The sequence below is a fragment of the Gymnodraco acuticeps genome, unplaced genomic scaffold (assembly GCF_902827175.1).
Source record: "Gymnodraco acuticeps unplaced genomic scaffold, fGymAcu1.1, whole genome shotgun sequence".
Taxonomy (NCBI): Eukaryota; Metazoa; Chordata; class Actinopteri; order Perciformes; family Bathydraconidae; genus Gymnodraco; species Gymnodraco acuticeps.
In genome coordinates, this window is record NW_022990425.1 from 52,559 (window position 1) to 166,897 (window position 114,339).

The 114,339-nt window shown below is 42.1% G+C and overlaps 3 protein-coding genes and 1 pseudogene across 5 annotated transcripts; 3 read left to right on the forward strand and 1 right to left on the reverse strand.

Moving 5' to 3' along the window:
- Nucleotides 1–26,323: 26,323 nt before the first annotated feature.
- LOC117551929 lies at nt 26,324–28,038 on the reverse strand (annotated as a pseudogene).
- Nucleotides 28,039–41,487: 13,449 nt separating this feature from the next.
- Nucleotides 41,488–87,047, forward strand: LOC117551927 (zinc finger protein 658B-like). The gene is made up of 4 exons (XM_034225007.1): nt 41,488–42,423; nt 50,955–52,301; nt 86,565–86,721; nt 86,838–87,047. The coding sequence occupies exons 1-4, from the start codon at nt 42,382–42,384 to the stop codon at nt 86,966–86,968; spliced, it is 1,677 nt and encodes a 558-aa protein (XP_034080898.1). The 5' UTR covers nt 41,488–42,381; the 3' UTR covers nt 86,969–87,047.
- LOC117551926 lies at nt 60,135–63,018 on the forward strand. Its single transcript, XM_034225006.1, has 2 exons — nt 60,135–62,120; nt 62,219–63,018. Exons 1-2 carry the CDS (start codon nt 60,672–60,674, stop codon nt 62,411–62,413), a joined length of 1,644 nt encoding a protein of 547 aa, XP_034080897.1. The 5' UTR covers nt 60,135–60,671; the 3' UTR covers nt 62,414–63,018.
- A 1,009-nt stretch (nt 87,048–88,056) lies between the features above and the next one.
- On the forward strand, nt 88,057–97,876 carry LOC117551923 (proline-, glutamic acid- and leucine-rich protein 1-like). 3 transcript variants are annotated; one of them, XM_034225004.1, is made up of 3 exons: nt 88,057–89,045; nt 89,476–89,575; nt 97,668–97,876. In XM_034225004.1, the coding sequence occupies exons 1-3, from the start codon at nt 88,691–88,693 to the stop codon at nt 97,753–97,755; spliced, it is 543 nt and encodes a 180-aa protein (XP_034080895.1). In that variant the 5' UTR covers nt 88,057–88,690; the 3' UTR covers nt 97,756–97,876. The 3 variants fall into 3 exon arrangements, 2 of the variants coding, with proteins under 2 accessions (XP_034080895.1, XP_034080894.1); XR_004569874.1 differs by lacking the exon at nt 97,668–97,876 and having other exon boundaries at nt 88,057–88,568; nt 89,476–90,151; XM_034225003.1 differs by lacking the exon at nt 97,668–97,876 and having other exon boundaries at nt 89,476–90,151.
- The last annotated feature ends 16,463 nt before the right edge of the window (nt 97,877–114,339 follow it).

A 114,339-nucleotide genomic window follows, 5' to 3' on the forward strand; every position in this document is an offset into this window, starting at 1 on the left:
GGCAATAATGTATTTGATTCAAACCTATACTTGCTGCTTTAACATCAGCAATCCATCCAACACTTGTTAAATGTGACTCATTGTGCTCCCAGCAGTCTTTCAAAATACTTTTCGCAGGATGACTATCACTGTGCCCCTGAAGGTTTACCCAGAATGCCAACATTAACTTAACTCTTCTTATCCTTAAAGGCATTTCTCCATTTATTTTTTTCATAACCCAATGATATGCTTTACCACCAATTCCCAATGATTTGAACTTGATTAGTAGTCCTTCCTTCCAGAGCATGTCATAAGCCTTTTCAATATCAAAGAAGACTGCAATCACTACTTCCTTGTTGGTCTGTGCTTTCCTGATGTCTGATTCTAAGCAAAATATAGAATCCATTGTATTCCGACCCCTCTGGAACCCACTTTGATATGGGGACAACAGAGCTTTACTTTCTAAGATATATGTTAACCTTTCTGTAACCATTCTCTCCATGATTTTGCATAAATGAGATGTCAGGGCAATAGGCCTGTAGCTAGATGGATCTGAAGGGTCTTTCCCTGGCTTCAGGATGGGCACTATTATCGCTTGTTTCCACTCTGAAGGAAGTTGGCCAGAATCCCACACCCTATTAAACAACCTTAACACAATGACTAGAGAGTTATCTGTCATGTGTTCCAGCATTTTGTAACAAACACCATCTTTCCCAGGAGTGGTTTGGTGAGCACTAATAATTGCTCTTCTCAACTCAAACATACTAAAATGCAGGTCCAACTGATCTCCTAACGCTTCTACTCTATCCAATATTCTCGTGTTTTCCATTTGTGTATTATTTCTGCACTGCCTGGCTTCCTCTGTAAGGTTATCTGAACTATGAACTTTCCTAAATGTTTGAGCTAGAAGTTCCGCCTTTCCTACGTTTGTGACAGCCATTTTGTCCCCTCTGCTCAAAACTGGCAACTCATAATTCCTTCGACTTCCCCCCATTCTCCTAATCATGCCCCAAACACCTGCAAGCTGTACTTCTCTTCCAATACTATTGCAATATTGCCTCCAAAAAGTGCGTTTTTGCGTTCTTATTGTTCTCCTCACTATAGCCTGGGCCCTTTTATCCTGATTCAAAGCTTCCTGAGAATGGAGTTGTTTGAGTTGCCTGAATGCTTTATTCCTGTCTTTAATGGATTTACTACATTCACCATTCCACCAGGGTACACTCTTGGTGTGCCTAACTCCTGCACTTTCAGGAACTGTTTCTTTAGCTGAATGAATGATAACCTTAACCAGCTCATCATTTCATTTATTTATATCATCATCATTTTCCTCTTGAAGTGTTTTACATCTATTCGTACTTACAACTTGGAAGGCATCCCAATGAGCCTTTCCCGATTTCCATCTAGGAATTTTCTTTTCCTTTTCAAACCTGATGTTGGTCCCAACTTTAGTCATCACCGGATAATGATCGCTGCCCACTGTAGTATGCTTTACCACATTCCATGTACTTATACCTGCTAAAGCATTAGATACAAATGTCAGATCGAGTACTGTTTCTATATTCTTCGTGCAATTATATCGTGTTCCTTCTCCAGTGTTAATGCACACTAGCCCGAGGTCATCTATATATTCCTCATCTATAATTGACTATATCTATAGGTCCTCTATCATTCCATACCCTTATAACTATTGCTTCATGATCTGTACTTACATGCATAACTTTGTAACTTATCCCACTCTGTATGAATGTTGCAACTCCTCCCCCTCTGCCAGAGTCCCTATCTCGTCTAACTGCAGTATATCCCTTCACAATAAAATCCAGTTGTGCTTTCAGCCATGTTTCCTGAATACAAAGAACATTAGGTTTCTCTCCCAGGTTGTCAATATATTTTTTGAACTCTTGTCCATTTGCAATTAAACTTCTAGCATTCCACTGCAGTACAATTACCACCATCAGGATGATCCAGTCCATGTCTGAGGTTGTTGGACGTCATCATTTAGGATATCTTTCACGTGTCCCCAGTGCATCCCTTTCACATCAAGGTACTTTTCAGCTGATTTGACAATTATTTATATTCTTTCATTCCGGCTTGTAGTCTGCGCTGAACAGTTGAGCATCTCTGCCATAAACAGTACAAACTCTCTTTTACTCACTATCAGAGTGTCCTCCTTCAACTTAACTTCCTGCCTCGTCACTTCCCTCTGCCATCTCTCGTCCAGTCACAGTCCAGTGTTGCCACCACCCCCTCTACCGCTCTACCGTAGACCGGAAGAGCACGCTCAATGAACCGGAAATGGAAATACGTCATCCCGTGCAACTAGCCTATTGTAGTGGATTACATATTAACACATGTGAGTGTGAAGGTCCAGAGTCTGAGACCCGCCCCCTGCTTCCTGTCTGTTGCTCAGCAACATGGAAATGTTCCACTCTGACACAACGTCTGTTTCCTTCTCATCATTACTCTTCTTTCCTGAGAAGTGATCAACGTTTCTGGGAGTGGACAGACTTTGTCACTAAGATGGAGTTGGAGAGATATAAAACTTGAATTGTGTGAATTTAAAGATTAAGTTCCTGTTTTAAGGTCCAAGCGGGGGGCGTCTTTGTTTGTGTCACCAAAATCTACTTTCAGTCTTTTTGCATATTTGTAAACACTTTTTCTGTATTTATGTGATCGTTCTAAGTCTGTTTTGATCCCCTTTAAGTCCTTTTGCTTTCTAAGTGGTTGCTTTGTGGATGTTTTAGTACTTCCTCCTCTCCTTGCAGTAATTCAGCTTCTCTCTGATGTTTCTTTAGTCATTTGATCATGGACGTGGGAAGGGGGGGTGCTGAGGGGGCTGCAGCACCCCCACCTGTTGGCGGAGAGTTGTAACTGCAACGCCAAAAAGTTCACTAATCAAATCAATACAAAAGTTTTATTTTGAGTATGTTTGAGTTAGCATTTTAGTGTAAGCAGTCTCTAAAAAGCTTCACTATAAGAGAAAGTGATAATGCAGTGTGCTTCTTCTGTTGCTCTGCTATAGAAAATAAGCTCGTCAGCGCAAGATCAGGGATGGGAGTTTTGTGAAAGCACGGTTTAAGAACTGGCGAAAGGCAGAGGAAACATTTAGGGAGCATGAGAAGTCCCATCAACACACAGGCCGTCAACAAACTGGCAGCATGACAACGAACACCGATGAATGCGCTGCTCTCACAAGCTGTTGCTAAAGACCAAATGACTGCATTTAGTGTGACGTTATTATACCGGACCCTCCCTCCACGCAGGTCACGCAGACTGCGTTATTCTTTCAGGACATTTTTATTTCAGATACTTATAGTTACACTTGTTACGCTCTAATGGGTCCGACTAGAAAGATTGTTTTTGCTTCATTCCTTGTTTTTCTATCAAGCCACTAGACGCCTTAAACAGACACTTCCAACTCGTTTTCTTTCCTTTATATTACTTACAGTTGAAGAGTTACTCGGCCTCCGATGGTTTGGATGAAGTTGCGATGTGTTTGAACAAAATAAAATTACAGACTTTTACACAAGCAACAAAGAAAAGAGGCCTTTACAATATTCAAAACAAAGAGGCAAAACTCAAATCAAATAACAAACAACGGTATTCTTTCTTCTTGATAAGGCTTCTATAACTTCATAACTTAAGGCAAGGCAAGTTTATTTATATAGCACCTTTCAACACAAGGCAATTCAAACTGCTTTACAAAAAATGAAAGACATTCAGAAAATGGCATTTAAAATCAGTCATTAAAAAGAAAAGCTAATAAAATAAACATTAAAAGAAAAAGTACATGGATAAAAGTTACAGTGCAGTCTAAGATAAGAATAGTTCAATTAAAAGCAGCGACAAAAAGAAAAGTCTTCTTGCTGGATTTGAAAGTAGTCAGAGTTGTAGCGGACCTGCAGGTTTCTGGGAGTTTGTTCCAGATATTTGGAGCATAATAACTGAACGCTGCTTCTCCATGTTTAGTTCTGACTCTGGGGACAGAAAGCTGACCAGTCCCTGAAGACCTGAGAGATCTGGATGGTTCATCATTTAGCAGGAGGTCAGAAATGTATTTTGGGCCTAAACCATTCAGTGCTTTATAAACCAGCAGCAGTATTTAGAAATCTATTCTTTGACACACAGGAAGCCAGTGTAAAGACTTCAGAACAGGAGTGATCCACTTTCTTCGTGTTAGTGAGGACTCGAGCAGCGGCGTTCTGAATCAGCTGCAGCTTCCTAATAGATTTTTTAGTGAGACCTGTGAAGACACCATTGCAGTAGTCCAGTCTACTGAAGATGAAAGCATGGACACGTTTCTCCAGATCCTGCTGTGACATTAGTCTTTTAATCCTAAGCCGCTTTCACACCGCAGGACTTGCCGTACTTTAGTGCCGGCACTAAAGTACCATGGCACTGAATCCGCCAGGGGGCTAGTGCCAATCGCATTCACACCGCAGTACTTTCCCTGAGGCAAGATTACGCTGACGTCACTTCGTCTTCTTCTTCTCTGGGTTTACTGGCAGGCCGCAAAACCACTTCACGGCAGGTAAAAAAAAAACGAGAGAAGAAGAACTACACGGGGGAGGGGGTATAAAGCCCACCCGCTGTATGAGGCGTTTGTTTACTTTCCGACCTCAGACATGATGGAGTTCATAAGGGTAATTTATAAATAAAATACCCCATTATAACAATGGACTTTATCTTTATGTATTTATTATATATTACCCCCTCAGGCTGATTCTGGAAAAGGACATTAACCCTTGTTTGGTGTTTTTCCATTATTTATCTAAAACAAATGACATGATAAATGACTTGTGTTTATGTGTGTAAGACTTGTGTTTCTGCCATTGCTGCACAAGGTTGCAACATTGTAGATAAATTCAACCACCGACACCTGTCTGCTCTCACATTCTTCTATTCTGCACATTTGGGGTGGGACACAATAAATAAAGCTTCGCCAGTTTGTTTGTTTTATTGCACAGTCAAGACATAACAATAAGGCATCACGCCGTTCCAGGTGTGTCGTATGCATGTACATTGAAGTTAGATAAAAGTGTGAAATGTAAAATAAAGTGTAAGTAGTTTCAAAACAATGTAACAGTGGCAATATATATAGCAGCAGACACACCTTAGTGCAAGTTAGGTGTCAGTATTAAAAAACAGTGGCAATATATATATATATATAATAACAAGGCAAGGCAAGGCAAGGCAAGTTTATTTATATAGCACTTTCCAACACAAGGCAATTCAAAGTGCTTTACAAAAAATGAAAGAGATTAAGAAAATGGCATTTAAAATCAGTCATTAAAAAACAATAGAAAATCGTTACCGAGGCGTGGTTTGCAATTCGCCCAGCCAATAGAAATAGAATAGAAATTGGCACTCTTTTATCACCAGGTTCGTACCACCTCTCTAGCAGGGACTGAAAATGGCCAAAAGAGTTAACGGCACTGAGTAGTCCCGGCGGTGTGAACGCAACACTAGATATGTTCTTTAGGTGATAGTAGGCTGATTTAGTAACAGTTTTAATGTGACTGTTGAAACTCAGGTCAGAGTCCATGACTACACCTAGATTTCTGGCTCCATCTGTTGTTTTGAACATTGCAGACTGAAGCTCAGCGCTAACTTTTATACGTTCTGCCTTGGCTCCAAAAACCATTACCTCAGTTTTATCTTTGTTTAATTGGAGAAAGTTCTGACACATCCAGTCATTGATTTGTTCAATGCACTTACTCAGTGTTTGAATTGGAGCATAGTCTCCTGGTGAAATTGTTATGTAAATATCTGTGTCATCTGCATAGCTATGGTAACTTATTTTGTTGTTCTTCATTATCTGAGCCAGTGGTAGCATGTAGATGTTAAAGAGAAGAGGCCCCAAGATGGAGCCTTGAGGAACCCCACATGTCATATTTGTCAACTCAGATGTGTATTTACCTATAGAAACAAAGTTGTTTCTGTCCTTTAAGTAGGATTCAAACCAATTTAGAACTGTTTCCGAAAGTCCCACCCAGTTTTCCAGTCGGTCTAGTAATATGTTGTGGTCAACAGTGTCAAACGCAGCACTGAGATCTAATAATACTAACACTGAAGTTCTGTCACTGTCTGTGTTTAAGTGGATGTCATTGAAGACCAGTGGATGTCATTGAAGACCTTAAACTTAAAGGGTACTTGTACGATTTGTGTACGTGTATGGTTAAAACTGTTCCTCGATGGCGTCTCTCCAACAAGTGCAGGAGAGCAGGAAGTCTGACCCGAGGGGAGCCGTGATCGGGCACGGGGGTTTCATGGTGATACCTGTTAGTTCAATATTCAACCCTCTCCACCTGCAGTGTGTATTCTCACCTTCAGTGACGACCACCCTCACTGACGTCATGATGTCAGCATTGTTGTGGAAATAATTATCATAAGACGCCAATTAGTAACATACAGGACAAACCTCGATGTCTGTTTACCTTCTTTAAGGACACAGGCGGCTTAGCCAATAATGTTATTGTTCCCATTCTGTGACCGGTCAATACTGGGATACAGATGGTCTGTGTTGTGGGTACACTGGGACACTTCCTTCTCTGTATTTGTGGACTCCAAGGTAAAATCTTCGAGGTCATAAGTGTCCGAGGCAAGTAGCTCTGTGTTCCCACACTGTTTAGGCTATCTCCTCAAATATGTTGTTTACTCTCTGCGAAACCAGTTAGATGGGCTGGCAAGAGAGAGGCTCTCCAGAATTGACGTGGCAACTCTACCGTGAAGTCAGAACCTCTGACTCTTGGACTTGTGATGTGAATCCTCCGGCCGTTAACTCCAAATAAACCATCATGTGTTTGACATCAAAGCTACTGCTCTTCCCGTGTCTCCTTCCTGAGTCGGTGACTCCCACTGCATAGCTACACAGAAGTTTCCTCTACAAATTGGCGTTGTCGGCAGGATGCCAACAGATCTTCAGATTGTGGTAAGTGTGATTTTCAAATCTACTTTGGACATTGCCTTATCAGAATCTGTGATTGACGGTATCCTAAAATTACCTGTGAAACTGATCGGCTGCGTTTCCTTTTGGTTAATGAACATTTGGGGATGATAAACCCAGGAGATCAGTGTCTGGGGACTCAGTCCTGGCTTATTTCCTCTGTGTGTGCTGCTCGGGACGGAAGTGCCATACAGGCATACACAGCTCATGTTTAGAGATACCTTAAAGAAAGGGCATCAGTGAAGTGGAGCTTCTGTGTGAATTGAAAGCAATGCAAAAGATTTGTACTGGACAAATCGCCGGATTTTGGGGGTCTTAGTGGCTAAGCACAGCAGTTGAAAATAAGCAGCCAAAGATATTTGCTGCTATCACCTCTCTGTAAAAACACGGCTCCAGCTGCAGCCTTGCGTGTGTGTGTAAAACCTCCCCGTGTGTGTGGGGCTGGAGCAGTGCAGGCTGAGAGGGAGAAAATCACAGTTTTTTGTCTAGGTTTTAACTCACGGCACCGCCGTCCTTCAAACGGGACGGTCTAAAAGCACTCGTTGTTTAGGACCGCTTTTCTCATGGTTAGACGGGCCAGCGCGAGGTGCGTGCATCACCCGATGCGCTACGGCTCTCTGGAGCAGGTGGCGGTCAGGAGTGCATACATACAATTATAGGCTAATTGATCAGAGGTGTGTAGTGGCAAGCAAGCATAGGCAAACTGTGTTTCACCTTGAGGTGAACTCGATGGCGAGTAGATATAGGCTGGTCGTACGGACTACAGTCAACTGAGCTGTTGTTTGGAGAGAAAGGGAAAAGTCTGTGGGCTCCGATCGGGGGGGCACAGCGCCACTAGAAACAAATAGCCTAGTGGTTGTCGCAAGAGGATAAGCTAGTTATCGTTCTTGGACGGCTTTCAGGCACCGATAAATCACTTGTATGCAAGGGTGAGGCGTGAGAAGACGCCGCACTGGAGAGAATTCCCCCCCCCTCTAAGATCTCTAAAATCCGGACTAAATTGAGCTGAAGAGCTTTGCTGTCGCGCTGGTGTTTATTAAGAGTTCATGTTTTGTTTGTCTGATTGTTTGTATGGGGGGTCTATATTGGTTTGTCCCGCCGTCTTGTGTATGTTTTGTAACAATAATGAATCAGTCCATAGACAGGGTAAAATGAACTAAACTTTAATTATCTCACCAAAAGTAAATGACCTGAGAAAAATAAAAAGTGTTTTTATGTCCTGCCTCTGAGTGCAGGGGAACATGTAAACAAGAAGCACACTGTTCAGGGTGAGCGCTAGGTGTAAGAAGAAAAGAAGATTATATTGCTTTAAGAATCCATTCTTAGATGGTATTGCTGGTATGTTAAGATATCTTTGTGACCTTGTATAAACCCTATACCCCGTCCTGCGCCCCGAGACCCTCAGAGACTTGCCTGAGGAGATCAGGGTTGCAAAATCTGGTTTTAGGTCAATGTTGTATTATTTGTTTCATTTATTCTTAATCTATGTATTGTATAGTAATAATGAATAAAAACGTAATGTATTGAACACATTCCGAAACAAAGCAGATAAGACAGAACTAGACTCAGACATAATACTAATTGTTGTTGAAAACTTTTGCGCTGTTGCAGCAAAATGGAAACTGTGTTAATTATTCTGTTCCAACTGGCCACTGGAATCAGGTAATTAATATAAGTTGAAGTTCAATTACAGTTTTAAAAATTGTTTAACACTCTTTATTAAACTGCTTTAAATTATTTCTAGTATCAACCAATTGGTCTCCATAGAGGATGCTAAAATTAAAATAGTTGTTAAACTACTGACAAGTTTTCTGAAACCGAGCTTATGAACAACAGAGTAAAGGTCGCTGGTTAAGCCAGGATCAATATATTTGTTGAAGTTTTTATTGTGTGCATAATAAATGTGTTAAATTAATTGAGCAATTCTTTAAAAGTATAATGTTGCAATTTCTTTAAAATAAGTAATTACAGTTACAAAATAGGTGTTGTTTTCCAAGGGCCTCTCTTTCACAGGCACTTTGAATCATAACACTTCCAAGTCCTACAGAGATCAGTATCACTTTGTGTTGCAAGCCAAATCCAGGGGTTCTACTTGAGTCCAATTTTAAATACCATAAAGAAAAGTATTGAACCCAGCTCGAGCTAAATGTCAAATGTATTTAATTAATGTGCAAGTGTTTTGATTTATTTAAAATGTTCCAGTCTAGCTTCCTTCGAGTTTAGTATAAACAACAGATTGGTTCTCATAACATTCTCACTGCTGTGCTGTCCCAAATGTTTGAAACCTTGGGCAGACAAGCACACACACACACACACTTTGGATGAGTAATCACTTCATCCAAATTGTAAATTGTTGCCTTCTTTAAAGTTATTAGTAATTCAAGATTAATTATTAAATTAAATTAGGTACATAACAATAAACAAAATAACTTTGACTTGATCATTTTGTTCACAACATTAGACCTTGTCCTCTAATCTCTACTAGAATAAGATAAGTGTGCATGTTTGGGTGTGGAACACTCCTGTAATGTACCTAATCTTCTTATCATTTTCATTACAGAGCTGGGGAAATGGTGTATTGCTTAGATTCTGATCCGTGCAAAGTCCAATTTTGACTGACTTTAGTTCTAATGTTAATTTGATTTCAACCCATAAGGAATTATTTAGATGAACTCAACATTTCACATGATGATGGATTAGTGCTCCACATTTATCCCACTAATTTGTTGTGCAATTAGGCCAATGGTAAAGAGAGACATTGATGACCTTGTGTCCCTTTTGTTGGTACGTGGTTCCATTCTGTCTATGGCCTTGGACGGCTTCACTAAGAGTCACCCAGTTCTGACACAGTTCTGAGTGCAGTCACAGAGATGCTATGGCTGCTCTACATGAAATGACATTAATGGTCTGGTCTGAGAATGGACACCATTACCTGCTTCCAGAGACAATGCCGCTCCTCAAACTGAACAATACTGTCTCACGTGGGCCACTCCCCCCACCAAGCCATGAACTGAAAGAACACCTGGAAGCCTCCCGGTCACACCAGCACCAACCCTTGGGTCAGTCAGATGGGACTAACGGCTTAACTTAGGGCATTTGGTTCAGAAATATGACTCTCGTTACCGCAGAGTGGGTTGTTTTTTTAAGGCTATTCATACTGCTATGCAGAGGATGCCTGTAGGTTGGCAAGCTGTTAAAAGCCCCTACTATTTTTAAAAGGAGCCTCTTAATGTCTAGTTCTACATGTATTCCCATTATATGGACAATGTTTCCACCTGGTGAAACTGAAGGCTGCACGGTACTCAGGCTACAATACGACCATTCTGTTCTGCTCTAACGATTCAATTGATAGATTCTACATCAAAACAATTAGCTTTTATTGTTTCCAATGATAACGTCATTTTAAGAGAAGGAATGCAAACCTGTTTTCAAATGTAAGGTTTTGAATGTGTTTGACATTTCTCAGTAAAAACACCCTCAGACACCCACTATCATTTATGCTATGCCATCAGTAGTGACTCAGATGTTAAGGGGAAGAAGCTTTTCCTCCCAAATCAGATATGCTTTGTTTTTTTAACAAAGGTATGCATTTCCTGCATAATATATGTTTTTCACAATTGTTTGTTTTTTTGTAAGCTGCACACAGGTGATACTGAGTCTTCTCGAGTAATAGATTACACCATGCTTAAATAGACTCCTAAGTTATTATTTCATATGTGACATATGTAAGAAAAGGGAGGGAAGAGTCAATTATATTGAGTAATTGATTTTATATTGGAACATTTATTTCTCAAACCTGTTTTATGGAAGAGGAAAATATTTCTGATAAACTAATATGTTATCAAACGGTAAATGGTGAATTAATATAACATTTAGAATCATTGAGAAGGGGTGATATCCGCAGGGACTAGCTCACCTTTAAATTACAATAACATTTCTCTACTTTGGACTGATGAGTATATGATTCTTGCATGTTAAATGACTAACACAAACCTTACATTTATGCATGTGCATGTCTCAGGAAGGCTCCCAAATAATTCTGAGGGGCCGATCCTATTTTTGTATTTAAATGATAATGTGCTAATCCATTACCTTGAGTTGTCTGCACTCAGGAAAACATCCCTATCAAGTGTTAACCCAATAACTACAGTAGGACAGCTCTGAAGGCCAAGGGTCAGAGAGAGAGCTACGTGGGTCCACGCCAGCCACTGCAAGGTCCTAGTCACCAACAAAAGTAGAGGACAACAAGTGATGTGTCCTAGTCACCAACAGAAGCAGAAGACAACAAGTGACGTGTCCTAGTCACCAACAGAAGTAGATGACAACAAGTGATGTGTCCTAGTCACCAACAGAAGTAGATGACAACAAGTGATGTGTCCTAGTCACCAACAAAAGTAGATGACAACAAGTGATGTGTCCTAGTCACCAACAGAAGTAGATGACAACAAGTGATGTGTCCTAATCACCAACAGAAGTAGATGACAACAAGTGATGTGTCCTAATCACCAACAGAAGTAGATGACAACAAGTGATGTGTCCTAATCACCAACTTGCACCACACTTGCACTACATACACCAAAACACACTACACACAAGGTATCACGAGTGAGTGCCAGCTGAGCGGTTCCATATGCTCTCTGGTTCCTCGTTTGTGTTACCGGTGTGCGGAGTCTGACTGTCCGTGTCACAAAATCGACCGAAGGAATACACACACACACCCCATGGAGCATTCCCACCTCGTGATGACGGCTCGCCTGGGAAAACGACAACGCAACCGTGAGCAATACAACTGGCCTGGCCCAGTGATGTGGGGTTTAGCTCGCCACAAGATTACGTTTGGTTGTGCGGCGACAAGCTCTATCAAGTTCTGGCTCCCCTCTGGATAGGTACATGCACTCTAGTGGATTTGAATCCAGCAATCAGGCTTAACAACACTACTCTTTAATGTATTATCCATGCATAGAAAGACCTACAATGATGTTTCAAGTACTGGATTAATTTCAGTTTTGGCCCAAAACAAATATTTATAATATTTCATATAACAATTATGTAGCATATTTGATCCTCAAATTAGAGAAGTATAATTTAAAGAAATTGATATTCTCAACATTAGATAAACACAGAAGAATCCTTTCCAAGTACCATAAGTAGCTCAGGTAAGTATGGCTAATAGGAATACTTGATAGACTTAATTTGGTACAGATCAGTGGTAGCATTTACAAATGTAATAATTCAAGGTTTAAAAATGTTTAATCCTTCCTTTCCAGGTTTTTACAAAAGTCTTTGAATATTTGCCTAACTTTTCCTTTTCAGATTTTGAACAATGTACTTGACTAAAATGAATGTATTGATTTCACTAAGTGCCTTACTCTTGACTAAAGCGTATTTAAGTAAACGTAAAAGTAATCCTAAAATTGAGGACACTGCACTTTTGCAGATTACAGATTGATCAAATCACCAGTGTGAATTCTATACTCTAACTGCGAATGTTTAGCTGGATCTCTTACGATCCTGAGTTTTAACATGCTTTTGACTAGTGATTGCCTTGAAGTAAATCTTTAAAGCGGCAAGCTGGTTTTGATTTTATAGTTTGATGAATGAAATTAACTAATGGTAAATGATCAAATATATTAGTTTAAAAACAAATATTTAGCCATTGTGCACCTGTGTTTTATGTGTGTTCATTATTATGCTTTTGACAAAAGATGATCAAACACTGATGAGAGATGATTTTTCCTATTATGATTGGCTGTATCAATCATTGTGATTGAATGTTTCAATCTTATTCCACTTTGTGATATAATTGATGTAAGGTGAGACCACACTCGAACCTGGAGACGCCTATTGAGTTAATTATTGACCAAATTATTATTAGACTAATGTTTTTAGGTTATCATAAATGATAAAAAGAGAGGACTGTTGTGGAAATAATTATCATAAGACGCCAATTAGTAACATACAGGACAAACCTCGATGTCTGTTTACCTTCTTTAAGGACACAGGCGGCTTAGCCAATAATGTTATTGTTCCCATTCTGTGACCGGTCAATACTGGGTCACAGATGGTCTGTGTTGTGGGTACACTGGGACACTTCCTTCTCTGTATTTGTGGACTCCAAGGTAAAATCTTCGAGGTCATAAGTGTCCGAGGCGAGTAGCTCTGTGTTCCCACACTGTTTAGGCTATCTCCTCAAATATGTTGTTTACTCTCTGCGAAACCAGTTAGATGGGCTGGCAAGAGAGAGGCTCTCCAGAATTGACGTGGCAACTCTACCGTGAAGTCAGAACCTCTGACTCTTGGACTTGTGATGTGAATCCTCCGGCCGTTAACTCCAAATAAACCATCATGTGTTTGACATCAAAGCTACTGCTCTTCCCGTGTCTCCTTCCTGAGTCGGTGACTCCCACTGCATAGCTACACAGAAGTTTCCTCTACAAGCATAAGGCCCGTCGATCCCGACCCAGTAGACCCCGCTGTCCCCCTTCTGCAGATCTAAGACCCTCACAAACGGTCCTCTCCTCCGAGCATCCACGATGTGAACCCGGGTGGTTCTGGTCTTCCCCTCCGAGTCCACCAGCACCTCGCAGGTCCTCCTGGACTCTCCTCGGCACCAGTACTTGTTGCTGAGCAGCTGGTTCTCATAGCTGCAGGAGAGCAGGAAGTCTGACCCGAGGGGAGCCGTGATCTGCTTCTTATCACACTGCAGCTGCAGACTCGCTGAAACAGAAAGGAAAAGGGAGTCTGAGAAGAAGCTCTTTCATGTCATACCAACAGTGGGTCTGCTAATGCACATTCAGAGTGCATGGGAGTTGGTTGCTTGTGAATATCCCCGTGAGAAATAACATTTGTACCTGGAAATACTTTCCACACACCTGAACACACAGAATATCACGTTAGCTAGGAATACACATCTGTACGCAGGTATTTATATTGTGTGTGTGTGTGTGTATTGAAGTGTGTGTGGTTAAAACACATCAGCTGCCTCCTGGTGCTGCAGAGATTTCATGAAGTGAAGGAGGTGTTCCTTCCATAAAGCAGCTGTGGGCAGCAGATACTGTGAGAGTCACAGACATGAATACATAGATCAAGGCAGACTGGTGCACACACTCTCCTGTTTTGCCAATCCGGTGGTTAAACAAATATAGCTCTACATCCCTGGCCGACATGTCCTTAAAATGAAGTCAGAGTTCGACATTTTAATTCATTCATTACCTTTCCAACTCCTCATGCAGTTGACTGTTACAGGTCTGTCCAGGTTCATGGTACAATGCATAAGCTTCACATCGAGAGACTGAAACTGTGTTTTCCTTTACCGTTCTGTTTTCATTTCACAATAAAGTTAATAGTCACATTATGTTTGATATTATTATGTTTTATTAACTACACCACTGGTTTTTTAACCCGCGCCGCCTAGTGGTTAAAGCACGTTATTGAATGTTGTTGTTGAAGAAGTTTTATTTGATGAAAACTAGGGCCGGGACTCGATTAAAAAAATTAATCTAATTAATTAGAGGCTTTGTAATTAATTAATCGAAATTAATCGCATTTTTAATCACATATAAATATTTGACCTGAGAACAGTGAGAAGCAATTTTTTTCACATGGATTTTAGTATACCATTAGGCGCATTCACACCGCAGTACTTTTCCCACAAAGGTTCATGAGAACTTAGTTCATGAGAACTCTTTGAACCTGGGGGTGGATTAGGCAAATGAAGCCGCTGACGTCACTTCTTCTTCTTCTGCTTTGGGTTTACTGGCAGGCCGCAAACCACTTCACGGCGTATACTGCCGCCCAAAGTCCCCGGCCGGAAGTCCCCGGAGTTGGGGACTGGCTTCAGTCGAAGCTGCTGGGAGTCCCAGCAGCTTCTACTGAAGCCTTCCGAGTAAATCGCCAGAACGCCGACACCTCCTCATCTCCACCGCTCCCATGTTTATTTTGTGTTGCCATAAGTTAGTCTCTCTGCGTTTCTGCGCTGGGCTAATGCTAATGCTAATAATGCTAATGCGAGGATAATAAAATGGCGGCTTCGCAAAACTTTTTGGGAGTTTTACGGGGCGTGGTTTGCAATCCGCCCAGCCAATCAGACATATAGCTCTTTTCTCACAAGAGAGCCGTACGAAAGTCCCTGCTCTCTAGCAGCTCTCTGCTCTCTAGCAGGGACTTTCGTGGGGGTAAAAAGGTTCTCATGAACTAATTTTAGTACCGGCTCTTTTTGGTGTGAACGCGATAAAAGAGGCTAACGTCCACGCTAGCTGCTATATGTTTTGCATTGAGGTGATACTTGAGGCTTGATGTGCTGCGGTGATATGCGAATTCCTTTTTGCATAATTTGCACACAACCGTGCTCTTATCGACGCTTCCATCCGTCCGTTTTTTAAAACAACATTTCCCACTGTTGTTCACTGTGGTTTGTTGTTGTCCGAAGTCATGAACGTTAGTTGGTGCTCCAGTATAATCGGTACGCCTGAAACTCATCCAGTGAGAAACGTTCCGCGGTGCAAAAATAAGTGCGATTAAAATGCGTTAATTTTTTTAACGCATTAATTTTTGTGTAATTAATTAATCTTAATTAACGCGTTAATAAAAACATTTAAATATTAAGAGTAGCCTACATACACAATATAAAATATGAAGAAGACACTGTAGTGATCTCTAAAACAGTTGAGTGCAGGACGTCCAAAGATATTAACAGGAGGATGCAAAACAGACCAACTAGGCTTTATTTAAACATTAAACATTACTTTAAGTTAAGGTCTTCTTGAATAAGACAAAAACGTTGGGGTTATCCACAGATAAATATGAAGTCTGACAAAGTACTTAACGTCCAATATATTGCATAGTTTATTTTGGCACTTGTCAATCACCTTCCCTGAATTTGAGTCAGGTGTAACTAAAGTCTGATTTAAGGGTTGTTTATATTTCACATCATTAATCACAATCTGCAAAGGAACTAAAATAAATGTAGTGCAGTAAAAATACCAGGTTAACCTCTGAATTGTAGTGGAGTAGAACAAAGTAGTATGCTGCTGTAACAAAAACATTTCCCAACTTGGGATCAATAAAGTATATCTTATCTTAAGATGATCGATGGATGCTGCCATATTTGCTAAATGTGCTGTCCAATTCCAGTTTTGGAAAGTCTGCCGTGGCTCCATTCCATTTCAAAGAGCTGTGACGCTCAGCGTAACCTTGCCGCACTGCCACTCCAACATCCAATCACAGGGCTTGATGACTAATCACGGGGTTTGTAAAGCAAGGCGGATGTTGTAGTCCCAAACGATAGCTGGGGATTCTGGGTAGTGTAGTGTCTTCAGAAACTGTAGTGTCTAAACTCCTATTTGTTTCTCTGAATCGAAGGTTAAAAACACAAAAGCATTGTACACCATTTAAACCAATCAATATTGTGTAATTAACAAGGATAAACTGATGTGTTTTAGTGGATGAGTAATGCAGATATCACTGTGTAATCATTTGACAGTGAGGGAATATATCCGGTTTAATTGTGAAAACTTCGAGACCGGAAAAACAGTTTTCACCCACGCTAACTTTACATGGAAGCTGCATACGTTATCCTGATGAGGCCTGCGGAAGTTTATGAAGAGAATTATGCAGAAGATGTGATGCAGCATATTTTTGGTATATTCATTTTAATCTCACCAATATATAAGAGGTGTATTGCATCATGTTATCCCTAAATATATGTGTGGGTATATACATTCCTGTGTATTAATAGTTGAAGGAACAAAATACATTTTTCCTCTTAAATATAGAGAGGTTTTTTATAGATTCCTGAAACAATGTTCCCTTTTTCTTTAAAGTAGATTAGCGCAATAGTCTTTTTCTTTCACTTTTACCCTTTTCATCAAAAGGGTGCTTTAGGCTATTTTTGAGGGGTAAAATGCAGAATTACTTGTGAGTTCTGCTTTGAGTGAAAAGATTACCCTTTTGAGTGTTTTTCTTGGTTAACCATTAGATATAGTGGCTAAATTCGTTCTAGGTTAATTATGCGCATCCTGCAGGCCTTGAGAATTTAGTCACACAGTTAAGAGAGACAATGGTCCTTTTAGACTAAGGGTGAGCTTACTTCGGGTGAATAAAAGTTCAGAGATGATTGGGGGGGTATGAAGACAGTTAGGCGTTGTTGGTGAGCTAGTTCTGAGGATGTCATGGGATAATGACTGTTATATTCCCAACAAGTATGGCTTTCATAAAGAAACACATGACTTGGGTGATAAGAAGTGTTTTGTTGTAAAATGGGCCTGTTTGGTTTTCTGCTGGCCAGCGCTGGGTCACTGTGACAAAGCATATTTTGCGTCTGCCAATGAGGGGACCTGAAAAGATGACCAGCTGACCTCACCCCTTCCTTCTGTCTTCTGGTATATGTTCTGTCGATTCCTGAGTTCAGCCTCTCTTCACATGCTGTCAGGACCGGAAGGATCTCCGCAGCACGCGAACCAGGGCAGAAGTGGGCCGGCTACTTCTTAAAACATTACAATATGATTTTAGTATATTGTATTATATGGTATTGTAATGTATTATAGTGCATTGCATTATTACCTTTGATAATTAAAACAGATTGTTTAAACTGGTATCTGGGTGTTCTCTGTCTGATTTCCTTCCTGTTATGATTTTAAGCAGGACTCGTCAAAACGACACGCGGAGCCGAGTGGGGTTGTAAAAACCTCAAAACTCCAACAAAGTGGTGACCCAGACGTTTACGAGTGGGCGTTCAGCTGGAGTCACATCAGCAGCCAGCGGACGAAGCTGTCCAGGGGTGACACCTCGAAATACTTTCTGACAACTAAAAACAGAGCTCTATACAAAATATCAGGTAAGCACGGATACCCGTTACACTCAAAATCTGTGATTTGGCTATATTCAAATTTTTTAGAGTTGTCAGGAATATTTATCAGTGTCTAGTCTTCACGCTAAAGATAATGCAATGCATATTTTAGCATAGGTAGGTAACTAACTAAGAATAATAAGATTAATAAAGCAACGGTTAGGAACCTCGTGGATTTTTCAGAATCGCACGACTAACTCGTTAGCTCCACGTGAAGCGATGAGGAGTGTAAGAAGAAGGTGAAAGGCCCCGTGCGTTTTTTTCAGAAATCGATACGGCTAACTCATCGGGGGAGTTCAGTGGTTTCTAATGATTCCATCCAGAACTAAATTGAATAATGTTTTCCAGTCTCATAGGAGCTGCAGTTGCATTATAAGTGAATCCAAGAGTAGATACGCAAATTTCAAATAACCATTTTGAAAGGACCGGAATCTCGTTCTCTTGTTCTGTGGGGTTAATCTATCTGGCCAAACGTGACGATAAAGAGATTATGTTATCTGTTGAAATAAACATCGCACCATAAAGCTGGATAGACTGTACGGGGAATAATTTTCTGTGAATAATTACTAATAGATAAGGGAGAAAAGTCAGATAAAGAAATGCGTGGTCACCAGGGGTTAAAGAAAGCCCCCCTTTTTCTTCACAGCTTTCCTCTAATTGCTGAAGCAGCAGCCCGAAGTGTGACTGCTTGTGCTTCTTCTCAAAATGCCTCAAAAATGGCTGCTGAGCGTTGAATTTAAAACAAGGAGTGAATAATCAACGACTGGTCTGAAGTTGGAGTGAATAACATTGAAAATTAATAGATCAATGTGTCGTAGATATTTAAATAAATAAGAAACTATAATTTGTCGTTTTTAGCATAGTTTTTGTGGGATGCAGTTACGTCACATTGTGGTTTTCATGAGAAGTTTTGAGAACTGATTGTTACTATTGCATTGCATTGTGAATTGTGTGGTATTTGTCATTAGGGAGTTTTTGTAATATCATTAGTAGACATTAATTGTGTTTATGAAGAAAGAGTAGAAAGTAAACAGGAGGGATCTGTTCATGTTTAAACATGACAGAGGTGCTGCACGAGGCTAAAAGCCATCTCACACTGTTGGCTAAACACAGAGAGGTGATTGATGAGAGAAGCTTGTGCAGGAGCAGCTGCAGGGCACAGAGAGAGAGAGAGACAGGAGAAGTAGATGTTTTGGAATAGTTCAGAGAGAGTACAACTTATATAAAGTTGACTACTAGTCTGAAGAATGTCATATTGTTTTGTGAGTGAACAGGAAGTAAGAATATATTTACTAGATAGAAGAACAACATGCTTATCTAGGTTGACAGAAAGCTGCTATTAACCAGTTTCAGCAGCTACTGTCCTATCTGTGTTCCAAAGAGAACATACGTTGCATTTACAATTCATATTAGGAAAGTTCACAATTGATACCATTAAAGACCGTTTTGGATTAATAGGGCGTGTCTGTCATAAACATTCGTGCTCAGATGGAATAAAGTGTTGAGATGTTCTCAAGAGTGGGAGTTTTCACAACGCTTTTTAGTTTGTATTGAAACAATTAAGTGGTAAGGACAGAAAACTGTTCCGTGATGATTTCTTTAGGTTTTAGCTTTAGTAATGGAGATGACATTTTGTGAGGAAACTTTTCCACCAATAATAAGTGTTCAAAAATATATATTCATTAACTGTGATCAGATTACTTGTTTTTCAGATATAGCGCTAAATACAGTTAGTTTTGTGTTCTGTTACAAACCTAACCTGCTTGTAACACAAGTTAGATAAACAATTAGAAACATAACAGAATAAGCAAGTGGTTAAGGAGGGTTTCCTGTTTGGCTAATTTGATTTGGAACTGAAGTAAGGAAGAATAGTGTTTTATGAGAACTGTCATTCCTCATGGTTTTAAAGATAAATCATCAGTTTGTTTGGACTTTGATGTAGAAATAGGATCGGGGTGGAGAAGGAAGACCTTTTTTGGTTTCAAATTAAAGAAGATTTTAAAGATGAAGTTTTTTTTTTTTTTTTTCTGACTAGAATTTTAGAAGCAGGACTTCAACTAGACAAGATATTTTACAATGTGGTTTTACTACTTTTAATGGAGTAAAGAATCTGGGTAGACTACTGCCATTGGTTTGTTTTAACATTCACATGTTTCAGCATTCCTGACCATATGGACACTCAGCCGTTTTATTTTGTAACCCTTTGGGGGAGAGATTTAAATTGAGTTTTTCTCCAGTTGCTGATTTGCTGTGATTATAGCAGCACTGGATAGATGTGCGCCACCTTTGGGTTGTACTCTGAATCAGTGTGTTGGTGAAGAGTTGCTCACTACAGAAACAGAAGAACTGTGCAAAGAACGCATCTCTGAGGAGGGTTTGACATTTTGCTTGGGCCTTGTTGCCGAGGCAACAGTGGTGTGAAGAGGAACTGCAGTTTTTGGGGATTCCTGCTGTGCAGAGGACAACGTGTGTCTGCTGATTGTACCACATTGATCCAGAGGTTCCTTCCCCCTCAGGACATCCCAGTGCAAAACAAGAGTTTCATTGATCCAATTCACTACAGCTGCAGAAGACAACGCATCACTGACTGTTCACATTATGACAAGTTCTGAGACAGGCTTGTCTCAGATTGTTCAGACTCTGAAGAAATTATGTGATGATTTTACAGCATAACTGTGCAAGAGTTTTCCAGAGGGTGGTGTACAACAATAGGTTTAGTGTTTGAGAAGGGAGGCTGATTGTTTAAACGATGGTCTGGAATGCTGAAAAGATTAAAGTTTAATATCCTTGTTTAGCAAACAACACATCTGATTATTAGGTCACACCTAATAATCTTGACATATAAACTAACTATGAGTAAAAAGATGAATGGATTTGATATCCGAGAGAGGGTTAGTTATGTTGCGAATACTTCACAAGGTATTTGCTAATGTATTTTGAAGAACAAATAGCAAGGACACAAGTCCAATTTTGTTTTGTTTTTAGATTAAATTGTCCATTACCAAAACTGTTCACCTTATGTCTAGATTTGGACTTTGATGGTAAGGGAGTATTTAGGCTTATTTTTATACATCTGACATTTTCAAATATGTTGGCTATTCACTAGATAGACATTGGTTAAGAACTTTTCTGAAGATTGAATATTTGTTCCATTTCTAAATATTCCTATTTAAAAAGTAATTTTAGAGTAAAGAAGACTGATGCTGTAATTGGACATAATGTGAGGCCTTCAATCACCCATTGTAATGGTGCATATTATTGACGACCAATAGGGAGGAGGGGTCACTCGACCCACCCTGCAGTGGTTTTTAAAATCTTATGCAGCTTCACAGGAAGCGCACGGCACCAGATTATGAGTTTGGAAGACTAGCGTCACCACCTCCTAATGGACATTAATTCAGTTAGTAATTAACTGACATTTAGAGATGTTAAAAAGTAAAAACATACCTACCATGAGTGATAATTCCTAAATTTAGCTACAAACCATTGATGAAATGACTTCTGTTTTTAGAATCCTTGATAAAGGAAGGAGTGATTGTTACATATTCGGACACCCAAGGTTCCACGCACTGTTAAAGAGGTTAACATTGTTCTTTAAGTGCACCAGATTTGAAGATAAATGAATATGAGTTATGAAATACATAGCAGAGCTTTACAGATCCTAGTAATGGTTTGACTCAAGATGATAATTATGTGCACAAGTTTCTGAAATAGATCTATTAGACATTTTAATATGGATTAGGTGTTGATAAACTGCAGTAGTAGTACAATAAGGAAGTGACATGTGGGAAGCAGCTGTCTCAATGAAAAGTTAGAGATATCTTGAACATTATAGTTGTAATTGTGAATTAATAAATGATGGCGCTCCATATATACATATTTGTGTAGACAAAGGATACTGGCCTATGCTGAAATGTCAAAGTCTCTGCAGAGCACGACACATGGCCAAAAAAGACTGAGACCAACTGACCTTTGACCCTGACCGACAGTGTAACTTGACAAGGCACTGTGATTGACTGACTCTGGGGTGGACCTGACCAAACTTGACTTTACAACCTGACGGTGTGAGTGTGAATGTGAGTGTATGTCTGCATGTGATCAGTGCAACTGCATGATTTAAAACAATGACTAATCAAGCATGTTTTTGGACTAACACATTTTTCTGGGCCTCAATAACATTCCACAGAATTGGAAAACCGCACTTGTGCACTCCCACAGGAGGTGGCAGTTTGCAGAATGTGGAACTCAAACTAAAACATGAAGATTCTGTTTCTTTTAGGACTGAAGGATGGAGAGAAACACTTCATTTCACTGGAGTGTTTACTGTGGAAATGATGGATGTACATTTGGGAAAAAATGTTTGACATTTTCTTAGAATCCATTATTACCTGAAGGTTTTCTTCCCATACAGGATTTTGGTTACACATGAGTCATGTGTAAAAAGGGGGAGTGTACGGCTGCCCCAACTCGATTGTTCAATCTGACCATTGATTGACGGTTTTAGAATTGACCTGCTCCATATCTGGGGATAAGATACTGTTTGGTGAATGTTGACATGTCTCTAATATTGATTGAGTTATAACAGGTAACACAGATGCAGAATCAGTGGCCAAGGGGCTACTGTGAGAGATGTAACTCCAGAATGGAATACTGAAGAAGTTGACCTGTGAGTAATGTTTCAACAGGTATAAAAGTAACTGAGGTTTGAAATGTAGAAAGAACATATTACAGTTAAAACTAAAACATAGTAATGTAATGAGACATAATTTAATTTAGACAACATCATGTAACTAGCCTGGTAAAGAAGTAAAAGCCATAGACTTTATTGTTTAGGTCATTATGAGGATATACATTTCATCTAAATTTATAATAGAAAGACATTTGATGACAGTTTGTTGGAATTCTGTATTCATTTTTTCAGCGTGATAATATCTAAGCACTGACAGGTAAGAACAGAATCACCAGGAAATCATTCACTTTGTTAGCATCGTGATTTTGGTTGTTTTTGAATCCATAACATTAGTGTGTTTCTTTACCAGAAACATTAGCAGTTCATATTATATTTGGATTTTAAATAGGATTTCATTTAAAAATAAACACAGATGCTTGTCAGAAATTCAGAGCTATTGAAATATGTTATTTAGTTTACCTAAAGATGTTGGGGTTCTTATTTAGTTGGCACAATCCAAGTACTAAGATTCTGAAGCTGTACTGGCAGATAGGAGGTCTACAATTAATTTAGAAAACCGGTTCACAGACGGCTGTTGTTTCAAGACACCCCACCAACAGGCTCCAAGTGGGTCAAAACAGCTGAGCGTAGGCTTGAGGGAGTTGTATCAGATTTCTCCACACAGGTTGCTGGCGCCAAAAGGGGGACCCGAGAAGCACGAGGCCGACACAGCGGTGTTCGTCTGGCTGAAAGTCATCAGGACAAAGTGGCTCAACCCCAGGCTCTCCGGCCCCGACCGAGTGACCCAGAGGACATACCATGCCGTCCGCCTAGAAGGAAAGGGGGACAACTGGTACCACGGGAGCCAGTGTGCGGCGGGGAAACACCTGCGAGGACCCTAGACGACATCAGGACAGACCTGGCCCTCGTCAAGGCAGTCGACCCGGGAGGCATCATCAGCGGGCCGGAGAAGGAGAATCGGGAAGACATCTCTCCAGCATCGACCCGGAAGCCGCCATCAGCGGGCCGGAGGAGGAGGAGGAGGAAGACATCTCTCTAGCAGGCAGCCCAGAAGCTGCTGTCAGCGGATCAGGGGGACAAAGACACGGCAAGCCAGGACGGCACAGGGGACTTGTCGAGGCAGCAGAGGAGTCTACTTCTCTGATCAGTTCCACCCGTGAAGGGCTAGCCGCATCTCCCCCTCCCTATCAGCTGCCCCTTGTTGGCGTATTCCTCTGAGGGGGGGGGGGGCTGATGATTCACCACACAAGGAGACTGCACTAGCACCCAGCTGCCCCCTCATGGTTCCTTCACTGCCATGGAAAGTGGTGTTCTGTCTCCATGAAGGTTTCAAGTACTCTAAATACCAGCTTCGGATGGATTTATACAATGTTTGGGGGACGGACACAGTAGAAAAGAATGACAGTGGGTATATGTTTCAAAATGCCTTGTTTAAAGTTTATCTCTGGAGAAAGAGATAAAAAGGGGGAATTGCGGAAGTTTATGAAGAGAATTATGCAGAAGATGTGATGCAGCATATTTTTGGTATATTCATTTTAATCTCACCAATATATAAGAGGTGTATTGCATCATGTTATCCCTAAATATATGTGTGGGTATATACATTCCTGTGTATTAATAGTTGAAGGAACAAAATACATTTTTCCTCTTAAATATAGAGAGGTTTTTTATAGATTCCTGAAACAATGTTCCCTTTTTCTTTAAAGTAGATTAGCGCAATAGTCTTTTTCTTTCACTTCTACCCTTTTCATCAAAAGGGTGCTTTAGGCTATTTTTGAGGGGTAAAATGCAGAATTACTTGTGAGTTCTGTTTTGAGTGAAAAGATTACCCTTTTGAGTGTTTTTCTTGGTTAACCATTAGATATAGTGGCTAAATTCGTTCTAAGTTAATTATGCGCATCCTGCAGGCCTTGAGAATTTAGTCACACAGTTAAGAGAGACAATGGTCCTTTTAGACTAAGGGTGAGCTTACTTCGGGTGAATAAAAGTTCAGAGATGATTGGGGGGGTATGAAGACAGTTAGGCGTTGTTGGTGAGCTAGTTCTGAGGATGTCATGGGATAATGACTGTTATATTCCCAACAAGTATGGCTTTCATAAAGAAACACATGACTTGGGTGATAAGAAGTGTTTTGTTGTAAAATGGGCCTGTTTGGTTTTCTGCTGGCCAGCTCTGGGTCACTGTGAGAAAGCATATTTTGCGTCTGCCAATGAGGGGACCTGAAAAGATGACCAGCTGACCTCACCCCTTCCTTCTGTCTTCTGGTATATGTTCTGTCGATTCCTGAGTTCGGCCTCTTTTCTCTGGCTGTCAAGACGGAAGGATCTCCGCAGCAAATGAACAGGGCAGAAGTGGGCCGGCTACTTCTTAAAACATTACAATATGATTTTAGTATATTGTATTATATGGTATTGTAATGTATTATAGTGCATTGCATTATTACCTTTGATAATTAAAACAGATTGTTTAAACTGGTATCTGGGTGTTCTCTGTCTGATTTCCTTCCTGTTATGATTTTAAGCAGGACTCGTCAAAACGACACGCGGAGCCGAGTGGGGTTGTAAAAACCTCAAAACTCCAACAGGCCTCAGATCATCTTCGTAATATCTATCAAACTATAGATCCTACACATCCACTGGACGTGGATTCTAAGAGTACAATATACACTTCTCGCTAGAAATCTAATCAAAAAGCATACATAACATAACATGCTTCTGTGCTCTGTGCTCTTTCATTCACCTTGAGGATTAAAATAGCAGATCTCTGTGACTGGATATAGTTTGGCTTAGACCCCGGCCCCACGAAGACGCATACAGTAAAACACATATGCAAACGCAAAAAAGTCTTCCGTTCACACGCATTCGATTCATTAACGCGTCCGTTCACACTAGACCGCTGGAAATGCTGGAAACGCTGGAAACGCTGTAGTACATATGCCAGGCCTGTAAGTGGCGCTGCTGCCGCCACAAAATACACCAAAGGCAGCGAAGAAGACCCCGGAGCATGGTTGCCCTTCTGTTTATTCTCCGCGGTGGACGGCGTGTTCTCCTGCTGTATATCTCTCAGGTATACCCCCCCCCACCGAGCGGAGCAAGGCAACGAAACTTAAAATAAGAAGCAGCATTTTCTGGCACGCTATGCATGGGGCCACCTTGAGGGGGACATGTTGTTTCAGTAAATTAAAGGGTGTTTCTTGTTGTCGTTGCTGTGGACCTTCTTAATACCTTGGAAAATGCCGTCTAATACTTTAAAATAGCCTTAATTTTCGCTAAATTGATTTATCAACTTTTAATACTTTTTAAGACCCCGTGGACACCCTGAATGTTATTTTGAACACTTGGTGGTGGGGTGTATAAAAGGGGTCATAGGTGACAGGAGAGGAAGTGGACACAGGAGGAAGAGCATACCGATTCTACCAGACGGCCAGCCCAGACGATGCTCATACTACAACTATTGACACAGTGTACTTAAACCTTGGTATGTAAAGCAATGAAACAGCGCGCTGTCGGCAGACGGACAGAAAACGAAACTTAAAGGAACAGTAAACATTATGCCTGTCAATTCTGACGTTACGTCAACAGATGGCGCTGTTCTCACAGAATCAGCCCATGCAAAGACAGTGTTAAATTGAGCGAAATGAGGAATGGCTAAAATGCATGATCTGTTTGGTATTTTGAAAAATAAAAAGTATAAATATGCCTTATATAGGTATGGTCCTACACTATATTATTCAAATATAGCATGATAGGTCCACTTTAAAAGGAACAGTGAACATTATGCCTGTCAATTCTGACGTTACGTCAACAGATGGCGCTGTTGGGATGGGATGTGTAATGGAAAAAAGGATTACCCAACACAAGGCCAATAGATGGGAATTGTTTATTGTAAACTGTGAAAAAAACAATATATGCTTAAATGCGGCTCCTACACTCTTAAACCCACTATGGTTTTTCTCCTGAGTGAACACGAAGATGTGATTTGAGACCACCTGATTGAGTGAAAGTTTTCCCACACTCTTCACACCAGTAAGGTTTTTCTCCCGTGTGAATACGTTGATGTCTTTTGAGAGCACTTTATGTAATGAAAGTTTTCCCACACTCTTCACACCAGTAAGGTTTTTCTCCAGTGTGAATACGGTGATGTGATTCTAGAGCACCTGATGTAGTTAAAGTTTTCCCACACTCTTCACAGCTGTAAGGTTTTTCTCCAGAATGAATACGTTGATGTCTTTTGAGATGACCTGATTGAGTGAAAGTTGTCCCACACTCTTCACAGCTGTAAGGTTTTTCTCCAGTATGAATATGTTGATGTATTTTGAGAGCACCTGATCTAGTGAAAGTTGTCCCACACTCTCCACAGCTGTACGGTTTTTCTCCTGTGTGAATACGCAGGTGGCGCTTTAAAGTTCCAGATGCTGTAAAGGATTTGTCACATTGCTGACAGCTGTGACGTCTCTCTCTTCCTTTCGGTTTCTAGAACAGACGGACAGAGAAAGAGAGAAAGTCAATCTAAAAAGCATAAATACACAAGTTAACACAATAAAAACTCACTTAATATAAACCTTGAGTTAACAAAATACTACTTATCAACTGTTTGTCTTTATTATATTTGATACAGTAATACAGCAATATTCTAACCAAAGTATATACCAGAGGTGGGGGACTCAAGTCACATGACTTGACTCGAGTCACATGACTTGACTTGCCTATTTTTTGACTTGAGACTTGCTTGACTAACATTGATAAAATAATTGACTTTGACTTGGTATTCATGACTTGAGACTTAGGCTTGAGACAGATGACTTGAAAGGACTTTACTTTTTAAAATAGAATATTTGCATTTGTTTTTGTACGAAGCACCTAGAGGGCAATGAAAGAAAGGAAAGAGAGAGAAAGTCTCTCGTTCGCAGGAGAAAGTAGGAAGTGGAGCGCACAGGAGACAGCCGTTTCATTGCAGACTGTTATGTTTATGTGGGGAAATACATACATTATTTGAGATAGATTTCAAACTCGGACTTCATTTTAGGGACATTTCGGCCAGGGGTGTAGAGTTATTTGTTCAAGCAAATCGGCAAAACAGGAGAGTCTGTGAACCAGTCTGCCTTGACCTATGTATTCATGTCTGTGACTCTCACAGTATCTGCTACCCACAGCTGCTTTATAGAAGAAAACCTCCTTCACTTCATGAAATCTCTGCAGCACCAGGAGGCAGTAACGTGTAACTCAGCAGAATCTGAGAAGAGCAGCAGCAGCTGCAAAGAGCTGTGCCTTCACTGTGTTTACCTTCATTAGAACAGCTAACGAGCGACCGCAGGCTGCTACGTTTTAACCCCCCCACACACACACAATTATTCCCCCTATTACCTGTTTTATGATTTCAGAGCCCCACCCTCCATTGTTGTTAATGTTGAAAATAAAACTCTAGTTTCGTAACCACTGTCTTTTAACTGATTTAAACTGGGGTTATTCATCAGGATTTCGTAGGACTTGACTTGCTTGACTCTCACCCCAGTAACTTGAGACTTGCACATGTATGACTTACTCCCACCTCTGGTATACAGGAGACAGAGGGAGACGGCATCCTGTCACTGCGAGTCTCAGTATGCTCCGTTCCTCTTGTGTTTTGTTTTTTTGTCTAAACTTTGTTGTGTCTGTATGAAACGTCATTTTGAGAGACCATGCTTTTGATCCTGTGGATTACGTTTGCCTTCTGCAGACCATGTCTGACCATTCAACTTTCCAAGACCCACCTGAGTGACAGCACGAACAGGTATGGTGAGGAGCCCCGGCCTCTACGCTGCTACAGACGCGAGGCAATGCTAGAGCTACAATGCTATCGGCCTCCTACGAATACACCAAGCCATCTGTGCTCTTCGTTATTGGATGAAATCCCTCGGGAGCCGCTTAGAAACACCAGGAAAAAGACACGAGGAAGGAGGGGAGGCGTTCAGAATACGGCGGAGATTCAGCCGGCCACCACTTCCATCCATTATTCTCACAAACCTGCGCTCATTGAGCAACAACGTGGACACACTAAGGACATACACACAGTGGCGTTTTCTCCCGGAGGCCAAGGGAAGCCAGGCTTCCCCTGTTTTTTCGGATTGTAGTTATAATTTAAATAAATAAATACAAACACTTTGTTTTGTTTCGATAATTCTCCTTTGCTGTGTGTTGCTGCCGGCCCGGCTCTCCCCCATTCTCATTGAGTGTTTTACAAAGAGTGAAACAAACAGCGCCCCTCTAGATGTTATGGTGAAACAGTAGATTGCACTCCCTGTTGCGAGAGGAGGCCAGCCGAATCTAGCTTCCCTTGGTGAAAAAAAATGGAGGGATTGACCAATCAGATGAGGCCCACGTGATGCCCCTGCCAACCTGTGATTGGTCAGGGCCATGCCAAGGGAAGCTAGCCGCCTCTTGCTTCCCTTCAGAGGCGGCTGGCGGCTGGCGATTTGATTGGACACTGCCATCCAATCAAATCACATCAACATCAGTTTTAATACTGTAACTGTCATCACCGCCGTTAGAAATTATCAAGCAAATGAAGCATTATGGAGGGTGGAGATTTGGCATACTTAATCAAACATAACTTTACTAAACTTCCGCTACAGCAGCAACTAAAAATTAAATCAGATGACAGGCCAATGCCCGCACTCGAGCTGTGTGTACACAGAGGGAAAGGGAGAGAATCGGACGTTCAATGAGGACAATTATGTCCGCACGGAGTGGCTAACTGGAAGCGCTAAACTTCAGCGTCTAATTTGCTGGCCATGTCTTCTTTTTGACAAGGATTCGTGCTCCCTGAACAATCCTTGGGCAACTTCAGGATTCATCGACCTTGCCAACCTGTCACGGGCAATTGAGAGGCACGGTAAATCCAAAAATCACATAGATTGTGTGATTGTCTGCATACATTAATAAGTAAAATGCTTAAATTAATAAGGAGAGAGTTTCAGCTGGAGAGTGCGTGCGGACCTGTCGGTTAGATAACAGGCGTGTGCAAGTCCTGCATCTGTGTGATACAAATGTGTGTCAAATGATACCGGGCGCTGTAATCACTCATCTGGTTACGTTATTGACCACCCCCCGACCCAAAAAATGGGCTTCCCCTACATTTTTCCCCACGCCACGCTACTGCATACACAAGGTACTCTCATGAATTTCTCGAGGCCTCTTTATTATGTTTCACGGAAAGTTGGCTCCAATCTACGATGCCTGAATCTCTCTTTGAAGTACCCGGACTCACCCTTGTTCGAGCAGACAGGGATGCGAACTCGGGGAAAACCAGAGGAGGCGGTATTTGTGTGTATATTAATGATCTGTGGTGCCGATCATACTCAGTAAAATGTAAAACCTGCAATCCCAACGTATAAATTCTCGGCATGACGTTAAGACCCTTTTATCTGCCTAGAGAATTCGGGTGTATTTTACTGTTTGTTGTTTACGTGCCTCCCAGCGGCCGAGGACACTGTGTTCACGAGCTGCAACTCAGCCACCCCGATGCACCGGCAATAGTGCTCGGGGACATGAAGCAATGTCGCCTGGAGACTGTGTTACCTGGGTTCCAGCAGTATGTTAGGGATCACAGCAGGAAAGACAATATCCTGGACAAATGCTTTGTTAATGATAAAGGAGCCTATGTGTCTAAATACAGACCACCAATACTGAACTCTGATCATAGTGCTGTGAATATGATACCAGTGTATAAGACCAAACTCAAGGGAACCAGAAAAGAAAGTAATAAATCATATGTGACTAAGGACATAAAACAAAGACTATGGAGCACTTGAACAGACAGAGAAAGAACTGAAAGTCAAATTGAGGGAATCAAAACACACAGAGAGCTTTTGGGAAATGCTTTTAAAGCCAAAGACCCCAAAAAAGTGTGGGACACCATGAGAACCGTGACAGGAATGACCTCTTCAGCTAAACCTATTGTGATGGACAAGACATACTTGATCCATACCAATTTGCCTATAAGCAAGGGGGTGGTACTGCTGCTGCTCTGGTTCACATCATCACTAAACATTTAGATAAACGTCACACCTATGCAAGAGCCCTCTTCCTAGACTTCTCAGCAGCAACACAATACAAGCAGACATCTTGGTGTCAAAAATGGAAGTAAATCCATACCTGATTTAGTGGTATGCCGCTTTCCTCACCAGTAGAGAGCAACTTGACCAAACCCTGTCATCTGCCATCACAACCAATGTAGGGGCCCCCCAGGGCTGCGGGAGTTCAGCTGTGCTCTTAGCTTCTTTTAGCTTCTTTTGATGACTTTACTGAACTGCTGTCTATAGTGTGTTTTGACTTTGACCGTCTAGTCATTGTTGGTGATTTTAACATCCATGTTGACAACCCCCAGGACAGAGGGGCTAAAGAACTGTTTTGTGTTCTTGATAACTATGGTGGGGACCCTCTCATGACATCCAACTATAGGCCCATCAGTATCTTACCCATAGTAGCCAAGGTATTTGAGAAATTGATTTTAATTCAAAAATAACTAAGTTAAAGGAAGTGACTGGGAAGAAAAGATCTCCATGGAGAAAGGCCATGACCGTGAGAACAGCAAAAAGAGAGTGTCGAAAAGCTGAACGCAGGTGGAGAAAAATAAATCTCCAGGTTCACTTTGAAATCTATAAAGAGAGACTTGGCTTTTATCATTTGGAATTGTAAATTGCATGACAGTCTTTCTTCTCTGACATCATTACCAAAAACAAAAACAATCCACGTGCCTTATTTGCTACCGTGGACAGACTAACTAACCCCCCAGTGTCAGTATCCCCCCCCCCATTCAGAAAATCAGACCAGCAGTCAGTGCCTCTGCATCAGGTACAGCAGATGTGTTGTCTCTGTGTCCACCTAAAATCAATACAAACACCATGACACAGTTCCATCAGATTAATGATAAAAACCTAGAGGACATTATTCAACTTCTGAAATCCTCCTCCTGCTGCCTTGATATTATTCCAACAGGGTTTTTCCAAGATGTTTTTCCTTGCATGGCCTCAGATCTACTTCACACCTCATTCACACCAACGGTGTTTCAGGGCCGGTTCGGAGCTGGAGCTTGAAAAGCACCGGGTTTTCCTGTTCACACTTGCGGCTTTCCCACCAGCGCTTTTCCCTTTCTAGCTCCGAGCTAGAGCTTTTCTGGTTCAGCTCCGGTTTCCCTTTTCTGCCCCCGCTCTGTTCACACCGCCCAGCACCCGACTGGTGCTGCCGCGTCATGACGTCACCATTTACATCGCTGATTTGCTCCCCAACGGCATTACGGCGCTCACAACAACGGGGAACTGCGTCGGGTCGATGATCGTGTTGCTTTTAATCACACGAAGCCAGAATAAATTAATAACGACTTCTCCAACCTTATACTTTGCTCCAGAGTGCCGTGGTTCATTGTTTATTAATGTGTTTCTGCAGCATTTACCGACCGCTGCAGTGTTGGCTGCTCTTCCACGGGAGTTTATTCTCCTCCGTTAGCTCCCGGTTAGCTCACACTGCAGCGGCCGCTCTAAAGTATTCACTGTCCGACTCACACAAGCAGCTGATACATATCCCCAGTTCCCCTTAGCCTAAGTGAATGTGTGTCAGTCTGAATTGACGCTGTTTGGTATCACAACGCTGTTATGAAAGTTTCTCTGGTATAAAATGGGTGATGTTAGCATAGCAACCGAAGCTAAACTGACTACTTGCTATTGCTATCCTATTGTGGCATAAATCGTTTTCTACAGGCACATTTTACCGGCGCATTTTTATTATGATTCTACTTGTGATAGTCGGACACGACAACCTGTGCAGCCCATGTATTGATTCCATCCGATAGCTGCTATAATACAAAACAACACGTCTGCCTCTCTCCACAATGATCAATAACAGTGAACGGATGGTCAAAGTAAGGTACAAATAAACAGAATCACACGAAGCCTGGTTAGTGTGGCCTGACTTATAAAGTGATGTTTATAAGCAGGGGTGCACATCACTTTTTGCCCTGGTTCTCAAAGGAGGCACCTGGAGATGGTTGCTCATTACCTTAAAAGATGAAATAAAGGGAACTTTGTTAGGGGTCTTGACTTTATTTGCCAGAGCACACGGCACTGAACACACATGCAGAGGTGAACACAGCAACACACTGCAGATGTGACACAGAACACACCAGAATGCACGAGGTGAACACTGAACACACATGCCGATAGGTGAACACATAAAAAAAACACAACATGCAGAGGTGAAACACTGAACACACATTAGAGGTGAACACTGGAACACACATGCAGAGCGTGAACACAGAACACACACGCAGAGTGTGAAACACCTGAACACACACACAGAGGTGAACACAGAACACACATGCAGATGGTGAACACTGAAACAAAACACACAGATGGTGAACACAGACACACATGTAGAGGTGAACACAGAACACAACATGGCAGAGGTGAACCACAGAACACACATGCAAGGTGAACACAGAACCACACATGCAGAGGTGAACACTGAACACACATGCAGAGGTGAACACTGAACACACACGCAGAGGTGAACACAGAACACACATGCAGAGGTGAACACAGAACACACACACAGAGGTGAACACTGAACACACATGCAGAGGTGAACACAGAACACACATGCAGAGGTGAACACTGAACACACATGCAGAGGTGAACACAGAACACACATGCAGAGGTGAACACTGAACACACATGCAGAGGTGAACACTGAACACACATGCAGAGGTGAACACAGAACACACACGCAGAGGTGAACAAAGAACACACATGCAGAGGTGAACAAAGAACACACATGCAGAGGTGAACACAGAACACACATGCAGAGGTGAACACAGAACACACATGCAGAGGTGAACACAGAACACACACACAGAGGTGAACACAGAACACACATGTAGAGGTGAACACAGAACACACATGCAGAGGTGAACACAGAACACACGTGCAGAGGTGCACACAGAACACACATGCAGAGGTGAACACAAGACAACATTAGCACGACCAGTAATCCTACAAGCTGTCATCACTACCCTCCTGACTGTTCTCCTCACTGTCTTCCTCTCTGTCAGACATGGTAGCTAATGATGTAGGCCTACTTCTTCCTCTCTGGTTGAGTCTGCGATTAGCTGCTTGCATCCACAAGTCAACAGCTGGGTTTGGGTCGAAAGTCTCTGTTGTCATCTTAGACAAGTGGATGTAATCAAATAAGTATGTGAACATAACCAATAACAAATTAATTTAACTTATTTTATTTTTGTTGTTCATATTTTATTTTACCTTAACATTTATTTATGCACTTTTTTTTATCTCTCCAGTTTTAAAGGATATTTTTGGTTACTGTCCTATAGTATACATTGGAATGATTTTAAACCTGTTTATCCCAATAATTATAAAGGAGTGCCTTGGAAATATGTGTTTACATAAATTGTGACCAAACCGTTTGAACTTAGACTAATTTAGTAGATATACAATCAAAGAGTCGATCTTTTTTTTAACCATTTAGTGCTTCACATAATAAAATACACAACATCTGTAGCCTGATATGCTTTAGGAGCTGTGTGTGTGTGTGTGTGTGTGTGTGTGTGTGTGTGTGTGTGTGTGTGTGTGTGTGTGTGTGTGTGTGTGTGTGTGTGTGTGTCCTCATCTGTAGCCTGTTATTGTCTCATTACACCGCACTGTGAATGAATCAAAGTAAATATAGAAGTGGTCATGAACACATCTGTGCCTCCTGTCATCATTAATGGACGTCTCTTTAAAATGACCGCTCAGAGGAGAGGAGTTCTCATTTCTCTAACCGCCTGCTGCTTCCCCTCCTCTCTCCTCGGTTCCCCTCCTTGACTCCTCCGCTCGCATCTCCTGTGGGCGGGACTAAGTCTCGAGGATAGGAGGAGAGGAGTTAGAGAAATGAGAAAGGGCCCATGTCTTCCGGTTGTTGCCTGTTTTGAATGACAAATACACACTACCGCCGCCTGCTGGTAAGGAGAGTTATTGCCACTCACGCATACGCAGTTCGTACGTGCTCGGCGAGTAAAGTAACGAGTTACTTTACTTAGAGAGTAACGAAGTAGTGTAATATATAACTTTTTTTTAGAGTAATATGTAATATATTATTAAAACAATTAGTAACGACCCCATCTCTGGGCATGACAGGGGGGGGAGACCAGGAGGAAAAATGTTTGATTCGAAAATAATATGATACAGTACTTATTAGTACAGTATCATATACATATACATATACAGTTTTATTACGTCTTGGTCTCTGTGTTTCATTAAAGCTCGCTCTGTGGAGAGAGAGAGAGAAGAGAGAGAGAGAGAGAGAGAGAGATGAGAGAGAGAGAGAGAGAGAGAGATAGAGAGAGAGAGAGAAGGAGAGAGAGAGAGAGAGAGAGAGAGAGAGAGAGAGAGAGAGAGAGAGAGAGAGAGAGAGAGAGAGAGAGAGAGAGGGGTGCGCCTAACGGATATAAAGAGTTTTTTCAACAACAAAGTGGAGGAGAGTCTTCTCCTATAAAAATAGCACTTTACCCCTGCTTACACCTACTGTCAGGCCCGGTTCTACGGGGGTGCATAAGGTTGCATTGCACCCTCAGTTGAGTCGTTATGCACCCTCATTTGAAAAGTGAAATAAAAAATTACATATATAATAATAATAGTAGAAATAATAAAAAAGAATATAGTTGAAATATATTGTAATTGTGGTTAAATAACATTGTCTGCTGCATTTATTTGGTCAATTTAAATGGTAAGTAACGTTATTATGTCAGGTGGGCGTGACCTGTGCCGCTGTGCGTTCATCTTCTGCAAGGTGCTTACACAGCAGAAAATGGTTAAAACAACCAGCCCTTATCGCCAGCAGTAACACTGCATCTACTGCAGGTAATAACAGTTCAGATCATGGGGACCCGTTACGTTACGTTACCCGCAGTTCTCCCGCCCGACTCACCGGCTTTGCCCGCCTCGCCCACGGAGGCGGAGCAGCCGTCTTCGTTGCCCCAAACACCGCCACCCCTCAGCGGCCCGCATGTGCCAGAGGACCTCGCAAAACAGAGCCTGTCCAGGTATATTAAAAAAAGTACCCAACTCGCCTGTACAGTGGGGTAAGGCGCTCATTTTGCAGCTCATGGTTTCAAAACAGAGATAGGCTGGAATATTCCTGTAAAAAGATGCCATCTTCTGCATGTAGACATTTCGGTCTTGAAAGGGGAGTGATTTGTAAAATATCCATAGAGAAAAACTAAATCTGTTTACAGTTCTGTTTCATATGGGCGCTGAGAGATGTATCCATAGATCTCTTCACTTTGCTCTCAAAGTGCACCAGATTGATGCTTTTAACTTCATGAGGGATGAGGACCCCCCTAGAGGAGGTGAGGACCCCCCTAGAGGAGGTGAGGACCCCCCTAGAGGAGGTGAGGACCCCCCTAGAGGGTGTTCGGTCCACTCACCACTTATAAAAATAGCACTTTACCACTGCACCCTCTCTAATCTCAGATGAGCAGGGGCGGATCTACGGGGGAGCAAGGGGGCAGCTGCCCCCCCACTGTGGAGCCTTGCCCCCCCAGCTGCCCCCCTAACTTTTGTTTCCCTAAAACTGTACTAAAACAAACCTACACTATTTCCACAAGCTTCTCAAGCAACAAAACAAGCATTACATTAGTTAAAAGTGAATCATTTTAAAATATAATTTTAGGCCCGTTAAAAACGCAGCTACGGCCCTGCATTAAACTGCGGAGCGGCATTCACACAGACCGCGGCTCACACCGCTGCAGAGAGGGAGCGAGCTGTCCCAGCACCTATGGATCAGCTTCCCCTGGGAGCATTTCCCTTTCCACTAGTTTTGTTTTTACTAAGGACGATAGCTTGAAACTAAATATTAATAAAACGCTGCCGTTTGAATCGATAGCGTTTAACAGACGGGCGCTGTTTGGGACGTTACAAAATACTACGCAGACAGCGTTAGCTGGGAGATCGATCACTTTGCTAAACTACGTGGTAGCCTACTATTACATCCACGTAAACTACACATCACAGCCATGAGGCCAGATCAATGAAACCAGGATACATCCTTTACTGTAAAAACTGGATCCAAACACAGCTGCCTGTGTGCGCTTGATCAATACTTTCTGATGTTATATGATATGCTACATATTAGCTAGGCTACATGGCCCTAACGTGTAAAGTTATACAAGCATTTGTACCAGTGCTTTTCACAAGTAGACTCTTGCAGGCCAGAGTATAGGAGTGATTCAACAACAACACAAAGACATATGAGAAGTGATCAGGACGAACAGAAAGAGGAAAAGGAAAAGAGAGTTCACTGAATAAAAAAATTAATTAAATATATATTTATTTGGCAGGGACAGTGCACATTGATTGACATTTCTGTAAATGCGCCAGAGTTAGCCAACAGGCTATTTTTCGTCTGTAGTCCCTGGACAGATGTTAAAAGTCATCCTAAAAACCAAAATTAATTTCATATAACAGATAAAAACAATCAGTAAAACAACATTCAACAGAGATACTTATATAAAAGCATATATAAAAACATAAAAACTAAACTAAAATACATATTCACAAAGCAGACAGATACAGTTCAAGGCATATGTACAAACAGAGCGTTGTAATGTACAGATTGTGTCAGTGTTGACAGAGCTGACTTTCCACTAACGAGACCAGGAGGGTCAGAGCAGGAGGAAGAGGAGGAGATGAAGAGACCAGGAGGGTCAGAGCAGGAGGAAGAGGAGGAGATGAAGAGACCAGGAGGGTCAGAGCAGGAGGAGGAGATGAAGACATTAGTGAAGAAGAAGAAATGTATGTGAGGAATAAAGATGAAGTGTCAGAAAGAGGGACAGAGGCAGGGATCAGGAGGCAGATGAAACTCCAGCTGGACCACATGGTATGTTCTTATTCTCCTTACATATTCCATCACAGCAGCACAATCTAGCAGCTCTTAGTATTGACAAATATTGATTGAAATGTGTTGCTGCACAGGTCACCTGTAGCTCTCTGAAGAGATGGGTGATGTCATTTGTGTACTTAATTATAAGTTGAAATGTTGAGCTTGTCAATCTTAATCTGAAAATACAAAAACTGAAATATAGGTAAGAGAAGAAACTGACACTTCTGTGATGTAATTCCCTCAATGCAGATCACAGATGGACTGATCCACACATGGACTGATCCATTATTTTAATAGGAGGGTAAATGGTATGGCGTGACGGGATTGAAACAAACTGAGGGACAATATTGCAATTTCATAGATAATTCAAGTATTTGTTCAGAATTTATTTTTGATCAGTTAAAGTTGACAAGCATGTGATTATATTAGCAGCAACATTTTGGGATAATTGGCCATTTTGATTTGTTTGATATTAAATTAATATGTAATAATGCTTAGTGAGGACATGCAAATATGTCTATCTAATACTAAGAAAACCCATTTTTTAAAAACAAAATATATATTTAGTTTGACATTGTAATGCAAAACAACCTGTTCCACTAATTAATTGCTTTAAAATACATGTTGTAGTTTCCTTTCATTTAAAATGGTTGAGGTAAGCTTGGGGGACTCAAAGGGCACCCGATTGTTTGTCTGAACACCTTGTTTCTCTTGTGCATTAAGAACACTTGTGTTAGGGCATGAATTAACAATACATAGGTTATATACAGTATAACATACCACGTACTGTCCGCCCTCCCATGCCACCCTGGCATGACCTCTTGCCCCCCCTTTGCCCCCCCATGTAAACAATTATAGAACCGCCACTGCAGATGAGTCATTTTGTTCTGGGACCGGGCCTGCCTACTGTATATGCGGCGAGCCTTCATTGTAACTGTCACACTGTGTATTTGCGTGGGGAGTGTTGCAGTAGAACATTCCTCTGTAGCGCCCGGTGCATTAATGGGAAACCCTAAATGTTTGAGCACCCTCTATGAAACGTCAGCTACCCCACAGCACCCCCAAAAGAAATATCTGGCGCCGCCACTGAGCCTGACTATTTGTGTTGGGGGGGCCCGACTTGTTTTTTTCTCCAAAGGGGGGGCCTGACAGAAACAGTTTGAGAACCACTGGGTTAATCCAATGTGTCACTTTGAAATTATTTCTGATAATCCATCAGCAATAAAACTAGTTCTAAGTTTTCAGAGCGGAAGGTAGGTTTGGGCAAACTGCGTGCACATAGCTCTCATTTCTCAATGGTAACGTGTATGTGGAAATTCCCCTTCGATTCTATTGGCTCTAACGGTTAAAAAGAGATGTCAATCATCAAAATCGACCAATGAGTTCCAGAGAAACGGCAAATACGCCCATTTCCACCCAAATGACCCCATTTGCTAAACCTCTCTAAAAAGGTCAAAGGTCACTTGTTTTGCATCAATCTTGATACAGGGTACTTATTATATGTTGTACTTTGGATTCCTAAAGCTTTTGGTTTACCTTCCCATCATCCAAGGTTAGTTTTAGAAATTCCCCTTCTCATGGACGCCCTGAATCCACCAAACAAGAGTCAACAGAAAAACAGCTGTTGATTGGCAGAGGAGATTTGTCACATTTGTCATGGGCGCACCCCACACACTCAGCTCTGCTGCTCATCCCACAAATGCATGTTCCTCACAAATGTGGTTCCATTGGAAGATAAGAAAACAGGCTTTCCAACGGGATGAGATGTATTGCCAAAAGGCATTGTTACAACACAGAAATCATCTACCACGATTCTTCTCTGACATCATTACCAAACACAAATTGCCTTACGTTTTTTTTAAAACTATTTTACAACAATGATACTGTACATACAAATACTTAGACAACGTATACATATACCAAATAAGTACAATAAAACATAACAAAATACTGATAATATTCGTTTTTAAAAGCAATAAAAACTGAAATATGTTCTTTAATGGGATGTAAAGTGGAGATCTGTGCAGAGTTCTTAAAGACGAAGCGTAGAACTGAATGTGCATGAATGGGTTTCTAAAGAATGCACTGATGAGGCTGTAATGCTGTTGTGAAACCCTCTTGCACAAGTTCCTGAAAGAAAGCCATTGTTTAATTGTTTAATCACCAGGCCAACCTGTTTATGCCTGTGCTGTGAGCACCACGGCCCAAACCACCCCCCGACCTCCTGTCACACCACCGGGGAAATCCAACCTGACTCCACAAACCAGCTGATCAACGCCACCGAGACACACCTGCTTCTCAGGTCAGAAATCTAAAACACGGTGATTTATTACAAACCCATCAGGAAATGTCTCTCATCCAGTCTTTGTTTTTGCAGAGTGCTCACAGGAGTGCCGCTCTGGTACACGATGCTGCGATGGGGTTCCTTTGCATCCTTGGTGATGTTTATCTGCGTATTTATGACGTGTGCTGAGGAGGAGGAGCAGGAGGAGGAGGAGGAGGAGGAGGAGGAGGAGGAGGAGGAGGAGGAGGAGGAGGAGGAGCCCCATTTATTTTCCTCACAGACGGCAACAAAAGTCCGAAATTATACGATTTAAAATAAAAGCAATAATTGTGGCTTGATATTGAGTAAGAACATGTTTTTATGAACCACACAGCTTCCGGTCTCCCACGACCCGACCGGAGAAAAATACGTGCTGCAGGCAGTAGAAATACGTTGCTTTTAAAATCGTGCTGTGCAACACGAAAAAAAGGGGCAAATCGTGTTGGTGAACACGAATCAATAGATTAAAAATCGTGTTGGTGAACACGAAATGCCGTGAGACTGGGTTGAGATATCACTCAGACTCAACAATCATATTTACAGATGGCTCCAAAGATCCAGAGACAGGGCGTGCAGGGGCAGCAGTGTATATCCCAGTGAGTAATACACATAGAAAGAAAAGGGTAACAGACCATGTGTCAGTATACACCACAGAGTTGTTGGCATTGGTACTGTCATTGAAATGGATAGAGGAGAAAGAAATACATAACAGTGTAATTGCATCTGACAGCTTTTCAGCATTATCAAGTATACGATCAGGGAGATCTTCATCTAGAATGGACATCATAAATGAAATATTTCTAATTTTACATCAAATGCAAATCAAAGGCATAGCAACTCGTTTCATCTGGGTTCCTGCTCATGTTGGTGTGGAGGGAAATGAACAGGTGGATATTCTGGCCAAACAAACACTCAGAAGTATGAACATAGACATAGAAGTTCCACTCAGCAAAGCGGAGGTTCAAACATTCATTCAGAAATATGCAACATGGCAAGATCATTGGGACCTTAGTGATACAGGAAGACATCTTTATAACATTCAAAGGTATGTGGGGGATGGAAGGAAGGTGGGGTTTAAAAGAAGGGAGGAAAATGTCATTTCTCGGATGAGAATAGGTCATACAGGTCTCAATCATACATTAAGTATAATACAGGTCTCAATCATACTTTAAGTATAATACAGGTCTCAATCATACTTTAAGTATAATACAGGTCTCAATCATACTTTAAGTATAATACAGGTCTCAATCATACATTAAGTATAATACAGGTCTCAATCATACTTTAAGTATAATACAGGTCTCAATCATACTTTAAGTATAATACAGGTCTCAATCATACATTAAGTATAATACAGGTCTCAATCATACTTTAAGTATAATACAGGTCTCAATCATACTTGAAGTATAATACAGGTCTCAATCATACTTTAAGTATAATACAGGTCTCAATCATACATTAAGTATAATACAGGTCTCAATCATACTTTAAGTATAATACAGGTCTCAATCATACTTTAAGTATCATACAGGTCTCAATCATACTTTAAGTATAATACAGGTCTCAATCATACTTTAGGTATAATACAGGTCTCAATAACACTTTAAGTATAATACAGGTCTCAATCATACTTTAAGTATAATACAGGTCTCAATCATACTTTAAGTATAATACAGGTCTCAATCATACTTTAAGTATAATACAGGTCTCAATCATACATTAAGTATAATACAGGTCTCAATCATACATTAAGTATAATACAGGTCTCAATCATACATTAAGTATAATACAGGTCTAGCTTATTAGCATCGCCATTCACGTGACGTAGCATTTTTCCCATTGAAATGAATGGGGTTCTTCAGTTAGCAGCTAACGCTAAGCTAAGCGACGGTTTAGCTCATTAGATAAATAGATATACTTTATTTAAATAATGATTTATCTTAAAGTGGGAAATGAATGTGTCACAGCAGAAGTGTTTTCAGGCATTACACGAGTTAAACATATTTAAAAGACGCAATAAGATATAATAAAAATGAAGCATTAGCAGCAAGTATACACACAGGACACATATCACTAGAGTATCTAAAGAATACACAATATACAGAAAATACTGTATACATGGAGTACATTAAACAGTCTCACTAGCTAATGTTTGCTTTCTGTGTTAACTTAGTGATAGTTACACACGGATAGCGCTATAACAGTGGTTCAAACAACCATTAATGTCACTTTCTATGTGAATAAAGTCATTTTAATGAAATAAAAGTGAACAAACTGTGAGCTGTAAGTTAGAATGTAAGTTGCTACACAGATTATGATGAATTATATCTAAATATTTGTATTATATTAATAATAATTTACACAGAAAACCAACTTGTTATCGTAATGGTTAAAGTAATGTGCATGTAACGTTAATAACTATCTGACCTTTCTATCATGTTCTCCTCTGCTTAGCATCACATTGACTAAATGGATCAATTTGGACCATGTTTACGTCACAGCAGCATAGATAAGACAAGGCACTGCACATGGTGTGATAAAACACTACATATAAGCATCTAGAAATAGAACATATCATTGAATAAACTCTTTGAATTCCTCCTCTTCACTGCTGACAGTTTATGATGAATTATATCTAAATACTTGTATTATATTAATAATGAAGCAGCTCTGTGGTCTTCATCAGGACAGCTGATGAGCAGCATGGAGGAGAAGAAAGAGACCCCTGGAGCTCAGGTCAGTGTGCACTTCATCACAATATATTCCTAATTCCAGCGTTTCCGCCAGGCGGGCGTCTTGCCTTCATGTGACGCCCTTATTCAGCTGGGAACGCCCTATACAGACATAAATACACCAGCGACTGTATTCACCATGACACAGACAGTCTGTGGTTTGTACTTGTTTAACTTCTGTCTAGTTTCTAAACAGATATGAGGAGCTGTGAGCTCACAACTGTATCATCAGCATACATCACATTCTCCACACACAGAAGGCGGATCATTTACGTCATGATGACGTCACGGCTCCGCCTACACTGCGTTACTATAGTTACTGCTAGGGTGGTAAGTGTCCGGAACGTTTCCTCTGGCCGAGGAGGCTTGAAACGAACCGAATTCCGGAGCTAAGAGGCTGCTCCGCTTCAGTGTGAACAGGAAAACCCGGTGCTTTTCAAGCTCCAGCTCCGAACCGGCCCTGAAACACCGTTGGTGTGAATGAGGTGTGAAGTAGATCTGAGGCCATGCAAGGAAAACCATCTTGGAAAAACCCTGTTGGAATAATATCAAGGCAGCAGGAAGAGGATTTCAGAAGTTGAATAATGTCCTCTAGGTTTTTATCATTAATCTGATGGAACTGTGTCATGGTGTTTGTATTGATTTTAGGTGGACACAGGGACAACACATCTGCTGTACCTGATGCAGAGGCTCTGACTGCTGGTCTGATTTTCTGAAAGGGGGGGATACTGACGCTGGGGGGTTAGTTAGTCTGTCCACGGTAGCATTGTTTTTGTTTTTAGCAATGATGTCAGAGAAGAAAGACTGTCGTGCAATTTACAATTCCAAATGATAAAAGCCAAGTCTTTCTTTATAGATTTCAAAGTGAACCTGGAGATTTGTTTTTCTCCAGTGTACATTAATCAACATATTAAAAACATGTAAAAGTACTCAAATTAGCCAAAAGGCTAGTTTTCACCGATAGTCCCTTTGCCAGATGCTGATAGACATCCTAAAAGCAATAATAAAAATACCACAACATTGTTATACCATTGTACATATTTACAATAGATGACATCACTGAATACAGATAAGAGCAAGTCATGATAATAAATACAAAATGTACAATACGCACTCATACACACACCTACACCCACACATCAGTGCTGACACTGTTGATTATTAATGAGCCACTTTTTAACACTGTGCTTGAATGTGTAGTAGGATGAGGACTCTCTTATTGGTTGTGGTATTGAATTCCATTGATGGGATGCGTGGAATGAAAGACAGCCTGGCTGAATGCGCTCTTCTTAAATGGGATGGTGCAGTCTCCCCTAGCCGCACCTCTAGTAGCCCTGGTTGAGGTGGACTTTAGGCTGATGCAGCCAGCCAGAGGAGGAGGAGCCAACCTACGAGTGATCTTATAAACTAAGCAGATGTTTTTGTAAACTATGAGATTTTCCCAGCTGAACAGATTATACTTTTTAACAATGTGACAGTGATGATACCGGAATGGCTTTTTGTCTCGTGTTCTGAGTGCTTGTTTATACAGTGATTCCAGTGGCCTTAGAGCTGTAGAGTGAGCATTAGACCAGCTGATCAGACAGTAGTAGATGTGGGAGAGGACCATGGAGTTAGTTCAGTGGCCTTAGAGCTGTAGAGTGAGCATTAGACCAGCTGATCAGACAGTAGTAGATGTGGGAGAGGACCATGGAGTTAGTTCAGTGGCCTTAGAGCTGTAGAGTGAGCATTAGACCAGCTGATCAGACAGTAGTTGATGTGGGAGAGGACCATGGAGTTAGTTCAGTGGCCTTAGAGCTGTAGAGTGAGCATTAGACCATCTGATCAGACAGTAGTAGATGTGGGAGAGGACCATGGAGTTAGTTCAGTGGCCTTAGAGCTGTAGAGTGAGCATTAGACCAGCTGATCAGACAGTAGTAGATGTGGGAGAGGAACATGGAGTTAGTTCAGTGGCCTTAGAGCTGTAGAGTGAGCATTAGACCAGCTGATCAGACAGTAGTAAATGTGGGAGAGGACCATGGAGTTAGTTCAGTGGCCTTAGAGCTGTAGAGTGAGCATTAGACCAGCTGATCAGACAGTAGTAGATGTGGGAGAGGAACATGGAGTTAGTTCAGTGGCCTTAGAGCTGTAGAGTGTGCATTAGACCAGCTGATCAGACAGTAGTTGATGTGGGAGAGGAACATGGAGTTAGTTCAGTGGCCTTAGAGCTGTAGAGTGAGCAGTAGACCAGCTGATCAGACAGTAGTAGATGTGGGAGAGGACCATGGAGTTAGTTCAGTGGCCTTAGAGCTGTAGAGTGAGCATTAGACCATCTGATCAGACAGTAGTAGATGTGGGAGAGGACCATGGAGTTAGTTCAGTGGCCTTAGAGCTGTAGAGTGAGCATTAGACCAGCTGATCAGACAGTAGTAGATGTGGGAGAGGAACATGGAGTTAGTTCAGTGGCCTTAGAGCTGTAGAGTGAGCATTAGACCAGCTGATCAGACAGTAGTAGATGTGGGAGAGGACCATGGAGTTAGTTCAGTGGCCTTAGAGCTGTAGAGTGAGCATTAGACCAGCTGATCAGACAGTAGTAGATGTGGGAGAGGACCATGGAGTTAGTTCAGTGGCCTTAGAGCTGTAGAGTGAGCATTAGACCAGCTGATCAGACAGTAGTAGATGTGGGAGAGGACCATGGAGTTAGTTCAGTGGCCTTAGAGCTGTAGAGTGAGCATTAGACCAGCTGATCAGACAGTAGTAGATGTGGGAGAGGACCATGGAGTTAGTTCAGTGGCCTTAGAGCTGTAGAGTGAGCAGTAGCCCAGCTGATCAGACAGTAGTAGATGTGGGAGAGGACCATTGAGTGAAGGTATAGCTTAGCTGCTGCAGATGATAGGAAGTTTCTAATGTATATGTAATTTGACAGATTGCACTTTACTTTATTGCAGACCTTTTTGATATGGGTTTTGAAATTGAGGTTTGTGTCAATATGTACTCCTAAGTACTTGTACTCCGAGACAACCTGAAGTCTCCTTCCAGAAAAGAAAACATCTTGCTCTGTTATAATGCTGTGGCCCTTGGAGAAGAACATACACACTGTCTTTGAGACATTTGGTTGCAAACAATTATTGTTAAGCCAGGATGTAATATTCTCCAACACATCAGTGACCTTGGTAGCAGCCTCTTCTGCGGTTTTGCCATGAGTAAAAACAACTGTATCATCAGCATACATTAATACATCACATTCTCCACACACAGAAGGCAGATCATATATGTACATACTAAACAGGATTGGGCCCAATACAGAGCCCTGCGGTACTCCAGTTGACAAACACTAGACTTATGGTTCTCAATTTGAACACATTGGGAGCGGGATGAAAGATACGAATGAAAGAGGTTGGTGAATTCTATAGAAACATTTAAGTTGAGTATTTTTTGCAATAAGATGTTGTGATTAACAGTGTCAAAAGCTTTCCGTAAGTCAAGGAACAGGGCCCCCACAACCCCACCCCTGTCCATTGATGCCTTAACTTTCTCCACGAAGAAGCATGTCACTGTTTCTGTTGAGCGATTAGCCCTGAATCCAAATTGCATTGGATGCAGTGGAAAGGAGCTGTTGTTGAGATGATTGATTTGTTTGGCAATCAATTTCTCAAATACCTTGGATACTATGGGTAAGATACTGATGGGCCTATAGTTGGATGTCATGAGAGGGTCCCTCCCCACCAGTCGGGTGCTGGGCGGTGTGAACAGAGCGGGAGCAGAAAAGGGAAACCGGAGCTGAACCAGAAAAGCTCTAGCTCGGAGCTAGAAAGGGAAAAGTGCTGGTGTGAAAGCCGCAAGTGTGAACAGGAAAACCCGGTGCTTTTCAAGCTCCAGCTCCGAACCGGCCCTGAAACACCGTTGGTGTGAATGAGGTGTGAAGTAGATCTGAGGCCATGCAAGGAAAAACATCTTTGAAAAACCCTGTTGGAATAATATCAAGGCAGCAGGAGGAGGATTTCAGAAGTTGAATAATGTCCTCTAGGTTTTTATCATTAATCTGATGGAACTGTGTCATGGTGTTTGTATTGATTTTAGGTGGACACAGAGACTGTGTGTCTCTGCACAGATCTGCTGTACCTGATGCAGAGGCTCTGACTGCTGGTCTGATTTTCTGAATGGGGGGGGTACTGACACTGGGGGGTTAGTTAGTCTGTCCACGGTAGCATTGTTTTTGTTTTTAGCAATGATGTCAGAGAAGAAAGACTGTCGTGCAATTTACAATTCCAAATGATAAAAGCCAAGTCTCTCTTTATAGATTTCAAAGTGAACCTGGAGATTTGTTTTTCTCCACCTACGTTCAGCTTTTCGACACTCTCTTTTTGCTGTTCTCACGGTCATGGCCTTTCTCCATGGAGATCTTTTCTTCCCAGTCACTTCCTTCACCTAAGTTATTTTTGAATTTAAATAATCTACTAGCTCATTTACTGAGATGTTAGCAGGGGCAAGTGTGGAAGAAACATCCTGAGTAAACATTTCCCTAGTGTTTTCAGTTAAATATCGCTTTGTGGTTACCTCTTTTTGAACATTTGTGTGGACAGAAATAGAGCTCTCAAAGGAATGATCAGAGAGCGCAACATCAGTCACCACAACCTCAGAGATATTCAGACCCTTTGAGATCATTAAGTCCAGAGTGTGCCCCTTATTGTGCGTGGGCTCCGTCACATGCTGAGTCAGTCCATAGTTATCAAGAACACAAAACAGTTCTTTAGCCCCTCTGTCCTGGGGGTTGTCAACATGGATGTTAAAATCACCAACAATGACTAGACGGTCAAAGTCAAAACACACTATAGACAGCAGTTCAGTAAAGTCATCAAAAGAAGCTAAAAGAAGCTAAGAGCACAGCTGAACTCCTGCAGCCCTGGGGGGCCCCTACATTGGTTGTGATGGCAGATGACAGGGTTTGGTCAAGTTGCTCTCTACTGGTGAGGAAAGCGGCATACCAGTAAATCAGGTATGGATTTACTTCCATTTTTGACACCAAGATGTCTGCTTGTATTGTGTTTGTTACAGCCGCTGCTACCTTGTGAGCTTAAGGCTGTTTGTGTATGTAAATGAGCTGTGCAGTTCCTCTGCTGTCATTGGCCGTCCGGACCGCTCAACATCCGCGGGGATTGGACAGACGTCGCCCAACCCCTGTTCGCAGATGCTCTGTCCAGACTGGAGTGATGTGTTCTGTGGTCATGGTGTGTGAGGTGTTATGGTTCACAAAAACCCTGTGGGGTTTGTGTTTTAAGGGGGGGGTGTTACAGCCGCTGCTACCTTGTGAGCTTAAGGCTGTTTGTGTATGTAAATGAGCTGTGCAGTTCCTCTGCTGTCATTGGCCGTCCGGACCGCTCAACATCCGCGGGGATTGGACAGACGTCGCCCAACCCCTGCTCGCTTCTGCCACGTCATCCGGGGGAGGAGTATAAAGGCTGAGCACGGACAACAGTCGGGAGGCTCTGTATTTTGTGTCAGATGCCTCAACCCTATCCTTGTGATAAGCCTTCATTCTGTGAATTCTGAGAGTATTTAGCCGTGTGTCTTTTGTATTAGCTCCACTGATTAGCAGTGTCTATAGTAGGGTTCTAGGCGAGCACACTGAATAGCAGTGTGTCGTCGGGTTCTGTGTTAGCGTAGGGATTTTGTGTGTGTGTATACTGCTTAGATCCAGGTTGATTAGCACCTGTAGACCAGCATTCCTGTGTGTTTATACTGCTTAGATCCAGGTTGATTAGCACCTGTAGACCCGCACCAGCTGTGTGTTTCCACAGTCCCGTTTTGTTTATTGTTTGTTTCCACTTTAGTAGTGAGATTTGTTTTTCTTTGTGTAGCGGGGCAACTCTCTTTTGGAGACCCTTTGTGTTGTATTATAGTGACAGATTGACCCGTGTTGTGGGGCCAATCTGTGTGACCATCATTTTGCCTAGTTTCAGTGACAATAAAACCACCGGTAACAAATATACCAAATCCAATCTGGTCGTGTCGTTTCCCGTTTGTACCCTAGCCAAGTGGGAACGTAACAGTGTTGCTGCTGAGAAGTCTAGGAAGAGGGCTCTTGCATAGGTGTGACGTTTATCTAAATGTTTAGTGATGATGTGAACCAGAGTAGCAGCAGTACCACCCTCTTGCTTATAGGCAAATTGGTATGGATCAAGTATGTCTTGTGCGTCACAATAGGTTTAGCTGAAGAGGTCATTCCTGTCACGGTTCTCATGGTGTCCCACACTATTTTGGGGTCTTTGGCTTTAAAAGCATTTCCCAAAAGCTCTCTGTGTGTTTTGATTCCCTCAATTTGACTTTCAGTTCTCTCTCTGTCTGTTCAAGTGCTCCATAGTCTTTGTTTTATGTCCTTAGTCACATATGATTTATTACTTTCTTTTCTGGTTCCCTTGAGTTTGGTCTTATACACTGGTATCATATTCACAGCACTATGATCAGAGTTCAGTATTGGTGGTCTGTATTTAGACACATAGGCTCCTTTATCATTAACAAAGCATTTGTCCAGGATATTGTCTTTCCTGCTGTGATCGCTAACATACTGCTGGAACCCAGGTAACACAGTCTCCAGGCGACATTGCTTCATGTCCCCGAGCACTATTGCCGGTGCATCGGGGTGGCTGAGTTGCAGCTCGTGAACACAGTGTCCTCGGCCGCTGGGAGGCACGTAAACAACAAACAGTCAAATACACCCAAATTCTCTAGTCAGATAAAAGGGTCTTAACGTCATGCCGAGAATTTCTACGTTGGGATTGCAGGTTTTACATTCTACTGAGTATGATCGGCACCACAGATCATTAATATACACACAAATACCGCCTCCTATGGTTTTCCCCGAGTTCGCATCCCTGTCTGCTCGAACAAGGGTGAGTCCGGGTACTTCAAAGAGAGATTCAGGCATCGTAGATTGGAGCCAACTTTCCGTGAAACACAATAAAGAGACCTCGAGAAATTCATGACAGTACCTTGTGTATGTCCTTAGTGTGTCCACGTTGTTGCTCAATGAGCGCAGGTTTGTGAGAATGATGGAAGTGGTGGTCGGCTGAATCTCCGCCGTATTCTGAACGCCTCCCCTCCTTCCTCGTCTCTTTTTCCTGGTGTTTCTAAGCGGCTCCCGAGGGATCTCATCCAATAACGAAGAGCACTATGGCTTTTTCGTAGGAGGCCGATCGCATTGTAGCCCTAGCATTGCCTCGCGTCTGTAGCAGCGTAGAGGCCGGGGCTCCTCGCTATACCTGTTCGTGCTGTCACTCAGTTGTGTCTTGGAAAGTTGAATGGCCAGACATGGTCTGCAGAAGGCAAATGTAATCCACAGGATCAAAAGCATGGTCTCTCAAAATGACGTTTCATACAGACACAACAAAGTTTAGACAAAAACACAAAACGCAAGAGGAACAGAGCATACTGAGACTCGCAGTGCCAGGATGCCGTCTCCCTCAGTCTCCTGTATACCAGAGGTGGGAGTAAGTCATACATGTGCAAGTCTCAAGTTACTGGGGTGAGAGTCAAGCAAGTCAAGTCCTACGAAATCCTGATGAATAACCCCAGTTTAAATCAGCTAAAAGACAGTGGTTATGAAACTAGAGTTTTATTTTCAACATTAACAACAATGGAGAGTGGGGCTCTGAAATCATAAAACAGGTAATAGGGGGAATAATTGTGGGGGTTAAAACGTAGCAGCCTGCGGTCGCTCGTTAGCTGTTCTAATGAAGGTAAACACAGTGAAGGCACAGCTCTTTGCAGCTGCTGCTGCTCTCCTCAGATTCTGCTAAGTTACACGTTACAGCCTCCTGGTGCTGCAGAGATTTCATGAAGTGAAGGAGGTTTTCTTCTATGAAGCAGCTGTGGGCAGCAGATACTGTGAGAGTCACAGACATGAATACATAGGTCAAGGCAGACTGGTTCACAGACTCTCCTGTTTTGCCGATCCGGTGCTTGAACAAATAACTCTACACCCCTGGCCGAAATGTCCCTAAAATGAAGTCCGAGTTTGAAATCTATCTCAAATAATGTATATATTTCCCCACATAAACATAACAGTCTGCAATGAAACGGCTGTCTCCTGTGCGCTCCACTTCCTACTTTCTCCTGCGAACGAGAAGAGACTTTCTCTCTCTTTTTTTTCTTTCATTGCCCTCTAGGTGCTTCGTACAATACAAATGCAAATATTCTATTTTAAAAAGTAAAGTCCTTTCGAGTCATCTGTCTCAAGCCTAAGTCTCAAGTCATGAATACCAAGTCAAAGTCAAGTCGAGTCTTTTATCAATGTTAGTCAAGCAAGTCTCAAGTAAAAAAATAGGCAAGTCAAGTCATGTGACTCGAGTCAAGTCATGTGACTCAAGTCCCCCACCTCTGGTATATACTTTGGTTAGAATATTGCTGTATTACTGTATCAAATATAATAAAGACAAACAGTTGATAAGTAGTATTTTGTTAACTCAAGGTTTATATTAAGTGAGTTTTTATTGTGTTAACTTGTGTATTTATGCTTTTTAGATTGACTTTCTCTCTTTCTCTGTCCGTCTGTTCTAGAAACCGAAAGGAAGAGAGAGACGTCACAGCTGTCAGCAATGTGACAAATCCTTTACAGCATCTGGAACTTTAAAGAGCCACCTGCTGATTCACACAGGAGAAAAACCGTACAGCTGTGAAGATTGTGGGACAACTTTCACTAGATCAGGTGCTCTCAAAATACATCAACGTATTCATACTGGAGAAAAACCGTACAGCTGTGAAGATTGTGGGACAACTTTCACTAGATCAGGTCATCTCAAAACACATCAACGTATTCATACTGGAGAAAAACCTTACAGCTGTGAAGAGTGTGGGACAACTTTCACTCAATCGGGTAATCTCAAAACACATCAACTTATTCATACTGAAGAAAAACCTTACAGCTGTGAAGAGTGTGGGACAACTTTCACTCAATCAGGTGCTCTCAAAACACATCAACGTATTCATACTGGAGAAAAACCGTACTGGTGTGAAGCGTGTGGGACAACTTTCACTACATCAGGTGCTCTCAAAACACATCAACGTATTCACACTGGAGAAAAACCGTACTGGTGTGAAGAGTGTGGGACAACTTTCACTACATCAGGTGCTCTCAAAACACATCAACGTATTCACACTGGAGAAAAACCTTACAGCTGTGAAGAGTGTGGGACAACTTTCGCTACATCAGGTGCTCTCAAAACACATCAACATATTCACACTGGAGAAAAACCTTACAGCTGTGAAGAGTGTGGGACAACTTTCACTACATCAGGTGCTCTCAAAACACATCAACGTATTCACACTGGAGAAAAACCTTACAGCTGTGAAGAGTGTGGGACAACTTTCACTAGATCAGGTTATCTCAAAACACATCAACGTATTCATACTGGAGAAAAACCGTACAGCTGTGAAGAGTGTGGGACAACTTTCACTAGATCAGGTTATCTCAAAACACATCAACGTATTCATACTGGAGAAAAACCTTACAGCTGTGAAGAGTGTGGGAAAACTTTCACTCAATCAGGTGCTCTCAAAACACATCAACGTATTCATACTGGAGAAAAACCTTACAGCTGTGAAGAGTGTGGGAAAACGTTCACTCAATCAGGTGATCTCAAAACACATCACCGTATTCACACTGGAGAAAAACCATACAGCTGTGAAGAGTGTGGGAAAACTTTCACTACATCAGGTGCTCTCAAAACACATCAACGTATTCATACTGGAGAAAAACCTTACTGGTGTGAAGAGTGTGGGAAAACTTTCACTTCATCAGGTGCTCTAGAATCACATCACCGTATTCACACTGGAGAAAAACCCTACTGGTGTGAAGAGTGTGGTAAAACTTTCACTGCATCAAGTGCTCTCAAAAGACATCTTCGTGTTCACTCAGGAGAAAACCCATAGTGGTTCTAAGAGTGTAGGAGCCGCAATTAAGCATATTTTGTTTTTTTCACAGTTTACAATAAACAATTCCCATCTATTGGCCTTGTGTTGGGTAATCCTTTTTTCCATTACAGATCCCATCCCAACAGCGCCATCTGTTGACGTAATGTCAGAATTGACAGGCATAATGTTCACTGTTCCTTTAAAGTGGACCTATCATGCTATATTTGAATAATATAGTGTAGGACCAAACCTATATAAGGCATATTTATACTTTTTATTTTTAAAAATACCAAACATCATGCATTTTAGCCATTCCTCATTTCGCTTAATTTAACACTGTCTTTGCATGGGCTGATTCTGTGAGAACAGCCCCATCTGTTGACGTAACGTCAGAATTGACAGGCATAATGTTCACTGTTCCTTTAAGTTTCGTTTTCTGTCCGTCTGCCGACAGCGCGCTGTTTCATTGCTTTACATACCAAGGTTTAAGTACACTGTGTCAATAGTTGTAGTATGAGTATCTGCTGAGGCTGGGCTGGCCGTCTGATAGAAACGGTATGCTCTTCCTCCTGTGTCCACTTCCTCTCCTGTCACCTATGACCCATTTTATACACCCCACCACCAAGTGTTCAAATTAACATTCAGGGTGTCCGCGGGGTCTTAAAAGTTGATAAATCAATTTAGCGAAAATTAAGGCTATTAAAAAGTATTAAACGGCATTTTCCAAGGTATTAAGAAGGTCCACAGCAACGACAACAAGAAACACCCTTTAATTTACTGAAACAACATGTCGGGAAACCCCCTCAAGGTGAATGAAAGAGCACAGAGTACAGAAGCATGTTATGTTATGTATGCTTTTTGATTAGATTTCTAGCGAAAAGTGTATATTGTGCTCTTAGAATCCACGTCCAGTGGATGTGTAGGATCTATAGTTTGATAGATATTACGAAGATGATCTGAGGTCTCATCAGGATAACGTGTATGCAGCTTCCATGCAAAGTTAGCGTGGGTGAAAAAAGTTTTTCCGGTCTCGAAGTTTTCACAATAAAACCGGATATATTCCCTCACTGTCAAATGATTACACAGTGATATCTGCATTACTCATCCACTAGAAAACATCAGTTTATCCTTGTTAATTACACAATATTGATTGGTTTAAATGGTGTACAATGCTTTTGTGTTTTTAACCTTCGATTCAGAGAAACAAATAGGAGTTTTGACACTACAGTTTCCGAAGGCACTACACTACCCAGAATCCCCAGCTATCGTTTGGGACTACAACATCCGCCTTGCTTTACAAACCCCGTGATTAGTCATCAAGCCCTGTGATTGGATGTTGGAGTGGCAGTGCGGCAAGGTTACGCTGAGCGTCAACAGCTCTTTGAAATGGAATGGAGCCACGGCAGACTTTCCAAAACTGGAATTGGACAGCACATTTAGCAAATATGGCAGCATCCATCGATCATCTTAAGATAAGATATACTTTATTGATCCCAAGTTGAGAAATGTTTTTGTTACAGCAGCATGCTACTATGTTCTACTCCACTACAATTCAGAGGTTAACCTGGTATTTTTACTCCACTACATTTATTTTAGTTCCTTTGCAGATTGTGATTAATGATGTGAACTATAAACAACCCTTAAATCAGACTTTAGTTACACCTGCCTCAAATTCAGGGAAGGTGATTGTCAAGTGCCAAAATAAACTATGCAATATATTGGACGTTAAGTACTTTGTCAGAATTCATATTTATCTGTGGATAACCCCAACGTTTTTGTCTTATTCAAGAAGACCTTAACTTAAAGTAATGTTTAATGTTTAAATAAAGCCTAGTTGGTCTGTTTTGCATCCTCCTGTTAATATCTTTGGACGTCCTGCACTCAACTGTTTTAGAGATCACTACAGTGTCTTCTTGATATTTTATATTGTGTATGTAGGCTACTCTTAATATTGAAATGTTTTCATCAAATAAAACTTCTTCAACAACAACATTCAATAACGTGCTTTAACCACTAGGCGGCGCGGGTTAAAAAACCAGTGGTGTAGTTAATAAAACATAATAATATCAAACATAATGTGACTATTAACTTTATTGTGAAATGAAAACAGAACGGTAAAGGAAAACACAGTTTCAGTCTCTCGATGTGAAGCTTATGCATTGTACCATGAACCTGGATAGACCTGTAACAGTCAACTGCATGAGGAGTTGGAAAGGTAATGAATGAATTAAAATGTCGAACTCTGACTTCATTTTAAGGACATGTCGGCCAGGGATGTAGAGCTATATTTGTTTAACCACCGGATTGGCAAAACAGGAGAGTGTGTGCACCAGTCTGCCTTGATCTATGTATTCATGTCTGTGACTCTCACAGTATCTGCTGCCCACAGCTGCTTTATGGAAGGAACACCTCCTTCACTTCATGAAATCTCTGCAGCACCAGGAGGCAGCTGATGTGTTTTAACCACACACACACACACACGATTTAAACGCAGACTTCTGTTCCTCCATGTTTCGTTGTTATCGTTTCACTGAGCGGACCCGCCCCTTTTTTTTTTCAAACCCTCCCTTTTCTGGTCCGTCTGTGGCGGTAACAGGTTTTGTGCGCTGTGATGATTCGGCTGTACCTTTAGTAATGAATATTAAATGTTCATTTGATCATTGGTTTTATTATGAAAACGTCGAGACAGGAAATACTGTTTTCAACTCGTAACTTTACATGGAGGCTGCCGCATACCTCAAATCATCTTCCTAATATCTATGGAACTATAGATCCTACACATCGACTGGACGTGGATTCTAAAAGTACAATATACACTTCTCGCTAGAAATCTAATCAAAAAGCGTTTTAATGCCAAACTATCCTACAATTGAACAAACGACATATTTGGTCGTATGAGTTGGAGGACTTGTTGAAACAGACTCGTAACCCTGCATATTTGTTGTGTTTTGCAGCATATTATAAACATGCCATTCCCTTATCTTCAAATACCCCAGGTTGTGTAGTGATGTATTTGAGGTGTACTGTCCACATCGCAGACCTGAAGTCGTGCAGTCAATGTATGCGAAGTGTACAGGACCTTGGTCTCTGAGACTCAAAAAAGCCTTTCTCGCCTACCTGTCCACTTTGCAGACCTGAGATCCTGCAGTCATTTCTCAAAGATGGTGTGGCATATAGGGAGGTGCAATCTCCTGATGGTATAGACTGTATTATAGTGGACATCTGCAACCCTAGAAAACAAGATAACATTAGGATAATCAATGTATACAACCCATGTCCAAATCTAACCACTGATATATTTAAAGAAATAGCAGAATATAAACATAGGAAGGAAGTCTGGTGTGGTGATTTCAATGCACACAACAGTCTATGGGGCAGCAACCATACAGACAGTAACGGAAACATAGTGGAAGAAATGCTGGAGGAAAGAACACTAGTATTCTTATAGAATTCTTATCTGAATTCTCTGAGTTTTTATCAACTTTGGTTCTTAAAACAGATAAAGTAATTATCGTAGGTGACTTTAATATTCATGTTGACGATGATAAAAATAGCCTTACTGTTGCATTTAACTCTATATTAGATTCTGTTGGTTTTTGTCAGAGTGTAAATAAACCAACCCACTGCTATAATCACACTCTCGACCTTGTTCTGACTTATGGTATTGAAATTGAGCAACTATTAGTCGAACCGCATAATCCTGCTTTATCCGACCATTTCTTAGTAACTTTTGAAGTACTGTTACGAGACTACAAAGCATTAGTCAAAAGCTCCTGCAGCAGAAACCTATCTGTTAGTGCTATAGCCAAATTTAAGGAAGAGATTCCACCAATACTTAACTCGATAGCATGTCTGCATGTAAGGAACATGTCTGTCTTATAGACAGAGTTAACATGTGACTTGTCCTTCAAATTTACGGAAGTCCGCACAATGGAAATGTGATGTCAACTACCAATGTAAATTCCCCGCCGATGGCACGACAAATGTTACCAACTATGCCTACACACATGCAACCATTGGGGGTTCTATTTTGTTGTTATTCAGTGTTACCAGGGGCACGAACTTCTGACCGGTGTTCCCTCTTGGTTTAGTCCGTGGGGGAGTGCTTAAGTGTGGGTACACAGGTTCACCTGGTGCACAAGGTTATGGAGGTGGGGGTCTTGCTGGTGCTCAAGTGCCCATATACATCACCCCATGTTCCCATGACTGTTACCCTGCTAAAGAGACACTATTTCGGGGTAAACTGTATCCATGTTGACCCCTGGTTCTTGTTCCTTGTACCCTGGATGCATGTAGATGGGCCTGGAAGAATGCAATGTGGAGTTCCAATGCAAATCGGCTTAAGTCCAGTCAGGGTCTGGACATGTTGCCATGACTGTTACCCTGCTAAAGAGACACTATTTCGGGGTAAACTGTATCCATGTTGACCCCTGGTTCTTCATCCTTATACCCTGGATGTATGTTGGTGTCCCTGGAAGAATGCAATGTGGAGTTCCAATGCAAATCGGCTTAAGTCCAGTCAGGGTCTGGACATGTTGCCATGACTGTTACCCTGCTAAAGAGACACTATTTCGGGGTAAACTGTATCCATGTTGACCCCTGGTTCTTCATCCTTATACCCTGGATGTATGTTGGTGTCCCTGGAAGAATGCAATGTGGAGTTCCAATGCAAATCGGCTTAAGTCCAGTCAGGGTCTGGACATGTTGCCATGACTGTTACCCTGCTAAAGAGACACTATTTCGGGGTAAACTGTATCCATGTTGACCCCTGGTTCTTCATCCTTATACCCTGGATGTATGTTGGTGTCCCTGGAAGAATGCAATGTGGAGTTCCAATGCAAATCGGCTTAAGTCCAGTCAGGGTCTGGACATGTTGCCATGACTGTTACCCTGCTAAAGAGACACTATTTCGGGGTAAACTGTATCCATGTTGACCCCTGGTTCTTCATCCTTATACCCTGGATGTATGTTGGTGTCCCTGGAAGAATGCAATGTGGAGTTCCAATGCAAATCGGCTTAAGTCCAGTCAGGGTCTGGACATGTTGCCATGACTGTTGCCCGGCTAAAGAGACAATATTTCGGGGTAAACTGTATCCATGTTGCCCCCTGGTTCTTGTTCCTTGTACCCTGGATGCATGTAGATGGGCCTGGAAGAATGCAATGTGGAGTTCCAATGAAAATCGGCTTAAGTCCAGTCAGGGTCTGGACATCTTCCCATGACTGGTACCCTGCTAAAGAGACACTATTTCGGGGTAAACTGTATCCATGTTGACCCCTGGTTCTTCATCCTTATACCCTGGATGTATGTTGGTGTCCCTGGAAGAATGCAATGTGGAGTTCCAATGCAAATCGGCTTAAGTCCAGTCAGGGTCTGGACATGTTGCCATGACTGTTACCCTGCTAAAGAGACACTATTTCGGGGTAAAATGTATCCATGTTGACCCCTGGTTCTTGTTCCTTGTACCCTGGATGCATGTTGGTGTCCCTGGAAGAATGCAATGTGGAGTTCCAATGAAAATCGGCTTAAGTCCAGTCAGGGTCTGGACATCTTCCCATGACTGTTACCCTGCTAAAGAGACACTATTTCGGGGTAAACTGTATCCATGTTGACCCCTGGTTCTTCATCCTTGTACACTGGATGCATGTTGGTGTCCCTGGAAGAATGCAATGTGGAGTTCCAATGAAAATCGGCTTAAGTCCAGTCAGGGTCTGGACATGTTGCCATGACTGGTACCCGCCTTAAGAGACACTATTTCGGGGTAAACTGTATCCATGTTGACCCCTGGTTCTTGTTCCTTGTACCCTGGATGCATGTTGGTGTCCCTGGAAGAATGCAATGTGGAGTTCCAATGAAAATCGGCTTAAGTCCAGTCAGGGTCTGGACATTTTGCCATGACTGTTACCCTGCTAAAGAGACACTATTTCGGGGTAAAATGTATCCATGTTGACCCCTGGTTCTTGTTCCTTGTACCCTGGATGCATGTTGGTGTCCCTGGAAGAATGCAATGTGGAGTTCCAATGAAAATCGGCTTAAGTCCAGTCAGGGTCTGGACATGTTGCCATGACTGGTACCCGCCTTAAGAGACACTATTTCGGGGTAAACTGTATCCATGTTGACCCCTGGTTCTTCATCCTTGTACATTGGATGCATGTTGGTGTCCCTGGAAGAATGCAATGTGGAGTTCCAATGAAAATCGGCTTAAGTCCAGTCAGGGTCTGGACATGTTGCCATGACTGGTACCCGCCTTAAGAGACACTATTTCGGGGTAAACTGTATCTATGTTGACCCCTGGTTCTTGTTCCTTGTACCCTGGATGCATGTTGGTGTCCCTGGAAGAATGCAATGTGGAGTTCCAATGAAAATCGGCTTAAGTCCAGTCAGGGTCTGGACATCTTCCCATGACTGGTACCCGCCTTAAGAGACACTATTTCGGGGTAAACTGTATCCATGTTGACCCCTGGTTCTTCTCTCCTGGTGTCCATTTCATGTACATTTCCTCGTGTCCATTTCATGTACATTTCCTCGTGTCCATTTCATCTACATTTGATGGGGGAGTGACATGTGGATGAAATTGACCCAATTCCCGGAGGTTCCGGGCCGAATTTGGGAGCTCATATGCGGCCTGCCGTGCACCCCCACCCGTGGAAAGCAAAAAAAAGTAAATAAAACTGTCAATTATATCTTAAATTCATCAAAAACTACGTTTTTAAAAATTCTCGAAAAACGGCTAAGTGCCAACGGGTGAGGGGGTCAACCCTTCGGCGCTTCGGGCGGAAGCCCCGGAGACATTTCCACTGACCCGTTGCACTTTTCAACGTAGAGGGGAATTCAGACCTCCCCTCCTCCGTTAACAATTTTCATTCATCTTTTCCAAGCTACCTTCTGCACGAAATCGGAAACCCGGTTTTTGAGAGCACTTAGAAAAAAACGGCCTATTTCTCATGATGGGGAAATCATGGAGGAATGCGTCCGATGAGTGAGCACTTTGGATCGGACACAATTGTTGCCCGGAGGACCCCCAATCACGGTTCTTACAAAACTTTAAGTTTTTGAACTGGCTTCTGGAGGAATGCAAGGGGAGTTTCGACGGAATAACGAGACACTATTTTCGGACACATTTTCACCATTTTAACCCCTTTCTCTGGTTCTTCCAAAAGTTAACTTTAACTTATTTCCCCCCTGGAGGAATGCAAGGGGAGTTGCCAGGGGACTCTACCTGCATTATGAGGCACAATTCCCGGACACATTTTCACCATTTTCACCCCTTTTCTGCGGTTCTTCCAAAAGTTAACTTTAACTTTTTCTGACTCTGGAGGAATGCAAGAGGAGTTGCCAGGGGACTCTACCTGCATTATGAGGCACTATTTCCGGACACATTTTCACCAATTTCACCCCTTTCTCTGGTTCTTCCAAAAGTTAACTTTAACTTATTTTGCCTCTGGAGGAATGCAAGGGGAGTTGCCAGGGGACTCTACCTGCATTATGAGGCACTATTCCCGGATACATTTTATCCATTTTAACCCCTTTCTCTGGTTCTTCCAAAAGTTAACTTTCACTTTTTCTGACTCTGGAGGAATGCAAGGGGAGTTGCCAGGGGACTCTACCTGCATTATGAGGCACTATTTCCGGACACATTTTCACCATTTTCACCCCTTTTTCTGGTTCTTCCAAAAGTTAACTTTAACTTTTTTTGACTCTGGAGGAATGTAGGGTGAGTTGTCAGGGGACTCGACCCGCCTTAGGAGGCACTATTCCCGGATACATTTTATCCATTTTAACCCCTTTCTCTGGTTCTTCCAAAAGTTAACTTTAACTTTTTCTGACTCTGGAGGAATGTAGGGTGAGTTGTCAGGGGACTCGACCCGCCTTAGGAGGCACTATTCCCGGATACATTTTTATCCATTTTCACCCCTTTCTCTGGTTCTCTGGTTGCATCCGTCTCTGGATCATGGAAGAATGCATCCGCTGCATGAGGACTTTGGATCGGATACAATTGTTGCCTGGATGACCCCCAATCATGGTTCTTACCAAACTTAACGTTTTGAACTGGTCTCCGGAAGAAAGTAAGGGGAGTTGCCAGGGGACTCGACCCGCCATAGGAGGCACTATTTCACCCAGTTTTGGCTCCCGCCTTGCCTGGATGATAGGACCGATAGATGACAGGGATCTCTGCCCACCTAACGAGTGCCTAAATGGGACACCTTTCGCACGATGATGCAAATGGGTTATTTCTTGAAAATAAACCGGAGAGATTTGACATGGGGTCTTTCTAGTTCGCTGAGTGCAACTTTCTTATTTTCACCTATCCTTCTTTGTCCCCCCCGGTTCTATACATTATACTGGTGACACTTCCCGGTACCGAAATGCTCAGGCATACAAAAATGATGGCGATCGGTTGTCCTATCTGTCATAGTCCCTACCGCGCCCTGAGCAAGCACCTGCTGAGGAACCATAGTGTGCGTAATTTAGTTGAAAGAAGAATTCTGCTGTTGTTGGCGAAAGGACGGATAAACATTAGGCTCCATCCCTGCATTATTGCAGGATGCGAGTACATCGGGACAAGGCTGGACCGCCACTTGTACAGAAACCATGTTGAGCTGTCCCGGCAGGAATTACATGTGGTTTTAACTAAACTAAAAATGAAAGTGGCCACGAAGAAGCTTCATGAACTCAGTTTGACAAACCCCACAGTAGCAATGATTACCTCTTGGGATGTGAACACTGTGGGTGATGATGTCCTGTCACAACCTCCACCCTTGTCCCCAGTGATTAAATGTGACAACCCGGACTGTAAGGAATGTAGGATGGATGCAAACAGAATGAAGGCTCAGAGGGACATATATGCTGCTGAGGTGAAATCCCTGCGCTGCATGCTGCAGCAGAGGATTAAACGTAACCGAAAGAGGATGAACCAGAGGGCCGAGGACCAAGAGCGGGTGTTTCTAAGGAAACGATCCCGAACAGAGTCAACACCAAAGAGGCTGTCCAAGTCCAAAGGTCCCTCCTGCAGGAAGTCCCCCATTGCCTCTCACACACCTGTATCCAGCTCCTCAGAACCTGCATCCATAGATACCGAGGCCTCGTCATCCTCCCCTCCCATACATTCCCCCTGGTTCAGCGGCAGGGGCCGGGGGAATCGAATGCGGGACATTACATTCCCACGCATCATGGAGAAGTATCTGCAAGGCTACCGGGACCATTATGAGGGCATCGATCCAACAGTGAGGCTCCAAGAAAACGCAGTCTCCAAAATAAGCAGAGTCAAATCATTCCTAAGCTTCATGGCACACGGTTTCAATCGCCTGTCTGACTGGCTCTTTTTGAGGGATCTGAAGAGGATACGTGGGTGGTCCCGGAGCCTGATAAAGTCAAGCCTACAGGTCACGACATCTGACTTCTATATCAAAAATATATCACACTTTCTCAAGTACATGAATGAAACACCATGCAAGGGGAGCAGGCTCAACCAGAATGACATGATTTTAATCACACGGGAAGTTGCTGCCATCCTGAAGTCCATGAGAAAGAAGGTGTTTATCCACCAGATGCAGGTGAAGCGGGACAAGATGGAAGGTCTGCCAAGCCATAAAGACATCATGGCATGTTTGACTGCGGCCAAAACTCGCATCCCTCAGCTCCTGGACGTGATGACCAGCAATCCGACTCACGCAACCCGGAGCCTGCTCTATGGGTACATGACCCTCAATTGGAGCTGCATTTATGGGCACCGTCCGGGGGTCTACTCCAACATGACCAACACGGAGGTCCTAAAGGCGGAGATAACTGGCACTGCCTTTGGCCACCTCATCCACGTGAGTGAGCTATTAAAACATGTGTTTATTCTGGCAGTGATACACATGTTGTGGATGATTGATACTTGTATTGACGCTCTCTAACTCTGTCATAACAGGTAAGCAACCACAAGACGGCCAACGCGTTCGGGGAAGCGCAGATGTACCTCACCATAGAAGAATTTGGATGGATGAAGAGGTGGCTGGAAATCAAGGGTACGCTGACCGGCACCAACAACCGCTACTTCCTCTCCATAGCGGGGAAGAACCCATCGAGGAACCTTGCCAACTTCCTGAGGTTGGCATGGGACTGATGTTGGACTAAAAGGTCCCATTAACTTCACCGACCTCCGCACAGTCCACGCCGATAATGCGAAGAGGTTTCAGGACATAAGCAACCGCCAAAGAGTGAGTGATTTCATGTGTCACAACACTGCAACTGCAGACAAATGTTATGCCAAGAATCCTTCTTTGAAAGAGGCTGCGGACATACGTCTGCTCTTCACAGAGTCACTGCAAGCAGCGGCCGCAGCAGCATCAGGGGTGAGTGAAGACAATTTGGGGGACATTGACATCCACAGTGACCGTGACAGCTCTGGAGAGGAGCATAGCCCTACTCCCTACCAAGACTCCACCGATACCGAGACGTCAGATGAAGAATTATACAAAGACTTCAACGCTTGGAGAGCGGCGAAGAGGGAACAGTCAATGGCCGAACACAGTCCCTCAGACATGGGTGAAGAGAGGGTGCCAGCCTCTGCACCAACTTCACCCGATACGGACAATGTTGCCAGTGACCAACTTGTAAATATGCAATGTTTTGTTGTACTCAGTCCGCTTGTGCTGGATGAGTTAATAATGTTATAATGTTATAAAGTGTCAATGTATATATTTCTGTAAATAAAGTTTGTTAAAATTACTTAATTTAACCTCTTTTTTATAACCCAATATGGGTGTTTCCCCTTTAAGATCCCCAGGGGCACGAGGTTCTGGTGGTGTGCATGAAGGGGTTTAGTCCACGTGAGGAGTGCTCAAATGTGGGAGGATGTGTAAGGCAGAGGAGGGTAAAACAAGTTAAAGTGTGAACCTCCAGCAGGGCAGGTGGTGCTGCTGTGAATAAGGCCGATTATGGAGTCCGATGGGCGGACTGTAAAGCACCGCAAAATACACCCCCTGATAGGTAACCAGGGCCATGAGAACATCCTCCACAGGAGGGTGGGTGGTGCTGCTGTGAATAAGTCCGACTATGGAGTCCGATGGGCGGACTGTAAAGCACCGCAAAATAGACCCCCTTATAGGTTACCAGGGCCATGAGAACATCCTCCATAGGAGGGTGGGTGCTGCTGCTGTGAATAAGTCCGACTATGGAGTCCGATGGGCGGACTGTAAAGCACCGCAAAATAGACCCCCTTATAGGTTACCAGGGCCATGAGAACATCCTCCATAGGAGGGTGGGTGCTGCTGCTGTGAATAAGTCCGACGATGGTGTCCGATGGGCGGACTGTAAAGCACCGCAAAATAGACCCCCTTATAGGTTACCAGGGGCACGAGTTTCTTGAGGGTGTAATCATCTGGGTTTAGTCCGTGGGGGAGTGCTTAAGTTCGGGGGCCCGGGGTCCCAAGGTGCGCGAGGTTATGGAAGTACGCATGTCAGGTAGATATGCTGGAGGTCTGTAGTCCGTGTTTTAGGTCTCTGTGAGCGGCCAAAGTGAGGTGGTTTTCCCGGTGTATGTCATGGAAGTCTGACATAGCCTGTGTCCTGTGAAATAGCCTGTTTGCCCATGTCAAATCTTATTATGAGGCACTATTTTGGGATACATTTTATCCATTTTAACCCCTTTCTCTGGTTCTTCCAAAAGTTAACTTTAACTTATTTAGCCTCTGGAGGAATGCAAGGGGAGTTGCCAGGGGACTCTACCTGCATTATGAGGCACTATTTTGGGATACATTTTATCCATTTTAACCCCTTTCTCTGGTTCTTCCAAAAGTTCACTTATACTTATTTAGCCTGTGGAGGAATGCAAGGGTAGTTATCAGGGGAGTCTACCTGCATTATGATGCACTATTCCCGGGTACATTTTATCCATTTTAACCCCTTTCTCTGGTTCTTCCAAAAGTGAACTTTAACTTATTTAGCCTGTGGAGGAATGCAAGGGTAGTTATCATGGGACTCTACCTGCATTATGAGGCACTATTTTGGGATACATTTTATCCATTTTATCCATTCTGTACATTTGGCTTACCGCGACTGGTAGTTAATGTCGCTACGGGGGACGCGTATATCCCTAAGGTATGTAAGGGAAGCTTCTGCAACAATGGAGAGTCAGGACTCAGAGAGACACGAGGAGAGTTGGAGCTTTGATGTCAAACTTCATATCACAAGTCACAGCAGCAAAAGGTTCTGACTGCACGGGTGGGTTGTCATGTCAATTCTGACCAGCATATCTCTCTATAGACCTTTTAACTAGTTCAGAGAGAGTAAACAACATATTTGGGGAGATGGGGCGTTAACATCTGGAGACACAAGAGATGTCTCTCTCATCTGTGGAGCTTAGCGTTCTCACACTATCAAAACCTCCCTATGCCCTGTAGGTCAAGCTGTAAAATCTAGTATCAACATACGACTGCATTATCACATTCCTTACGGAAGATAAGGAGCAGGGCTGATCGTAAATGTAAACACACAGTAAATGTTAAATATCTTAGGAGTAAGGAATAATTATTATTTGACACTTAGAGAATATTTCTTCTCTCTTTCTAACAGTGCTCTCTTTTTATCATCTTTGATAATAACTAGTCTAATAATAATTTGGTCAATACTTAAATCAATAGGTGTCTTCAGATTTGAATGTGGTCTCACCGTACATCAATTACATCACAAAGTAGAATAAGACTGAAACATTCAATCACAATGATTGCTCAGCCATCATAATAAAAAATCATCTCATCAATGTTTGGATCATCTGTTGTCAAAAGCACAACAATGAACACACATAAAACACAGATGCATAATAGCAAAAACATCTACTTTAAAATAATATGTTTTAACATTTACTCATTAGTTAATCTCACTTATTAAACTACAAAATCAAAAGCAGCTAGCAGTTTAAAGATTTACTTTAAGACAATCACTAGTCAAAAGCATTTTAAACTCAGGACCATAAGAGAGCCAGCGAAGGTTGTGATTCACAGTTGTGATTTTGATCAATCTGGAATCTGCAAAATTGCAGTGTCTTCAATTTTAGGATTACTTTACGTTGACTTAATTGCATATTAAATCAAAAGACTATGGCATGATAACATAATTACATTACTTTAACTATCAATCATTATTTCATTTCAAAATCTGAAGGGAAAATTAAACAATTCTCAAAATGGTTAACAATCTGAAAAGTTAGGCAAATATTCAAAGACTTTTGTAAAAACCTGGAAAGGAAGGTTTAAACGTTTACAACTTGAACCATCATTTTAGGTCTGTCTGTGCATGGGTAATACGTTGAAGAGTAGTGTTGTTAAGCCTGATTGCTGGACAATTAAGGATAGTAACATTAGCTGTTATAATATTAGAAATATCTTATTGTTCAATACCTTTATAATCTGAAAATATCAATTTATTTTGTTTAGTGTGAAAGTGTAATCTGATCTGACAAAATACATTTATCACCACTATTTAACACATGTCTGTTCATCGGAAATATAAAAACAATCATTAATTGTACATCTGTAACCATCTGGTCATTCAATTCAAATGTTATCTTTGTACGAGAGCTGGAAGAACATGTCCTCCTGACTCGTTCTCCTCCTCTCTTTATGACACAGAATGTCTTGTGTGTAAAGGCATCCTGATACTGTATAGATTAGCACTGAGGTGCTGATTGGCTCAAAACTCTTCTTCATCTTCAAACATGTGGCCATATAGGGGCCGGAGACGAGTGCAATGCTGTGTTTTCGATTGTTGCAGTTCAAGTGAAAAGCCAAATGAGTGACAGAGTTGTACAGACCTATGCATTTTTGGATCCGGGGAGTTCCGGTACCTTTTGCACTTATAGCCTTGCAAAGAGATTGGGGCTAAGTGGCCAGCCAGCCAGTATTCTATTGCAAACAATGGGGCAAAAGAAAATTGTGAGTACCAATGTATTGTCTCACTTGGAAGTGTCTGGCATGGATACGGATGATTTTATTGAATTGCCCAATGTCTTAACCCAAAGAGTTATGCCAGTGTCACGTGTGAACATTCCACGACAGGATGATGTGTAAAGTGGCCTTACTTGAGTAACATAAAGCTGCACGACTTGAATGCAGATGTGATTTGCTCATCGGAACTGATGCAGCAAAAGTGATGGAACCATGGGAGCTGATCAACAGCCAAGATGAAGGCCCATACGCAGTCAGAACAAGAGTCGGCTGGGTCATTAATGGACCACTTAGGAGTGGAAGTAACGGCAGAGTTAAGACTGGCTGCTCTGTTGTCACAACAAACCGCATATCTGTGGAACATCTGGAAGAGATGCTCATTAAGCAATACAACCATGATTGTAATGAAAAAACATCAGAGGGGCAATTGGAAATGTCAAGAGAGGACATTAAATTCATGAATATAATGAGAAGTACTACAAAACTGAAAAATAGACATTATTACATTGACTTACCTTTCAGAGAAGAGGAACCGGTCTTGCCAAATAACCGCTGTGTTGCAGAGCAGCGACTTCAAGGCCTGAAGAGGACATTTGAAAAGAACATCAAGTTTAAAGAGGAGTGCACCTCATTCATCAATGATATGCTGGTTCAAGGTTATGCTGAAGTTGTACTCATTGAACAGCTGGAACAAGATGAAGGTGGTACATTCCCCACCATGGAGTACATCACCCCACCAAAGGAAAGCTGAGGGTTGTATATGACTGTGGAGCCTCATACAAAGGAACATCTCTGAACTGTCAGCTCTTGCAGGGCCCCGATCTCACCAACACTCTTATGGGGGTCCTCATTCGCTTCAGAAAAGAGCCTGTCGCAGTCATGGCTGACATCCAGGCCATGTTTCATCAGGTGCGGGTGCCTGATAAACATGTGAACTTTCTTCGCTTTCTTTGGTGGCCTCAGGGCAACACTGACCAGGAACCAGCAGAATATCGAATGAGGACACTTGTTTGGAGCTGTTTCGTCCCCCAGCTGCGCCAATTACGCCTTGAGGCGAACTGCAGAGGACGATGCAGCTCACTTCCCTCCTGAAGTGATCAAAACATTCAATCACAACTTTTATGTAGACGACTGCCTGAAGTCTGCAGCCTCGGAGGGAGATGCAATTACGCTTGTAAAGGATTTGACTCTGCTCTGTAGTCAGGGAGGATTCAACCTCCAAAAATGGGTGACAACCAGCCGTTGTGTCTTGACGTCAATCCCAGACATCAGAGCAACAGAGATGAAAGAGCTGGATTTGGACAGAGATCACCTGCCTATGGAAAGAGCACTTGGACTGCAATGGTGCGTGGAGTCTGACCAGTTCAGCTTTAGGACTTCATTACAGCCACGACCACAGACCAGGAGAGGTATCTTGTCGGTGGTCATCTCTCTGTATGACCCTATAGGATTTTTGGCTCCTTTTACAATGCCAGCCAAGTTACTGTTGCAGGAGCTTTGCCGGCAAAACCTGAAGTGGGATGAACACATGTCCCCCTCCTTCTCCAAACAGTGGTCTGATTGGCTGAGCGACCTCCAAAGGATGAGTGTATTCAAGGTGGAACGCTGTATCAAAACCATGAACTTTAAAACATCTGTGAAAGCACACATTCATAATTGTTCTGATGCCAGTGAAGCTGGTTATGGTTCAGTGTCGTACCTGAGACTGGAAGGTGGCAATAAGGTGCATGTTTCATTTCTTGCTGGAAAGGCCAGAGTTGCACCTCTGAAGCACATCACTATTCCTCGTTTGGAGCTCACAGTCCTCGCTGTCAGAATGGATGGAATGCTTCAAAGGGAACTACAATGGCAACTGGAGGAGTCAGTGTTTTGGACCGATAGCACGACTATCATCAAATACATCTCCAATGAAACCAGACGTTTTCATACGTTTGTTGCCAACCGAGTCACTGAGATCAGAGAAGCTACAGATGTTGACCAGTGGAAGTATGTGGGCTCCAAGGCCAATCCTGCTGACGAAGCCTCACGTGGATTAAGAGCCGAAGAATTTCTCACACGTGGAACATGGATTAAAGGCCCAGAACTCCTGTATTTCCCTGAGAGTGAGTGGCCTACACTGGAAATGGATTCAGTCATTCCCACTGATGACCCGGAGGTCAAAAGAGAAGCAGCAGTGAATGCTATTGTTAAGGATTCAGAAAATCCAAGAGACCATCTAATCAACTACTTCTCATCTTGGAAGAAGCTTAAAACGTCTGTTGCCTGGTTCCTTGAACTTAAAAGACTTATGTTGCTTCTGAGTCAAAAGAAAAAGGAACCAAGTCTGACTCCAAAGGATTGGTCCGCTCTGTGTGCATCCAAACCAGACCTGTGACGAAGATCTGCCTGCTGGTGGAGGCCACAGAATAAGATCATGGACAATTCTATCTATTTTCTCTTCCTGTCTTCTTACCATCTGTTTATCTTTCAGTGGCTACAGAGAAGGTGACACAGAAGACACTATTGCTCATGGATAGAGAGAATAGCTCCCTTATATGTTTTACATAAGGGTAATTGTGATTCTCACAATTAGGGGCCGGCATGTGGAAGCTATTCAGTATTTTCACATTTATTTAATGTATTTATTTGTTATTTTTTGTTTTGTAGAATTAATTGATTTACAGCCATATTATTTAAGTTAAGTTGTGTTCCAGCTAAGATGCTTTTATTTTGAAGGTGATGGGTCAATTTGGGCACACAGCTGGGTTTATTTAAGTCAATCAGGGCACAGCAGCAGTCAGTGGGCACCGGGAAGGTATATGGTTTTTTACCAGTGTCAGGGCTGAGTAAACATTTCAACACCTTTTGCTGTATTGTTCCCGCAAGGTGAAGCTAATAAAATACAACAAAAACGTCGATGCCTTGTCTGGACAATGGATTAATTACCGTCTCCAATCTGCGTAAGATCTGCTAACTGGTGCCTCAGTGGCCTTTTGAAACTTTGGTGTTGTTGACAAATAGCCACTACAGGCGGTACTACACTTCCTTTAGGTTGCTGGGCCCGGAAGACTTTTTCCCATTGAAAAACTAAATAAACTACCCAGTATGAACGTTTGTATAGCCCTTATTAAAAACATTCGTTCCTCAAGTTGTAAAAATGTGCTAATAACGTTATTCTGAGAGTTATTTCCCTCTGCATTATGAACGCGCATCTAACCCACGGGACGGCGCCGCCCGGCACGTTCATGTTACGTGTTCAGTACTACATGAGTTTCTCTTTACCCATGGATGCACAATAACAACGGACCCATATCGCCTTACTGCCAGTGAGCCCACGGAGCTGTAATAATGCACATGTTTGCTGTAATTCATCATTTGTAAAATATTATACTACATGGTAGGGCTGTGCGATTATGGCAAAAATCATTATCACGATTATTTTGGTCAATAATTGATCACGATTATTAAAAACGATTATCCATTTACTTTGAAAACATCCATTTATTGAAAAAAAAGTGAACCGTATGTTAAGAGTTGATTACCCTGAACTTTAAGTATAATTCAACTGAAAAAACAATTTAAAAAAAAAATTACATTTTTTTTATTAATAATCGTTTTATTTCGATTACGTTGTTTTCGTAATCGTTGCAAGCCAAAATGGTAATTGCGATTAAAATACGATTAATTGCACAGCCCTACTACATGGGCTGTATGATGTAAATCTTGTACCGTAAATGTTGTATTAAATAAAGTTAATATTACCGACGTAGATTAACGTTCCTGTAGCTTCTTATTGCACTTGCAATTGTTTTATTTACTTGTGGGCTACTTAACATGAATAATCACAGTTACTATCCTTCTACTCCATCACATTTCAAAAAGAAATAGGCTATTGTTATTTTAACTCCACCACAGTAATCCATCATCAGCTTTACTTTTTAGATAAAGTTTTAATCACAATTGATCATAACAGGCTTCAACATATACATATTTATATATTACCAAGTGGTTTCACGTACAACCATACTTGCCAACATTGAGACCTCAGAAATGAAATCGGGAGCATTTCAAAACCGTGTGGTTGTTGTCCATTCTTCTGAACAAGAATGGACAACTCCACCCTCTGCTCACTCCTTTTACAGGAAAGGAGTGAGCAGAGGGTGGAGTTGTCCATTCTTGTTCAGTTTTCTGTGATATATCTTCCTCACCCTCTCAGACTTTCAGTTGCGCGCACTACTAAAGGGACGTGCTACCATTGAAACCAAACAATGGTGTAGTTTAGGATGACCAAACGTCCTCTTTCGCCCGGACATGTCCTCTTTTCACGCCCTGTCCGGGGGGGGGGGGGGGTTTATAAATTCATGAAAATGTCCGGGTTTCGCGCATGGCCGTATCCACCATTGAGGTCACCGAGGTCCGGACCTCGGTAATATTTTTCGAGCTGTGTAACAAAACTTGTGAAATAATTGCACTAAACGGGATTCTTTGTAGTACTTCCATTTACTGACGATGGGGGTGCTGCATAACTACGTAGCCTCGATTAAAGCAAACAGAAGAAGACGACATGTATCAACAAACCACCGCAGCTCGGACTTGAACAGGATCAGCGGAGGAGTGATGAGGTATCTAGAGATCTGAGTCCAGCGGGCTGCTTGTGTTTCTGTTCCTCACAGGACATCATATGACCAGCAGATCCTGTGTGAACGCTCTACGTTAGTCAGTGGACGTGCGACAACATGCACACTAACTTATATTGCAGCTATAGGCTATACTTTAATTTAAATTGCGTGAATAAACTAGCTAGAGAGCTAAAGTTAATTACATTCATCCAATGTCAAAAGGATTACCTTTTAACAAACGTTGTAATGCTTTTTTCATTTCAATTTGAGTAAAACATTGGAGATATAAAATTGTATTGTTTTCTTTTTACACTGACTCAGATATAATGAAAAGACTACGTCAGTCGAAGCTCAGCTTTGGTAAGGAAGAGACAGGACAGGCAGAGAGAGAAAGAGATGGAAGTCAGGGAGGAACTGCAGGGACAGTCTCACAAAATAATGTAGGCTTAATAAGCCCATCTATTTATAACAATAGTCTTCATTTACAATATAGACAATAGGCATAATTGTAAAAAAAAAAAAAGGTGCAGTTATGTCATAACATACCATTTTATAAAACACAATTTGCTTACATCTTTGTTCTCTTTGGAGAATCAAACAAAACAGATTTAAATAAAACAAAAAGTGCAAACAAACAAGTGAAATGAACTAAATTGCTTTTAATTCACTGGCAGGAGCGACAAGTGAGGAGGAGCAAAAAGTGAGCAACGAGGGAGAGATTGAACAAAGAGAGAGAGAAGAGGACAGAGAGAGTAATGAACAGGAAGAAGACAGAGAGACTAAAGACGATGAGAGAGGGTGCAGGTTATGGAAAGGAGAGAGACATGGAAAATGAATGATTGACAATGTTTTGTGATCATTTTAGCCTCTTCTGCATGTCCAGATCATTAATAGTAACAATCAACTGATTCTCATGCATCACACTTCCAAAAATAATTGATGTGTCAGCCCACTGACATGGTTTGAAATCAATATATTATCCAATGTGTGACCCCCCCACAGGATTTAAAAAGCACCTAACTAGATCATGACAATTCCAAAAATCTTGGGGGGTATCCCCCGAACCCCCCAAACATGTTTGGACCTCGGTATTTAGGAAATCCTGGATACGGCCCTGCCCGTGGCTGCCGATATGTCGGCACCACGGGATGGGCCGTAGAGGTGGAGGGCGCCGCAGCAACGGGACCCCCGTGCCGGCGCCTCTCCCTCCGCTTCATTGTCGCGCTGCGCTCCCTCGCCTGCATGGAAATGCATGGAGGAGCACGTAGCGGGGCCGGAGGAGGGGCCAGCGGTAGCATCCGGCTAAGCTGGACCCGTTCCTCCTCCAGGCGGCTGAAGCGCTGGGTGACCGAGGAGATTGACCCAAAGAGCCCCTCCGTAGACACGGGGGCTCCGAGGAGATCTTCTCGGTCCTTCTTAGATAGGGCAGTGAGTCCCAACCACACGTGACGAGACGCCACTGTGGCCAAGGAAATCACCCGCCCTGCTGCAGCGGCCACGCCATGAATCAGATTGTTCATCTGACCTATAGCGCGGTCCGAATAATCGCTCCCCTCTTGAGAGAGGAGGGCGGGGGCGACTGCCTGAGGGGTGATCAGGGAGACGCCCAACACGCCGAGATTGTTTGCTGCAGCCGCCATCTGCGTACCGAGCTTGAACATCTTGTCCAGATATTCCAGTATGTCTCGGTCCCGGGGCAGCTGGGGCAGGGTTTGCTTACCCTCCGCCCAACCAGCCGCCCCCGGAAGCAGATGGGCCAGGCTCTCATCAAGGGGGGGCACACCCGAACACGCTGTTTCCGCGCGGCCCTCCACCTTGATGATGCCTGCCATAGCGGCTACTGGGGCCTTCGTTTTAAATGGCTGCTGCCATGTCGCCTCCACACACCGCCATATATCAGGCAGCTGGGGCGAAACGAAGGTCGGCTGCGCTGGATGCACCGGGCCGTAATACCCCGGTCTCAGGCGGCCTATAGGCCTCGGTGGCAGCGGTGGGGGGAGCTGTAGGCCTACACGCTCCGCCGCCAGGGTCATCACCGCTGGGAAATCCCTCCGCGCAGACCTGAGAGTCGGACCTCCAGACACCGAGGCGTCCTCTTCCTCCGGAATCGGGGTTGACTGGCCCCACGGAAGGGAGAACCGGAACGGCACTTCCTCCTCTCCTGACTCGCCCATCTCGACGACGTCGAGCTCCGAATCCTCCACCTCCTCCTGCGGGGCCTCCGCCGACAGGAAATGCTGCCCACGATGCTCACGTGTGAGCCGATGAAGCATCTGGCAGGCTGAGCATATCGGTGTCGGGCCCATACAGCTCACGGCGTGGTCAGGCCCCATACATAGGAAGCAGAAGGGGTGTGGATCCGCTCCCGCGATCAGGTTAGGACATTTCGGACAGGTCCTGTGGTCAAGAACTGACTCCATAACTCTCTATTCTCTCGTCTTTTTAAGCTCCGTGAAAACACTTCCGCCGCTGAAGAGAAAAGGATGATAGTCAGGAGGTGAGGCCTCCTTTTATACGGTGTGATGCGCGCGCATTCAGGTAGGCCCTGCCCAAGGCCGGCTACGTCTAAAGAAGTCTCAGTGGGAGAATGCTCGCAGGGTAAGGTAGTACCCATAGAGTCCAGTAGAGGGCGGAGCCAGATATAACAGTGTAATTGCATCTGACAGCTTTTCAGCATTATCAAGTATACGATCAGGCAGATCTTCATCTAGAATGGACATCATAAATGAAATATGTATAATTGTATATCAAATGCAAATCAAAGGCATAGCAACTCGTTTCATCTGGGTTCCTGCTCATGTTGGTGTGGAGGGAAATGAACAGGTGGATATTCTGGCCAAACAAACACTCAGAAGTATGAACATAGACATAGAAGTTCCACTCAGCAAAGCGGAGGTTCAAACATTCATTCAGAAATATGCACAAACAACATGGCAAGATCATTGGGACCTTAGTGATACAGGAAGACATCTTTATAACATTCAAAGGTATGTGGGGGATGGAAGGAAGGTGGGGTTTAAAAGAAGGGAGGAACATGTCATTTCTCGGATGAGAATAGGTCATACAGGTCTCAATCATACTTTAAGTATAATACAGGTCTCAATCATACTTTAAGTATAATACAGGTCTCAATTATACTTTAAGTATAATACAGGTCTCAATCATACATTAAGTATAATACAGGTCTCAATCATACTTTAAGTATAATACAGGTCTCAATCATACATTAAGTATAATACAGGTCTCAATCATACATTAAGTATAATACAGGTCTCAATCATACATTAAGTATAATACAGGTCTCAATCATACATTAAGTATAATACAGGTCTCAATCATACTTTAAGTATAATACAGGTCTCAATCATACTTTAAGTATAATACAGGTCTCAATCATACTTTAAGTATAATACAGGTCTCAATCATATATTAAGTATAATACAGGTCTCAATCATACTTTAAGTATAATACAGGTCCCAATCATACTTTAAGTATAATAGGAAAGCATCCAACCGGAAAGTGTACACACTGCAGCCAGCCAGAAACTGTTGGGCATGTTTTACTGCTTTGCAGGAAATATAGTACTCAGAGAAATGTGCTTTTCCAGACACTGAAGAAAGCAAAATTCCATGACTTGTCGCTATCAGGGCTGTTAGGGAAAACATCAGGCAATATATATTGTGAGATTATTAAATTTCTAAGAGAAATTGATACATTTAAAATAATCTAGAGTTTTGGTTCTTTCTTTTGTTTCTTTTGTTTCTTGTTTTCTGCATAGTCTCTTGTCCACACTCCAGTCCAGTTGGTGGCGGTAATGCGCCTACAAGTTGGTTTGCCAACCGCCAATAAACACGGAAGAAGAAGAAGAAGAAGAAGAAGAAGAAGAAGAAGAAGAAGAAGAAGAAGAAGAAGTGGTGGTAGTGAGTGGATTAAACCTCTTAGTTTACAGTTAATCACGAATCAGAAGTTATTTTATTCAACACAACAGCTGTAATCTTCAGTCTAACAGCTAACGGCTATCGGCTAACAGCTACAGTTATTATTCCAGTTCGGCTCTGGGGGAGTAACAGTTGATTTGTAATGCTCAGCTGACTTTATGCTAGTTATTTATTACACCATTTGTGTTTAAGACGGTTTGAGTTGTTGTGTTGGTGCTCTTTACCATAGATATGGTTTTAAATGTATGCTAACTAGCTTATTAGCATCGCCATTCGCCGTGACGTAGCGTTTGTCCCATTGCAATGAATGGGGTTCTTCAGTTAGCAGCTAACGCTAAGCTAAGCGACGGTTTAGCTCATTAGGTAAATAGATATACTTTATTTAAATAATGATTTATCTTAAAGTGGGAAATGAATGTGTCACAGCAGAAGTGTTTTCAGGCATTACACGAGTTAAACATATTTAAAAGACGCAATAAGATATAATACAAATGAAGCATTAGCAGCAAGTATACACACAGGACACATATCACTAGAGTATCTAAAGAATACACAATATACAGAAAATACTGTATACATGGAGTACATTAAACAGTCTCACTAGCTAATGTTTGCTTTCTGTGTTAACTTAGTGATAGTTACACACGGATAGCGCTATAACAGTGGTTCAAACAACCATTAATGTCACTTTCTATGTGAATAAAGTCATTTTAATGAAATAAAAGTGAACAAACTGTGAGCTGTAAGTTAGAATGTAAGTTGCTACACAGATTATGATGAATTATATCTAAATACTTGTATTAATAATAATTTACACAGAAAACCAACTTGTTATCGTAATGGTTAAAGTAATGTGCATGTAACGTTAATAACTATCTGACCTTTCTATCATGTTCTCCTCTGCTTAGCATCACATTGACTAAATGGATCAATTTGGACCATGTTTACGTCACAGCAGCATAGATAAGACAAGGCACTGCACATGGTGTGATAAAACACTACATATAAGCATCTAGAAATAGAACATATCATTGAATAAACTCTTTGAATTCCTCCTCTTCACTGCTGACAGTTTATGATGAATTATATCTAAATATTTGTATTATATTAATAATGAAGCAGCTCTGTGGTCTTCATCAGGACAGCTGATGAGCAGCATGGAGGAGAAGAAAGAGACCCCTGGAGCTCAGGTCAGTGTGCACTTCATCACAATATATTCCTAATTCCAGCGTTTCCGCCAGGCGGGCGTCTTGCCTTCATGTGACGCCCTTATTCAGCTCGGAACGCCCTATACAGACATAAATAAAGCAGCGACTGTATTCACCATGACACAGATAGTCTGTGGTTTGTACTTGTTTAACTTCTGTCTAGTTTCTGAACAGATATGAGGAGCTGTGAGCTCACAACTGTATCATCAGCATACATCACATTCTTCACACACAGAAGGCGGATCATTTATGTACATACTAAACAGGATTGGGCCCAATACAGAGCCCTGCGGTACTCCAGTTGACAAACACTAGACTTATGGTTCTCAATTTGAACACAAGGAGCTGTTGTTGAAGATACTGATGGGCCTATAGTTGGATGTCATGAGAGGGTCCCCACCATAGTTATCAAGAACCCCCCTTGCTTATAGGCAAATTGGTATGGATCAAGTATGTCTTGTCCTTCACAATAGGTTTAGCTGAAGAGGTCATTCCTGTCACGGTTCTCATGGTGTCCCACACTTTTTTGGGGTCTTAGGCTTTAAAAGCTTTCTCAACTGGTGTAGCGAGCTGCTGCATGGAAGTCAGTGACGACATTTTGTCAGTGAAGGAGGAGACAGGGATTTTAACAAATGATTGTGCGTGAGGTGCGAGAGGAATCAGAGCAGCTGCCTTTGCGGCTGAGTCAGCAGGTAAATTAGCAGACCCAATTTCTTAGGGAAACTGGGTCTGTGCTGCTTGCGTGTGCGGCACATTTACAGACTGCAACTTCAGATGGGAGCAGAGTGGCGTCTAGTAAGCCTGCAACCAGTACATGGTTAAGTACTGGTTTGCCATCAGATTTCAGAAATTGTCTACACTTCCAAATAGCCCCAAAATCGTGTACTACCCCAAAAGCATAGCATAGCGTCAGTGTAAATAGTCACGGTTTTGCCTTCTGCAAACGTGCAGGCTTCAGTTAGTGCGATGAGCTCTGCTGCTTGTGCTGAGACATGGGATTGGTCCGGAACGGAGTACAGCAGAATCTGAAACAACAGGAAAACCCACCCGATTAGTTCCCCCTTGGTCGCGAGAGGCAGACCCATCAATATACAAAATGAGGTCAGCGTTGGTCAGAGGAACGTCTTTTAAGTCCGGTCTAGGTGTGCACACCATGAGAAGTTCGTCACCGTCTTCAGGCAAAGGCATAAGAGGGTTCTTATATGGAGTCAGATTTGGGTCAATATTCTCGGGGCGTAAACAAGCTACTCACGAGCGGAAAATGTGCTTTTACACGCGCATAAAATGACCCTCGCGCGCAGATTAAAACCCCGCGAGCGGCTCTGAGAGACAGCCCTCTTGCTTGTTCGCCCGAGTGTCAGCCTCGCGGAGTCTGTCTACGCGTGCGTGAAAAGTTTCTGGCACTTTGGGGCGGAGCCACTGGACTTTGATTGACAGCTGCCAGGAAACCCGGGGTTGCCAGGTTTGATAAATGCCTGAACTACCAAGAGCCGAGCAGTGACGGCAGCAAAATCTAGGTGCGTACAGCAGACAGTAGCTAGCAGTTTTCGACGGACACAGTCACAGCCCACTGAAAAATATATTGTTTTATATCAAATTAATGTATATTACATTACATTACATTGCATTTAGCTGACGCTTGTATCCAAAGCGACTTACAATAAGTACATTCGACCAGGAAGACACAACCTTGAAGAAAACAGAATCATATATATATATATATGATTATATATATATTAGCTGTACACTTTACGAATATAATAGTTTTTTATGGACAACTTTACCATTCAATCTCGCCCAACTGATTTTGCTGCCGTCACTGCTCGGCTCTTGGCAGTTCAGGCATTTATCAAACCTGGCAACCCCGGGTTTCCTGGCAGCTGTCAATCAAAGTCCAGTGGCTCCGCCCCAAATTGCCAGAAACTTTTCACGCGCACGTAAGGCAAGGCAAGGCAAGGCAAGTTTATTTATATAGCACTTTTCAACACAAGGCAATTCAAAGTGCTTTACAAAAAATGAAAGAGATTAAGAAAATGGCATTTAAAATCAGTCATTAAAAAGAAAAGCTAATTAAACAAACATTAAAAGAAAAAATACATGGATAAAAGTTACGGTGCAGTCTAAGATATGAATAGTTCAATTAAAAGCAGCGACAAAAATAAAAGTCTTCAGCCTGGATTTAAAAGTAGTCAGAGTTGCAGCGGACCTGCAGGTTTCTGGGAGTTTGTTCCAGATATTTGGAGCATAATAACTGAACGCTGCTTCTCCATGTTTAGTTCTGACTCTGGGGACAGAAAGCTGACCAGTCCCTGAAGACCTGAGAGATCTGGATGGTTCATCATTTAGCAGGAGGTCAGAAATGTATTTTGGGCCTAAACCATTCAGTGCTTTATAAACCAGCAGCAGTATTTTGAAATCTATTCTTTGACACACAGGAAGCCAGTGTAAAGACTTCAGAACTGGAGTGATCCACTTTCTTAGTGTTAGTGAGGACTCGAGCAGCGGCGTTCTGAATTAGCTGCAGCTTTCTAATAGATTTTTTAGTGAGACCTGTGAAGACACCATTGCAGTAGTCCAGTCTACTGAAGATAAAAGCATGGACAAGTTTTTCCAAATCCTGCTGTGACATTAGTCTTTTAATCCTAGATATGTTCTTCAGGTGATAGTAGGCTGATTTAGTAACTGTTTTAATGTGACTGTTGAAACTCAGGTCAGAGTCCATGACTACACCTAGATTTCTGGCTCTATCTGTTGTTTTGAACATTGCACACTGAAGCTCAGCGCTAACTTTTATACGTTCTGACTTGGCTCCAAAAACCATTACCTCAGTTTTATCTTTGTTTAATTGGAGAAAGTTCTGACACATCCAGTCATTGATTTGTTCAATGCACTTACTCAGTGTTTGAATTGGAGCATAGTCTCCTGGTGAAATTGTTACGTAAATTTGTGTGTCATCTGCATAGCTATGGTAACTTATTTTGTTGTTCTTCATTATCTGAGCCAGTGGTAGTATGTAGACGTTAAAGAGAAGAGGCCCCAAGATGGAGCCTTGAGGAACCCCACATGTCATATTTGTCAACTCAGATGTGTATGTACCGATAGAAACAACGTTGTTTCTGTCCTTTAAGTAGGATTCAAACAAATTTAGAACTGTTTCCGAAAGTCCCACCCAGTTTTCCAGTCGGTCTAGTAATATGCTGTGGTCAACAGTGTCAAACGCAGCACTGAGATCTAATAATACTAACACTGAAGTTCTGCCACTGTCTGTGTTTAAGTGGATGTCATTAAAGACCTTTACAAGAGCAGTCTCAGTGCTGTGGTTTTGACGAAAGCCTGACTGGAACACATCAAAACAGTTATTTAAATGCAAGAAATTACTCAACTGTTGAAAAACAACTTTTTCAATGATTTTACCTAGAAATGGCAGGTTTGATATGGGCCTGTAATTGTTCATTACTGAAGCATCTACATTATTCTTTTTTAAGAGCGGTTTAATGACTGCAGTTTTCAGGGCCTGTGGAAAAATACCTGAGTGAAGAGATTTGTTTACTATATGAAGTAGATCTGAGGCCATGCAAGGCAAAACATCTTTGAAAAACCCTGTTGGAATAATATCAAGGCAGCAAGAGGAGGATTTCAGAAGTTGAATAATGTCCTCTAGGTTTTTATCATTAATCTGATGGAATTGTGTCATGATGTCTGAATTGATGTTAAGTGGAGATAGGGACAACACATTTGCTGTTCCTGATGCAGAGGCACTGACTGCTTGTCTGATGTTCTGAATGTTGTCAGTGAAGAAGGCAAAATCATTGCACGCCCTGGTGGATAGAAATTCAGAGGCTACTGACACTGGGGGGTTAGTTAGTCTGTCGACGGTAGCAAACAAGGCACGTGCGTTGTTTTTGTTTTTGGTAATGATGTCAGAGAAGAACGATTGTCGTGCGTTTTTCAATTCCAAATTATAAAGGCCAAGTCTCTCTTTATAGATTTCAAAGTGAACCTGGAGATTTGTTTTTCGCCACCTGCGTTCAGCTTTTCGACATTCTCTTTTCTCTGCTCTCACGGTCATGGCCTTTCTCCATGGAGATATTTTCTTGCCAGTCACTTCCTTTACCTTAGTTGGAGCAATGGCATCTATAACATTTTTAATTTTTGAATTAAAATGATCTACTAGCTCATTTACTGAGATGTTGGCAGGGGCAAGTGTGGAAGAGAAATTCTGAGTAAACATTTCCCTAGTATTTTCAGTTAAATATCGCTTTGTGGTTACCTCTTTTTGAACATTTGTGTGAACAGAAATAGAGCTCTCAAAGAAAACACAGGAATGGTCAGAGAGTGCAACATCAGTCACCACAACCTTAGAGATATTCAGACCCTTTGAGATAATTAAGTCCAGAGTGTGCCCCTTATTGTGCGTGGGCTCCGTCACATGCTGAGTCAGTCCATAGCTATCAAGAACACAAAATAGTTCTTTAGCCCCTCTGTCCTGGGGGTTGTCAACATGGATGTTAAAATCACCAACAATGACTAGACGGTCAAAGTCAATACACACTATAGACAGCAGTTCAGTAATCAAAAAGTCATCAAAAAAGCTTGCACAGTATTTGGGTGGTCTATAGATATTTAGGAACAGAGCTCGAGAGGAGCATTTCAGCCGAAGGGCCACATATTCAAAAGAATCAAAGTTTCCATAAGATGTCTTCCTGCATTGAAGGGAATCATTGAACAGAATAGCAACTCCACCCTCTTTCTTATGCATTCTTTCCTGACTCATAAAACTAAAGTTGGGAGGGGTTGATTCGATAAGAACAGCTGCACTGTTATTTTGTTCAATCCAAGTTTCTGTTAAAAACATAAAATCGAGATTGTGCTCAGTGATAAAATCATTGATTAAAAATGTTTTTCCTGCCAAAGACCTGACATTTAATAAAGCTAGTTTAAGTTTGTTAAACACACTATCAGTCATGTTTTTGTTTGCTACTGGCAGGCAGGGCCCCGACATGTCCTGGAAAGAGTTGAGAGTGCCATACGCCCTTGAGCCTGGACCCATCACATATCAGTAAGAGTTTGTTGTGTTTTGTACACACACATCCTTATCAGGCTTCGGAGACTGCAGATGCCCCCTCGAAGGGAGGGGAGGTGGTCGACGTAGGCACGGTGATGGAGACGGGCGAGATGGTGCGGGGGTAGAGGACATGCTGCCAGGGAAGGGAGGTGGTTGACGTAGGCGCGGTGATGAGGACGGGGGAGATGGTGCGCGTCTCCGCGGTGATTTTGGTGGGTGTCGTTGAGGAGCGGGGGTAAAGGACATGGTGCCAGCCCTGCGTATCGCCTTCGTTTGGTCTTTGAACTCCAGGAAGGAATCTGTGCCAACCCTCTGTATCTCCTTTGTGTGTTCATCGATCTCCAGGAGGGTGGGCGAGGGTGAAAGGGTGAACAGAGTATCCTCAAAGGCGTTGACAGGGGGGGGGGGGGGGGGGGGCAGTGGAGACTCCTCCATTTGTCTCATAGGTCTCCCATAATCAGAACATTCCTCAGGCGGGTGCAGTGATAATTCTTCAGGGTTTTCTGCGTGATGTGTTGTGTCTTTCTCCTGTTTTGATTCCTCTTGCCGCTTGTCCTTGGCAGAGGGAACAGATTGATGACGCAGGCAGTTGAATATGTTAGAGATAAACAATTTCACTCCTGACTTGTTCAGGCAAACTCCATTTGCCTTGAAAAGATGTCTGCGATCCCAGAAAAAGTTAAAATTGTCAATAAAATGAACAGAATGGTCAGTACAGGCCGTTGAAAGCCAGGTGTTCAGTGCAAACAATCTGCTGAATCTCTCCACTCCTCTTCTGACTGGCGGTAGAGGGCCACTGATGAACACCTCTGCATTTAGAGAGCTGGCAGTTTCCAACAAACATTTAAAGTCTTCTTTCAGCACTTCTGACTGTTGTTTCACAACATCATTTGTTCCAATGTGCAGTACCACATTCTTCACAGTCGGATGTTCTGCCCCAATATGCAGGATCTTCTCAGCCAAGTCAGAGACCACATCCTTGGGAAAACAGAGTACTTTGGTGTTGTTCTTATTACACAGACCTTTTACATCTCTTACAGCAGAGTCACCCACAATCAGAGTTTCAGGCCCAGTCGTTAGCTTTCCCTCTAGCCTTTTACTTTTAGAGTAGCTATTGGTCCTTACCCTGCTGCGTGAAGAGGACAGGTTATCCAGGTCATCAGATCTCCGGTTCTCGGTCAGCGGAGCGTATCTGTTCTGGATTGGCACACTTGGTGGTTTAGGAGGATTGTTTGTAATTCTCCCTTTAGCAGCTGTCCACTGCTGTTTCCTAGTATGAATAGGGGTTGAAGAGGCGCTCTTCCTGGGTGATAACAATGCAGGCCAGCCGGTCGCATCACAGATTTCGGAGCTCTGGGCTCTGCCTGTTATCCGTCCTCCCAAATCCCATGGAAATGATTTACTCTTAGGCTTTGCACCCAGAGAGTTCCAGGGAGGACTACCACTTGTAGATTTATTACCCGGTACACAGCCCTCCTGTTCCTTGGAATCCTTGTAGCTGCTAACTAGCTGTGAGTTAGCATACCCTTCTCCATTACTTTGCAACACTGGTAAAGTCGTGTCATTCCCACGACATAGTCCATTCACTTCCACGTTAACTTCCAACCGTTGCATTTTCATTTCCAACACAGCCATCTTCTGTATAAGTTTCTGGAAGTCATCTGTAGAGAACGGAGGCATTTTGCTACCAACTAGCTTAAGCTAAATAGCATGCAGTAGCCTACCAGGCTTTAGCTGTTGCTAGGCCACGCTATTGTAAGACTGACGTCGTCGTAAAAATGTTGAAATATGGCTGAAACCCTCCGTCTATTTACGAAGATGAACTGTCCCAGTGATAAGTTAATGTCCAGGAGCCGCTGCTCGAAGTTTTCAGAGAATAAGAATAGGAAAATCAGCATAAAAAGTAAGCAGAGGCAAGAGCAAGCAGAAAAGCGTCTGCACTGTAAGAAAGATAAGCAAGCCGTAGACAGACTCCGCCGTAGACAGACTCCGCGAGGCTGACACTCCCGCGAGCAAGCAAGAGGGCTGTCTCTCTCGCGAGCGAGCGCAGAGCCGCTCGCGGGGGTTTAATCTGCGCGCGAGGGTCATTTTATGGGCGTGTAAAAGCACATTTTCCGCTCGTGAGTAGCTTGTTTTACGCGCGAGAATATTGACCCAAATCTGACTCCATATTCTTACACCTTTTCCAAAGTCAAATTCAAGCACTTTTCAAGCATTTTCAAGGTGCATTTTCAAGCTTTTCAAGTATCTTACAGCTGTTGTAAATTACATATTTATATGCACATACTCAAATGATTATTTCCCTGCCTCACATTAACTCAGATGTTCTTTATGCTATAAACAACCAAATGTGTGTTTCGTGATAGCATTCTACACGAGGATGAAAAATTAAAAGAAAACTAAGTTTAATATTTCAAAATGAGTGATCTGTACGTCTATAAACCGAATTCAGGCGACCTTTCACCTCCACTTAATTAAATGCACTGGTTGCAAGATAAACATGTGAGTTAATTGATTTAGATAAACATTTTAAGTTGCAAACATTAATTTATAAGTTGTGCTGACGTAATAATGTTCAACTTAATATTGTGTGTCATTTGAACTCTGATTTCTGCGTTAATTGACTTCAAACTAAATTCAAGTTGAAGTAAGTAATGCAATTGGCTTGATAACTTATTGTTCTACACCTTGAGTTAAGGATTTCAAGTCCACTCCCACTTAACAGGCCTGGACAAGTTCAGACAGTTAAGACAAACTAACTTAATTTATAAATGGCTGTCAACTTAAAAACATGTGTTCATGTTCAACATGTGGTAATTAAGTACATACAACTTAAGATTACATTTAAATCCTACGGTAAAACAAGTTGGAACGTTTGGAGTAATCAACTTAAAACTTGTGTTTATGCTACCAATGATTAAGTAAGTGGTAATTGAAAACACCTGATTGTAGAGGAAACGCCTTCTCCCCTAACTCAAATAACTTTGTTGCTTTAACAACATTTCATTAGAAGTTGTTTTAACTCAATAACCATCGATGCAACCTATTGCCTTGATTCTCTTTGTTAAGGCGAGACACCGCAGGTCAGGGGTAGCCAACACGGTGCCCGCGGGCACTCAGTCGCCCGCGGGCATGTTCTAAAACACACACACACACACACACACACACACACACACACACACAAACAATTATTCCCCCTATTACCTGTTTCATGATTTCAGAGCCCCACTCTCCATTGTTGTTAATGTTGAAAATAAAACTCTAGTTTCATAACCACTGTCTTTTAACTGATTTAAACTGGGGTTATTCATCAGGATTTCGTAGGACTTGACTTGCTTGACTCTCACCCCAGTAACTTGAGACTTGCACATGTATGACTTACTCCCACCTCTGGTATACAGGAGACAGAGGGAGACGGCATCCTGTCACTGCGAGTCTCAGTATGCTCCGTTCCTCTTGTGTTTTGTGTTTTTGTCTAAACTTTGTTGTGTCTGTATGAAACGTCATTTTGAGAGACCATGCTTTTGATCCTGTGGATTACATTTGCCTTCTGCAGACCATGTCTGGCCATTCAACTTTCCAAGACACACCTGAGTGACAGCACGAACAGGTATGGTGAGGAGCCCCGGCCTCTAAGCTGCTACAGACGCGAGGCAATGCTAGAGCTACAATGCGATCGGCCTCCTACGAATACACCAAGTCATCTGTGCTCTTCGTTATTGGATGAAATCCCTCGGGAGCCGCTTAGAAACACCAGGAAAAAGAGACGAGGAAGGAGGGGAGGCGTTCAGAATACGGCGGAGATTCAGCCGGCCACCACTTCCATCCATCATTCTCACAAACCTGCGCTCATTGAGCAACAACGTGGACACACTAAGGACATACACAAGTAGATTGGAGCCAACTTTCCGTGAAACATAATAAAGAGGCCTCGAGAAATTCATGACAGTACCTTGTGTATGTCCTGAGTGTGTCCACGTTGTTGCTCAATGAGCGCAGGTTTGTGAGAATGATGGATGGAAGTGGTGGCCGGCTGAATCTCCGCCGTATTCTGAACGCCTCCCCTCCTTCCTCGTCTCTTTTTCCTGGTGTTTCTAAGCGGCTCCCGAGGGATTTCATCCAATAACGAAGAGCACAGATGGCTTGGTGTATTCGTAGGAGGCCGATCGCATTGTAGCTCTAGCATTGCCTCGCGTCTGTAGAGGCCAGGGCTCCTCGCCATACCTGTTCGTGCTGTCACTCAGGTGGGTCTTGGAAAGTTGAATGGCCAGACATGGTCTGCAGAAGGCAAATGTAATCCACAGGATCAAAAGCATGGTCTCTCAAAAATGACGAGCATACTGAGACTCGCAGTGACAGGATGCCGTCTACCTCTGTCTCCTGTATACCAGAGGTGGGAGTAAGTCATACATGTGCAAGTCTCAAGTTACTGGGGTGAGAGTCAAGCAAGTCAAGTCCTACGAAATCCTGATGAATAACCCCAGTTTAAATCAGTTAAAAGACAGTGGTTATGAAACTAGAGTTTTATTTTCAACATTAACAACAATGGAGAGTGGGGCTCTGAAATCATAAAACAGGTAATAGGGGGTGTGTGTGTGTGTGTGTGTGGCAGCCTGCGGTCGCTCGTTAGCTGTTCTAATGAAGGTAAACACAGTGAAGGCACAGCTCTTTGCAGCTGGTGCTGCTCTTCTCAGATTCTGCTGAGTTACACGTTACTGCCTCCTGGTGCTGCAGAGATTTCATGAAGTGAAGGAGGTTGTCTTCTATAAAGCAGCAGATACTGTGAGTCACAGACATGAATACATAGGTCAAGGCTGATTGGTTCACAGACTCTCCTGTTTTGCCGATCCGGTGCTTGAACAAATAACTCTACACCCCTGGCCGAAATGTCCCTAAAATGAAGTCCGAGTTTGAAATCTATCTCAAATAATGTATGTATTTCCCCACATAAACATAACAGTCTGCAATGAAACGGCTGTCTCCTGTGCGCTCCACTTCCTACTTTCTCCTGCGAACGAGAAGAGACTTTCTCTCTCTTTTTTTTCTTTCATTGCCCTCTAGGTGCTTCGTACAATACAAATGCAAATATTCTATTTTAAAAAGTAAAGTCCTTTCGAGTCATCTGTCTCAAGCCTAAGTCTCAAGTCATGAATACCAAGTCAAAGTCAAGTCAAGTCTTTTATCAATGTTAGTCAAGCAAGTCTCAAGTCAAAAAATAGGCAAGTCAAGTGACTCGAGTCAAGTCATGTGACTCGAGTCCCCCACCTCTGGTATATACTTTGGTTAGAATATTGCTGTATTACTGTATCAAATATAATAAACACAAACAGATGTTAAGTAGTATTTTGTTAACTCAAGGTTTATATTAAGTGAGTTTTTATTGTGTTAACTTGTGTATTTATGCTTTTTAGATTGACTTTCTCTCTTTCTCTGTCCGTCTGTTCTAGAAACCGAAAGGAAGAGAGAGACGTCACAGCTGTCAGCAATGTGACAAATCCTTCACAACATCTGGAACTTTAAAGCGCCACCTGCGTATTCACACAGGACAAAAACCGTACAGCTGTGAAGAGTGTGGGACAACTTTCACTCAATCAGGTCATCTCAAAACACATCAACGTATTCATACTGGAGAAAAACCTTACAGCTGTGAAGAGTGTGGGACAACTTTCACTAGATCAGGTGATCTAAAAATACATCAACGTATTCACACTGGAGAAAACCTTACAGCTGGAAGAGTGTGGGACAACTAAAACCTTACAGCTGTGAAGAGTGTGGGACAACTTTCACTACATCAGGTTCTCTAGAATCACATCACCGTATTCACACTGGAGAAAAACCTTACTGGTGTGAAGAGTGTGGGAAAACGTTCACTACATCAAGTGCTCTCAAAAGACATCTTCGTGTTCACTCAGGAGAAAAACCATAGTGGTTCTAAGAGTGTAGGAGCCGCAATTAAGCATATTTTGTTTTTTTCACAGTTTACAATAAACAATTCCCATCTATTGGCCTTGTGTTGGGTAATCCCTTTTTCCATTACAGATCCCATCCCAACAGCGCCATCTGTTGACGTAACGTCAGAATTGACAGGCATAATGTTAACTGTTCCTTTAAAGTGGACCTATCATGCTATATTTGAATAATATAGTGTAGGACCAAACCTATATAAGGCATATTTATACTTTTTATTTTTAAAAATACCAAACAGATCATGCATTTTAGCCATTCCTCATTTCGCTCAATTTAACACTGTCTTTGCATGGGCTGATTCTGTGAGAACAGCGCCATCTGTTGACGTAACGTCAGAATTGACAGGCCTAATGTTCACTGTTTCGTTTTCTGTCCGTCTGCCGATAGCGCGCTGTTTCATTGCTTTACATACCAAGGTTTAAGTACACTGTGTCAATAGTTGTAGTATGAGCATCGTCTGGGCTGGCCGTCTGGTAGAATCGGTATGCTCTTCCTCCTGTGTCCACTTCCTCTCCTGTCACCTATGACCCCTTTTAAACACCCCACCACCAAGTGTTCAAAATAACATTCAGGGTGTCCGCGGGGTCTTAAAAAGTATTCAAAGTTGATAATCAATTTAGCGAAAATTAAGGCTATTAAAAAGTATTAGACGGCATTTTCCAAGGTATTAAGAAGGTCCACAGCAACGACAACAAGAAACACCCTTTAATTTACTGAAACAACATGTCGGGAAACCCCCTCAAGGTGGCCCCATGCATAGCGTGCCATAAAATGCTGCTTCTTATTTTAAGTTTCGTTGCCTTGCTCCGCTCGGTGGGGGGGGGTATACCCAGGGGCGGATCTACCGGGGTGGCATGGGGTGGCAGCTGCCACCCTAAAACACATCCTTGCCACCCCAGCTGCCACCCCAGTTGGCAGCTTTGTTTTGAAATAAAAGTTGTGGCTCATCGGACATTTATGAGAAAAAATCTCTAATGTCCGATTGCAAGTGTATGCACCACAAGACGCAAGCCAGTTACCCCCTCCCTGGCGCGAGCTGAAATGTGATTGGCGGCGATTTCATTTTGAACGGGACAGAACAAATAGAGAAGCATTCGGTGAAGTAGACGGAAGGAATGAGGTAAGACTGATCAACTACGTCTCCTGTGAAATAAGTGTAGAACAAAGCTAATGTTTTCCAGTTACAGAAAAGAGAGAAGTTAGATATGTCCATGTGAATCATAACGTTAATGCTGATATTGAAACGATACAAATCCGGTTGAGTAACGTTATTATCAGTAACTCTTTACTTACCGTAATAATAATAATAAATGATATTTATATAGCGCCTTTCAAGGGACCCAAGGTCGCTATACAGTGTGCGTGGAACGTTAGCTAGGTTTTTGTTTAAAAAAATGTCATGCATGAAATATTTTTATATTATCAATCATTTAGCAAGATGTACGACCTGATCAAGGCTAAACGATTCTGCTCTTCAATAATAACTTTGAATCTTATTTCAGGAATCTGTTTGGATTGCAAGCAAAGATTTGGCCACAAGCTGGAGTTTGAAGCACACAGTAAGTGGGAAAACAACAAGCATTTGCTCAAACAGCATTTTCATTTGAACACCATTATTAATAATGATTACTGGTAATATAAAAGAAAACAACGTAATAAATGGACTTTGAATCTTATAGAAATGAAGAGGAAATGTGGCATTGCAAGTTTTTTCTCACCAAAGAGGATAGAAAGTGAGGCTGAGCAACAGGGAAGTGACAAGATAAATGACCAGGGACATGAGGAGGTGGAAGGAGATGAAGAACAGCAACAGGAAAGTGTCAGTGATGAGATAGAAGGCAAAGATGAACAGGGACAGGAGGAGGAAGGAGAACACAACAGAGAAGAAGAGACGGAAGAGGGAGAGCATCACATAGACAAGGTGCAAGAGGGAGAGAGCGAGAGACAACAAGACGGCATGCAGAGCTCAGACAGTGAGGGGGAAAGGAATATTCCTAAGCCCTTGCAACCAACGGCCAGTCGAGTTGGTCCACATGGTATGAAAATTGTTAATACAAAGTATAATGCATCTGAATAAGATGCAAAAATCACACAAAAGGACATTTTGCAAAACAGTTTATTTAAGAGACAGGGCTAGCCTCAGTCTAATAAATATATTATTAATTCAAAAAAATTATGTTTGCTTTCCTTAGATAGTTTTGAGTATGAGGAAAAGGGTAGATTGTGAGTATTTTGTGTACAATGTATTTTAGACCTATTATAGCAGCTGAGGTTGAAATTCAAAAATTACCCAAAACAATACACACACCCAGGCCAAAATGTTGTGCTGCACGCATTAACACAGCCAGTAGGTTAAACACATATTGAATAAATGACAGCTCCAAACTGTGTTATAATTAGTTAATTATAATGTGTAATCAGTTAAGCTCTATTACAGTTTGAATATGTTTTACTCCCATTTTCTAGACATATCCAAGTCCAGGTGTGAGGAGCCAGCTCAGCCGACACGGGAGAGTTTCCCCAAGACCCTTCAGGGAGGAGCCAGAAGAAGCTTCAGAACGGACTGGTACAAAACTCATTCATGGCTTGAGTACTCACAGTCCAATGATTCAGCGTATTGTTTCCCCTGTAGACATTTCTCTTTACCTGATGCCCCCAAGACCGTTTTCACCTCAATTGACGGGTATCGTAACTGGAAAAAGGCCACAATGAAAGACAGTGGTTTCTGTTCTCATGCCCGATCTGAAAGCCATGTAAATGCAATATTTGCACGGGGAGAAAACAAGAAAATTAGTGACAGAAATACCTCAATGATGGGAATAATGGATGAGTAAAATAAGAAACAGGTGATTGAAAATCAAAACTACATTAAAACACTAGCTGAGATTCTGATTCTAACTGCCACAGAAAACACAGCCCAGCGGGGTCACAGGGAGAATCCTGACTCAAAAAAAAAAGGTGTTTTTTTAGCTATGTTAGATTTGCTGGGAAACCATGATCCTATGACTAAAAAAAGACTTGAAAAGCAAGCTAAAAATGCAACATACACCAGTAAAACTATTCAAAACGAGATACTGGAATGTTTGGCTGCAATGGTTAAGGAAGAAATAATTCAAGAGGTTAAAAAGAGCAGGCGGGTGATTCTCACGAAACCACCTTTGGTCATGTCTGTGAGGAATTGACAGACAAAATTACAAAAATAATCAAAATAATCAATTCTATATCAAACTGCATTGTGTATTGTATGTGGTACTATTGCTATTTTTGTAGTTGAGGTAGTAATTCATATTTTTTTCACCATTTTTCCATGTAGAAATTCATTACCGTAATGCGTCCGGAGTTTATTTTTTTACATTTAACCCCAAAATATCACAATAAATCTGCACAATTTAATACATACATAAATACAAAAATTGTTGAAATGGTACATTCTTACTGGTAATATAATTATTTTGGGTCTAAGATTTATGAATTAAAATATTTTTGGATTAATATGTGTGTCCGGAGCATGTGAAGTTCATTACCGATACACTGCCTATTTGGCCCCATTACAATTCCTGTTTGTTTAAATTAGTTTTTTTTTTACCCATGATGCATTGCATGGAAGAGAAGATGCAAGATAGCTACAAGGTAAGATGTCCTTTCAAGGTCAAGCTATAGATATGTTAAAGATTCAATTTACTGACACCCCAGTGTACACTACTAACTGTCATTACCGTAATGGGGTATTATATAATGTTTTTTTTAAAGTTATTGATTCCAAAATCAATAGAAAAGTTGCTTTTATAGAGCCAGAATGATAGTGCAAATATTTCTTTTGTAGCATCATGGCTATGCTAACTATTATGCTAGCTAGTGTTATGGTCATTCATTACCGTAATGCTCTGCATTCATTACCATGTCATATAGGAGGCTGTTACGGTAATGAACAAAATTGTTGCGGTAATGAAAGAAATGTGTGCAGCTATGTATGGTGAGCTTTAACTATAAAGAAATAATTTATATATATTATTTGAATCTAATTTATTTAATGAATACTGAATCCCTCTTGAAATTAAGTTCAGAAAAGGTGGAAAGGAAAAGGGCAGCTTCCAAGGTGAGGGTGGTGAAGCACAGAGAGAAAGTGTACAGCAACCCAGATACATAAGGAAGGAAAGAGAGAGGTTAGAACAGGACATCTTCACATTGTGTGTGAGAGAGAGAGTGAGTGAGAAAGAGGGAGAGACAGAGAAAGAGAGAGACTGAGAAAGAGAGAGACAGAGAGAGAGAGACTGAGCCAGTGTTTCCACCAGGGGGCCGTCTTGCCGTCATTGGATGCCCTTTTTCAGCTCGGAAGCGCCCTCAACTCGAGCCGAGGCGGCCCAAAAAAGAGATTTATCCGAGAGAAGATCGACAATTTTTATCGTTTAAATCAGGGGTTCCCAAAGTGTGAGGCGCGCCTCCCCTGGGGGGCTCCAGAGAGCTTCAAGGGAGACGCAGCCGCCAGAAAAAAATAAAGAGAAACAGTGAAATCTAGCTAGTTAACTTCAGCTAACTTTATGCGAGCTGCAAAATATCTATCATCTAGCCTCCCACCCCATCCAGAGCCTACGCCATCTGACAATGTCACTTCTACACCCGTAAGCCACAAAGAGAAACCGGTCAGCCACAACAAAAGGAAGTTTGTCGGAACCTGGAAAATGAAGTTCCCGTGGTTGTGCTATAATAAACAAAGTCATAAAATGTATTGCACACTATGTGTAAGGGAAAAAAAGCACAACGTGTTCACCTCGGGGACGTCCAACTTCAGGGTGAAGACTATAGAGATGCACATAAAGGGGGTGGATCACAAAGCAGTGCTAGATGCACAGCATTTACGGAGAAACAACATTCAAGTTGCCGTTAATCGAATGGTCTGTGCCAGATCAAAGGCGGTAATTGCGGCCAAGAGGAACGTGTATTACCTGGCAAAAGAACTGTTGCTGACTCACAAAAACAAAAGCTTGAATGAACTGTGCATTCTGCAGGGATGTGAAACCTTGGCAGAACTGCGCGTTTCAGAGAACGCCCTCACAACGACATAGTGCAGGACATGCAGTGCGCCGTAATGTGCTGAAGGAGGATTTCATTGCAAAGTTAAATAACTCAACATTCAAGGGGCTCATGACTGACGAGTCCACGGACATTTCGGTGGAAAAGCTTCTTTGCACATATGTTAACCTAATAAATGACGGTGACTTAGAAACCCACTACTTGTGCAACACAAAGATACTGCATGCGACGCTGCTACCAGTAACGCAAACCATTAAGGAGCAGTTGCAAAATTACAACATCGACCTGAACGACATAACTGGCGTCCGTACAGATGGGGCAGCGGTTATGACTGGAAGAGAAAATGGGTTCGGGGCGCGTTTTAAAAAGGGAAAACCCAGCCATCGGTGGCACACACTGCGCTGCACATAAGCTAAACTTCCGTGCCCAGCAGGCTGCTGTGGCGATTCCATCCCTCCAGCGCTACCAGAGGACGGTGGGCAGGATCTATGGATACTTCTCCAACAGCAGCTCTCGGCAAGCACGGCTTAAAGAAATGCATGTCATCCTGGACACTGATGACGTTCAGCCTGCTGTAACCTCAACGATCAATGCGCTGTGAGTCATGCAGATTGGAGATGAAGGCGGCCTAAAATTCCAAGAATTCTTGGCCAACATTGTGGAGAAAAACGGCGAGATGTATTTTAAGGGAGAAAAGATAAAGGCCACCAGGGCGATGCGGCAGGCCGTGGATGGTGTAAGGCAGCGCTTCCTCGACACCCTCATCCAGAATATTGAAGATCGTTTCCCCGACATCGGCCTCTTTTCCGCTTTTCGCATATTTGACCCATGGTGTCTGCCACGGGACAACACTGAACGTGCGCGATTTGGACGCGATGAGATGTAGACCATCCTGGATCACTTGTGCCCAGCGGGACGGGAACCTATCGTTGACACGGACACCTGCAGCGCAGAGTGGTCACCTTTTAAGGAGCTGGTCCATGCAAACTACAGCAACAATTCCTTCCAGGAGTTGGTGAAGATCATGGCTACACAACATGCTGGCTTCCTACCTGAAACCACAAAGCTCCTGGCTGCAATCTCGGTCATTCCAATGAGCACGGTGCGGTGCGGACGTGGATTCAGCATTCAAAATCGCATAAAGACCAAGGGCAGGGCAAGAATAAAAGCAGAAAATCTCGACTGAATCTGCATTGAAGGACCACCCATTGAACAGTTTGACTTCTACAGAGCCCTGGAAAAGTTTAGAGTGGAAAAACACTGCCGCATTTTCCAAGGACCATGCAAGGAGCGATGTCCCTGCCGGCAGCGGTGATTGTATACAGGTACATTATGTATCATGTAACAAACGTTACGTTACTATTGTCTATTGTGTGTGTAAAGAGACAGTATATAAAAGTAACGGTGCAATTCAAAATTGTGTGTGTGTGAATATATACGTACAGCGAAAGTATTTATAAAGCAATAGTATATCTCTTCTCCATGTAAGGTCATTACCATAACAAAAGCTTTTCATTACCGGCATGCTCTGTTCATTACCATAACACTTCCTTAATAAGTTAATATTTTGATAGGAATATGGAAAACCTTCAAATTTTCATTTTGTACAGGAAATGTTTGGTATGTCTGTTCATATTTTAAAAGTCTTTTTTCAATCAATTGTACAATTTACACCACAGTAAAAGTCAATGTGTGGAACATAAAATTGTGTTACGGTAATGAAGTTAATAACTAAAATTATTATATTATTATATATTTACCTGAATTATTACACTATGTGACTACTTGTGACTATTGACAGCAGCATACGTTAAAAAATAAAATGCCAAACATTTACTCAAATATTTAGTTATCATCAATTGAAAATGTGTTACGGTAATGAATTTATTTGGTCAATGACTCGTTAAAACTCTCTAAAAATGTGTTTTAAAACATATACAGAACTTTTCTTTTACTAGGGCTAGTTCATTTAGAACCTGGTTGATACTAATGAGAACAATTATTTTCAAAATCTGCATCGAACTGTTTTGGCTCATGTTACACCAAGTTCGTGAGAATCACCCAGCCTGCAGTTTGCAGTTATTGTAGTCGAAACTAAAGATCTTCAGAAAAAAGAGCAAATTTCATTTGTTCTGAGATACTATTACAATGGTGTTGTTCACGAGAGCTTTCTGGAGTTTGACGTGGTAGAAGGCCTGGATGCTGCTGCGTTAAGTGGTAAGATGATTTGTTTTCTTGAGAAACATGGGCTGGAGTATAAAGAAAACCTTGACGGTCAGGGCTACGATGGCGCTGCAGTGATGAGCGGGGCACATGCTGGTGTTCAAGCGAAAATAAAAGAAGTAGCCAAAAATGCTTTCTATGTGCATTGCAGTGCACACTGCCTAAACTTAGTCATAGTAGACTCTGTCAAAAGTGTAACAGATGCGGGAAACTTCTTCTCATTGATGGAACGATTGTATGTGTTCATATCTGGGTCTTATGTACACAACAAATGGCTGGAAGTGCAGCGGGAGATGTTTGACGGTGCACCAAGGGAACTCCAAAGGCTTAGTGATACACGTTGGGCCTGCAGACATGTAGCATGTCGCAATGTTATGGATAGGTTACCTGCAATACTACAGCTGCTTGAAGAGATTTCCTCTGAGAACCATCCACATAGAGCTGTTGAAGCCAGGGGGATATTGGTTCAGATTGATCTGAATTTTGTTGGATGCCTTGTACTGTTCCGAAAGGTCTTGAGTGACTCTAAATTGTTGTCAGATATGCTCCAGTCCAAAACATTGGACTTGGCTAAGGCCGTGGAACTAGTTGAAGCACTTAAAGAGACACTGGTACAATATCGCAGTGAAGCCTCCTTTGATGAAGTGTGGAGTGAAGCACTTGTTTTATGTGAAAGAAGTAGCATTGAAACAACTCAGCGAAAGCCAAAGAGTTCAAGACAGACAACAAGGACCCTTCAAGATGGTGTCATCCCTTCCACTTTGGGACAGCATGTAGTTCCAGATGGCAAACACTCTTTTTGCGTCAATGTGTACTATCCAGTTATGGATAACATGATTGGAGAAATAGAAAGACGCTTTTCTCACACAAATTGCAACATAATGCAAGGTATCCAGGCACTAAATCCATCAAGTGCTACTTTTTTGAGTGAGGAGGCTATTATTTTATTGGCTAATGCCTATGATTCTAATATATATTTTTTTTTTTCATTTTTAATTTATTCTACTAAAATCATACAAAAACAAAAACGTATAATTCATACACACAAATGAACAAAATTAGTAGAAGCGGGAGGGCTGAAGCATAGCTTATGGGGAGTAGCCCTCCCGTGCATCATCATTAGCATCAATATAATAATGGCACTTATTTCGTCAAAAACGTATAGAAATTACGTACAAAAAAAATAAAGAAAACTGGAAAAAAAAAATTAAATTAAATTTAGGGCAAGGAAAAAAGTAAATGCATATATAAGTAATACTAGGAATATCACATACTTGTTAGCTGGAGTAATCTGCAAATATAATTGTTTTTACTTTAGTTTTGAATAGTAATACTTGAGAGGTCTGGGTGAAGTCCATTCCACGTTCTAACTCCGATTATGGATAAGCTGTGTGATTTGATGGTTGTTCTACAGGGCTTGCTACACAACCAGTTAGGATGCCTGGTTGGGTATTTCCTGACTGTGGTTTGGAACTGCTTTTGAATGTTAGTAGGCATTTTGTTATGGTAAATGTTGTGCATAATCAGTACTGTTTTAAGCTTAACTATATCAACAAATTTGAGTAGATTGAGTTTTTTTATATATGGGAGTTGTGTGTTCATATTTACCAACACCACAGACTATTCGTAATACTTTTTTTTTTAGATGTTATTATTTTTTGTAGATTTGTTGCGTACGTGTTTCCCCATATTTCGGAGCAGTAATAAAGGTAAGGGAGGAATAGACTGTTATAAAGAGTTCTGAGTATTTTTTCCTCGAGAATGTTCTTAGTATGATACAAAATACCTATTGTTTTTGACAGTTTAGTTTGTACATAATTTATATGGTGCTTCCAGTTGAGTTTTTCATCAACAATGAGTCCTAAAAATGTACATGCACCAACTTTCTCTTATCTCAGTATTGCAAATCCGTATAATAATCATTTCTACTCTCTGACTTTGTATTGAATAACATGTAATTTGTTTTGGCCACATTAAGGGATAATTTATTAACTGCAAACCAGTTACATAGTATTTTTAATTCTGCATTAACAATTTTAACAAGATCACCAAGATTATGATGGGAGCAGAGCATGGTGGTATCATCGGCAAACAAAATGAATTTTAACATGTCTGAGGTGTTGATAATGTCATTAATATAAATCAGGAACAGTTTTGGATCTAAGATTGATCCTTGAGGGACTCCACATGTTATAGGAAGATTGTTTGATTTCGCCTCGTCTATGTCCACATATTGTAGCCTATTTATCAGATAACTCTTGACCCATTCTTTGGCTTGACCCCTTATGCCATAATGTTCTAATTTGTGTAGCAGTATGGTATGGTTCACAGTATCAAAAGCCCTTTTAAGGTCAATGAATATACCAGCTGTAATAATTTTTTTCTCAATGTTGTTGGTAATTTCTTCAACCAGTTCAATTACTGCTGAAGAAGTAGAGTGATTTTTCTGAAATCCATATTGGCTGGGGCATAGTATATTAAATTTGCTGAGGAATGACTCCAGATGGTTGTTAAAGAGTTTTTCCAGGATTTTTGAGAATTGTGGTAGTAAAGAAATGGGTCTATAATTATTAAAACTAGATTTATCACCAGATTTGAAAACCGGAATCACCTTCGCGATTTTCATTTCATTGGGAAAAATACCTTGTTGGAACGATTTATTGCATATATTTACTAGGGGGGCTACAATGTTTGGTACGACTTGTTTAACATACTAAGTCCTAAATAATCTTTGGACTGTTTACTGTGTTGAGTATTAACAATATCAAGCAGTTCATTTTCTGTAATTGGGTTCAAGAACATACTCTGTTGGTTGCAGTTTTTCAGAAAATCATCCACTTTAGATGAAGTTGGGCTGATTTTACTCGCCAGGTTGGGGCCAATTTCAGTAAAGAACTCATTAAAGCTATTTGCAACATCGGTTGAGGTTTTTCCTTCGGTTTGGAATTTCTTAAATTCGTTTCTGTTGTCAGTTATTTTCTTCTTAATTATGCTATTTATTACTTTCCAAGTGGTTTTCATATCTCCTATGGCATTTTCAAATTTTTCAGAGAAGTATCGTTTTTCACAGTTTCTAAGGATTGTAGTCAATTTGTTTTTATACAATTTATAACGGCTTTCATCTTCAGTGCTTTTACTTTTCAAAAATGTCCTATAGAGTGCATTTTTCTTACAGCAAGCGTTTTTCACCAGGGTTTTGCCAATCTTAATTTTAATATATGGACAACATTCGTTCATGTTTTGCATGAAAATCCTTACAAACTCATTATAGGATTTGTTTACATCTTGAATCTCAAATACTTCTTGCAATTTTTCATTTTTTAAGTTAGTATTTAATTTATTTAGAGAACTGTCATTTAATGTCCGCTTAGTTATGTATGTATTTTGTTCTTTGTTATTTACAGGTTATTTTCTGCAAATTGTGAATATTGGCAGGTGATCACTGACATCAGTGATGAGGGCCCCACTATGATGTTCCGTTTCAAGGATTGAGGATCTTAAACACGAATTACATCAGACAAGGAGAGTACTAGAAATAAAGAAGAAGGAAAAGGGGAGTCCTACCACTCTGATGGAGTTTGCTCAATTTTTGGACCCATACAAGGATGTTTTTTACGAGTTGTCCAGATTGTGTGAAATAGCAGTAGTTTTACCGGTGAGCAGTGCATCCTGTGAAATAAGTTTTTCAACTCTTAGGATCATTAAGAGTTCTTTGAGGTCTACAATGACAGAAAATAGACTGTCAAGTTTGGCTGTACTCAGCATTGCATCCAAACGCAGTAAAGCTTTGGATCTCAATAAGTTTGTGAGGCGTTTTGCTGAACAACATGGAAATCGCCGCATTCAGCTGTTATAGCCAACTTGATGCTCTGCTCACGAATGACTCGATGAGCATAGAAAACTGTTAACGTGATAAACTTGTGTTAAGGGAAATGTGTACATTTGTCCTCAGTTGTTAAATATATATATATATATTATGTACTCAAGCTCACAAAGGGATGTCAAAGGGATGTCATGTTATTATTGTACCACTGTGAGGCAATAGGTGTTGTTATTCTAAGTTAGCTCGGCTGAGCGAAAGGATGCACCTGCAGTGCAGAGTAAAATAAACCATGCCTAAGGACTTAACAGTTCATCGTCTCTGTCTCAACTATTTATCTCCGAGTGCAACGTATGAGGAAGCTGCCATCCTTAAGGCGAGACACCCCAGGTGAAAAAACTCATTTTGAGAAAACGACCTTTAAAGATTGCAGTGAGGCGCTAGCTAAACCCTCCTGTTCTTTGGATGACAGCTTGCGCATCGACGCACTCCGTGAAGGTATTTCATGTTCAGGCTCATTTTTTTTTTTATAACCTTGCTTCGTGCAAGTGACAATTGTTGTCGTCTTCTCTGTGAACGTTTTTTTCGCCGTTCTTTTGGCATTTTGAGATTTCAATTTCTAGCTGAAAGCTAACCAGGAAGTGTTTTAGCACACCACGTGACGCATCGGAACGAATCACGTTGTCAGAAATTGACACCAGCCAATGAGATTTCGTTTCTTGGTTTAAGACCCCTTTGTGCTTTCACGATTGGTTGCTGATACAAAGAAAATGACCATATTTGGATCCGATGAGATTGTGCAGGAGAGACACAGCTTTCCAGCGATACCTCTGTTGACATGGTGCACACAGCGGTCGCGGTACTTTATGTTACGTTAGAATGCTAACTTTTGGTGAATTTAGGAGAAATCTACAGACGCAAATAGACAAACTATAGTAAAATAAACACTTAAATGTGTATTTTGTACGTTTTCCTTCCAAAAGCCTGAAAGAAAACATGTTATGGAATCAAAATAGCACAAAATCTCAAAATTGACCAGTACTAGAAAAACGATGTTATTGCCTGCCGTGTCTCGCCTTAACCTCTTTGTGGGGGTCTAACATTGATTGTTAACATTGATTGATATGACTGCGATTAAATCAGCATATACTTCTGCCACCCCTCAAAATCTCCTGCCTCCCTCTTGCCACCCCATGAATATTTTTCTAGATCCGCCCCTGGGTATACCTGAGAGATATACAGCAGGAGAACACGCCGTCCACCGCGGAGAATAAACAGAAGGGCAACCATGCTCTGGGGACTTCTTCACTGCTTTTGGTGTATTTTGTGGCAGCAGCAGCGCCACTTACAGGCCTGGCATATGTACTACAGCGTTTCCAGCATTTCCAGCGGTCTAATGTGAACGGACGCGTTAATGAATCGAATGCGTGTGAACGGAAGACTTTTTTGCGTTTACGTTTTACTGTATGCGTCCTCGTGGGGCCGGGGTCTAAGCCAAACGATATCCGGTCACAGAGATCTGCTATATTAAAGTAAGGTCAACACATATCGACCCTAAATATAGTCTATATTAAGAACGAGAAAAGTCTTAACATATATATCGTTTTTTGTAGACAAATGTGTGAGGGTGATGACGTCAGAGCATCGTCCTATGTGCCGGGCTTAGCCCCGGACAGCCCCAGCCCAATTGAACCCCTGGGTATTTGTGAGGGAGCTCCTATATGGCACTACCCCGCTGAAGCTCACCAAAGTTTCATATATTTCATAGTTCAAAGTTTTGTCAATTGTTTTGTTTATTGGTCAAATACTGGTTTCTAATGGTTTCTGAGGAGTTTGACTGGAATGAAAGAGCACAGAGTACAGAAGCAACAAAGCAGCATCCTGCATTAACCCTGACCTTCACAGAGAGGTTGAAGTTCATGGAGAGGAGGCTTCAGTAGTCTGTCTGCACTCTGTTTAGTTGTGCTGTTTAGCTAATCAATATAGAAATGTGAGGTAAAGTGTCGCCAAGGTAACCGGTTAGAACTCCAAGTTGCGATGAGGTCTTAAAATGTATGGAAAGGGTCTTAAAAAAGGTCTTAAAAGGTATTAAATGTGACTTCAGGATTCCTGCATATACCCTGATATTGCACTATTCATATCAATAAGGTAAACTGAGACGCCAACAACACCCATAAAATGGCTCCTACAAAGAGTGTGGGAAAACCTTTTCTTAAAGTATTCACCTTAAAGTCCATGAGCGATTTTCACTGTTCATTAATCTGCTTCATGTATCTAGAACATATCTACGATGTTTTCAGTTTGATTCTATTCTCTTGTTGAAATGATCAGACTACCAAAAATAAAATGGCCTTAGAAACAGACCAGCCTGCCCTCCTACAAAAAACGACCAAATAGGTCGATTGTTGAAGCACCTTAGATTACGACCCAGAGCCACGTTTTAAAGTGTCGTCGTGTAAGAAACAACATGCTCCCGTTTATTCACAAATAACCCTCTCTGGAAAATCCTAAATTGTAGAATAGTTTGGCCATTAAAATGCTTTTTGATTAGATTTCTGGCGAGAAGTGTATATTGTACTCTTAGAATCCACGTCCAGTGGATGTGTAGGATCTATAGTTTGATAGATATTACTAAGATGATCTGAGGTCTCGCCAGGATAACGTGTATGCAGCTTCCATGTAAAGTTAGCGTGGGTGAAAACTGTTTTTCCGGTCTCTAAGTTTTCACAATAAAACCGGATATATTCCCTCACTGTCAAATGATTACACAGTGATATCTGCATTACTCATCCACTAAACAACATCAGTTTATCCTTGTTAATTACACAATATTGATTGGTTTAAATGGTGTACAATGCTTTTGTGTTTTTAACCTTCGATTCAGAGAAACAAATAGGAGTTTAGACACTACAGTTTCTGAAGACACTACACTACCCAGAATCCCCAGCTATCGTTTGGGACTACAACATCCGCCTTGCTTTACAAACCCCGTGATTAGTCATCAAGCCCTGTGATTGGATGTTGGAGTGGCAGTGCGGCAAGGTTACGCTGAGCGTCAACAGCTCTTTGAAATGGAATGGAGCCACGGCAGACTTTCCAAAACTGGAATTGGACAGCACATTTAGCAAATATGGCAGCATCCATCGATCATCTTAAGATGAGATATACTTTATTGATCCCAAGTTGGGAAATGTTTTTGTTACAGCAGCATACTACTTTGTTCTACTCCACTACAATTCAGAGGTTAACCTGGTATTTTTACTCCACTACATTTATTTTAGTTCCTTTGCAGATTGTGATTAATGATGTGAAATATAATCAACCCTTAAATCAGACTTTAGTTACACCTGACTCAAATTCAGGGAAGGTGATTGTCAAGTGCCAAAATAAACTATGCAATATATTGGACGTTAAGTACTTTGTCAGAATTCATATTTATCTGTGGATAACCCCAACGTTTTTTTCTTATTCAAGAAGACCTTAACTTAAAGTAATGTTTAATGTTTAAATAAAGCCTAGTTGGTCTGTTTTGCATCCTCCTGTTAATATCTTTGGACGTCCTGCACTCAACTGTTTTAGAGATCACTACAGTGTCTTCTTGATATTTTATATTGTGTATGTAGGCTACTCTTAATATTTAAATGTTTTCATCAAATAAAACTTATTCAACAACAACATTCAAATGACGGGGGATCTACACCAATCTCCCGGGGGGAGGTCACTGAGGTCGTCAAACAACTCCACAGTGGCAAAGCCCCGGGGGTGGATGAGATCCGCCCGGAAATGCTGAAGGCTCTGGGTGTTGAGGGACTGTCATGTTTGACACGTCTCATCAACGTTGCATGGAAGTCGGAAACAGTCCCGAAGGAGTGGCAGACCGGGGTGGTGGTTCCCCTTTTTAAAAAGGGGGATCAGAGGTTGTGTGCCAATTACAGAGGCATCACACTACTCAGCCTCCCCGGGAAAGTTTACTCTAAGGTACTCGAAAGGAGGGTCAGGCCGATTGTCGAACCTCAGATTGAGGAGGAACAATGCGGATTCCGTCCTGGTCGTGGAACGACGGATCAGCTTTTTACTCTCGCAAGGATCCTGGAGGGGGCCTGGGAGTACGCTTATCCGGTCTACATGTGTTTTGTGGACTTGGAGAAGGCGTATGACCGAGTTCCCAGGGAGTTACTGTGGGAGGTGCTGCGGGAGTATGGGATGAGGGGGTCTCTACTCAGGGCCATCCAATCTCTGTACTCCCAAAGCGAGAGCTGTGTCCGGGTCCTCGGCAGTAAGTCGGACCCATTTCCGGTGAGGGTTGGCCTCCGCGAGGGCTTCGCTTTGTCACCAATCCTGTTTGTAATATACATGGATCGGATTTCGAGGCGTAGTCATGGGGGAGGGGGTCTGCAGTTCGGTGGACTAAAGATTGCACCACTGCTTTTTGCAGATGATGTGGTTCTAATGGCTTCATCGGTCTGCGACCTTCAGCACTCACTGGATCGGTTCGCAACCGAGTGTGAAGCGGCTGGGATGAGGATCAGCACCTCCAAATCTGAGGCTATGGTTCTCAGCAGGAAACCAATGGACTGTCCACTCCAAGTAGGGAATGAGTCCTTACCCCAAGTGAAGGAGTTCAAGTATCTCTGGGTCTTGTTCTCGAGTGAGGGAACAATGGAGCGTGAGATGGGCCGGAGAATCGGAGCAGCGGGAGCGGTACTGCAGTCGCTTTACCGCACCGTTGTGACGAAAAGGGAGCTGAGCCAGAAGGCAAAGCTCTCTGTCTACCGGGCCATTTTCGTTCCTACCCTCACCTATGGTCATGAAGGATGGGTCATGACCGAAAGAACGAGATCGCGGATACAAGCGGCCGAGATGGGTTTTCTCCGCAGGCTGGCTGGTGTCTCCCTTAGGGATAAGGGGAGAAGTTCGGTCATCAGGGAGGGACTCGGAGTTGAGCCGCTCCTCCTTCGCGTCGAAAGGATCCAGTTGAGGTGGTTCGGGCACCTAGTTAGGATGCCACCTGGGCGCCTCCCTAGGGAGGTGTTCCAGGCACGTCCAGCTGGGAAGAGACCAAGGGGTAGACCTAGGACCAGGCGGAGGGATTATATCTCTTCGCTGGCCTGGGAGCGCCTTGGGATCCCCCAGTCAGAGCTGGTTGATGAGGGGAAAGGAACGTTTGGGGCTCTCTGCTGGAACTGCTACCCCCGAGACCCGACCACGGATAAGCGGGAGAAGATGGATGGATGGATGGAACATTCAATAACGTGCTTTAACCACTAGGCGGCGCGGGTTAAAAAACCAGTGGTGTAGTTAATAAAACATAATAATATCAAACATAATATGACTATTAACTTTATTGTGAAATGAAAACAGAACGGTAAAGGAAAACACAGTTTCAGTCTCTCGATGTGAAGCTTATGCATTGTACCATGAACCTGTATAGACCTGTAACAGTCAACTGCATGAGGAGCTGGAAAGGTAATGAATGAATTAAAATGTCGAACTCTGACTTCATTTTAAGGACATGTCGGCCAGGGATGTAGAGCTATATTTGTTTAACCACCGGATTGGCAAAACAGGAGAGTGTGCACCAGTCTGCCTTGATCTATGTATTCATGTCTGTGACTCTCACAGTATCTGCTGCCCACAGCTGTTTTATGGAAGGAACACCTCACACACCTCTACACACACACACACACGCACGCACACGCACACACAACATAAATACCTGCGTACAGATGTGTATTCCTAGCTAACTTGATATTCTGTGTGTTCAGGCGTGTGGAAAGTATTTCCAGGTACAAATGATATATCTCACGGGGATATTCACAAGCAACCAACTCCCATGCACTCTGAATGTGCATTAGCAGACCCACTGTTGGTATTACATTACATTACATTACATTACATTGCATTTAGCTGACGCTTTTGTCCAAAGCGACTTACAATAAGTACATTCGACCAGGAAGACACAACCTTGAAGAAAACAGAATCATATAAGTATATCAGGTTTCATAGAGCCAAACATTTCAAGTGCTACTCAACTGGCTTTAGGTAATCCAGTCCTTTATTGGTATAAAAGTGCTTCGTTAATCGTTCTAACGCTCGAAGTGGAGTCGAAGAGATGAGTTTTCAGTTTGCGCCGGAAGATGTGCAAGCTATCTGCCGTCCTGATGTCAATGGGGAGCTCATTCCACCATCTTGGAGCCAGGATAGCAAACCCACGTGTTTTCGCCGATGGGAACTTGGGTCCCCCTCGCAGCGAGGGCGCAACGAGTCGTTTGGCTGATGCAGAGCGTAGTGCACGCGCTGGGGTGTACGGTTTAACCATGTCCTGGATGTAGGAAGGGCCAGATCCATTCGCAGCACGGTAAGCAAGTACCAGTGTCTTGAAGTGGATTCTAGCAGTTACCGGAAGCCAGTGAAGGAAGCGGAGGAGCGGAGTGGTGTGGGAGAATTTAGGAAGGTTGAAGGCCAGACAAGCCGCTGCATTCTGGATGAGCTGCAGAGGTCGGATGGCACATGCAGGTAGACCAGCCAGGAGGGAGTTGCAGTAGTCTAGGCGTGAGATGACGAGAGCCTGGACCAGAACCTGAGTCGCTTTCTGAGTCAGCTGGGGACGTATCTTCCTGATGTTGTAAAGCGTGTATCTGCAGCAGCGGGTTGTAGCAGCGATGTTTGCAGTGAAGGACAGGTTGTTATCTAGGGTCACACCCAGATTCCTTGCAGTCTGAGTCGGGGAAACAACTGAGGTGCCGATGTTGATTGTCAGGTCAAGAGTTGGACAATCTTTTCCCGGGAGGAAGAGCAGCTCAGTCTTGTCAAGGTTGAGCTTGAGGTGGTGAGCAGACATCCACTGAGAGATGTCAGCTAGACAAGCAGAGATGCGTGCGACGACCTGGGTCTCTGAGCGGGGAAAGGACAGAATTAATTGGGTGTCGTCAGCGTAGCAGTGGTAAGAAAAACCATGCGGGCTAATGACTGATCCGAGCGAGTTTGTGTACAAGGAGAAGAGGAGGGGACCAAGAACAGAGCCCTGAGGGACCCCCGTAGTTAATTGACAAGGGTCGGACTCAGACCCTCTCCAAGTCACCCTGTAGGTACGGTCTTTCAGGTATGAGGTGAGGAGGGAAAGTGCAGAGCCTGAAACTCCAAGTTTTTGGAGAGTGCGAAGGAGGATCTGATGATTCACCGTGTCGAATGCAGCAGACAGGTCCAACAGGATGATGACAGAGGAGAGGGATGCAGTTTTGGCAGTGTGCAGTTCCTCCGTGACAGCAATGAGAGCAGTTTCTGTGGAGTGACCTGCCTTGAAACCAGACTGGTGCGGATCCAGAAGGTTGTTCTGATTGAGATAACAGGAGAGTTGTTTAAAGACAGCGCGTTCAAGTGATTTAGACAGGAACGGGAGGAGAGAGACAGGCCTGTAGTTTATAACATCAGACGGGTTGAGAGTGGGGTTCTTTAGGAGAGGGTTTACTCTTGCCTCCTTGAGACTGTTTGGAAAGTGACCAGAAGTTAGAGAAGTGTTGATGAAATGGGTGAGAAACGGTAGAATATCAGGAGCGATAGTCTGAAGGAGGTTTGAAGGGATAGGGTCCAGAGGACAGGTGGTAGGGCGGGCAGAGGTAATGAGGGTAAGAACCTCACTTGGAGAGAGAGGGGAAAAGGAGGTTAGTGTGTTGGTGGAAGGAAGGTCTGGTGACCCAGCGGTGAGTAAAGGTGAGTCAGAAAAAGAAGAGCGAATATCATTAACCTTTTTTTCAAAGTGGGTAACAAAGTCGCTTGACAGAAGTGAGGAGGGGGGGAGGAGCTTTTGGAGGGTCCAAGAGGGTGGAGAAGATGGAAAATAGTTTTTTAGGATTGGAATAGGAAGATTGGATCTTATCTTGAAAGAAAGTGCTTTTTGCCTGAGAGATCGAAGCAGAGAAAGAGGAGAGGAGAGCCTGATAGGTTAGGAGGTCGTCACGGTGTTTGGATTTCCACCATTTCCGCTCTGCTGCCCTAAGGACGGTTCTATTAGCACGCAGTGCATCATTTAGCCAGGGAGCCGGAGGGGACTGACGAGCCTGCCGAGATGTCAGAGGACAGAGCGAGTCCAGAGTGGATGAGAGAGTAGAGAGGAGAGTTTCTGCAGCAGAGTTTGGTATGACATGAAAGAGCTTCTTCTCAGACTCCCTTTTCCTTTCTGTTTCAGCGAGTCTGCAGCTGCAGTGTGATAAGAAGCAGATCACGGCTCCCCTCGGGTCAGACTTCCTGCTCTCCTGCAGCTATGAGAAACCAGCTGCTCAGCAACAAGTACTGGGCCGAGGAGAGTCCAGGAGGACCTGCGAGGTGCTGGTGGACTCGGAGGGGAAGACCAGAACCACCCGGGTTCACATCGTGGATGCTCGGAGGAGAGGACCGTTTGTGAGGGTCTTAGATCTGCAGAAGGGGGACAGCGGGGTCTACTGGCTCGGGATCAACGGGCCTTATGCTGACATCATGACGTCAGTGAGGGTGGTCGTCACTGAAGGTGAGAATACACACTGCAGGTGGAGAGGGTTCAATATTGAACTAACAGTTATCACCATGAAACCCCCGTGCCCGATCACGGCTCCCCTCGGGTCAGAAACTTCCTGCTCTCCTGCACTTGTTTGGAGAGACGCCATCGAGGAACAGTTTATAACCATACACGTACACAATCTACAAGTACCCTTTAAGTTTAAAGTCTGTCAATGACATCCACTGGTCCTTCAATGACATCCACTTAAACACAGACAGTGGCAGAACTTCAGTGTTAGTATTATTAGATCTCAGTGCTGCGTTGACACTGTTTGACCACAACATATTACCTAGATCCGACTGGAAAACTGGTGGGGACTTTCGGGAAACAGTTCTAAATTGGTTTGAATCCTACTTAAAGGACAGAAACAACTTTGTTTCTATAGGTAAATACACATCTGAGTATGACAAATATGACATGTGGGGTTCCTCAAGGCTCCATCTTGGGCCTCTTCTCTTTAACATCTACATGCCTACCACTGGCTCAGATAATGAGAACAACAAAATAAGTTTACCATAGCTATGCAGATGACACACAAATGTACGTAACAATTTCACCAGGAGACTATGCTCCAATTCAAACACTGAGTAAGTGCATTGACAAATCAATGACTGGATGTGTCAGAACTTTCTCCAATTAAACAAAGATAAAACTGAGGGTAATGGTTTTTGGAGCCAGGCAGAACCTATAAAAGTTAGCGCTGAGCTTCAGTCTGCAATGTTCAAAACAACAGATAGAGCCAGAAATCTAGGTGTAGTCATGGACTCTGACCTGAGTTTCAACAGTCACATTAAAACAGTTACTAAATCAGCCTACTATCACCTAAAGAACATATCTAGTTGTCGCATTCACAACCGCCGGGACTACTCAGTGCCGGGAACTCTTTGGGCCATTTTCAGTCCCTGCTAGAGAGGTGGGTACGAACCTGGTGATAAAAGAGTGCCAATTTCTATTCTATTTCTATTGGCTGGGCGAATTGCAAACCACGCCTCGTTAGACTCTGATTTTTTTTTGTTAGGCAGCCATTTTTTTCCTCGCTACAAAACCACATCCACACCTGAGCGAGTAGTTTTTTTGTACTTTAAAGCAGTTATGACCACACGTACTAAAACACCGGAGCGGTGGAATGATGAGGAAGTGTCGGCACTTCTGGCAATTTACTCTGAGGACGGGATGCAGCAGCTTCTACAGAAAGCAGTTCCCAACTCCAAATGTTTGAGCGATGTTCGCAAAAGCTACTTGAGCTGGGAATCGTGCACAGTGCACACGGATGCCGGGTAAAAAATAAAAGAAACTCAGGCAGGACTATAAAAAAATTAAAGACCACAATAATAAGAGTGGTAACGATTTTCTATTGTTTATTATATATATATATTGCCACTGTTTTTTTAATACTGACACCTAACTTGCACTAAGGTGTGTCTGCTGCTATATATATTGCCACTGTTACATTGTTTTGAAACTACTTACACTTTATTTGACATTTCACACTTTTATTTAACTTCAATGTACATGCATACGACACACCTGGAACAGGTGATGCCTTATTGTTACGTCTTGACTGTGCAATAAAACAAACAAACTGGCGAAGCTTTATTTATTGTGTCCCACCCCAAATGTGCAGAATAGAAGAATGTGAGAGCAGACAGGTGTCGGTGGTTGAATGTATCTACAATGTTGCAACCTTGTGCAGAAATGGCAGAATCACAAGTCTTACACACATAAACACAAGTCATTTATCATGTCATTTGTTTTAGATAAATAAGGGAAAAACACCAAACAAGGGTTAATGTCCTTTTCCAGAATCAGCCTGAGGGGGTAATATATAATAAATACATAAAGATAAAGTCCATTGTTATAATGGGGTATTTTATTTGTAAATTACCCTTATGAACTCCATCATGTCTGAGGTCGGAAAGTAAACAAACGCCTCATACAGCGGCTTTATACCCCCTCCCCGTGTAGTTCTTCTTCTCTCGTTTTTTTTTTACCTGCCGTGAAGTGGTTTTGCGGCCTGCCAGTAAACCCAGAGAAGAAGAAGACGAAGTGACGTCAGCGTAATCTTGCCTCAGGGAAAGTACTGCGGTGTGAATGCGATTGGCACTAGCCCCCTGGCGGATTCAGTGCCATGGTACTTTAGTGCCGGCACTAAAGTACGGCAAGTCCTGCGGTGTGAAAGCGGTTTAGGATTAAAAGACTAATGTCACAGCAGGATCTGGAGAAACGTGTCCATGCTTTTATCTTCAGTAGACTCGACTACTGCAATGGTGTCTTCACAGGTCTCACTAAAACATCTATTAGGAAGCTGCAGCTGATTCAGAACGCCGCTGCTCGAGTCCTCACTAACACTAAGAAAGTGGATCACTCCTGTTCTGAAGTCTTTACACTGGCTTCCTGTGTGTCAAAGAATAGATTTCTAAATACTGCTGCTGGTTTATAAAGCACTGAATGGTTTAGGCCCAAAATACATTTCTGACCTCCTGCTAAATGATGAACCATCCAGATCTCTCAGGTCTTCAGGGACTGGTCAGCTTTCTGTCCCCAGAGTCAGAACTAAACATGGAGAAGCAGCGTTCAGTTATTATGCTCCAAATATCTGGAACAAACTCCCAGAAACCTGCAGGTCCGCTGCAACTCTGACTACTTTCAAATCCAGCAAGAAGACTTTTCTTTTTGTCGCTGCTTTTAATTGAACTATTCATATCTTAGACTGCACTGTAACTTTTATCCATGTACTTTTTCTTTTAATATTTATTTTATTAGCTTTTCTTTTTAATGACTGATTTTAAATGCCTTTTTCTGAATGTCTTTAATTTTTTGTAAAGCACTTTGAATTGCCTTGTGTTGAAAAGTGCTGTATAAATAAACTTGCCTTGCCTTAAGTTATGAAGTTATAGAAGCCTTATCAAGAAGAAAGAATACCGTTGTTTGTCATTTGATTTGAGTTTTGCCTCTTTGTTTTGAATATTGTAAAGGCCTCTTTTCTTTGTTGCTTGTGTAAAAGTCTGTAATTTTATTTTGTTCAAACACATCGCAACTTCATCCAAACCATCGGAGGCCGAGTAACTCTTCAACTGTAAGTAATATAAAAGAAAGAAAACGAGTTAGAAGTGTCTGTTTAAGGCGTCTAGTGGCTTGATAGAAAAACAAGGAATGAAGCAACAACAATCTTTCTAGTCGGACCCATTAGAGCGTAACAAGTGTAACTATAAGTATCTGAAATAAATATGTCCTGAAAGAATAACGCAGTCTGCGTGACCTGCGTGGAGGGAGGGTCCGGTATAATAACGTCACACTAAATGCAGTCATTTGGTCTTTAGCAACAGCTTGTGAGAGGCAGCGCATTCATCGGTGTTCGTTGTCATGCTGCCAGTTTGTTGACTGCCTGTGTGTTGATGGGACTTCTCATGCTCCCTAAATGTTTCCTCTGCCTTTCGCCAGTTCTTAAACCGTGCTTTCACAAAACTCCCATCCCATATCTTGCGCTGACGAGCTTCTTTTCTATAGCAGAGCAACAGAAGAAGCACACTGCATTATCACTTTCTCTTATAGTGAAGCTTTTTAGAGACTGCTTACACTAAAATGCTAACTCAAACATACTCAAAATAAAACTTTTGTATTGATTTGATTAGTGAACTTTTTGGCGTTGCAGTTACAACTCTCCGCCAACAGGTGGGGGTGCTGCAGCCCCCTCAGCACCCCCCCTTCCCACGTCCATGATCAAATGACTAAAGAAACATCAGAGAGAAGCTGAATTACTGCAAGGAGAGGAGGAAGTACTAAAACATCCACAAAGCAACCTCTTAGAAAGCAAAAGGACTTAAAGGGGATCAAAACAGACTTAAAACGATCACATTAATACAGAAAAAGTTTTAAAAAAGTAGATTTGGTGACACAAACAAAGACACCCCCCCTCGCTTGGACCTTAAAACAGGAACTTAATCTTTAAATTCACACAATTCAAGTTTTATATCTCTCCAACTCCATCTTAGTGACAAAGTCTGTCCACTCCCAGAAACGTTGATCACTTCTCAGGAAAGAAGAGTAATGATGAGAAGGAAACAGACGTTGTGTCAGAGTGGAACATTTCCATGTTGCTGAGCAACAGACAGGAAGCAGGGGGCGGGTCTCAGACTCTGGACCTTCACACTCACATGTGTTAATATTTAATCCACTACAATAGGCTAGTTGCACGGGATGACGTATTTCCATTTCCGGTTCATTGAGCGTGCGCTTGTAAACTTCCGGTCTACGGTAGCGGTAGAGCGGTAGAGGGGGGGTGGTGGCAACACTGGACTGTGACTGGACGAGAGATGGCAGAGGGAAGTGACGAGGCAGGAAGTTAAGTTGAAGGAGGACACTCTGATAGTGAGTAAAAGAGAGTTTGTACTGTTTATGGCAGAGATGCTCAACTGTTCAGCGCAGACTACAAGCCAGAATGAAAGAATCAAAAATAATTGTCAAATCAGCTGAAAAGTACCTTGATGTGAAAGGGATGCACTGGGGACACGTGAAAGATATCCTAAATGATGACGTCCAACAACCTCAGACATGGACTGGATCATCCTGATGGTGGTAATTGTACTGCAGTGGAATGCTAGAAGTTTAATTGCAAATGGACAAGAGTTCAAAAAATATATTGACAACCTGGGAGAGAAACCTAATGTTCTTTGTATTCAGGAAACATGGCTGAAAGCACAACTGGATTTTATTGTGAAGTGATATACTGCAGTTAGACGAGATAGGGACTCTGGCAGAGGGGGAGGAGTTGCAACATTCATACAGAGTGGGATAAGTTACAACGTTATGCATGTAAGTACAGATCATGAAGCTATAGTTATAAGGGTATGGAATGATAGAGGACCTAGAGATATAGTAAATTATTATAATGTGGGAAATTAGATCAAAGTATATTAGAGGATGCTGGGGGTTCACTGCAAGACAAAGTAATATGGTGTGGGGGGGTTTTAATTCACATAGCTCGCTATGGGGAAGCAGTAGCACAGATGCAAATGGGGCAGTAGTTGAGGAATTTATAGATGACCTCGGGCTAGTGTGCATTAACACTGGAGAAGGAACACGATATCATTGCACGAAGAATATAGAAACAGTACTCGATCTGACATTTGTATCTAGTGCTTTAGCAGGTATAAGTACATGGAATGTGGTAAAGCATGCTACAGTGGGCAGCGATCATTATCCGGTAATGACTAAAGTTGGGACCAACATATGGTTTGAAAAGGAAAAGAAAATTCCTAGATGGAAATTGGGAAAGGCTCATTGGGATGCCTTCCAAGTTGTAAGTACGAATAGATGTAAAACACTTCAAGAGGAAAATGATGATGATATAAATAAATGAAATGATGAGCTGGTTAAGGTTATCATTCATTCAGATAAAGAAACAATTCCGGAAAGTGCAGGAGTTAGGCGGGTCATTCTCACGAAATCCTGGTTTCAAATATTTCAAAGATGAATAATTAAAAAAAATGTATTATCATTTTTTTTTTTTTAAAGTAAAATACCAAGATCTTAGGTAATTTGGACTATAAATATGGAAGCTATATATTGACAGTATGTCACATTTATTTCACATTTGCCAAAAAAAGCAATTGAAAATGTCATTACCGCAACTTTACAAAACATCCAAAACATTAGAAAAGCAAAACAATATTTATAATTTTGAAAATTAAATCTTGATATGACTGTACAGATTTGCATGAAACCCAGGGAATTTTGTTTTTTTACATAAATGCATTTATTTCATTTAACTCATTTACCTCATTACCGCAACCACCCCTGATCCAAAAGCCGTTTTTTAAAAATATGTTGTGGAAACTTGACATATTTTAAAAGTCCTGCTGCTGATATACATTTTTTCACTTATTATGCACACTAATTAAAAAGCAAAATATATAATTTGTTAATTATATAAATAGCCTATAATTGTCACATGTTTCGGTAATGATATTCGTGTTTCGGAAATTAGTTTCACAATTTCGGTAATGATAATTGATATGGTAGATTTTATTCTTGCATTCTTAGGAGGATATAACAATATAACTCAACAATTACAATTTACAATAATATTATATTTAATAAACAATCAAAAATGTAATTTAATAATAAGTAAATAAGATGAATGTATCAAGCGTCAAGTCACAAAATGCTAGACAAAGCATTAAAACATTATACAAATACTCTGAACAAAAATATAAACGCAACACTTTTGTTTTTGCTCCCATGTTTCATGAGATGAACTCAAAGATCTAAAACATTTTCTACATACACAAAATAACCATTTCTCTCAAATATTGTTCACAAATCTGAAAGACCTGTGATAGTGACGACTTCTCCTTTGCCGAGATCATCCATCCCACCTCACAGGTGTGGCATATCAAGATGCTGATTAGACAGCATGATTATTGCACAGGTGTGCCTTAGGCTGGCCACAATAAAAGGCCATCTGAAACGTGCATTTTTGCTTTATTGGGGGGGTCCGAAAACCAGTCAGTATCTGGTGTGATGGGCAGGGTAGGGTAATGTTGTGAATCGAGTGGCCTGTGTTTGTCGTCCATAACATACGCCCTGCCCATACCATAACCCCACCACACATGGGCCACTCGATTCACAACATTACCCTAACCCTACCCCTAACCCTAATCCTACCCCTCACACCAGATACTGACTGGTTTTTCGGACCCCCCCAGACCCCGCCAATAAAGCAAAACTGCACGTTTCAGAGTGGCCTTTTATTGTGGCCAGCCTAAGGCACACCTGTGCAATAATCATGCTGTCTAATCAGCATCTTGATATGCCACACCTGTGAGGTGGGATGGATTATCTTGGCAAAGGAGAAGTGCTCACTATCACAGATTCTTTCAGTATTTGTGAACAATATTGAGAGAAATGGTTATTTTGTGTATATAGAAAACGTTTTAGATCTTTGAGTTCATCTCATGAAAAATGGGAGGCAAAAACAAAGTGTTGCGTTTATATTTTTGTTCAGTGTATAAAACGTGCTAAAAACACACTACATTGTGAAAAACACAACACACAATAAAAGAAGGGCTGAAAGAAGTGCAAAACTGTGAATCCTATGAACCCCTTTGCACTTCACTTGCAAATAACAAAAAAAGAAAACATTTAAAACATGTGAACCTTTTCAATTCAAACATTTATACTCCACATCACTCACTCACATCACTCACTCACCCACTCACATACGTTTCTTTGTGTGTTTAGCCCAGATCTCAGCTGCAACACTGAAGGATTGTCGTGGCAGAGGATGTGACAGGGTAGTGGCTCTGGAATGATACTTTTGATGTCTTCCAAAAAGTACCAAACTTTCTCTCCATCAAATTTCATAGAGGGAACGTAGAATTTGTTTTTCTCCCGCACAATTCATTGTGTCCACCTCATACTGATCACCTTCAATCTGTAGAGTAAATACGTAAAACAAAGTTACAGGATAGGACTAAACATTTAAAGTTACATTTGCATGGAGTGTCACAACCTCTAACAAGTTCTACTTACCTGTGTGATGGTCCCAGGGAAGAGTTCTGTCTCATATTCCACAAGGACCCACTTGTCCTACTTCTAAAACAGGCTCTGACTCCACATTCACTTCCTCTCTGAAGTGGAAACTCCTTTGGGTGAAAGCATCCACATACACAGCCGCAAAAACAGGACACTTCCCTGGTCTGGATTACCCCTGGTTTTATTG

Bases quoted from the DNA above. Each gene is read 5' to 3' on its own strand.
- LOC117551926 (XM_034225006.1), top strand. From the start codon at position 60,672: ATGCTCAGGCATACAAAAATGATGGCGATCGGTTGTCCTATCTGTCAT. The intron at 62,121-62,218 runs GTGAGTGAGCTA...CTGTCATAACAG, and splicing joins CCTTTGGCCACCTCATCCAC to GTAAGCAACCACAAGACGGC.
- LOC117551923 (XM_034225003.1), top strand. From the start codon at position 88,691: ATGAAGAGGAAATGTGGCATTGCAAGTTTTTTCTCACCAAAGAGGATA. The intron at 89,046-89,475 runs GTATGAAAATTG...CCCATTTTCTAG, and splicing joins CAGTCGAGTTGGTCCACATG to ACATATCCAAGTCCAGGTGT.
- LOC117551927 (XM_034225007.1), top strand. From the start codon at position 42,382: ATGAGCAGCATGGAGGAGAAGAAAGAGACCCCTGGAGCTCAG. The intron at 42,424-50,954 runs GTCAGTGTGCAC...CGTCTGTTCTAG, and splicing joins AAGAGACCCCTGGAGCTCAG to AAACCGAAAGGAAGAGAGAG. The intron at 86,722-86,837 runs GTGATCTAAAAA...TCACTACATCAG, and splicing joins GACAACTTTCACTAGATCAG to GTTCTCTAGAATCACATCAC.